Consider the following 131,227-nt stretch of genomic DNA (forward strand, 5'->3'; position numbering starts at 1 on the left):
AAGACCCACAGTGGTCGAAACGTCGCGCGTAGGCACACTTTATTATTAAAAAATACAAATATTATTTAGTTTGTTAAAAAAAATATATTATTTAGTTTGTTAAAAAATTAAAAATATAAAAAATAAATATAATTTTAGTTCACAATTTAAAATTTGAGTTCAATTTTGATTTTTGTTTTAGATATTTTTATTTACTTTCGTATAGGGATTCTAAAAACAGCAACTTCATCATGAGTTTTGCTCATGATGATGGATGGACCGTGGTGCGCCACGGCAAAAGACGTCGTCGATCCCCTGAACGGGATCGACAAAGACCATTTCAGGGTGGATATTACCACCAATCCGCCTTTGATAGAGGGGGTGGGGGTAGGGACTACCGGGGGAAGGACCGTGCACGTCCTGTCTCCCACTTTGCTGGGGTCAGGTTCAGTTCCCCTACCCTAACCTAACCCTAACCTAACCCTAACCCCCTAACCCTAACCCTAACCCCTAACCCTAACCCAACCCTAACCCTAACCCTAACCCTAACCCTAACCCCTAACCCCTAACCTAACCCCTAACCTAACCCCTAACCCTAACCACCCTCCCTTCCTTAACCCTAACCACAACCCCTCCCTTCCTAACCTAACCACCATCCCTTTACCCAATCCCACCCCACCCTAATCCTACAATTGATCCCTAAAGATAGTTAATAAAAGTCTTATACATAGACTTAAAATACATAAATATATTTTAAATAAAAAATATTAATATTTCATCTTTGATTATATACAATATTAAAATCTGTTTAATTTTGAATTAAAATATATATATATATTGGCATATAAGGGTTAAAAACAAGTGGCTAAAACTCAAATTGTAAAACACAAGTACAAACTTATAACACAAACCAAAGTTAAAGCAACTTACAAAGGAGGGTATAAATAGAGCGCAGAGGCTTTTCTCTTTCATTCTTGCTCAAACCATTGAAGAGTCAACATCTCTGCCAGTCTGCAAGCCATTTCATTTCATTTTTTTTCAGTTGTGCCTTAGCCTGAAGAAGACCCAAAGAGGTCGAAACGTCGCGCGTAGGCACACTTTATTATTAAAAAATACATATATTATTTAGTTTGTTAAAAAATATATATTATTTAGTTTGTTAAAAAATTAAAAATATAAAAAATTCATAAAAAATTAAATATAATTTTAGTTTACAATTTAAAATTTGAGTTAAATTTGATTTTTGTTTTAGATAATTTTATTTACTTTCGTATAGGGATTCTAAAAAAAACAACTCCATCATGAGTTTTGCTCATGATGATCGATGGACCGTGGTGCGCCACGGTAAAAGACGTCGTCGATCCCCTGAACGGGATCGACAAAGACCATTTCAGGGTGGATATTACCACCAATCCGCCTTTGATAGAGGGGGTGGGGGTAGGGACTACCAGGGGAAGGACCGTGCACGTCCTGTCTCCCACTTTGCTGGGGGTCAGGTTCAGTTCCCCTACCCTAACCCCTAACCCTAACCCTAACCCCTAACCCCTAACCCCTAACCCCTAACCCTAACCCTAACCCCTAACCCTAACCCCCTAACCCTAACCCTAACCCTAACCCTAACCCCTAACCCTAACCCCCTAACCCTAACCCTAACCCTTACCTCTTCCCCTAACCCTAACCACACCCCCTCCCTTCCCTAACCTCTATCCCTTTACCAAATCCCACCCCCACCCTATTCCTAAAATTGATCCCTAACGATATCCAAAACATTTTTATACATAGACTTAAAATCCATAAATATATTTCAATAAAAACTATTAATAATTCATGTTTTGGGATATACAATATTAAAATCGGTTTAATTCTGATTAAAAACTTATATTTATCGACATACGAGGGGTTAAAAAACAAGTGGACAAAATACAAATTGTAAAACACAGATACAAGTTAAGAACACAAACCAAAGTTAAAACAAGTTACAAGGGAGGGTATAAATAGAGTGCAGTGGCTTTTTCTTTCATTCTTGCTCTGACCATCGAACAGTCAACATCTCTGCCGATCTGCAAGCCTTTTCAGTTTTCTTTCAGTTGTGCCTTTGCCTGAAGAAGACCCACAGTGGTCAAAACGTCGCGCATAGGCACACTTTATTATTAAAAAATATATATTATTTAGTTTGTTAAAAAATTAAAAATATAAAAAATTCCTAAAAAATAATTATAATTTTAGTTCACAATTTAAAATTTGAGTTAAATTTTGATTTTTGTTTTAAATAATTTTATTTACTTTCGTATAGGGATTCTAAAAACAACAACTCCATCATTAGTTTTGCTCATGATGATGGATGACCGTGGTGCACCACGGCAAAAGATGTCGTCTATCCCCTGAACGGGATCAACAAAGACCATTTCAGGGTGGATATTACCACCAATCCGCCTTTGATAGAGGGGGTGGGGGTAGGGACTACCGGGGGAAGGACCGTGCACGTCCTGTCTCCCACTTTGCTGGGGGTCAGGTTCAGTTCCCCTACCCTAACCACCTCCTCTTTAACCCTAACCCTTTCCCGTTTCCTTTTCCCTAACCCTAACCTTCCTCCCCCCTTCCCTAACCCTAACCTTCCTCCCCTTTCCCCTTCCCTAACCCTAACCACCTCCACCCTTACCCCTAACCCTAACCTTTCCCCCTTTCCTTTTCCCTGACCTAAACCCCAGGTTTTTGTCCTTTACTTACCTGTTTTCCTTTACCCTCTTACCGTCCCTGCTTACCTACCTTAGTGGCATTTGATCCTCCTTACCTTTGGTTGAACGTCTCTCTCCTCCCCTTCTTTCCTGTCAGGTCCCTGTGAGATCTCAGTTACCTGGAAGACGAAGAAAAAATCAATTACAAACATATCTTTCAACACGACATTGGCTCGTAATTTTAAACTTTCAAACTGAATATTGGTCAGGACCTTTATTTTAGTAATCTCTTGGGGTGGGTTTCAGAGCTTTTATAAACCATATAGTAGAAAAATGTTGATTTTATGAACTTACAATATAAAGAAAAACTAGTGCCAGTGCATTATAACTCCCTGTGGGGAGTTAACCCTTTTTTCACCTAACCCTAACCCCTAACCCTAACCCTAGAAGACCTTGTCGCCTACTTGGTACTCGCTATGGGACGCTTTCTGGTCGTAGTAGGCTTTGGATCCTTTAGCGCTGGCTTCTAGGTTCTCCTGAGCCCAGGCGAACGTGGCTCGGAGGTGGTCACACATGTCTGCCACGTACTAATGACCTGGGTGATACGGGATGTGGAATTTTATGTCCACCCTCAAGATGTCACATAAATTGGTCAAGACGCTGGAGGTGAAATGGATGACTCGGTCTGAATCAACAGAGAGGGATAGCCACCTGCGACTGAATACGTGGTTCAGCAGCAAGACTGCGATTGTCATAGCTATGTAGTTAGGTGCCGGGAGGCACTCAACCATTTTGAAAATGCTCATCTGATGGTGAGGAGGTACTTGTTACCTCGCAAGGATTATGGGACTGGTCCGACCCAGTCGATTTGAAGATGCGACCAGGGAAACATCCTTTTATGGAGTGGGGCACGGTCCAGTGGTTGGGATGGCTGGAACTGGCAACAGACCAGGCATCCTTGGACATAGGACTTGGTGTCGCAGGCCATTGTTGGCCAGTAAGCCACCTCTCCAGGGTGTAGAGAATAGCTTTGTAGCCCTGGTGGCCCCATCATGTTCATGCGCCAACATGACCCCCCCACCACCACCCCACACCACCACCCCCCCCCCCATGGCTCGTCTTGGGGCCTAGTTGGTGGTGGTTCAGTTCCTCCATGTCAGGGTTGACCCAAACAACTCCCCAGCCCTCATGGTGAAAGAAGCAGCCATCTACATAGATCCTTGGAAGGTCTTGACACATGTTTTCGTCATAATAACAGTGATTTGAAGGATTCACTAATGCAGTGACCAGTATGAATTGGGGGCTTGCAGTGTTGGCACTCAGCCAGGCCCTGCCCCAAAGCCATTTTGTGGTTTTGGGCATATTTGACCTCAATGTCATAGCCTTGTAGAGCCATCATCCAAGTGGCAATCTTAATCTCAATGCTGCTATGAGGTTGGCTTGCATAGGTGACGACCTGCTTGTCTGTGTCGCAATTTTGTGCCAAGGCAGCACTGAGGCAGTGGGGAGAGAAGCTTGCCTCAAAGTGGAACTCCTAGTCCTTGTCGGGGTAAGCCAGGCAGGGGCAGTTTTCCTTCATTCGTGAAGGAGTGCTCTAACGGTTCTCCCCACACAAAGGGCTTATCCTTATGGAGGAATTTGGTGAGTGGTCTGGCTATCTCCGCGTAGTCTTCAATGAACTGTTGGGAGTAGTTACACACACCCAGTTACACACACCCTTTATCAGCACAGACGACACGCTAACTCAGGATTACAGAGCACCGTGCGTTTGCATCTAAAAGCTACAAACCACACATTTGAAGACAGCGAGGTGAAGATTCTAAGTAGAGAGAAGAGTTGGTTTGAACGGGGTGTCAAGGAAGCCATTTTTGTGAAAAAAGAGAACCCCTCTTTGAACAGAAATGGTGGTATGAGATTCATTCTGCCCAAAGTCTATCAGAGTGTATTATCACCTTGGTCACACCAATCACATGCTATCTTGGAAACTATTAGGTCAGTTTCAGGGGAAACTAGCTATTAACAGATACTCAGGCAGATTCCTTCCTGAGGGCAGGGCTTATGTAACACAGAGTAGCTTAAATTTCTAGTTCCCGTCCCATTTTTTCACAATTGAGAATGACTTCCGGATGGGAGCCGAAATGTCTTGATTCTGAAAACAGTGTCCAGATGACTACGACTGAAACCTTTTCTACGATAGAACACTCCTGGACGAATGAGGGACTACACCGTCCCACACCCAGGAAGCTTTGGAGTCCTGACACATCTATTGGTTCAAGACAACTATCTTGATGTCTTGAATGGCTTGAATCCTCCCAGTCTGGGGTTTGATGCCTTCAGCTCCTACTGTTAGACCCATGTACTCCACCTTTGTCAACACCACTGGCCTTTGGTGATGACCAATTTGACTCCTGTGGCGGCAAGCTGGTTGAGTACGTGACGGACTTTGTTCAGTTGTTCTTTGAAAGTCTGACTTCTCATCAGAATGTTGTCCCATGTAAATGAGGTTTCCGCTGGTGGGGAGTGGGTTGCATCTCCACCTGAGGTTGGGTCTGCCGGTTGGGTCAAGAGGGAGTACACAACCATGTCACCTTCGCCAGGCAACGGTGATCATTTTGGTCAGGAAAATGAAAAGAATGTTATCCAGGTTATCGTTCCTGGTCAAGGATGGAGGCAGTTCTCCAGTGAATGGGATCGTTAGTTTGAAGTTGTGGAATGAATTGTCGATTAGTACCCCCAATGGTTATCGAGCTGAAACCTGGACTGGGGCATACACCAGATTCTGCACCAGTAAAGTATGTGGAACAATGGTCCAACTCAAGCAGTGGCGTGCTGCTGACAGCGAGTTCCAGGTCAGGTTGAGTTCCCAGAAGCGGAGCAGGGGTTGGAAGAATGCTTGTGAGCCAGGCATCTTCTGTCCCTTAAGGATTACGAGACGGATGGAAACACCTGCTGTCTGAACAGGTATAGTCATATTGGGATTTACAATGTTTAAAGGGGGGCACCCACTTGTGTAGGTGCAATCAATTAATTATGGCTATCAGAATTATCAAAGATAACCATCAATAACTTTAATAAAGTCCTCAGGGGCACCACTCTTCTTAATTGATCACACCTACACAAGTGGGTGCCCCCCTTTAAACATTGTAAATCCCAACAGTCATCTGCCTCGCTTGCAACCTGAGGAATGTTTTGCCCAGAATTTATGTGTTCTGGTTCAGTATTCAGAACAGTGACTTTGGCGCTTGCTTGGGCCCACAGAACTTGGTTGCCCATGTCCAGCTGGGCACCAAGCCTAACAAGAAGGTCTGCCCCTAAGAAGAATGGGGGTCGGAGATGAGGGACTGTACTGACAAAGTGCGTGACCCATTTCCTCTCGACCTGTACCGATTGAGCACACACTCCGACACTCCGGGTCTGTGGTGACTCTGCAGAAAGACGGCGGTGGTGGCTCTGCTGTAAGCAGGAGGAAGTGTGTGTTGGCAGATCTTGTCATACCATTCTTGGCTAACGGCCGACTTTTCTGACCAGATAGCCAAGAGCGCATCTGGAGTGGCGACACCATTGAGGTGCACAAGTCTAGGTTTGTGCACAGGAAGGACTCGTGGTGGTAAAAGGGGTTCAGACTTTCAGTCATAGGCAGCCAAGAACGATCAGTACCATGATCGGGTGCTGGAAATGGCATGGTATTGGCATTGGCAGTGGTTCTCTGGATTCCGGGGATGATGGCGACTTGTCCGTCTAAGGTGGCCTGACTGCCTGAGGAACTAAGGGGCTTGGGAGATCCAGCCTGAACCCAAATGTGTCCCTTGTGGCAGTCAATGAGTGGGTCCAGTCGGTCCAAGAGTTCCTGACTGATGAGTAGCGGTTCTGTGTCTACCAGTGTCATCTCCTGGAAGGTGATGTCAACCCACGTGTGCTTCGTGATTTGTGACTTGTCCTGTGTGTAACTGGTGATGTTTATGTTACAAGTCTCAACTTGTAATGGCTTCCCAAGGGCGTGCATGGCTCTTGCCAACTCTGCAAAAGTGCTGGCACACATCAGACTAATCTCAGAACTGGAATCAAGTAGGGCGAGGGTGCTGATACACCCCCCTACCACTACCGAGATGTAAATTCACCTGGCGTTGCCCTTGTGTATAAGAACACCCAGAAAGTTCAAGGAAGGAGGCCGTGGGATGTCCGGAGTGGTGATCTCAGGAAGTGCCATGGGTTCTCTGGATTCTCTACCCCAACAGAGGAAGTAGACTTTAGCTGTTGAGGCTGCGTTCCCCTGGTCTAGTCATGCTGATGGGGGTCAGTGTCGGTGCCTTTGTCGGATCCGACTTCACAGATGAATGGTGGGATCTTTCAAACTGCTTCACCGCCTCTGTCAGGTATTTCCGGAGCAAGTTCGCCATATCTTGCTTTGACTTTTCACTTCTGGGGTTGTCTTACCATCATGCCCGTTGTCTTGCCTTGGGTTCCGGTCAAATTGTGCCTTTCCCGTGGCGGTGGTCTGGATCAACCGTGGGGATGGGTCCTGTTCCCACCCCCTTGGCTCAATCGCCCCCCGTCCTGGCGGACGTTGTAGCACCCTTGGTATCCAGGCTTCCTATCGACCCTGGCACAAGGCATTTTGGTGCCTTCAAGCGCAAGGTTTGGGTCCGCTGAGGCCTGGATTCCCAAGACTCGCCATCCTCAGGTCATCTGGCAGGGCATGCGCCCATACAAGTTGGGCGTATATCCTGATCTCCTGCATTGTGAGGTCTTTTCCATGACACTTCATGGTGTCGTCATATCTCACGTCCTCCTGGAGGTTATGTAGGAATAGGGACTTGAAGTGCTGTTCTTCCCCAAGCCTGGGGTGTTGCGTCCCTGGAAGTATGCGGCTCACAGCCGTCTGAAGTACTCCCTTGGAGGCTCGTGCCTTTTTGTACAATGGCAAATGTGCCGAGGGTGGCGGAGGCTTGGTCTGTGTACAGTGAATATTCATCCCGCAGGGATTGGCACGGTCCCAAGTACCGATCTCAGTTACCTGGCGGGAGTGTTCCCATGAAGACATGGATGCTCCTGGAAGTGGTTTTCCAGATAAGCTTCAGTTTTGCACGCAACAATGCGTGAGATAGATCCAAAAGACAGCGCACTATCTCTTGGAGATAGTCATGTTTGACTTGGTTGTTTGGGTCAAACTGCTCCACGTGTAGCTGGGTGTAGCACTCCTCTTGGTCTTCAGCTTGCACCTGAAGTTTGAATTGGCAGAGGAGGGCAATTTGTTCAAGCACATCTGGGATGGTGCGCTCGGGCTTACCGGATGGTTGGTTGATGTAAGATACAAGCTCTTATAGCTTATCATCATAGGCATTTGCATCATACCCATTAGGATTATCTCTGTCCTCTAAGGAGAGATGGAGGAGGCCAGTGACTGCATCTTGCAAAGATTAGTCGTCTGACTCCTGGGGAGCCTCAGCTCCTGGCTCAAGGAGGTTTTGGCGACTAATTTTTACCACTCTGTGGCCTTAATACTATTTGTTGTGGCAGCAGAAAGTTGAGCTGCTTCAACCTGGCTTGCAAGTTAGTATGCTAATTATTCTACCTCAACCTACTTTGCAGGGTGCTTAAATGAGGTGACTTTTGTTCTTTCAAGAATAATAGCTAAGATGAGATCTCAAACCAAACAATGTACTAAATTATTAAATGAGACGGTGTAGTCCCTCATTCATCCAGTGTTCTATCGTAGAAAAGGTTTCAGTCGTAGTTATCTGGACACTGTTTTCAGAATCAAGACGTTTCGGCTCCCATCCGGAAGTCATTCTCAATTGTGAAAAAATGGGACGGGAACTAGAAATTTAAGCTACTCTGTGTTACATAAGCCCTGCCCTCAGGAAGGAATCTGCCTGAGTATCTGTTAATAGCTAGTTTCCCCTGAAACTGACCTAATAGTTTCCAAGATAGCATGTGATTGGTGTGACCAAGGTGATAATACACTCTGATAGACTTTGGGCAGATTAAATCTTAGACCACCATTTCTGTTCAAAGAGGGGTTCTCTTTTTTCACAAAAATGGCTTCCTTGACGCCCCGTTCAAACCAACTCTTCTCTCTACTTAGAATCTTCACCTCGCTGTCTTCAAATGTGTGGTTTGTAGCTTTTAGATGCAAACGCACGGTGCTCTGTAATCCTGAGTTAGCGTGTCGTCTGTGCTGATAAAGGGTGTGTGTAACTGGGTGTGTGTAACTACTCCCAACAGTTCATTGAAGACTACGCGGAGATAGCCAGACCACTCACCAAATTCCTCCATAAGGATAAGCCCTTTGTGTGGGGAGAACCGTTAGAGCACTCCTTCACGAATGAAGGAAAAACTGCCCCCTGCCTGGCTTACCCCGACAAGGACTAGGAGTTCCACTTTGAGGCAAGCTTCTCTCCCCACTGCCTCAGTGCTGCCTTGGCACAAAATTGCGACACAGACAAGCAGGTCGTCACCTATGCAAGCCAACCTCATAGCAGCATTGAGATTAAGATTGCCACTTGGATGATGGCTCTACAAGGCTATGACATTGAGGTCAAATATGCCCAAAACCATAAAATGGCTTTGGGGCAGGGCCTGGCTGAGTGCCAACACTGCAAGCCCCCAATTCATACTGGTCACTGCATTAGTGAATCCTTCAAATCACTGTTATTATGACGAAAACATGTGTCAAGACCTTCCAAGGATCTATGTAGATGGCTGCTTCTTTCACCATGAGGGCTGGGGAGTTGTTTGGGTCAACCCTGACATGGAGGAACTGAACCACCACCAACTAGGCCCCAAGACGAGCCATGGGGGGTGGGGGGTGGTGGTGTGGGGTGGTGGTGGTGGTGGTGGTGGGGGGGTCATGTTGGCGCATGAACATGATGGGGCCACAAGGGCTATAAAGCTATTCTCTACACCCTGGAGAGGAGTCCTATGTCCAAGGATGCCTGGTCTGTTGCCAGTTCCAGCCATCCCAACCACTGGACCGTGCCCCACTCCATAAAAGGATGTTATGTTTCCCTGGTCGCATCTTCAAATCGACTGGGTTGGACCAGTCCCATAATCCTGGAACTGGAAATTTAAGCTACTCTGAGTTGCATAAGCCTTGCCCTCAGGAATCTGCCTGAGTATCTGTTAATAGCTAGTTTCACCTGAAACTAACCTAATAGTTTCCAAGATGGCCCAGTAATCACACCTACACCGTCTTATTTTGAAGAATTTTGGGCAGAAACCCGTGGATCTGGTTCGGGAACTCGAAAACACAGCCAGGAAATTAGCAGACCACAGGAACCATCTCCATTTTAATCTAAGATGCAGGCAGAGCAAGATTATTCCCAAGAGCCTACAGATTAAACCACCAGTAAAAGGATACAGAGCAGAGAAGATTTGGAGAAGAAACCTGACCCAGATGCTTAGTGAAAGGATTTTTGCAGAAGAAGTTAACAAGCATTGTCCCAGAAGAAATCCTCAAGAGAGTGATGGACTTTACACAGGTAGCACAGGGTGCACAACATAGGAAGAGCAAGGAGCGGCAAATTAATAAATTCAACATCCTTTTGAATAAGAGGAATCTAGGAAAGGACCAGCACAACAGGAGATCAGGGACTGAACAAAGGGAGACATGTATTAACAGAAACAATTGGATCAAAAACTTATCAGACCGCATCCTGACACAGGCAGAAAAAGATGTGCTCTCCAAAGGGCTCAACTTTTCAGTTACATCCAACCACATCCCTACAGTGGACTACATCACAGCCACAGAAAGAGATGACTGAAGCAGAGGCTGCAGACCTGAGGCTACGTGTCACTGAAACATTAAAGAGTGCCAAACCACCTCCGTCCAACATTACATCTGAAGAGAGGAGGGCACTCTCAGCACTGCAGAAGGATCACAGCATAAACATTCTACCAGCAGACAAGGGTCGCTGCACTGTGATTCTGAACACAGCCGATTATGAAACCAAGGTCAACAACCTTCTTGAAGACACAACCACATATCAAAAACTTAAAAGAGATCCAACCAATGGCTACAAGAAGAAGGTTATAGACTGTCTACAGAAGCTTGAGAAGGAGGATGTGATAGACAGGCCTCTGTACTACAGACTATACCCTGGGGAAGCCATTCCCTGCATCTATGGCCTTCCCAAAATTCACAAAGAGAATGTTCCACTCAGACCCATCGTATACACATTTGACTACAATCTTGGCTCCGTTGGTGGGGAACACAGTACATCATGTGGAAAACACACAGAAATTTGTGGACAAAGTGAAACATCTCCAGTTGGACCCAGATGACGTTATGGTTTCTTATGATGTTGTGTCCTTGTTCACTTGCATCCCAACCTCAGAAGCAGTGACAGCGGTGATGAGGAGACTGCAGGAGGACTCCACCTTGCAGCATAGGACCAAGCTTACACCTGAACACATATGCAAACTATTAGACATCTGTCTCAACACAACCTACTTCCAATTCCGGGGACACTTCAGACAGACAGATTCACGGCTGTGCTATGGGCTCTCCGGTCTCTCCCATTGTGGCCAACCTGTACATGGAACAGTTTGAGAAGAAGGCATTATCCTCGTTCCCAGGCACACCACCAAGTCATTGGTACCGCTACGTGGATGACACCTTTGTGAAAATCAAGAAACAAGACTTGGAAGCGTTCTCAGAGCATATTAATACTGTGGACCCCAACATCAAGTTCACGCGTGAGGACGCTAAAGAGAACCGCTTGGCCTTTCTTGATTGTTCTACTCTCAGAGGAGAGGACGGAAAGCTCCAGATAGAAGTGTACAGGAAACCAACACATACGGATCAATACCTGCTCTTTGACTCACACCATCCACTACAGCACAAGCTGGGTGTAATCCGGATATTACAACACAGAGCCCAAGAAGTGCCCACTGGCTCAGAGGGTAAGAAGAAAGAGGAAAGGCATGTCCAGAATGCACTCTCAGCCTGTGGTTATCCTACTTGGGCTATCAACAAAGTTTAAAGAGCCAAAAAACAGGACAAAAGGGGAACAGAACCAAGAAGGAACGGTGTCTCCATTCCTTATGTATCTGGACTGTCTGAAAAACTACAAAGGATCTTTAGACAGCACGATGTTCCTGTCTTCTTTAAACCAGGCAACACTTTAAGACAGAAACTTGTTCACCCTAAGGACAAGTTACCTACACAGAAACAGAGCAATGTTGTCTACTCCATTCAGTGCAGTGAGGAAAACTGCAAAGAACGGTACATAGGCGAGACCAAACAGCCACTTCACAAAAAACTTTATCAGCACAGACGACACGCTAACTCAGGATTACAGAGCGCCGTGCATTTGCATTTAAAAGCTACAAACCACACATTTGAAGACAGCGAGGTGAAGATTCTAAGTAGAGAGAAGAGTTGGTTTGAACGGGGCGTCAAGGAAGCCATTTTTGTGAAAAAAGAGAACCCCTCTTTGAACAGAAATGGTGGTCTAAGATTTAATCTGCCCAAAGTCTATCAGAGTGTATTATCACCTTGGTCACACCTATCACATGCTAATCAGGCAGTTAACAGTGATGAAGTAGATGCAGCCAGAAAACAATAGGCCTGATTACTGATTACTGGGCCATCTTGGAAACTATTAGGTTAGTTTCAGGTGAAACTAGCTATTAACAGATACTCAGGCAGATTCCTTCCTGAGGGCAGGGCTTATGTAACTCAGAGTAGCTTAAATTTCCAGTTCCCGTCCAATTTTTTCACAATTGAGAATGACTTCCGGATGGGAGCCGAAATGTCTTGATTCTGAAAACAGTGTCCAGACCTTTTCTACGATAAATTATTAAATAAACAATCCAAAATCCTCCACCAGTACCCACTGGTAAAATCCACAACACAACTGAGTATGCTCAGCAACTTGTGCAGAATGTTAATTTCCCAAAGAAGTAAGAATAAAACTCAAAATTAATCATTCAAGATTATTCTGCATAAATGTTGCAATAAAGCTGGTATTTGATGGCCTCACATGGGGTACCAAAATGTTGGGATTCAGGTAGGGCATGTTATTAGCAGAAATATATGATATTTGTGAATATTAAGACAAGTATTAATATTATTAAAATAATTAATATAGATTAATAATTACGGGGCACCACCCTGCTGATCAGGGACCAATAACCAAACGTGAAAAACAGTCTCAAAGGTGGCTGTCCACATAAAATGTTGATATTCAAGGTACTTTCTTACATTAAAAGGAGGGACAGTGAAGGGTGAGATCCAAACACTGACCTTCGCAACCAGCTATTATCACAATATGTACACGCAATAATCACAGGTAACTGCTCTTTAAAAGATATAATAGCATTTATTTAATTTTAGCACTGATTAACAGTCAATAACTTTGACCAACAACCACTATCGTCTAGTCTAAACACAATAAGCATACATCAATCAGCAAGCATATAAGATGTGTGTGTGTGTGTGTGTGTGTGTGTGTGTGTGTGTGTGTGTGTGAGACAATAGAGCGTGGGGGCAAAGGGGGGGCGGCCACGGGGGTGGTCATCACGCACAAAGCCAAAGCCCACAGAGTAGGGCACAAGGAATCTCAAATGTCGTGGCAAAGCGTAATAGCTGTCCCTTTATCACACAGCTGTGTTACTGGACCTTGGACTGGTAAAGCAAAGTTATTAGCTCCCACAGTGGCTAAAACCAACACAGTTAAAATGTCCCAACAGCGTGTTACAGATACAAAATGGAATGTGCTTAACACAAAGAAAAACACACAGCAATTCAAACACAGCGGCCCGTCACTTTTGCAAAATTAAAGCACAATTCACAACAATGAAATAACACACAGTAAGTATAAGTTATATAAATCTATCTCTGCCCAGAAAGGCACTCAGCGGGAGGGAGAGGCACTCAGCTGTGATCTTGCTCTGTGAAGGGAACGATCAGTCCATTTCTCTTCATTCTGCAGGTACCGGATTTGTTATGGAGAGTAAACAATCAGGATCCAAAAAGTGTCCAGCAAACACAAAACAGTCTGTTTCTCGTCCAGCATGTTAAGCGTTAACTCTTCCTAGGGAAATTAAAGCTCACATGAAAAGCGTCTTCTTGTGGTAATGTGTGGTAAGTTACTGTGGAGAGAGACGTGATGCGCCTCCTTTCGTAAAGAGGTATTGTGGAATGCCGATGGGCAGTGTGGAGCACCAGGCTTTATGGAGTTGGTGTCGACATAGCTGTGCACCGAGGTTTTATGGCATCTTGTCCAATAGGAGTCCATTGTTTAGATTCAACTGAGATCTCGCATTGAGTACAAACCAGATTTCATCTCAATTTCACATTCAGATGTGAATTAATGGCTATGTCGGCTTGGCGCCTTCCTATTCTGTTCTTTGTTTCTCAGTCAAGCATCTTAGTGAAGGCTTTGGCCATTCCAGGTAGGCCTATCTTTTGTCCCTCATATGTGGTGAGGTTAAGCGAGGCCCAACATCAGTATAGTTTCAATTCAATTTATTTATATAGCGCCAATTCATAACAGAAGTTATCTCATTGCACTTTTTCTATAGAGCAGGTCTAGACTGTACTCTTTATGATATTATTTACAGAGACCCAACAAATCCGTGAGCAAGCATTTGGTGGAGGAAAAGGAAAAACTTCCTTATGACAGGCAGAAACCTTGGACAGAACCAGACTCAATGGCACAATACAAATACCACCTAGAATTTTTTTAAATAGTAGAATAGTAATTGTACTGTTAATATTAATAAATTAATAATAATAGGAATGACAGCTTTAGAAAAATAATTCTGCTCTGAATGAGTACAGAGGAAAAAGAGCATCTGTTATTTATCCAGTCTTCAGGGTCAGAGTCTTCAACCCGGGGAGAAGAGTGTCCCTGAAGTCTGGACATAACAGTCAATAGGATAATTTGTAGTTCCATGTCATCATTATCAGTGTACTGTTCTCATCTCGCAGTCCAAACAATCATACACAAATGAAGTATTGACGCCAAACAATTGTAATAATATCTGTATGTTATTATATCAGAGAGTCTGTTTGTTCTTGCCATTACACACCATAACTAAGGGATGGTTCAGGGCTCACCCAAGCCAGCCCTAACTATAAGCTTTATCAAAGAGAAAAGTCTTCAGCCTACTCTTAAATGTGGAGATGGTGTCTGCCTCCCGAACCCAAATTGGGATCTGATTCCACAGGAGAGGAGCTTGATATTTGAAGGCTCTGGCTCCCGTTCTACTTTACTCTAGGAACCACAAGTAACCCTGCATTCTGGGAGCACAGTGTTCTAGTCGGGTAATATGGTATTATGAGCTTTTTAGGATATGATGGTGCCTGACCGTTAAAAGCTTTGTAGGTGAGGAGAAGAATTTTAAATTCTATTCTGAATTTAACAGGGATCCAGTGCAGAGAAGCGGGAACTTATTCGGGCAGCCTGATAATAAGGAATTACAATAGTCCAACCTAGAAGTAACAAATGCATGCACTAGTTTTTCGGCATCATTTTGAGACTAGATGTGCCTAATTTTTTGTTGCGTAGGTGATAAAAGGCAGTCCTTGAAGTTTGTTTCATGTGGGAGTTAAAGGATAAATCCTGATCAAAGATAACTCAGAAGTTCCTTACGGTGGTGCTGGAGGCCAGGGCAATGCCATCTAGAGCAACTATGTCTGTAGATAATGTGTCTCAGAGCTGTTTGGGGCCAAGTACAATAACTTCAGTTTTGTCAGTTTAACATCAGAAAATTGCAGGTCCGTCATCCAGGTTTTTATGTCCTTAAGGCATGCTAACTGGGGTGTTGGAGTGTATACTATGGAGTGTTCCCTAATAATATTGCCTAGAGGAAGAATATATAAGGTCAATAGAATTGGTCCAAGCACAGAACCTTGTGCAACTCTGTGACTAACTTTGGCGTGCACAGAGGACTCACTGTTAACGTGTACAAACTGAGATCGATCTGATATAGGATATAAACCAGCTTAGTGCAGTTCCTGTAATGCCAATTACATGTTTCAGTCTCTGTAATAGGATGTGATGGTCAATGGTGTCAAATGCAGCACTAAGATCTAACAAGATAAGTACAGAGACAAGTCCATTGTCTGATGCAATTAAAAGGTCATTTGTAATTTTCACCAGTGCTGTCTCTGTGCTATGATGCACTCTAAATCCTGACTGAAAATCCTCAAATAAACTATTGTTATTTAGAATGTCACACAATTGATTGGCGACTGCTTTCTCAAGGATCTTAGAGAGAAAAGGAAGGTTAGATATAGATCTATAGTTGGCTAAAACCCCTGGATCAAGAGTGGGCTATTTTTTCTCTAATGGTTAAAATTTTATTATTAAAGAAAATCATGAAGTCGTTACTACTGAGGGCTATAGGAATACATGGTTCAATAGAGCTATGACTCGCTGTCAGCCTGGCTACAGTGCTGAAAAGAAACCTGGGGTTGTTGTTTATTTTCCTCTATTAATGATGAGTAGTAAGCTGCTCTGGCATTATGGAGGGCCTTCCTATATGTTTTAAGACTATCTTGCTAGACTAAACGAGATTCTTCCAGGTTGTTGGAATGCCATTTACTTTCACTTTTTTGTGATATTTGCTTTAATTTGGGGTTTGGGGGTTATACCATGGAGCTAACCTTCTTTGTTTTATTATCTTCTTTTTTAGAGGGGTGATAGAATCGAGTGTTGTTCACAGTGAGCCTGCAGCACTATCAGCAAGATGGTCAATTTGGGAGGGGCTGCGATTTGCATAGGAGTCCTCTGTTATATTGAGACATGGCATTGAATTAAATGCAGATGGGATCGCTTCCTTGAATTTAGCTACAGCACTATCAGATAGACATCTAGAGTAGGAGTTTTTGCCTAATGGCGTGTAGGCCAGTAATAGGAGTTCAAAAGTTTTTAAATAATGGTCCAATAATGGAGGATTCTGTGGAAAGACTATTAAATGTTAAATTTCAATGCCGTATACCAGAACAAGGTCAAGGGTGTGGTTAAAACAGAGTGGCTTCATGTACACTCTGACAAAAGCCAATCGAATCAAATAATGAGATAAACTCAGTACTAAGGCTATCATTTATCAATGTCCACATGAATATTGAAATCACCTACAATAATTACTGTTTTAAGGATTAAACTGATAAAAACTCTGAGAATTCAGATAAAATTCAGAATACAGACCAGGAGCGTGGTACACCATACGAAATAGAATTGGCTGTTGTGCTTTTCAGGTTTGGTGTTATTGACTAAGAACAAGGCTTTCGAATGAGTTATAATTTAGTTTAGGTTTAGGGTTGATTAATAGGCTTGACTCGAAGATGGCTGCAACGCCACCTCCTCAGCCGGTGCCACGAGGAATGTGAATATTAAAATGACTGGGCGGAGTGGATTCATTTAGGCATACATATTCTTCATGACCCAGCCAGGTTTCAGTAAGACAAAATAAATCAATATGATACTTTGATATTAAATTGTTCACTAGTACAGCTTTAGATGACACTTTAGATTTGATGTCCACATTTAACTCTCATATTTTGTTGTGCTATTTCAGCGCTATTTTTGTTTAGGTTTTTATTTATAACTCCTCTTCTGTTAACTTTTGGTTTTATTAATTTAAGTGGTCAGGGGGCAGGCACCGTCACTAAGGAGTTTTGGGTGGGAAACTGCTCTGGAAGCACAGAAAAGCGTGTAGGACTGCAACTCTGCCTCCCGGTCTCAACTCTGGGTTGTCATGGTTTAGGTCCACTAATAAAATCAGTCAGATTTCTAGATATGAGAGCTGCTCCATTCAATGTGGGATGAACGCTGTCTCTCTTAATCATTCCCCAAAAAGTCAGCCAATAATCTACAAAGCCCACATCGTTTGCTGGACACCACCTCAACAGCCAGCGGCGGAAGGAAGACATGTGGCTAAACATGTCATCACTGGTCAGGTTTGGCAGGGGCCCAGAGAAAACTACGGACTCTGACATTGTCTTTGCATATGTACACACGACTCAACATTAATTTTAGTGACTTCCGATTGGCGTAATCGGGAGTTGTTACTGCCAACGTGAATAACAATCTTACTGTATTTACGTTTATCCTTATCCAGCAGTTTTAAATAGGATTCAACGTTGTCCGCTCTGGCCCCAGGAATACATTTGACTATGGTCACTGGTGTCGCTAACTTCACGTTTCTCAAAATGGAGCTGCCAATTATCAGAGTTGGTTTCTCAGCAGGTGTGTCGCTGAGTGGGGGGAACTTGTTAGAAATGTGAACAGGTTGGTGGTGAACCGTGGGCTTCTGCTCAGGGCTATGCTTCCTTCGGACAGTCATCCAGCCTCCCAGGTTTCCTGGTTATATTATTATGCATATTATATCATTAGATTATTAGTACCGATGTATTATGTCTAAGCAGAATTTAGAGTTGCAACTGATGGAGGTGGAGCTAATTTAACTAACTATATATTATATAATAATATATAATAATCATATTATATACTATACAATAGTTTATAAACTGCACTTTAATCTGTAATCTGTTAATGTTAGTATGCAAAATCTGAATCTTCAAAATAACTACGGTTGTCAAATACATGTAATAGGGTAAAAAATACAATATTTTCCTCCGAGATGTAGTACAAGAATAAATGCACTAAAGTATAACATAAATTTCCCAGACTTAGCGTAGCTCCCTCTTAAGCCATGTAGGCTAAATAGACTTTGATGCATAAAACTGTAAACATTTCAGGAGGGGTATTTACCAGAAAATAGATGTTGCAACTGTAGCACATGGATGTAGCACTATACAATAGAAGGTCCCACTGTTTATGTCTTTTTCTCTTATCCTTCCCACATGACATTTAAATGTAGCATTACAACTCAAGTTCAACTGATTAATGTTGGTAATCAACGTGAAAATCAAGGAGACGAGTTAGTGAAGTTAAAGAAATGTTCCTTTTATTCAGTACAAGAAAACAAAATTCAATGGATAGACAGAAAGAGCGTGATCTACTACTAATTTCAACATAAATACACAATTTTAAGTAAGACCCATGCCAAAGTACACTGTTACTTTCTGAATGAACTCTTGCACTTCCAATAGAGCTCAACAGTGACCGCCCACTTTTTTAACGGCTCCGGTTTCAGAAGTGAATTTCCCATTCATTCACTTTATTGACGTTTCAGAAAATCCTTATATAAAGAGTTTTAAGCCTGGAACCAAGCCAACCAACTATGAGATGAATGATAACCATAACATTTAGATCAGAGCAAAAAAGAACTGGAAAATGGAAAAAAAAGGCAAAGGTACAAGACTGTGTACATAATTATTTTAAGAGTGAAGGAACTATGCATCCCATAAACCACTGCAAATGATACCTTTCCAACAACTTCCAACTTAAGTAGTGCACTTCTTCTTGAATTTAACCATTGTCATTACTATAGTGTTGTAGTCATTCTCTAAAAAAACGCGGAATGCGGGAACTCATGGTCAGCTCACTCACTAGCTAAACCTGTTGTAAGTTCTAAGTGTGTAGGTAAAGTTTTTAAAAAAGCTCACTAGCTGTTCGTGGGTTCGCATTCACGGTAAACATTTCCATGGAACCACTTCCCCCAAATCCCCCAAGAAGTGCGCCAGACTTTGAAACCAATTTGACATAGCGGCCAAACCGGCCCAAAAATACTTTTCTCCATAGACTTACATTGTGAAAGAAGTGGCTGTAAAGCAGTGAATACATTTTTTTGAGTGTCACAACCCCCCGAAATGACTCGTTTCACTATCTGAATTTGAGCCGTTCCGTCCGATAACGTTTGGAAAGTCTAGAAGAGCCACACGGTTAATTAATTTTATCCCCATTCAAGTTAGTGGACAGCTAAACCAGACGTTAGCCGGCTCAGCTGGCGGAGTCTCCGATGCGTGAGCTCTATGGGCCCCGCAATGCGGAAAATCTGGGTATTTTTATATCAGGAAGTATAACTTTTTTGGCTTCATGCGCCACTGAGCAGCTTTCATAGGAATGAATGGAGCCCTGCCTCCGACACTGTATCCAGTTCTCTTTATGCATCCATGGTGGTGTCTACTTTGGATGGTTACGACATTGTGGCTAGTAATAAAAATTCTCTATTCAGAATATGAATGGGATTTTAACTTCCGGAATCTCACTGTTGAGCTCAGAGAATCAATAAAGTACTTCCTGTCAGTAATAACCCAGGGTTGTGAGAACAGTAGCACAGAGATGGAAGTTGTTCAAATGAAGTGTGCATGATAAAAGATGAATCACACTGTTTACCAGAGCTTCTGCTCATTTTGACCTCTGAAAACTGAGATTTAAAGAGGCTTGACACAAGGTGTACATTTTATTCTTACACACATTCTTACACATTATGTATAATACAACATGTTCACATATGAAAAATTGAATACTAATAACAAGCTACAAAACAAGTAGTCACAAAACCATATCAGTAGTGGTTTAGTAACCCTAGGTAGTAACCCTAACCCTAACCCTGGTAGAATAAAAACAAAGCTTAATGGTATGTGGGAAGACAGGCATGAAAATTAAGCAGGTTTAATTTTACTTTCTGTTACCTATCAGCAGAGAGCATGTTTGTGAAACTGAGAGTGTAAGTAGACACACTGTGTGATACAATGTGGTTCCGTACCACATTGTACTCACCATTAAAACAAAGAATTTTGAGAAGCTTTCTCGTAATCATGACTTTTGCATCTTTAATTTGACATAACATCTCATAATTACAAGAAAATATCTTATAATTAAGAGAACATACTGTATATCATAATTACAAGATCTGTATCCCTCAGTTACGAGATAAAATTATCTCTTATATTTATGAGATAATTAAAATCTGTATTTCGTAATTATGAGATAAAGACTAGATAATTGTGTGGCTGACTTGTGTGGTTGAGATCAACACGCAATTATTTTGTTGTCTTGAGATAACATATTTTTGTCTTGATTAATCAACCCTTTATTTTTAAGATAATAACATAAAATGTTTTTAGTGCTAATATTTTCACATGGTCATCCCAATATTGGGATTTAATCATCATTATTTAGAGAAATCAAACCATTTTCTCTTGATCATGACATAATTATCTCCCTATCTTGAAATATCAGCAGTCAATCATGATGAATGTGTAGGCCTATTCTTTATCTCTTGATACATGAATACTGTTAGGAGGGAGAGGGCTGGGTGACATGGTTGAAATCAATAACATATCATGTATACAAAATTACATGAAATAATCAAATTAGCATTCAGTTATTGTTCTACTGTCATGTATTACAAGAAACTAAAGTCTTCACACAATATTCAGTAACTCATTTTGTTAGTTTTTAATTACAATATGCTGTAATTCTAAATGTAGATGATTACATTTTGTAAAACAATAGCATGATATTACCATATAAACATGCTGCAATCGCAGTGAAATCACTAAATGATAATAATAAATTATGGCCCAGCCATAATTGCTGAGTGGCATTTGTCATCAGTGTTTCAACACTGACTGAACATATGGATGAGTGTGTGCAGATTCAAGGTTTTCTCATCAACATCAATAGTGAATTCCATCCTACTGTGACAGACACAATCTTCTACTGATCACCACTAACCTCCAAAGAGAACAAACCCTGATAAATACAGTATGTACAAATGGCAATTAGAATAATAAATACAGAAGGACATTGTTTAAAGCCCTGGTCCATAATATGACTATATACTAAGGCATGAAACAAATGCTTTGTGTTTCTATGACTGCAACCGTTCCGTGCAATTAGTGTTTCTCCTACAGTTAAACAGTGGTGGACCAGAACAGCAAACATCTACTAGATTTAGTCCAGTTCTTCACTGTAATACAAGCATGTGGGGCCTGTTTATATCATCACAATGAAAATGATGGCGTTGGCGCAAATAAAATCCCTACCTCAGATAAAAATACTGATGACTTAGCTGTTCTTATAGCCTTAGCAGTGGAGCTAAACACATAAAGTTTGTCCTGATGGTGGCACTAGAAGAAAGTTCATGGAGTCATGTAAATCAAAAGGTGCATGTCTTGGGAGCATAAATATGCTAAGAAAATTTTATAGCAATCTGCATGAGGTGATATCTTGTATCCAAAGTTGACATTTTGGACTGTGGGTAGCGCTAAAGAAAGCTTATGAACTGCCCAACATGAAGATTTTTAATGAATGTGCAGTAAATTTTAGGGTAATGTGCCGATTAGAATTTTGTGAACAAATGGAAATTCTGACCTGATGGTGTCTCTGGAGGGAAGGTCAGAGCTATACACACATATTTCATGGAAATTGGACATTTGTTTTCCATATCTTGCATTAGAGCCTGACCAATACATTGACAATTTATCACAGATATGTATATTGTTGTATATTTTAAAACTCTTAAATATTAAAGTGTAACTGCACCACCAAATTCTGCTAGCTCTCTCCTTCCCAGCATTTTTAAAAAATGCAGCAGAGGACTGCAGGACAAATACTGTAGGGGGCGTGGCCACGTGTGTGCGGCAGGAGGTAAGGAGACACTGACCAGAGTGAGCGACAGACAGCTAACCAGCCATGAGCAGCTGCTGTCAGACTCTCCTTGTCTACACTGGAAATAGACTGGAGCTTTGACAGTCAGATGCAGATTCATGGCTCTTTGTAAAAGTTTCTGTGTGGTACCTGTGTTGTAACTGAGCTAACGTTAGCGGCTCAGAGAGGCTGAGAAGCTCTCCGGGGAGTGTGTCTGTGGGGAGTGTCAGTATGTACCGTAGCCCTGCTGTTTATTATGGGATCACCATCAAGGGAAAGAATGTAGTCCGGTGTTCAGAAACAATGTCCTTCTGTACCATTGCGCCAAAACTGAAAAATACTAAGTAGAGGGTTAGCAAAAACTAGTGTAAACTCTAGTGAATGATGCATCTCAATCTGCATATATTTGAATATGAGCGCTGTTTCACAGACTCCCACTCAAAGGCTGGGGGAGGTGGGTTGCAAACATCTGTTTAGAGGGCGTTAACACTTTTTTAAATATAAATGTCATTAGTCCCAAACAGTCGACTCTATGTCAGCATTGGCCTTGCAAGGTTCAGGTTGATTTAAAACAGTAGATAGTGTGTTGAGCCATTTTCAACCCATGAAATGCAGATGTTCATAAATTTGGTAAAAATATTAACACCAGCACTGATGTGGTTCATCACAGTACAATCATATAATTTAGTTTACAGCTCACATTTAAGTGTGCAGTACCTCTTTAATATTGGTATCGGCCTCAAAAAATCAGTTAGCTGCAGCCACATTTCAGTCAATGAGCAGCTCATAAAAAAATCGTTGAGGGAAGAATGTTTCAACTACAAATTCACCAGATAATGGACAATCTTCTTAGCAACTTGGAGTTGGAAAAGTAATACAAATGAGGTCCCTTCCATTAAAGTGAATACAAGATACTGTATATAAAGGAGACCATTTCACTCAATAGTATTGCTGTAACACACTGCTGCTGAACAGCACTTTAGTCTATGAGAAAGGAAGAAATCCTGCGGCATTTCTGATTTGACATGGACATTTAATAAAAGAGAACTTACTGGGTCAGAGTAATTTGTCCCGTATCACATTTTATTATAAGTGACTGAAATGTGATTGAAATGGTGTTGCAGGAGATAGTCATGCAGGACAGTGTAACGGTCTTGGATCAAGGCTAAGTATTGGTCAGGCTCCATTTTGCATACAAAGGTCACTGTAATGATGGCTTATGTAACTGAGGCAAATTTCAAGTGTAAGTGTCAAGTGTTTCAGATTATAGTGAAATAAATATAAAACAATGTTTGCCTGGAAGGAGGGAAAATGAATAAACACAGGCATGTCCCTTTAATTTGAAATCTTACTTAATTCTTTATCATCATTTTGACTCAGTGTCTAAACTAGGTGACTGTAAAGGCTGATTAACAATCTCCTTTTCACCTGAGGAAACAGAGGAGGTAGCCATTCAAACAGAATGCATTATACCCAGTCCCCCCACGCTGACCAGCCTGTGCATATATTCAATTGGCAGTATGACTACCAGCTAAACTAGAACATTCTGCGGCTGAGTTAGATCAAGCTCCTCCAAACTGTAACATCTGTTTCAAGATTGGCAAAGACAAGTGTCAACACAAATAGTCACTATAAAGAGTGAACAGTGCCAAAATATGAATAAACAATACTGAATATTGTGATCTGGCAGCCATAGTGTAAGCAGGATAATTCACTCTGAGCTGTGTAGTTGTGAAAAATTACACTCAGTGGAGGCCTTTTTTTTTTAAAACCACATGGCTCATTGTGGCTCTTTTCTGACACTGGACACAAGACTGTCATCTGTCCTACATAGACCCCCTACAATATTTATCTCTAAATATCATTCTCAAATGACTTGACTGCATAGCTGTAAAAAAAATTAGACCATGGTGCTTCACGTTGCTGTTTTTCACACAGGAAAGACTGTGTTGTGTTGTATTGACTGACAGCAGTAAGTGAAAACCACAGCACACAGATGTCTCACTTTGAAGTGCTCTGATAGTTCCTATACAGACCAGTTTGTCTGCTATTCAGTCCCACAGCAGCTAGTGAGGTGCTCGCATGGGTTTCTGTGTGTGCTCTGCTTTCCTCCCACACCACATGACAACCAGATTAGCAAATACAGGTACTGGGGAAGGGATGCCCACTGCTCCTACACACTCTGGATGGGTCGCATGCAGATATTTAACTTCAATTAACAATAAACTAAACTTCAAAATCTTCTATTTATGTTTTGTATTGTTTTTACTGGGAGAAACTTCAGAGACCACTCACACAGAAATACTAAGGAGAATAGTATAGTATAATTCACTTTGCTTTGGGAACCATGGAATCTCTTCAGAGCCTCAAACCCCTTAGAGGTTACATACTGATGGGCCAGTGTTCTAAGGCTACATCCACACTACTATGTTTTCATTTTAAAATGCATAAGTTTTGCTACGTTTACACCTAGCGTCCACAGTACTTCGGCATTTTCGACCCCCTAAAACAGATACGTTTGGAAACGCTGCTGGCCCCGTTTTCGTTTGAGAACTCCAGAGTTGTGTTTAGTCTTGACGGCCAAAAATGGAGGCTTTTGGAAACAATGACACGGAGACCCACTTCTTGATTCGGCCTCATCAGTAACGATATGTCCTTCCCTGTTTCGTCATGCCCCTATCACGTAACCCTTTTCTGGAAGAAAACAAACATAAAGCATGGCTAGTTCAACATTGATAACGACCCAGCATTGCTGACCTTGTTGGCAATGCTAGCAGCTGTTGTGCAGTTAAATTCAGCATTTGTAAATACTACTACTGCCTACATGCCCAGGAGGCAAGCTATTATTCAAGCAATTTGTGACAATTCCCAAGCCCTAGCGCTGGTTTTAGGTTAAGAACTAGTTCCTAGGCTAATTTTATTAATGAAGTTGTGGTTCCTGGGGAATGGCGAGAAAACCTTCGATTGTCCAGATGTGGAAGGAGCAACAACAAAAACTAGCATGCGTGCATGTATTTACAAAGGTATCCTCCACATTGTATTACCTGAGTGACAAGGGAAGACTCTGGAAAAATTATAACGTTATTGCGTTTGGACTATCCCATGGACGATGGGAAACACAGAGTACAGAGCCCAAAGTGAAGGATCTTGTCGTCAACTTCTAGCAAACACATGGTAAAGTTATGCCACAATGCTAATCCACAGACTTCATCAAAAGAAATGGGAAACATTCTTTGAATGTACAAGGTTGTGACTACAAGTACTGTTTCATGGATGTTGTTGTCTGGATTAGTTTTAATGGATTAATTTTGATACATCAATGTTTGCTAGTAGCTTAGCTTAGCCTTCTGTTAGTGTGTTCAGCCATTTTGCACGTGTTATTTAGCATCAGCCTTCTGCTGTAAAGCAAATACAATTAAAATGCAGTTTAAATAATAGCCCAACTAAAAGAGTACTTGTCTAACATTATGTAGGATATAAGCATTGGCTAATGTGAACTATGTGAGTATGTGTTGTGATATTGTGGAGTATTTGAGTTTGTATATTAACGGAATGGATGTTATATTTTCTATATTTAGAAAGACGCAAAAAGACAATATAATGATGGAAAAGAGACTAACAAAATGCTATTTACAATGTTTTTAATAAAAACAGCATTATCCGGGAGGATTTTGTGAAGAGCAGTCACATTTCCCTGCTTTATTATTTTTGTCCTGTTCCTGTTTACACCAGCACGCGCATGGTCATGTGATCTGCGTTTTCAGGCGTGTTAGTATGGACGGTGATTACTTCTGAAAGGGAGCTGAAACCCTCGTTTGGACAGAGATCATTTTCGTTTTAAAATGCCGTTTTTAAACAAAAACGTAGTAGTGTGGATGTAGCTGAAGATTCATACTATGGAAACACTATGTCCTGAGTTTGAATGCATTAGGGCACTACTGTCTGCCACAGTCACTACTGTCAGTTTTAAACACTACAAGTAGGGGCTTTAAGTAAATGTAACACACTACAATGTAAATATACCCCATTAAAAACATCTATCAAAAGTAACATTTAAATGTAAAATCACTGTAGATTCTCTAGTTGCCCAGAACCAGACCTTCATTTGAAACAGGCTTATATCAGAGATAGTAATTTCCTCTGTTTTTATATTTTTTCGTATTTCAATAAGATCTGCTCCTATTTTAATTTGTTGATGCTATTTGTTCTTAAGGCAAACAACACTTCTTCATTGTTTATCTGTTAAAAAATGATAAAATCAGCTAAGTCCCCTCAGCAGTGTAAACATGTGACGGTGAGGTTCATTGATGTGTTTTTAATGTTGTTTTTGGACAACAATGGAACTCTCAACAAAAGCTGTCTAGAAAAACAGTCAGACAATGTCAGCAAGCACACACATGCACATTTCCATGTGTGTTCAAATTTAGGAATTCTGTGTTTTTGGACTGTGTATGCACAAAACTATCAAGTGAGAACTTGTCACATGTCCCTAAAAAAGAGGTAGAGATGTGTTTTTTGTTATGTATGTAGTAATCAGTGATTATTAGATTCCATTTGAATCTTCATACAGCAGCATGTTAATGACAAAATATACTAACCATGCTGACGAGGAAGCAGCAGGCTTTCAACAAGTACCACGCAGGACCAGGCTTTAATAGAACATGTAAAATGCTCCGTGTTTAACACACAACAGTCTTACGCAAAGCTGAATAAAGCCGTTTTTGTAAAACTGGTGTTAATTTGGGGGAACATTAGGACTAACTGCATCACCAGCCTGAGATAGTGATACCCATCATTTCAACCATGGTCTCATTTGTTACAGCAAGCTATCACAGGTCATTTGACAATAATATATATAATTCATATTCAGGGTTTCTGCCCTCCACACAAGCAATTCATGTTTAACCACAGTCTGGCTGGGTTTATACACAATTCTAACAATTTCACAGCAATTCACTCATTTCACTTCACATGAGCATGTTAGAAGGTGTGTTGAGTGACAAGTTATAGGTGCCCAGTTGTTTTGAAGTCCTTTTGTGCCCAAAGCAGTAAAACTTAAGAATGACGGGTGATATTTGCTAATTTTCTGAGAAATGAGTTGTATTGTTGACATATTTTTTAAGGTTTTTATATGTATTGCCTATTTTTTTGGTCTTGTTTTTAGGTGGATCACTTATGATTGACTTTTATTTTTTAGTTAATACATTTAATTTCTATTGTTTTTTACGTTAGTGGCTAGGCGAGCTCCTGAGCAACATTACTTTGGCCCACACTGATATGAATCATTAATTTTTAATACCTAACATCATGACAAAGAAATGGATCTCCAAGGAAATGTCTCTGCGTGTGGAAGGATTGTGCCCAAATGTTGATATTTACCAGCCTCCTATAGGCTGGTGAGGATCAAGCAGCCCAGAACAGAAGCACAGGCCTCGGATAATTTTCCTCTCTTGTATTATTAAGAGCTCTTTAAGAAGCTGTTCAGGTTAGTGGTTCTAGACGGGGCTCAATACTGACTCTGAAGCTGAATGAAGTGTTTCGAAGAGAGAAATAGTAAGTTCATCCTAATTATTTTTGTCCACTAACAAGTACCAACCTCTACTGACTTCACAAACCATATCAGTAATGGGAAATTTGTGCTGTATACATACAGAGCCACAGAGCTAAGCATATGCTTTTCTGAAAAATAACCAGCGATCTTTGAAAAACCCAGAAGGTGGGTTCATCTGAATGAAAAAAATATCTGTCCACTGCACAATAAAAATTATTATTTTTACAAATTTTCCTAGTTGCAACTCCATTTCCTAATTCAGGTGGAAAGAAATAACATATTTCCTTGCTCATTTTGTACATTATACACTATATAAATGCATTCTTTTGTATGAAAATATAAAATAATTGAAAGGCACATCAATATAGACAAGTATGACTGACAATAAATGTTTAAAATTTTTGCACATTGATCTAGAAAATATGAAATTTCCAGCTACCATCTTTGTTGTTATTAAGAAATAGAATCACAACTTTGGAAACTGATTAAAAATCTACTTTATTATATTTATAGACAGAATATTTCTTCATCCAGATTGCAAGAAGAGTCTTTGAGGATTCTGGAAATACATTCAAAACAGGGGGATGTTTTCAAATGGCCTGTGTTTTTCAAAGATCACCAGGTATTTAACTTTTAGAAAAACAGATGCTTATCTCAGTGATTCAGTGTAATGTAATGCCTGAAAGGTAAAAACTGGGGCTATATGTACCTTACGTTAAGAAATTTCATGCATGTACACCAAGGTCAACGTGAAAATCTAAACTCTTAAAAGTATTAATATGAACAGGGAATAAAACAGGCTTCTGTGTGTCTGCTGTGAACAGCAGCAGAAGAAGGACCTGCCAGCACTTTTAGAGTGCTTCTTCTTATAAAAAACAAGTATAAGTTGTCCTTTCACTTTCTACTGCGACAAAACATACAACCCTCCTTCAACTTGTTACTGCAGCCATTAAAGCATCCCAGGGGCTCAGAGGTCAAGGATCAAGTCCACGCGAATTACACTAACTAAAAGCAAAGTTTTTAAGAAAACAAGCAAACGACCAAAACGTGGAAGTGCAAAGGAGGAGCTTTTTGTTTTCCACACCACACTCGGCTCAGTTTTCACTTTCTCTGTCTGTTTGTTCAAAGACCAAAGGTACCGTATTTAGTAATGGAACTCACCGCAAACTATCTCAACCTTCCTTTTTCTTGCCCTCGTATCAAAGTCTGGTTGCTCCTCATTAAACGGCTTCCGTCCCAGTCTCTCTCCCCCTCCTCCACCATCCTCTCCCCAGCCTCTCCCCCCACCAGCCTCTCTCCTGTCCTGGATCGGTCTTGTCTTAAAAAAGAGCCTCCGGCTGCTACCATCAGGCCCTGGCTCTGTTGCCCTGGCTGGGCTTGGACTGCCGGAGCCCGAGGGAACTGTTTAGCATCCAGCAAATCTTTGTACTGGATCTCGGGCCTGATCATCCTCAGACAGGACGTCCTAGTGCTGTTGTCCAGCCCTGGCTGGAGCTCGTAGCCGAGAATCTTCACTAATCCACTCTGGAATGGCCGGATGTTTTTGTCTCGGATCCGGTGTGCCTCCACAGGCTTCCCGCCATCCCTGAGACAAACCCGGGCCAGATCGTCCCGTCGCATCCTTAGAAGAGCTACTTCTTGCTCCATCTGAGCATGACCGAACCTGTCGATTTCCTCCCAGAAGGTACGGTTGAAGGCTTTGTATAAGTACCAGTCTAAGGCGTTCCACTGCCGCAGCTTCTCCTGCTGTTCCTCCGTTAGTGACAGATTGGGCAGCATCTTGGCTTGTGAACGTCCCCCTCTACCACCGACACCGGCCGCTGCCACAGCTTTGCCCACCCAGCTCCCACTTATTCCCCCTACGCCGCTGGGTTTCTGCTGCCGAGCATTGAGACTGAATGAGACGACAGAGTCCAGCGGCCAGCAAAGGGCATGTCTCAGCAGGATCATGGACTGGTCAAAGTACTCAGACACTAGAATTAGCTTGAAGGCCCGGCGGATCAGGGCCTCGTAGCGCTGAGCCAGTGCCAGAGAGAAATTAGCATTGTGGTCCATGCCAAAGTCAAACCACAGCAGGTTGCGGGCGTAGTGGTTGTTGCGGAGACGAGGGTCGTAGTATTTCTTAGGGTAGTCAGCAAAGTCGCCCAAACCTTTGGCTTTCCGAAAGGCAGGCGCTACCTCTTTGTAATAAGCAAAAGAGGACTCAGCCAGAGCGACCGGGTCCCTGATGATTGAGAAGTAGAACGTGTCTGCAGGCATCACCTTCTCCACCTAAGACATAGAAGAGAACTTATAGTTACAAAAATGTGATGCAATTCAACTACAGCAGTAGTATATTGTATTTTAATTGGTTCTTCTGAGCAACAGAAGCCTTGTGCAGAATGTTTTCATAGTGGTCCTTTTCTGGCAAATGATCACCAATAACCGGTCAACCCCTTTCAGAAGAAAACTTTTTTCTTTCTCCCACATACATTGCGTATTTTATCTCTGTTTCTATCATTGTTGTATCTGTAAAGTCACTATCTATTGTTTTGTTTTTGCACTAATAATAATTACAAATTTAAAATAAAAATAAGACAGATCTTAGGGTGCTTTCAGACAGTGAGCGGTTGCAGCTGATGCCCCCCTTTAAATGTAAACACAATGGCAGCCGTGCCACCAAGGTAGGTGGCAGTGGCACAGAGAGAGAACGCCAGCTGCCACTCTCACAAACCGCTTTCGTCTGAGTTGATGATGGTTCAGCTTTTTTAACTTGCCACTTGCTAGCTGTGTGGCCATGGCAACCACTGAAACTACAGCGAGGGAGCTGATTTTACAGGTATGTTGAGTTCACTGAATCATAGCCTACACCTCTTCACCAGCAGAAATGAAGCACATTAATGAATAGAACAACATCAACTTCAAAGTCTGGGCCAATAAACAACATTTATGATGTTAGTTAAACTTGCTATACACTAATACTGCATCCAAGATGGTGCCACCGATGGCTGCCTCTGTGTGTTGGTTCGCACAGTTTTGTCAGTTTTGTCAAAATGAAAGGTGGAGGGATCTGTTTTCAGTGGCTGGTGTGATGATGTGAAAGTGATTCTACAGCACTGTTCTTCTGATCTGGAATCAACTGTAAACCCTTCCTCTCCCACCGTGAGTTTGTGTCATTTCTTACTGGTTGGTGTTTACATTCCACTGCAGGCCAATGTACAGGAGGCACAGTGCAAGCTCACCAATCAGATACTGTGTTTGGAGCTGACAAACCCGGACTCCTTAGTTTGCCCGAACACAGAGGGGAGAATACTTCGGATCATTGTTACACTACAATCAGCAGTGCCTATCACGCCATCCCCCGTGCTGCACTGGGACACTCTTGACCATGGCATTGTCCACTTGATTCCTGCATACAGGCAGAAACTAAAGCTCTGTAAACCTGTTGTGAGGATATCAAAAAAGTGGAACAGTGAAGCTATGGAGGATCTTCGCTCTAGTACACACTGCTGTGATGTCATGATGTCACATGTCTGTGACAGATTCTGTGAGGACTGCTGTGTACCAAGGGTGCACCAAGGTGAGTTATAACAATCACTAACCCTGGTTCACAGCTAAGCTCAGACAGCTAAGGCTGGAAAAGGAAGAAGCATGAAGGAGTGGGGAAAGGGCCAGGTTTAAATAGGCGAAATACAATGGTTTATCAAGGTGGTGAGAGGCTAAAAGACTGTACTCTGAGCAATTCTCAGCTGTCTGAAGGGGTCTCAGACAGATCACCAACTACAAACTTAAAGCCCCCCACTCCATTCACAACTTGGCCAACAACATGAATGAGTTCTACTGTTGATTTGAAAGACAAAGGGACATTTCTAACACCAGCTCCAGCCCAACAGCTCTACCTCCCTACCACAGCAGGGGCCTGGGCCACTTCTCAACTGCCCACCTTAGAGGCCCACTCCTCCACTACCACGATGACAACTCTCTCTCATCCTGGAGAGAGAGACATTAACAGGCTGTTCAAGAGACAGAACCCCCGTAAAGCAGCTGCACCAGACAATGTCTCTCCTTCCACCTTGAGGAACTGTGCTGACCAGCTGTCTCCACGGTCATCTTCAACACCTCACTGGTGACATGCCATATGCCAGCTGCTTCAAAAACTCCACCATCATCCCCGTCCCCAAAAAAAGATGACAGGACTACAGATCCGCTGCCCTGACCTCTGAGGTAATGAAGTCATTACCCACCTCAAAGCCATCACCAACCCACTCCTGGACCCCCTACAGTTTTCCTACAGAGCCAACAGGTTTGTAGTCGACAATGCCAACATGACCCTCCACTTCATCCTCCAGTACCTGGACTCTTTAGGAACCTATGCCAGGATCCTGTTTGTCGATATTAGCTCTGCCTTCAACACCATCATCCAGGCTCTGCTGGAGGAAAAGCTCTCCAAGCTGAGTTTGCCTGACTCCACCTGCAGGTTGATCCCAGACTTCCTGTCTGACAGGAGGCAGCATGTTAAGCTGGGGAAACATGTATCAGACTCCCGGACCATCAGCACTGGTTCCCATCAAGGCTGCGTCCTTTCCCCTCTGCTCTTCTCCCTATAGGCTACACAAACAGCTGCACCTCCAGTCATCAGTCCATCAAGCTTCTGAAGTTTGCTGATGACACCACCCTCACTGGACTCATCTCTGGTGGGGATGAGTCCGCTTACAGGTGAGAGATTAAACATCTGGTGACCAGGTGAGGACACAACAACTTGGAGCTCAACACTCTAAAGAGAGTGGAGATGGTTGTGGATTTCAGAAAGAATGAATAAAAGAGTGGAAAGCAATATACAGGCAAGCAGATAGTCGCATGATAGAAACATCATCAACAGACCCACTCGCTCGTTATGAATTCTCTAGACAATTGCCTAATCTTTTCACACATGGGCTCAATCAGACATTACATGGACTGTGTACTATGTTGCTGGCTGGGTATAGTCCATTCGGACATTTGTGTTTGCACATACAGCTTCTCCGGGTGATGTCTAGATAAGTTCAGGGTTGCAGTGCATGTGTGAAACACACATTACTGTTCTTTGTGGGGTTCTTCCTGAAGCAGCAGGTCAACCAACATACAAATAAGATTGTATTGCTTTCCTGACCTTCATCACAAGATGTTTGATATTGCTAAATTAGAAGAATTCTGATACCCCTCTCACACTTGTGCGATTCAAGAAGTATTGTGTTTTATGAGGTTAGAAAAGATCAAGTGTTATTTGCAAGGAACTCTTGCTAAATTTGATCACACTTGGCTCATATTTTTGGAACGTGAGGAGTCTTCAGTTTGACCATATATGAAGACATAACCCTATAATTTTTACTTTCTTGTTCATATACATACATACATACATACATACATACACACACACATATATATATATAAATTATAGAACATATATATAATATACAAAATATTTAATTCTGAGTGATTTCATGCAAAAAAAAACTAGTGAATATTCAGTTTTTCCAACAATCTTATTTTTAAACTTAGAAACTCAACCAAATGTCAGCAATTAAAAATTAATTTAACAAACAATGAAAATCTTGTTTTTGCTGAACTCCAGTGATTTAACTTCTCACCTTGCTGCAGTGATCTACAGGTGTACTCCAGAACCCTGTGACATCACTGTTGGGTATGGTTACAGATTACAGAGAATAGGGATGTCAGGTGCTCATTGTTTGATTCTTGTGTCTCAGCATTTCACAATCTTGTTCTTTATTATTTCTGTATTAAAACAGCCTTCCTGTTATGTTATGCTGCTGAAGTCGAAATGGAGGACTGTCATCCAACTGTCAGGTTGCAAATTATAATCCCTGCTATGCAAACACTAACCAAGGAAATACAAAGCTGCTCAGTGCATGATCTGAGCTGTCTTCAGTTGTATCCATATCACTACAGAATATCTCATCATCATCATCATCATCATCACCTATGTCATTCCACTTCCCCCTCTCCTCCTCTGATCAACTCACCTCCTGCTTATTAAATCTCATGTGATTGCCCATGATGTGGAACTCCACAGCTCTGGGACCTCGGTAACCTTTGACCCTGTGAGCATTGAAGGGCAGTGGGTACCCCAGCTGGTAGCCCAACGGCAGGGCGAAGCGGAGGTCATGCTCCTCTCCGAAGCGGTACAGCATGTTGAGCACAGTGCTGCTAGCCGTCTTGTGGGTCTTGAGGAACATGATGTGGGTATGGGGTTGACAGTGGCCCAGAGAGGGCCCCTGAGCATTAGGGGACGAGAAGATGGAGCGGGCTGCTGGCTGGACACTGCTGGAGGACAGATAAAAGGAAAGGAGCACTTTAACTTTAGATCACATTTCAAAATGTGTGTGTTTATGTATGTATTTGTTGTGGTACAACATTTTTATGTGAAATTGCCAGTTTTGTTTGCACCGCCCTAGTCGTTTTCACTTGTGTCTTGTTGTCTCCCCTCACCAGATTGTATTTCAGTCTGTGTGTTTCCTTTGTTCTGGGTGAGTTGGTCTTTGTCTCTGTGTCAAGCATCCCAGCATTTCATATTTATGAGTTGTGTTGGATTGATTCTTCGTTCCCTTGGACCTTGCCTGGATTCTAGAGTTTTCAACTTTGCCTGTTCCCTGTCAGATTTGTTTGCCTTGTTCGTCTTAATCCCCGGTTTTGACCACTGCCTGCCTGAGACCCATGTATGCCTTTTCTGTATCATTTAATTCTACCAGGCTGCCTCCGTTGTCTGCATGTGGGTCCAATCCCTTGTTTCCCTCTGCTACCCTGCTTGACACCTCACAACCGTATGATTTTATAAATAGTAATATTTAGAACTATTTATTAATAATAATAAATAGTTCCAGGTGTTGACTCCTATGAAGTCACAAAGGTCAGTGACATGGTTTGACTGGAGGAAAAGATGAGTAAAGTGACACTGAGTAAAGGTTTGTTGTTGCTCTTTATCAATCTTGGCCTGTGTTATGTCATGGTTCTGGTGCTGTTGTAAGCCCATAGTTTCAGTTACACCAAAACCTCACAGATTTGAGGGGTTAGTTGGATTGCTGTTATGTAATGAGCTGTTATATATGGCACCTTCAGAACAACAACATAACTGTCATAAATGTTGACTGGAAAAATTCACATCTACGGAAGCCCTGAGAGGCAAGTAAAACAAATTCTGGTGTATAAGGAAGGTGCACATTGGTGCCAATTCAATCCATTTTTTAAATTCTGATCATTCACACTCATCAAAACAGCTATTGATCAGCTGATCCATTTGGTCTCACAGCATAATGTTCTGTTTGACAAACAACATAAAGATTACATAGACAACGGACTCAAAGACAACATCTGGGAAAGTATAGTGGTTGACCTGGCTTATGACGGTGAGTAGCCTACAAAAGAGGGTTAAACATACTTCGTTGTCAAGGTATCGCATAGAAAACCATTCATTTTCAGCTGTTGCTTGAAGACTCCATGACAAGGATGAATCCATGATTGTGTGCTGTTGCGTTGTTACACACACCTTCCGAAAAGTTACATTTTTGTCCACAGAGTATTTTCCCAAAAGTATTGATGATCCCCAAGGCTTTCGGGAAAATACTCTGTGGACTGACGAGACAAATGTTGAACTTTTTGGAAGGTGTGTGTCCCATTACATCTGGCGTAAAAGTAACACTGCATTTCAGAAAAAGAACATCATACCAACAGTAAAATATGGTGGTGTTAGTGTGATGGTCTGGGGTTGCTTTGCTGCTTCAGGACCTGGAAGACTTGCTGTGATAAATGGAACCATGAATTCTGCTGTCTACCAAAAACTCCTGAAGGAGAATGTCCAGCCATCTGTTCGTGACCTCAAGCTGAAGCGAACTTGGGTTCTGCAGCAGGACAATGATCCAAAACACACCGGCCACCTTTGAATGGCTGAAAAAGAACGACTTTGGAGTGGCCTAGTCAAAGTCCTGACCTGAAACCTATTGAGATGCTGTGGCATGACCTTAAAAAGGCAGTTCATGCTCAAAACCCCTCCAATGTGGCTGAATTACAACAATTCTGCAAAGATGAGTAGGCCAAAATTCCTCCACAGCGCTGTAAAAGACTCATTGCAAGTTATCGCAAACGCTTGATTGCAGTTGTTGCTGCTAAGGGTGGCCCAACCAGTTATTAGGTTTAGGGAGCAATCACTTTATCACACAGGGCCATGTAGGATTGGATTTTGTTTTGCTTTAATAATAACAACCTTCATTTAAAAACTGCATTTTGTGTTCACTTGTGTTATCTTTGACTAATATTTAAATTAGTTTGATGATCTGAAACATTTAAGTGTGACAAACATGCAAAAAAATAAGAAATCAGGAAGGGGGCAAACACTTTTTCACACCACTGTAAATATGTATATATGTGTGTGTATATATGTGTGTGTGTATATATATGTGTGTATATGTACATCTCTCTACCTCTCTCTCTACCTTTACTTCTCTCTCTACCTCTACCTCTCTCTCTACCTTTACCTCTCTCTCTACCTCTACCTCTCTCTACCTGTACCTCTCCCCCTCTCTCTACCTCTACCTCACTTTCTCTTTTTACTTCTCTCTCCATACCTCTACCTCCCCCTCCCTCTTCCTCTACCTCCCTCTCTACTTCTACCTCTCCTCTCCCCCCTTCCTCTACCGTTCTCTCTCTCTACCTCTACCTCTCCCTTCCTCCTTCCTTTACCTCTATTCTTTACCTCTCTCTCCCCTCCCCTCTCTCTTTAGATCTACCTCTCTCTACCTCTACCTCTCCCTTCCCCCTTCCTCTACCTCTCTCTTTCTCTCCCTATCTCTCTCGCTCTACCTCTACCCCCCCCCCCTTTGGAGAGAGCCATCACACTGGCAAAAGATGAGGCATTTTGTAGCAAAGTGTAGAAAAATATGAGGGATCACCAGCTTCAAGGACAACGACTCCCTTTTTTTTTTTTTTACATAATTTGAAGCTGATGTTGCTCCAAGCCTGTTTTTCAACACAATGATTTCTTTGTATCTTTGGTGTCCTACGATTACATTACATTACAGCACATTTAGATGTATCATTTGCCTCAGTTCCTCAGTGTGGTTCTCATGGTTGCCACAGTCACATGGTGAGTAGATAGCTGCAAGCTGAAAAATAGCTTTGGTAAATAGCTGTGCCCATACACTTGGAGAATTGGAGAATGGATAAACATGGATAAAAAAGAACAGTTCGTGCCTCAATTGCACAACCACCACTCACTGAAAGCACCTCAACGTTGAAAGTTAAGTTGAAAGTTAAGTTTTAACAAGCTGAAAACGCATTTATAAAGTTGTTATGGCAAACATTTTAGCAAACAGTTGCCTACTTCCACATCCAGCTGACACCGAGCAATCTATACAACCCTATTACAGACCCATCCCACTATACATATTTATATGGCAAAGTTGACCAACAGGACAAAAACTGCATTACTTTTACCAACCTAAATCACTACACTGTTGCACTGTACAGGCTGAAACTTTCAAACATGCTGCCTCTTTGTCACTGCAGGTATTTTGGCTTTGACAGCTGATAGAAAACACTTTCTGTCATTACTGATTGGTCTGTGGCCAGACGTGCTACATCCCTTAAAGTTTTATACATAGAGAACACTGAGCAGCAGTTTTCTCCGTGTGATTCAATGATAATTTATCCTTTGAGGGTGCAGTCTTTTACAGCAAAGTTTTGCACTGAAATCACTTCATTTCAATAGAATCGCCACAATAACTGAATTAAATCACACAGTGGGTTCAACTTTGGTGAACTTTGACATGCAAATTGCAAACCGTCTTGACAGTGCTAACATTTGTGGGAACAGAGAGCTGGAGAGTTCAAAATAGTTATTAGGTGTAAATATTATTATTAATAGTAAATTAGGTGAGCCATACATGCTGCGGAGGGTTTGGTAAATGGTACAGACATATCCCTTGAATGAACCATTTTAATGTATTGTCTGATAGAGCCCAAACGATAAATCACCTAGCCTGATATTTTGGCCGATATTAGCTAATTGAAAATATATCAGTATCTGCATTAATGAGAGCCAATAAATAACAGTAAATGCCAGTAGAGAAATGTCAAAAATATGTTCGAGTTCATTTAAAAACAGTGTCTCCATTACATAGTTTGTCCACAGAGCGCACTGACAAGTTTATTTTTACACTGTGAAATGTCCCAAACACTACACATCTTGGTCAAATTTTTTTTAATTAAAAACAAATGTAGGGAATCCTTACCAAAAAGATTTTTTTATGTTCTGTGTTTCTGTAAAAAAAAAAGAAAAAAGAAAAAGAATATCGGCCAATTTTTCGTTATACAGCATTGTTTAACTCTTAAATATCAATACTGGTATAAAAATCCAAAAGTGGTCAGGCACCATTGTATGGTTAACAACCAAGCTACTTAGCTTATGAACTGGTAGTTAGCTAACTGGCAGGAAACCAGCTAGCTTGGTGAGCTCTTTTGGCTGGCTATAGCACCACCACATTACTGGTTAACCGCTAAATTGGAAGCTAGCTGTGGTTTTAGCTGGCTGGTGTCACAACGCCTATCTCTCTTAAGTAATTTTCCTGTTTTTCCAGTTATTAACCTCTCCTGTCATTTCAGATACCCCATTTCCCACATGCCCTGTACTTGCCCTCAGTGTGTCCCCGCCATTCTGAGTCACCTGTTCCCCTCACTCACCAGTACCCCTGTTGTTCTCCATTCCCTCATTAGGTCCCCTGCATATACACCAGCCCTCTTTCCCCAGTCACTTGCCAGATCATCTAATGTAGTACCCAGTCTTAGCACTCCAGCCTTTGTTCCTGTTTATTGCCTGCCGCTTCCTGACCACAGCCTGTTCTTGCCTGCACCTTGTCTGCTTTGTTTGCCCTTCCTGACTGATTAACTTTCTGCCTTGAACTACTTAACAAGTAAACGACTGACTACTTTTAACTGCTCTGCCTACACTTGAAACCACATCTCTGTAGAAGCGCTACAGTACGATCTGACCAGAATAGACTCAGCAGACTCAAAGCCCAAAAGAGGTCTATTCACAGACACGAGCAGCAACTCACCTCTATCACAGGCAGCCTACAGGAGACCCCCGCCTGTCATGATCGTTTCCTAGAATCCATCCGTGAGCAGTTTCATCAGCTCACATCCCAGATCCAAGAGGTGGTGTCTCCCGTTGGAGCTCCGTCCTCTGCCCAAGCCTCCAGCTCATTGGCATCTTCTCCCACCCAATCAGCTTCAGGGACAGAATCTCATCTCCCCAGATCAGGACTCTGTCAGCCTTTCCTGACATAGTGTTCCATGGTGTTCCAGCTCCAGCCTTCCTTCTTTCTCTCTGAAGACTCCCGGGTTGCCTACATCATCAGCCACTTAACCAGGAGGGCTCAAGACTGTGCTACTGCAGATTGGGAGAGTCAATTGACAATCTGCACATCTGATAAACTGTTTGTAGCTGAGCTAAAGGTCTTCCTACTGACCCAGATGCCCTCATCACCGTGGCTGGCCACTTCGTTTCAGCCTGTCCAATAAAAGTAGGGGCTCACTAGTATTCAAGAGGGCACTGGTGAGCCAAACTCGCAACCCAGAAATTCCTTCTTGGCCTCTTCTCCAAGCCCAGTTAATTCTGTCTGATCAACCCCTCTCTGCAGTCATCAACTCTGGTGCGGATGAGAATTTCATGGACAGTGTGCATGGAGGTTAGTCATTTCCATTTCCAAACTAGACCCTACGACTGTGCCATCGATCGTCTTCCTGGGACATCGTCGCCTAAAGGGCATCTGTATTCACTCTTCGCACCCAGGACTGAGGCCATGGAAAAATACATTCAGGCCTCACTGGCATCATCCCTCACCTTCTCCCTCTGGAGCAGGCTTCTTCTTTGTTGAAGAGAAAGAAAAGATGCTGCGGCCTTGCATCGACTTCAGAGAACTGAATGACATCACCGCTCTTGTCAACGATGTCGATTGGGACAAGTTGAACCATTTTGTCTCGTCTGTTTGGAAGGCATTCTGATCTTCTCCCAGAATGAGCAGGAACATGTGCAACATGTGAGTCAGGTGCTGCGTTGGCTCCTGGAGAACCAACTGTTCCCGGTCTTCATTGTTTTTGCTGGTGGCATCCAAATAGACCCCGCCAAGCTCAGCGTGCTGTCACCGAGTGGCCTACACTTACTAACCGCAAGCAGCTGCAGAGGTTCCTGGAGTTTGCTCATTTCTACAGACGATATCTATAACTACAGATCTGTTGCTGCCCCTCTGCATTCCCTTACCGCTTGTGGCCCCTTTTTTCAGTGGTCTTCCCAAGGTGAACAGGCTTTCCAGGCTCTCAAGCACTGCTTTACCTCAGCTCCCATCCAGATCCCAAACGGCAGTTTGTCATCAAGGTTGATGCTTCTGATGTGGGGGTATGAGCCATGCTGTCCCAGCACTCTGCCCCTGACCAAAAACTCCACCCATGTTTAGTCTTCTCCTACAATTTATCTCAAGAGGAGCAGAATTAGGACATTGGTAATTGGGAGCTGCTGGCAGTTCAGTTGGAAGAGAGTGGAGACATTGGTTGGAGGGTGCTGAGCAACCCTTTCTGGTGTGGACTGACCACAAGAACCTGGAGTACATCTGGACAGCCAAACAGTTAAACTCCCGGCAGGCAAGGTGGGCTGTTCTTTAATGCTTTAACTTCACACTGTCATTCAGCCATGGGTCTAAAAATCAAGTCAATCCCAACTCTCTTTTCTTTCAGTTTGACACAAAGAGTACCACCAGTGACCACAGTGAAATCCTGCCTGCATTGTTGGTTGCATCCATTGGGTAAAAAAGCAAGCCTTAAATCATAACCCTGGACCCAACGGCTGCCGATTTAACAGTCTTTTTGTTCCAGTTGCCCTCCGTTCCCAGGTTCTCCAGTAAGGTCACTCCTCCATTATGCCCACAACTGCCTTCTCAGTTCCACCACAGGCCTGAATCCCTTTCAGTGTGCCTACAGGTATCAACCCCCCATGTTCCCGGATCTTGAGAAATAGGTCATTGTCCCATTTGTCCAGGCTTTCATTCACCACTGCCGTCACACCTAGCTGAAGGCCCACTCCATCCTGCTTCCTACCTCTGTCAGCTACCAGAGGACCGCTAACTGGTGATGCACCCCGGCCCCTGCTACCGCCCGTCGTAAGGCTTTCCAACCATGATCTTCCGTTGAGAGTGGTTCTGTCACAACAACTGCCTCTGTTAAGTCATTTTTGCAAATTTTTTTGTTTTCCTGTTTTTACAGTCATTAATCTCTCCTGTCATTTCACATGCCCTGTAGTTGCCCTCATCATGATCTCCTCACACATCTTGAGTCCACATCTCTGTGTGCAGAACTGCTAGAGGATTTACTATTGTTCAACGGCACATATTTGCGTGTCAAAGTTCACCAAAGCTGAACTTGACATGATAGATTTGCACAGATTTACTTCGTCCCCACAAGCGAATCCACCGTTTGTGGCAATTCCATAGAAATTACTTGATTGCGCCACAAAATTTTGCCATATAAAATGCTGATGTGACCAGGTTGTAAGACTAACAACTGTAATAGAACTGAAACTACAGCTAAAGCTAAAACCAAATAAAAATTCAATAAGTAAATAAAATCAGATACCTCTTGTTGAAGATGACCCCCAGCAGCTGGCCAGCAAACGCAATGGCCACGAAGAGCAGCAGTGCTTTCCACATCCAAACTGGACCCAACCGACCACACACCAGCCATCGCAACATCCTGTGATGGAGGGAGAGGTGAGGATGGATGGATGGATGGATGGAGGCAGGCAGGCAGATGCAGGAAGCAAAGGATATAGAGAACAGATAAAAAGATAGAAGTAAAGAAAATGGTGGGTCAGAGAAAAGGTTAGAGAAGGGAGTGGAGAGGGTGGATGGTATGCAGAGGGGGCAGTAGGATGGGTGAGGTGAGAGGAGGATAAAGAAAGAGGGAGGGAAATAAGAGAAACAGAGTGGAATGAAGGTTGGAGGGACAAAGGGATGGAAGGATTGGGAAGGAGAGATGATGTTAATGGGGGTAGGAGGGGGACCAACCGAGATGATGTCACATGAAAACAGAGGAGATAAAGACATGGGCAGAGCGTGGGAGAGAGAAGGGTGGGGGAGGTAGGGGAGGGGTAGAGAGGCAAAAAGAGGAATAGAGAGAGGGAGAGATTTGGATGAGTCATAAAACAAACATGACTAAGGCATCATCATCATCATAACAGGGTGGAAAGCAGCCTGAAAACATCCACAGACAACAGGACCTGCTGCATTCCTTAGATATTGTATTCCAATACTGAATTTAATATCTGTCTGATCAATATGTCTGCTGATAGATATGTTGGTCTTTTCCTTCTCATTTCTTCTAGACTTTTCTTTAGCTTTGTTCATCATGAACAGAGAATAAGCATTAAATCAAATAATAATGAGGATGATACTCGAAGTCTGGTGAACTCCCAAGATGATTTTCAAAACATCAACAGTGAGCTGGGAGCTAATTTGGGGATTTAGGGGCACCATTGGGTGTAAGGGTAGACAGTGATTTTACATCATCATTTATGATCGTTCCATATTAATGTATCATGACAAAGTTCTATAAAGATATGGTGGTTGACAGTTCTCATGACTAAACGAATGAGTTACATTTTACCTAAATCCTAAGGAATTGAAAACATATTTTTTGACTCAAGGGGATAAAGTTTAACTTTAACCATGTCATTTTGAATAATTGCTATTCCTTAAATATATCAGGGTCGCTCCAGATATGAAGTTATATAGTTGAATTTGTGGCAGTATAGTGGCAAAGGAGAAAATAACTACCCAATCGGAGCTGAGTATGTAAATGATGTGTGTGGTGGAAAGTCATAGTTAATAGTTAATACTTGTTTATAAGAATATCATTATAATATCACCTTTGTTCATGTGCAATGATATTCTTGGTTTTGTGTGATACAGCATATGATGACCATGCACCTTGAAACAGAGCACTTTGTCCTAGAGACATGTTTGTGAGGCTGATATTCCAATAGTTTAGACTCATCAAGCAAGCCTCGGGGATGACATCCCGAAGTCTAGATAAAAAGCCAGTGTTTGTGCTCTTAGTTTGAATGTGACACACAGAACAAGGCTGGCTATGCCGTGACATCAAAAAAGATAATCAGAAGATCAAGAGGTGTACATTCAGGATCTGCTGTAATTGGTGCGTGAGGTTACAACCCTCTATGACCAGATGTACAAATACTGAACTGTATCCTTCTGTGATTCAGTCGCTGTGCAAACCGATTCAGGTCTTTATTGATTGCAATAAAGATCTTTAAAAAACTCTGATGACTTTGCCTCCGAACTTTTGATTTCAACCACATGTGCTTAACGCAAACATGCCTGCTTGCTTCAGACTTGAGATAGACGAGAAAGAGAATGCCTGTGTGTGAACAGGTGGTTAGGTATGGGCAGAAATATGTGTCACTAGAAACTGACTCTGAATCATTTATATTTGAATTGCTCAACTTGAAGAATTGCATTAAAAACTGAATCTGACAAGAGACAAATTGCGCTGGAAGGGAGGAGGGAGGCGCAGTTGATCTTCCTGTGTGGGCAGCTCGGCATGTTTGGATATGCGCTGTTCGACCAGTGATTCCTCTTGTGGAGCTCCCAAGATCGGGCTTCTTTGTGCATTGTCGGTCCTGCGGTGCATCATGTTTTACACAAGCACAGCGATCTAGCTCGACTAATAGTGAATTGTTACAAACAAGCTAAAAGGAAACTGTCTGTATGTAGTCTAACTATTTATCTTAGTTTGCTGACGTGCTGACGCGCTGCAGTAAACGTCTCGTGTTACTGGTAGCATATTTTTGCTGCTCTAGCTCATCCCAGTTAATTTTGTTCGATTCTTCATTACAGAGGCTAATTATCTACTACACATTTTAATGTACTCTAGTTCGACTCAAGCACTCATAACACTCTCCTTCCTTTAGTGACTTTTCTCGCTAATCCCACAGTTTACATGCTATTCAGTTTTGCTAGCTACTGTTCTTTAGCTTAGCAGCTAGCAATGGCTTCTCTCTCTCCCTCTCCTGCTCTCTCTTGCTCTGTGTTTCAAATGTTTAGCTATACCTCTGCCTCCCTTAGTGATAATGGTACATGTAATAAATGTAGTTTATTTGTAGAATCAGTGAATTGGAAACGAGGTTCCACACCATGAGAACTCAATCGTTAACTGCTGTAGTTAGCCTGCCCCCAGTAGCCGGTGCGGACCAACCAGAGGTAGCTCCTGTTAGCCTGACCCAGCTGCCGAAACCAGTGAGGCTGGGTGACTGTCCAAAAGAAGCATAGCCCTAAGCAGAAGCCCATGGTTCACCACCAACCTGTTCTCCCCACTCAGTGACACACCTGCTGAGAAGCCAACTCTGATTATTGGCAGCTCCATTTTGAGAAACGTGAAATTAGCAACACCAGCGACCACAGTCAAATGTATTCCTGTGGCCAGAGCGGGCAATGCTGAATCCTATTTAAAACTGCTGGCTATGGATAAGTGTAAATACAGTAAGATTGTTATTCACATTGACTCCCAATTACGCCAATTGGAGGTCACTAAAATTAATGTTGACTCTGTGTGTACATATTGCATATGTACAATGTTGGACTCCGTAGTTTTCTCTGGGTCCCTGCCAAATCTGACCAGTGATGACATGTTTAGCTGCATGTTTTCATTCCACCACTGGCTGTCGAGGTGGTGTCCAGCTAATGATATGGGCTTTGTAGAAAATTGGCAGACTTTCTGGGAAAGATCTGGTCTGATTAGGAGAGACAGCATTCATCCCACATTGGATGGAGCAGCTCTCATATCTAGAAATCTAGCCGAGTTTATTAGTGAAGTATGACAACCTAGAGTTGAGACCAGGAGGTAGAGTTGCAGTCCTACACATTTCTATGTGCTTCCAGAGCTGTTACCCATCCAAAACTCCTTAGTAACAGTGTCTGCCCCCATAATGTACCCCATTAGGTACATAAAAACCTAAATTACCACCACTGAAATAGCACAACAAAATAGGAATTAAATGTGGACTCTTAAACATCAGCTCCCATCTAAAGCTGTACCAGTGAACGATTTAATATCAGAATGTCATATTGACTTATTTTGTCTTAATGAAACCTGGCTGGGTCATGAAGAATATGTTAGCCTAAATAAAGCCACTCCACCCAGTCATATTAATACTCACAACCCTTGAGGCACCGGCTGAGGAGGTGGAGTTGCCTATTAATCAACCCTAAACCTAAACTAAATTATAACTCATTCGAAAGCCTTGTTCTTAGTCAATAACACCAAACCTTAAAAGCACGACAGCCAATTCTATTTCGTATGGTGTACCACGCTCCTGGTCCGAATACTGAATTTTATCTGAATTCTCAGTTTTTATCAAGTTTAGTCCTTAAAACAGATAGTAAGTAATTACTGTAGGTGATTTCAATATTCATGTGGATGTTGAAAATGATAGCCTTAGTATTGTATTTATCTCATTATTAGATCTGATTGGCTTCTGTCAGAGTGTACATAAACCCACTCACTGTTTTAACCACACCCTTGACCTTGTTCTGGTATATGGTATTGACATTGAACATTTAATAGTCTTTCCACAGAATCCTTCATTATTGGACCATTATTTAATAACTTTTGAACTCCTATTACTGGACTACACGCCATTAGGCAAAAACTCATACACTAGATGTCTATCTGATAGTGCTTTAGCTAAATTTAAGGAAGTGATTCAATCTGCATTTAATTCAATGCCATGTCTCAATATAACAGAGGAATCTGTTATATTGAGAACTGCTAATTTCAGTCCCTCCCAAACTGACCATCTTGTTGATAGTGCTGCAGGCTCACTGCGAACGACACTCAACTCTATTGCCCCATTAAAAAATAAGATAATAACAAAGAAGGTTAGTGCCATCATATAACCCCCAAACCTGCAAATTAAAGCAAAAATCGGGAAAACTTGAAAGGAAATGGTGTTCCACCGACCTAGAAGAATCTTGCTTAGTCTGGCAAGATAGTCTTAAACTATATGGGAAAGCCCTCCGTAATGCCAGAGCAGCCTACTACACATCATTGATAGAGGAAAATAAAAACAACCCCAGGTTTCTTTTCAGCACTGTAGCCAGGCTGAGCCATGCATTGCAATAGCCCTCAGTAGTAACGACTTCATGAGCTTCTTTAATCATAACATTTTAATTATAAGAGACAAAATTCATCATGTCCTGCCCTCAACTGGTACAGATTTATCTTCAGATACAGGGACCTTGGAAACAGCTGTAAAACCTGATATACAGTGGTGTGCAAAAGTGTTTGCCCCCTTCCTGATTTCTTATTTTTTTGCACGTTTGTCACACTTAAATATTTCAGATCATCAAACTAATTTAAATATTAGTCAAAGATAACACAAGTGAACACAAAATGCAGTTTTTAAATGAAGGTTGTTATTATTAAAGCAAAACAAAATCCAATCCTACATGGCCCTGTGTGATAAAGTGATTGCTCCCTAAACCTAATAACTGGTTGGGCCACCCTTAGCAGCAACAACTGCAATCAAGCGTTTGCGATAACTTGCAATGAGTCTTTTACAGTGCTGTGGAGGAATTCTGGCCCACTCATCTTTGCAGAATTGTTGTAATTCAGCCACATTGGAGGGGTTTTCGAGCATAAACTGCCTTTTTAAGGTCATGCCTTAGAATCTCAATAGGATTCAGGTCAGGACTTTGACTAGGCCACTCCAAAGTCTTCATTTTGTTCTTCTTCAGCCATTCAGAGGTGGACTTGCTGATGTGTTTTGGATCATTGTCCTGCTGCAGAACCCAAGTTCGAATCAGCGTGAGGTCACGAACAGATGGCCGGACATTCTCCTTCAGGAGTTTTTGGTAGACAGCAGAATTCATGGTTCCATTTATCACAGCAAGTTTTCTAGGTCCTGAAGCAGCAAAACAGCCCCAGACCATCACACTACCACCACCATATTTTACTGTTGGTATGATGTTCTTTTTCTGAAATGTGGTGTTTTTGTTTAACGCCAGATGTTATGGGACACACACCTTCCAAAAACCTTTGTCTTGTCAGTCCACAGAGTATTTTCCCAAAAGTCTTGGGGATCATCAAGATGTTTTCTGGCAAAAATGAGACAAGCCTTAATGTTCTTTTTGCTCAGTAGTGTTTTTTGTCTTGGAACTCTGCCATGCAGGCCATTTTTGCCCAGTCTCTTTCTTATGGTGGAGTCATGAACACTGACCTTAACTGAGGCCAGTGAGGCCTGCAGTTCTTTGGATGTTGTGGGGTCTTTTGTGACCTCTTGGATGAGTCATCACTGCGCTCTTTGGTTGGCCGGCCACTCCTGGGAAGGTTCACCACTGTTCCATGTTTTCACTATTTGTGAATGATAATGGCTCTCACTGTGGTTCGCTGGAGTCCCAAAGCTTTGGAAATGGCTTTATAACCTTTTCCAGACAGATTGATAGATCTCAATTACTTTCTTTCTCATTTGTTCCTGAATTTCTTTAGATCTCGGCATGATGTCTAGTTTTTGAAGATCTTTTGGTCTACTTCACTTTGTCAGGCAGGTCCTATTTAAGTGATTTCTTGATTGAGAACAGGTGTGGCAGTAAACAGGCCTGGGTTTGGCTAGAGAAATTGAACTCAGGTGTGATAAACCACAGTTATGTTTTAACGGGGGGGCAATGACTATTTCAAACAGGGCCATGTAGGTTTGGATTTTGTTTTCCCTTAATAATAACCACCTTCATTTAAAAACTGCATTTTGTGTTTACTTGTGTTATCTTCGACTAATTTTTAAATTTGTTTGATCATCTGAAACATTTAAGTGTGACAAACATGCAAAAAAATAAGAAATCAGGAAGGGGGCAAACACTTTTGCACACCACTGTATATTTAGACTGCTTTTCTCCTATCGACCTTCTTCAACTAACTTCAACATTCATCTAAGCCATCAACCTCTCTCTTAGACTCCATCCCAACTAGGCTGCTTAAAGAAGTTTTACCCTTACCCTACCTAGTAAAGAAGTACCCTTTTACCCTACCTAGTAAAGAAGTTAGCACTTCTTAACTAGATATGATCAATCTGTCTTCATTAACAGGCTATGTACCACAGTCTTTCAAAGTAGCTCTAACTAAACCTCTTCTTAAAAAGCCCACTCTTGATCCAGGGGTTTTAGCCAACTATGGAAGTATATCTAACCTTCCCTTTCTCTCTAAGATGCTTGAGAAAGCAATTGCCAATTAGTTGTGTGACTTTCTAAATAACAATAATTTGTTTAAGGATTTTCAGTCAGGATTTAGAGTGCATCAAGGCACAGAGACAGCACTGGTGAAATTTACAAATTACCTTCTCATCGCATCAGATAATGGCCTTGTCTCTGTACTTGTCTTGTTAGATCTTAGTGCTGCATTCGACACCATTGACCACATCCTATTACAGAGACTGGAACATTTAATTGGCATTACAGGAACCGCACTAAGCTGGTTTAAATCCTATCTATCAGATAGATCTCAGAATGTACATGTTAACTATGAATCCTCCAAGTTAGTCACAGAGTTCTGCAAGGTTCTGTATTTGGACCAATTCTATTCACCGTAAATATGCTTCCTTTAGACAATATTATTAGGAAACACTCCATAAACTTTCATTGTTATGTGGATCATACCCAATTATATCTATCGATCAAGCCAGATGAAACTAATCAGTTAGCTAAACTTCAAGCATGGCTTAAGGACATAAAAACCTGGATGACCAGCAATTTTCTGATGTTAAACTCTGACAAAACTGCAGTTATTGTACTTGGCCTCAAACAGCTCTGAGAGAAATTATCTAAAGATATAGTTACTCTAGATGGCATTGCCCTGGCCTCCAGCACCACCGTAAGAAAGAGTTATCTTTGATCAGGATTTGTCCTTTAACTCCTACATGAAACAAAATTCAAGAACTGCCCTTTTTCACCTACGTTACATTGCAAAGATCAGGCACAAATTCTGTCTAAAAATGATGCAGAAAAACTAGTCCATACATTTGTTGCTTCTAGGCTGGACTATTGCAATTCCTTATTATCAGGCTGCGAATAAGTCCCTTAAGACTCTCCAGTTGATCCAGAATGCTGCAGCATGTGTACTGACAAGAACTAGGAAAAGAGATCATATTTCTCCAATAATCCACCTACAAAGCTCTTTGTGGTCATGCACTGTCATATTTAAGAGCTCATAGTACCTTAATACCCCACCAGAACACTACGCTCCCAGATTGCAGGGTTACTTGTGGTTCCTAGAGTTTCTAAAAGTAGAATGGGGGGCAGCGCCTTCAGCTATCAAGCTCCTCTCATGTGGAAATAGATCACAGTTTGGGTTCGGGAGGCAGATACCATCTCCACATTTAAGAGTAGGCTTAAGACTTTCCTCTTTCATAAAGCTTATAGTTAGGGCTGTCTCAGGTGATTCCTAAACCATCCCTTAGTTATGCTGGAACACGGCTAGACTGCTGGGAGACTTTCCATGATGCACTGAGCTGCTCTCTCCTCCTCTCCCTCTCCATCTGTATGCATTTTTATGCCATTGCATGTTACTAACTCAACATCTTCTCTCTCCCGTAAATTTGTGATTTCTTGTCCCTCTCCTCTCTCCTTCTGTTGCTTTCAGCAGGCATTTCTGCCTCCAAAGCTGTAGAGTCTGGATCTATGATTACAGGCCACCTACTACCCTTTCAGTGCCATGGACTGTTGGAACCTATTGTTTTTCTAGAGTTTAGTATTATTATTATTATCATCATTATTATTATTATTATGCCCCCTTCAACACATTTTTGAGGGGCTTAGGATGCGCGAAATTTTGCACACACGTCACAACTGGCAAAAATTGCACATTTCTGCAGTGATTGGGCTCGGGTGTGTCCAGGGGGCTCTATAGCGCCCCCAAATGCATTGTTGGGAAAAAGTTGCTTTGATCTTCATGAGATTTTCGGGGTTCATTTCTCTCATCATAAAGAACATATTTCAGTTTCTTTTGCGAGTGTTTACCCAACAGGAAGTCAGCCATTTTGGATTTCCTGCATCAATTTTCAAATCTTTAAACACATTTTTGAGGTCTTTAAGGATGCTAAAAAAAATCTTGAAACTTTGTTCCCAGACTTGAACTGGTAAATACTTTAATTTGAGTCCAATTTTGGGCTTGGGGGTGGCACGTCGGCTCTATAGCTCATTGTGTGGGCTACACTTGATATGCAGCAACATCTGTTGATGTGTCAAACGTGGTCACCATGGCAGACGCGTGACACCATGCCAAACATGAAGTGGGAATAACTCAGCAAATGTTTCAACTGATCAGCCTCAAACTGCATACAGTTATTGATGGACCACTCCCAGTTACACTTATGTGACATTCATGAGTCATAGTGCCACTTACTGGCAGCATGAAGCAAGCCACATGTGACAAACATCATCTGATGAAATTTACTTTGCAGCTTTAATTATAATTATTATTCTGCTCTTCATTTTTGAGGGAGTGTGATTCGCTTTCTAGTATAGTCTGGAGATTGGGTGTGGCAAAATGGCTCAATAGGGCCACCTACAAAATTTCAACGAAGCAGCACCTGCAGTACATTTCACTTAGATGGACGAAATGTGGGAGGCAGATGTATCATCTCTAGAGTTTAAAAAAAGCCATATCCTAAACTCAACAGGAAGTCAGCCATTTTTAATTTAATGTACCATTTTTTGCCATTTACAGGCTCCATACTTTAACGAATTAATTCTAGATAATTAATCGGATCGACTTCAAATTTGGGCAGGGCAATCTTAAGACCGGTATGATGCTAAATTCCGAAGCTTTTTAGGTTTCCTCAAACGCCGTTGCCGTGGCGATGTGGTGAATTTTAGCTCCTACAGATGAATATGATCAACTTCAAATTTGGGCAGTGTAATCTAATGACCAAGTTGTGAAGCGAATGAGGTTTCCTCAAATGGTGTTGCCGTGGTTATGTGGTAACATTTGGAGAATTTGAGCAATTTTTTAATGCCTCGACTTCAAATCGACTTCAAATTTGGGCTCCAGTCGGCGGATTGGCCAACTTCTGCTCTTGGTCTCCAGTCAACAGCCTGGCCGACACCAGTTCCTGCACTGCAGCAGCCTCCTGATCCTGCTGAGCTGCCGGCCTCCAGTCCGAACTCCAGAGAGCTTTTGCCTTCGTCACCGGCCTCCAGTCTGACCTCCAGAGGGGTTTCTGCCTTTGCCGCTGGCCTCCAGTCAGACCTCCAGAGGGGTTTGCCTTTGTCACCGACCTCCAGAGGGCTTCTGTCTTCGCCGCCGACCTCCAGCCCAACCTCCAGAAGGGTTTCGCCTTCGTCGCTGGCCTCCTAAGTTGCTCCGCACGTCTTGTCAGCCTCCGGACCTGCTCTGCCCTTTGGCCCTGCCTCCTGGTTGTCCTTCGGTCCACCTCTGCTTCTGTCCTTCCCCCAGGCTGTCCGCCTGATGTCTCCTGCTCGGCCCCCAGTCCATCCCCTCTTTCGCTCTGCCCCTGAATCCCTCCTCCAGACCCCCTATTCAACACATCATAGTAGGCTAATATGTAACATCTAGTTACAGGCATGTTCAAATGATTATTATTAAGTTTAAGACAACAAGAGATCAGCTGAAAATATTCTTGGCAATATGTTATTAGAGTGGCAAGCAAAGACTTACACTACTGAAACTGTATCCCAAATTATCACACATGCTGTCCCAAATTATTATGGATGTCCTGAAAGAATAGTTTTGTTAATACAGAAAATGGTGATCCACACTTGTACGACATCATATTAATTTCTTTACATAAATAACAGTTCTTGTTGACAGGGTCTATTGCGCTTTGTCGGCAATAGCATGACAACATCAAGTTCCACACTTTTTATATTGTTACTTAATGTAACACATTGATTAATACATTTGATTCTGCATGGCAAAGTTACTTTCTTTGTTCCTTTAGTCTTAAAGTTTTACAAGTCCTAGTTTTCACTTGATGGAAACAACATGTAGTGGAGCTTTCAGTTTACCAAGTTGGTGAGGGTCATAAATTTATAAACTGGCTTAGGATCACCCTCAACTGGCACTCAACATTCCTTTGTGACTCTTGCACCATAGTGTGAATTGTATCTCAACACGACATCAGATTAGTTTTACAAGCAGACCTGCTGTAAATAGAGAGATTGTCATTCAACCTTCCATTAGTGACCTGAGTCCGGCAAAGGTCATGGGACAGAGAAAGTTACTGGGGAAGGCTTATCAGTTCTCTGGACAGGCCTGGTTTATGGCTTAGAGGCCAGCTTTCAGAAAAGTCTAATTCTTTTCATTAATAAAGATCCAAAATATTCATCAAGATTGGGGTTGATCATGCTTACAGTGTGTCTGTTTCTGCCATATGTAAATTTACCTGATAGATCCGTGGTACACAAATGGTCAACTGCTTGGCAACGTTGTGTAATTTTGATTAGCACCAAGCCGCTAACTGCTCATACCTGAAAGCTGCAGTGGCCTGCTGGGCAGTGTGTGTAAAAAATACAACCACTCTGATTCACAGATATGCTTAGTGTTACTGCAATACTAGTATTAGTGACAATACTGCAGCTCTGTTGCAATTCAGTGTAAAATACATATAGGAATACTGTCAACAGCCCTAGGTGTCTCCTGTTGCGGTCATGTAGTCTTGCATTGCATTACAAACAACACTGAGGAAAAGTTTGCTTTTTTCACTGGGAACTTGTACTGAATTCACAAGCTTTTGGTATGTCAACACAAGTTACAGTCGAAGTCAAATGATCTGTATAATAAATTTTTTCCTCCATACTTGATAAAAATGATTTGTTATTATTTTTTTAACTACACATTTGAGATGATACTGGAGCAAACTATTACTGTTTCCTGCATACAGGCCAGCGCATCACTACAGTTACCTGCAACAAGGGATGTTGCCTGCCAGACTGACCCACCACAGAGACATACCATAAGGACATCTGAAGTACAGGTGTGTAGCCTGATATATTAGGTGTGAAGGAATTTTCCTAAGGGGACCTAGGTGGGTAAAAGGTAGTAGGTACAGATCATACACATGTCAAGCTTGTGGTCACTTGCAGACCTAGAAACAGAATGACCTCTGTCTAGCAATAGTTCATACTGCTGTTGGCTCCATATGTGCATGTCGACAGCTGTGTAGAAAGGAAGATCCATTGCCTAGACACTAAAGAACAGAAGATAGTATTCTCTGTCTCAGTCTTATGGTCTTTTCAGACAGGGAGCAATTGATATGCCTAGTAATACATTTTCAATGAGAGGCGAGCAGGCAGGTAGGGAAAATACAGTTGTACCAGCAGGGATACAGTATTGCACAGAAGCCGTTTCCATGGTTATCACGCCATGGAGCGTTAAATGGACCAGGTTTTTTGACCCTTCTACATGCATGAAATCAAATACGTTTTTCATAAAACCTTTGTGAAAGAACATGAAATATTTTTCTAATACCACAGGACCCTTAATGCTAAATTTAAAAATGACCAAAACTCTCCTTAAAAATAAAGCACTTTATTCATAGCCAATGAAATGGAAATATAAATTGGGTATATTTAATGCACAAAGTAGCAAATCCATAACTTTAATGTAAAAAGTCCAGATCATGTCCTCCATTGGGGTAAAAGGTTTCTTGTATACCGAAGTTGTTTCAGCTGGTAATGAAGCTTTCAGGTCACAGTGGTCATCTTGACATGTCCTCAAGTGGATACCGAGACTTCCTGATGCTGCTGACCACTGTGTTATCTTCAGGCCTTTGCTTGACTGAAGCATGACGCCAGAAATAACTTTCTCCTCTGATGATTTCTCATACTGTGAGAAGAGTCTGGTGGGTCCGGGAACACCTCATCAAACACAAGCTTCATCAGGTCACTCAAATAATCTGTAAAACATGGCAGAGTCACTGTTGAATGAAGGAGAAGCATGTAGGTGTGTGGTGATCACAGTCCTAATGTCAAGGTGATTACAGTATGACAAAATGAAACCAAAATGACAGAACCAAATTTTTAATCCCATAAAGTGACCAGTAAAGTGACCTGTCAACTTTAATTGTTGAATCTAGTTTGTTATATCATACTATGTATTTAATTTGTAGGCGATCTGACAGTAGTTACTGACATTAAAATATCTTTCATCTTTAATTTGCTTTCTATAAGGATGGATGCAGGAAGGAAAGTGTGGTGACATTTTGACTTTTTAGTATATTTATTTTAGTATTTATAGTAATTCAAGTAGGCATGATTTATTTCCATGTGAATTATTTTGAGCACTGAAAATAGTTTTCCTTTTTTTTTTTTTTTTTTTTACACATATTCTGTGTTTCTGTGGCTATTCTCTATTCTATACCATGCGCTTTGATTACACAGTGGAAGGCCTCAGTGGCGATGGCTCAGCTTCCCCACATCACTGAAGACTGTTCTAGATACAAGGACTGCCACTGGGCCTGAAATAACATTACAGAAAAAGTTCACACACTGAATTACACTGCATTAGTTTCAGCAAATAAACTGGCAACTAATACATACACACACTTGTAGGGATAGTTGAGTAACTCACAACATGTCAGTCGACCCTGTCAAAGTTGTAACTGAGTCTGCAGGGTCATAGGCAGCATCCAGCCCTCCTCCTCCTCCTCCTCCTCCTCCTCCTCAAGGTCCAGACGAGGTCTTTTTATTAGTGTGGATGTTAGAAAGGACTGAGGAGCTGCATAGGGAACAGTGCATGTGCCAACACCAAAGTCTTTGCAGGACACAGTAGCTTCGACAGCTGTAACAGAATTGTATTTTTTATAAACACCAAGGAATATGACATAAGACAAATATATGTACACCTACTAGGGGTGTAACGGTACACAAAATTCACGGTTCGGTATGTACCTCAGTTTTAGGTTCACGGTTCGGTACGTTTTCGGTAATGAACGTACCGTTACGACCCTAACAGCTGCTAATGTCTGCAACAGCTAATTGTTAAAACTAATATATCAGGCTACAAACCTGTACTTCTGATGAGGAGTCCTCTCCTGTCCTTATGGTATGTCTCTGTGGTGGGTCGGTCTGGCTGGAAACATCCCTTGTTGCAGGTAACTGAAGCGATGTACTGGCCTGTACAGTGTGCAGGGAACAATTATAGCTTACTCCAATATAATTTCAAATGTGTAGTTATGGAGACAGCTACAAACAGTGCAAAAAATTCTAACAAATCATTCTTATCAAGTATGGAGGAAAAAATGCATTACACAGAACATTTGACCTTGACTGTAACTTGTGTTGTGACATACCAAAAGTTCGTAAATTCAGTACAAATTCCTGGTGAAAAAAGCAAACTTTTCCAAGTCAGACTCAGTGTTGTTTGTAATGCAATGCAAGACTACTTGCCCGCAACAGGAGACACCTAGGGCTGTTGACAGTATTCCTATATGTATTTTACACTGAATTGCAACAGAGCTGCAGTATTGTCACTAGTAGTAGTATTGCAGTAACGCTAAGTGTATCTGTGAATCAGAATGGTTGTATTAGTCTCGGCTTGACTTTTCACACACTGCCCAGTAGGCCGCTACAGCTTTCAGGTATGTACAAGTTAGTGGCTTGGTAAAATAAAACCAATATTACAAACTCCAGCATTGCTCCAGTTTGTGGGCCTACAATAGATGCTAGCCACATTAGCCGCGGAACGTGCTAAAGCCAAGTTCAACAGGCTAACATGCAAAATAAACAGTAAAGCAGCATAAAAAACGGCAAAACTTACAGGTTCCAAGTTTGAAGTTGGTATCGTTCCATCCTGGAACTTCAGTTTTGAAGCAAATCCTTCTTTGTACTGGTCCTTGATGAGAAAGCAGTCCGAAGTAAAATGGTTTTATAAGAGTTTTTCAGTTGTTGTAGAGACATTTCCGTCAAAAATGAAGTTAATTCACTGGGTCTTCACTTCCTCAGATGATGGTAGCGATGAGCAGATAATACAGAAGCTTGTTTCACTCCTGTGAAGCGCACCGTTTCAATAGGCTACATTGTGCCGGGAGTTTGACAGCCCAGTCCCAGCCTCATCCACGATCGAAAGAAACGTTCTTCAATGTGCATCAGTTCCTACAAAGTCCATGGATCAAAGTTGTGTAAAAAACGGTGAAACATAGGTGCGGATTGGCCAAAAAGGAGTTCTGTGACTCTGCACTTGATTGCTTTTCCTCAACGACCGAATGTGTGTCTCATTGAACTGAAATTGAATTGCAAGAACTGAATTTGAATTGCGAGAACTGAATTTGAAGTGTAAGAACTTAATGTGAAAGTATATAGAGAGTTGAATTTTCAGTGAGGATCAAATATAGTTTCAGAGCGGAAACGGAATTCACTTCCAAACTAATACATTCAATTTCAAATTATGCTATTCAGATTCAGTTTTTCAATGCAATTCTTCAAGTTGAGCAATTCAAATTCAAATATAAATTATTCAAATTCAATTTCTAGTGACATATATTTCTGCCTATAGTTAGATCATTGTGGCCAATGCTGTAAATCAATGAGCAGGACTTTATGGTAATATTGAATTTACAGGATTTTTGTATCAATGTGATGAAAGTCATTGATTTATGAGGTATTTAATAAACTGGAATTAACCAAAAATAGATCCCCTGTGGTTATTTTATTTAAAACAATCTCTCAAATAAATTTCAAGAAAATGTTCTATATCATGATATATATCACTGCTGCAAAAAAATGAAGTATGCTGTGATAGAGTAGACAGTATATATCCATATCACCCACCTCTACATAGCAACACATTAAGATAATTCTGTAATAATTAGTGAAATGTTGATGCTGTCCATGCTGTGAACTGAGCACTATAACAATATCAGAAACTGTATCTTCTACCTATCTAAAAATTACAAGTTCAGTTTTTTGTTTTTAAACTAAACCTTATTTGGTGCCAATTTGAGGACCTTTTTTTCTACGGTTTGCAGCAGCAGATACAACTATTTCTATAATGTCAAACCCCAGAGACAGGGAGAGAGTTTGCACAAGGAAATTCAAATTCCTGATTCCTGCTAATGTAACAGTGAACAACTGTATTTCTGTTCTCTGTGGTCCAGAACTGGATTTGTGAGTGAGAGACAGACAGCCGTGGCCACGATTGTATATTTGCATAGCACAAAATTCAACTAAATTCAACCACCTTTTTATTGCTAGATATATTATTGCTAGATAGACAACCACAACCTATTTGACTTTTTATAGGAATCCATAGTATAGGCTTCAGTACTAAAGAGTACTAAAACTATTTGTCAATTATTACGTTAATTTATGAGGTTTTGAAGCTTTCTAACCTGTAAATGTGCTTCCCAGACCTTTTTGGCAAGAAATTATAGCTGAACTTGAATTAAAGGCCCCAGCTTATATCTGCCAAAGAAGTCTAAAACTGTCAAATGGTTTGAACAGCAAAAGTAACCCAAAATACATGTTATCTATTTTATTTGTTCATATCTGAAGCTTTCTAGGCTACATAATTAATTCAGAGACCTTTCCTAAAGAAATTATAGCTGAAACTCACAGTTTATCAAGTAAAATGACCTGCTTATTCTTCTTCCTTGCTGAGTCTATATGACCCTAAGTCACTAAACTGGACATTGGATCATTAACATCACTGCAATACTTGAAATAATTGTGCAATATTCTCTGTTTAATACTCCTGTGCAATATACTCTCTTTCAGTTTACAATTTCCTATTTATGGATATTTATTCATACTTCTATTACTGCTGTGCAATATCTACCATCTAATGATTTGGTTAATCTGCTGCACTTAACTTTACAGTACTCATTATTGCACTATTACTTAGTACTTACATTACTACATTGTATTATACCGTACCATACTTATCAAACTGTAAATCCACTTTTGTACTTTACACTTATTTTAGCTTTTATACTTTATATCCACTGTGTACTTAATTTATCTTACCTGTATTGTAGTGTATTATATTTTGATTTGCTTAGTACTTCTAGTCCTGTGTGCACTGACGCACACGCAGCTGTAATGAAAGAGTTTCCCCTTGGGGATCAATAAAGTATTTCTGATTCTGATTCTGATTAGAGCTTCTCAAACGTTAGAACTCCCTGATTTCAGTTTCATCCTGGGATGTGAATACTGTTTATTTTTATGCTGGTCAGGCAAAATAAGCAAACTAAGGACACCTTTCGAGTCTGTTAACTTGTGATGATAATTAGCTTTTTTTTTCATATTTTAAACTAAATAATTCAGAAAAAATAATAGTTACGTTGAAAAAAATAGGGAAATTAATGTCACTATATTCATACTATTTTTCGTCTTAATAATTAATCGATTAATTGAAAAAAATAATCAACAGATGAATCCATAACGAAAATTGTTGTTTATTGCTGCCCTAATTAGATTGACTATACAGTACTATATGATATTGTGTAACGGTGGGTGAAGTTAGTGAGCAAATTAGAAAAACTTTTCTGGGGAACCAAACCAGAGATTACCAGGTGTGATGTGATGGGGTGATGTCTCAAAACAGTTATAACAGAACCAAACAGTATGAAGGACACATGGGCTCCTTCTGAATGCATTTAGGCATATTTGTTTTCACTCTGGCCTGATGGTAATCAGTAACAGTGATTACAGTGCAGCTCCCTCTGATTATCACTAGACATATTAAACATATACCATATAAAATATATGGAAAGTATGGTAAAATCGTTATGTAACAATTTCAGAAGTAGATGGGCTGTATAAACATACAATAAGTGCTGTGATATGCACAGAGGAATCAGCAGTGGCCACCACCCCGCAGTCTCCACCTCAACACAAAGAAGCCCTTAGTTTATAACACAGCTTTCATTTCCACACACATACACACACACCGTAAAAGACATGAATGGATCTCGCAGATGGACTAAATAAATGTTAAAAGGCCTTTGCGTGTGAAGGACCCCCTCCAGCCCTCCACCCACACCTTCTCCTCTTTCTCTGCATGATCACTGCCCAGTGCCACCTTTTATTCTCCACGATCACTGCATTCCAGTGGCTATAAACCCCTCTGGTTTCCGTCTGGACTTCATTCGCTCCCTCTTTCTCCCACTCTGCCGGCTCCTGCTAGCTAGCTAACGTTACCTGGCTCTCCGTCTGAAAAGCATAGCTGTGTCCCCGGGCCGGTATCGGTGACGGTGTTATGGTGCAGCTGCAGAGAGCTCGGAGCATCTCGAAGGCTTCAGCTGCAGTTGATCCGCCGCCGATACAGATCAGGCCATGGACCCGGAGCTGCCCCGACACGAAGCCTGGATCAGTCTTTCGGAACACATTTAGTCCTGAACGAAATTCTCTTTCTGTGCAGCTCTAACGCTTATTCTGCTGACGGCCAAGACACATAGACTGACAAAGAGAGAGAAAGAGAGAGAAAAAGAGAGAGTAGTACTACCGGGCGCTTGCAAAATAAAACCGTTTTTACGGACATGCAGCAGAACAATCCACAAAGAAGGGCTGCCTCCAAGGCAGTAGCCAGGATTTTACAAATACTGAGGACACGAGTCCTGTCAGACAATTCTGACCTGAAACCAATAAAAGGTCTCTACTCTTTTTCAGTTAGGCCTACTTCGATTTTTATTTATTCACTTTCTGTCAATTTTATTCCAGCAACATGAAGGTCTTCTCTGTACTGCCAGAAATCAAATTCTAGGAGCAAAATGCTGAAGTAATCTATTTATTTATTATTTTGTTGGCTTAAAAGTAGTCAAAATAATGATAATAATTATAATGGAATCATCTTATGAAATGACCACTACGTGTAGGTTTTGAATTTTGGAATGTTTACTCCACCCAGAGTGCTAAAATACAAATTCCCCCGAACATGACAAGGCCATTACTTCAGTGTCCCCAATGGTTGCCTCTCATGGTTATTGTCCTTATCAATTAGTAATTCGTATTTGTTTTTATTGACTGTTTTAGCAAAGATACTCTATAACAAAGATTACACATTACAGGCAGCGCCATAGGTATGAAATGGTATACACTTCCTGTCTCCTAAGTGGGCGTGGTAGACTCTCCCCAGTATATAATAATAATAAATATAATATTATTATTAAGCAAAGAAACACACGTTTTGTTTCAGTTTTAACTTTAAATTCATGGTTTCACGTGTAATCTCTTTAGATTAGATTTAGATTCTTTGTCCGGTTGGAAAGCGACATCGGTAGCACTGCGGTGAAACCAGACTGACGGTCAGAGAACAGCTGTTGCCAGATCTCGCGAGAGTGTGTGGTTGCGACAGAGACAGGTCTCGATCAAAGTAAAATTTCTCCTGATTTTTCTGTCTGAAAAAATGCCATTTTAGTGTCAGAATGTTCTGAAGATATGTGGATTGTGAAAAATAGGTCCGATATTTACTTTGGTGACTATGGGGCGAATGAATCTGTCATAATCTGTGCTCACGTTCACTTCTCTCATTGGATTGACTAGAGTCTGCCGCTAGTCTCCTAAAGAGGTGGGGCAGTGGTGAAACCCACGTGACACAGATACAGGAAATGGCTCTCAAGTGAGCCTTCTTATTGCAGAATTCACAAACAAACATGGCAACATATAATACATTTCTCCACTATAAAGATTAATAGAAAATATAGTCAGAGGGAACAGCTCTCAAAAAAAAATATAGTGTTTGGTAACATAAAATATAATCAAATAAAATACAATAAATTGAAATAAACAAGTGATAAGAAATTATCATATAAGGGGAGAATTCAGTCTAAGTTCAGTTATTTACTTCAGTGGGAAAGTGTTTTTGGATGTCATAATTTTTGTTCTTTAGTCCTTTTAGAATTTTTAGACATTTCAAACACAATTTAAATTCATTTAAAAAATAAAACAAATTTGGGGGATGACTTCACATTTCTACACTTGTGGATAAAAAAATTTAGCTAGGCACTAATTTGTATTGTATTATAACAGAGTTCATTATCTTTGCTTTGCAATATCAAACCAAATGTTATGTTGTCTCTGGAGATAGAAGTCGGGAATGAAGAGAAAATATATGTACCAGGATGCATGAGAAAAATATATGGTCCGTAGTTTTGACATCATTTTCACAAAGTGCATGCATTATCATCAATACCAAAGCAAAGTCTAAGTAATTCTTTAGAGGGGTACATGTTGTTCATTATTTTGAAGTGTGTTTCTTGCATTTTGGGGGGTATGGGAAGTAAATAGTAAATGGATTATATAGTCTTTCCCGACTTCAACTACATATCACATTCACCCCATTCACGCACATTCATACACTGATGGCATACTAAGTGCTCATCAGTCCAAGGTAACTAATCACCGTCCTAAGAAGAAATTCCAATCCTCCAATTTTTTGAATAAGTGCTTTGGAATACAGTGCCAAAATGAGCAGCTGTGTTTGATCCAGGACTTTATCCAATTTATTTTAAAGGTTCAATTAAGGTCATCAAAGTCAATAACTTTAAGTCCTCCATCCTTTATGTCTGTTTTCATATAATGTGGTCTGTTTCTCCAAATTAAATTTAAATTGATTTGGTTAAAAGATTTTATCAGTTTGTTTGGAATGGCATTGGAGTAGGCTGGTTAAATACATCTTGATAAACATTCCATCTTAGTTAGATACATTTGGCAGAGTATTGATACCTCTCTTAGAAGCCATGAGTTTAGTTTTGACTTACATTCTTTAATTTTATTTTCCACATTTAGAAATTGGCTTTGTTCCTTTGAAAGGTAAATTCACAGGTATTTGATTTCTGATTTAATAGGAATATTACAGATTTCTTTCAATGAAGTGTCATGGACAGCAAACAATTCACATTTCTTTAAATTTAATGTCAAACCTGAAGCTTTGAGAATTTTAAAATTTTTGTGATAGTTATTGGGATTTGATATTTGTCTTTTAAAAATATCACAGTTTTTAAGATAGATTGCTTGCATTTCTGTAGCTAAAATCAACAGATATGGTGAAATGGGGCATCCTTGGGGGATAACCACATTACCCACATCTTGAAGCTTGGGGTGATACCACTACGTAATATGATACAGCTACTGATATTTCGATATGGTCCACCAACGTCCTAAATTTAACTCTAAAGTCAAAATGTTCAAGTACTGAGAGGAAAAATGGATGCTCCACAGAGTCAAACACATTATAGAAGTCTAGAAAGAGAAGAAATCCATCATCCTCAATTTGGTTTCTATATTCAATGATGTCCATTACCAATCTTATATTGTTGTGGATTGATCTTCCTTCTAGGAAACCAGATAGTGTTTCTGCAATAAGATCTGAAATTCCTGTTTGAAGACTGGCAGTGAAGATGTAGGTCAGAAGTTTGTAATCTGAATTTCTAAGAGTAATGGGTTTTCTGTTTTCAATGAATCTGGGATCTTTCCCAGGTTTTGGAATTGAGACGATAATCCCATGTCATTGTGGGTGGAAGTACACAAATTTCAAAAATTTCGGTAAAAACTTGGTGCAGTCGTTCTCTTATATTTATCCAAAAATGTTTGGAAAAGTCTCCTGTGGGACCGTCCGAGCCGGGGGTTTTGTTAAGAGAGAGGCGACCAATTACGGCATCAAGTTCTGTAATTGTTATTTGATTATCCCGTGTCTGTCTGAGGCCATCCTCTACTTTGGGAATATGTTTTGCTATATCCTTTAAGAATGCATGATAGTCCTCATTAGAAAATCTAGTTCAATCAAGTTGGCTATAAAATTTCAGGATTTCTGAAGAGATCAATTTTTCATCTGTGATTTCTGCATTATAAACTATCAAGGATTTGATGATAGTTTTTTCTTGTCTCCTTTTTTCAAGGCCACAGAAATACGCTCAACCCCCCCCCCCCCCCCCATCCACTTAGCTCTAGATCTAATAAAGGACCCTTGATCTTTTCAACTGTAAATTTCATCTAATTTAGGTTGAAGGTGTAATATTTTCTGTCTATCGTCTTCAATAGGGTTAGATTTATTGCAGCATACATTTAATTGTAATGTCTAATTCTTGCTTTTCAATATTTATTTATTTATTTTTTAATTTTACTGGTGGAAATGGTAAATTGGCGTATTTTATATTTTAGGAATTTCCACTTTTTGGCAGGAGCTGTTAGCTCCTCAGAGTTTGCAATTTCTTTAATTAGTCATTTAATCTTTTGGCATTAATCACTATTTTAAAGCAGACTGGAGTTAAACTTCCAGTATTTGTGTGAATAGGTACTGCTGTCATTAGGTTTGACCTGTAGCGAAATACCACTGTGGTCAGTTAGTGGAGCAGCCGAAATATCAGAGTTGATTTTATAATGTACCAAGTGATTTGCAATTAACCAGTGATCAATTCTATATTTTAAATTGTGGTTTGGGCTAAACGAGGATTATTTAAATATTCCTGGATTTAAGTGTCTCACTTTAATGTATCAACCAGATTGTGTTTATTGCAAAAGTAAGTGAATATGTTGTTTGGATGACTTACAGAGTGTCTGCAGGGATATTTATAAAAAAAAACATCATGGACTAGATTTAGATCATCTCCAATTATGATGTTATCAATTGAGTGTGTTAATTTGAGATTGTCTAAATGTAAGCCAATTTGTTCAAGTAGATTTTGGTTTTCTTTGCTGACATTATAGCCATAAATGTTGATTAAGATGAATTGCAATCCATCAATGTTTAGGATAAGAATCAGCCAGTGACCAAATTCATCTGCCATATGGGATATAATCTGACCTTTAAAGTTATTTAGGAGGATGGCGACTCCTGCTGATCTTGAAGTGCCATGGCAAAAGTAAACTTCATCTCCCCATTGGTTAGACCAAAATATAACATCTTCAACCTTAGAATGTGTTTTTTTGTAGAAAAATATTAGAATTCTTCCCTTTACAAAATACAAAAATACTTTCTCTTTGTCATGTCCCTTAACCCCCTTGCATTAACAGAAATGAAAGAGATGTTACTCTTTAAACTGAACATACAGCAAAAAAACGATGAATTACAGTACCTTAACTGTATTAGAACGACAGAAGAAGTTTTTCCTACTAGGTATTGAAATATATATATATATTCCCTTTTTAAAATAGCAAAACCCTGAGCATACTTTTTCATTCAAAACTCACTTGTTTTCAAGATTCAAGGACCCTTTAATGGACTCTTTGTCCATTAAAGAAGGTGTGGGGGCAGCCCTGGAACAGTCTTCAGTCCTGCCTCCCGTGCTTGCTTAACTTTCTGTCATGTGTTTTCTTCTTTTTCCTCTTTTAAGCCATTTAATCTTAGGTTCCATCTTCTTTGGTAAAGCTCCAACTCTGCAGCTCTTTTTTTCCACCTCTGCTGCATTATTCCCTAGATCTGCGTTCTTCTCTCTAAGTTGTTTCACTTCTTCATGCAGTTTCTTGTATTCTTCTTTACATTCTTTGATTTTGGCCGAGTTATACTTGATTGCTTTTGCAATGCTAGCCATGGTCATGGTGTTCTGCTTTAGCTCCGCTTTGAAGTCCTGCATCATGTTTTGTAGAGTACCGTTAGCTGCCAGGATCGCAGCGCTGAGCTCCAGCAGTTTTTTCTGCGATGCTGTTGGTTTGGAAGAAGATGTTAAGGTGTTTTCTGTACCTTTGGCATTAGTCTCTATGCTTTCTGGACCACAGTAGTTGTGTGGTTGGAGAGCCTTCACTTTAGCATTAGCTCTTGCGTTAGCCATATTATGGTCTGCAGCAAAATTTCCAGGAAGTGCCCAGGGATACATTTCTGAATAATTTTGATAAACATCCTACAGATTTTCCAGATTTACAACTGATAGAGTAGGGTTTTGGTGAGTTATAAGCTGTTCACGGTGCGTCTACTCCCTCCGCCATCTTGTAGCCCCCCCGGCTCTCAAGTGAGCCGGCTCCCTTCTAAACTGTCTCTGGTTTTAGTCTATAAATTGTCAAAGAATAATTGCAAATGTTCCAAGAGCCCAAAGTCATGTCTTCAAATTGCTGCAAAATGGGTCCTAAAAACCATTAGATTACAATAATATGAAACAAAGAAATCCTCACATTTGAGAAACTCTACACAACTTTTGGTATATTTTTAATTTATAAATGTACAGTTTAAAATTAAATGTTATTTATTTATTTATTTATACATTCATCATTTATTTATTTATTTTGCACTCATACAAACACAGCATAAATTATTAGACAACAGAAGTGAAACAGTGTGACTGGAGAGGTCAAAAGGCTGTAGGTGTATAAAGTGGACCAGGGCTTAAGCCATGATTTAGATAAAATGAGGTTGTGAGTCCGATTTCCTGCTCAAGATCCAGAATCAGAATCAGAAATACTTTATTGATCCCCGTAGGGAAACTCTTTCAAAAACACTTTCTACCCTCATTTTCGCAAAGAGCGTAGTTTAAATTACACTTACAAGTTACTCAAGTTTCGAAGAAAAAGGAAAGTTAAAAGTTGGAAAAAGTAAGACGTAGAGACGGAGCTACGGCAACAGGCAGCATGCGGGCTGGCGCATGCGCACTACGCCTGAATCCCACCCACCTGAGCAATTTTGACGACCCACTAACCAACAAAAAAAATCACTTTTTCTTCATTCATTTCAATGTTGTGAATTGAATCACCTTACAATTAGATGCTAATGGTAGATGTTTTTTTTTAAAAGCCTCTAAACACTGTGTGGAGAGTAATGAATCGCTACTGAAACTGAGCATAGGTTGGAAAGAGGAAAGGACACATGAAATTACAGTTCCATGAAAGAGTTCAAGTTCTCAAGTTACAAAGTTCATGCTTTTATTTTGAAGGCAAACTGGGTGTGTTTCCGCATGGTTTGTTTCACTTCTGTTAACTTGACAAAGCAGGTTTGCTGAATCTGACATCAGCCTGTGATGCTAACAGAAAGGCATCCAGTGACAAAGCAGTCGGACTCCTCGTCAGTCTGGAGATGGCTGTTAACCTGAGAGCCAGTTGAGGGGGGAGTAGGACTCTCCCAGGAAAATGGAGGAGGGGGGAGCAGTGGACTCAGGAGTCTGGGGGCAGACAGCAGCTGAGTTAGAGGGGGGATGAGCAGGAACCGGTGTGTTGAATCTGTTAAAGAACAGATTAAGTTTGTTGGAGCTGTCCAAGCTGCCTTCAACTCCCCTGCTGCCAGTCGGTCTGAAGCCAGTAATGCTCTTCATGCCGCTCCAGACCTCTCTCATGTTGTTCTGCTGGAGTTTCCACTCCTGCTTCCTCCTGTACTTCTTCTTGGCCTCCCTGATCTTCAGCTCAGGTCAGAACTACTGTTGATTAACTCAGTGAAGTGAAGCAACTGTCAGTGCAGCCTGGTCAAGTTCAAATTGTGAATTGGAGGATTTCTGGGTTGTGAAGTTGAGTTTTCAAACAGCCACCTATTCCTATTATTCTAGTTATTATCATTATTCCAGTGTGTAGTGTGGTGTAATCTTGAAATTTTGAATAGTATAGTGTTGGATCTTTCAACTAAGAGACTGTGTTTTTTTTCTCTCTTGCCTTGTTTATCCTTTCTATCAAGGCCTTCATGTATATACGGAAGTAGATGGGTTTTAAACACGTATATTGATGTGTTTGCACTGGTACAACTGGTATGTATACTTTACATGAATAAAAATGCTTATTTTTTAAAAATAAATGTATATTTTGCTGACTATTCTTTAATGTATGCTAAACATTTTTCCATTATGCATTTTTCCACCATTAATTTTTGTATAGTATGAAAATCTGTTAGTCTGAATATATAGTGTGATGTATACAGTTTCCTAACATGCATTCACATAATACATTAAAATTAAGTGTTGTGCAACTACTTGTGAATATATTTATGAAAAAAATTTATAAAGATACAATCACACAGAAAAAGTGAAAGGGGTGCAAATACACAAATTTTGTACTTTTCTAGGGAAATATCGTACCCCTTACTCCACTACATTTATTTGACAAATAAAGTTGTTGCTTTACAGATTAAGAAAAACATTAACAATTAACATTAATAAAAACATGTAATAAGCTCATAAAATACGACAGATTAAACCGTTGTTTCCGAACCATTTGGCTTGTGACCCCTTACAAAAAAGCAGTGTGTAGTTGGGGCCTCTTGTCCTGTTTCAGATGGCCACTGGTTTGTTAGCACTTCCACTAACGAAACATTTCTGCTCTAAACTTCTCACATGGTTTCATTTAAAAAACTGTTTGAGACCCAAGTAGGTAAAATGATCCAATATATCTCAAAAACAATTATCTGACTGTAACTAAAGTAGATCCACCTCAATCAGCTAACTTAGTATAACTTAGTATCTTTAAATCAATTATCACTGTTCATGTTACTTGGTTATATAACAAGAAGTAAGACAAATTCCCAAAAATCGCACTAGATGCTCTGTCAACTTTGTGGGTTGAATGTTCAGAAAGTTGAAAGGATTTCAGGTATAATACTAATTACCATCAAATATGTGTGCAGCATGGTTTGGCCCCTTGAGAGTTTTTTGCTCCCTGAAGAATTGAAAAGTGTAGTCCAGCTCTGCAGGTTGCTGCTGCTGTTCAGTAACCTCACACTGCTGCAGCTGTTAAAACATGTGAACTTTACCCACCAAGAACTCACTGCTGCTCACAGACCAGGAGCATGCTAGTGCTATTCATTTAACAAGGCTGTTGGACGTGCTGATGTGCTGCATCTAACTGCTATCTAACCTTCTCTTTCTCTCTAAGATCCTTGAGAAAGCAGTTGCCACTCAGTTGTATGACTTTCTAAATAACAATAGTTTATTTGAGGATTTTCAGTCAGGATTTAGAGTGCATCATAGCACAGAGACTGCACTGGTGAAAATGACCTTTTAATGGACTTGTCTCTGTACTTGTCTTGTTAAATCTTACTGCTGCATTCGACACCATTGACCATCACATCCTATTACAAAGACTGGAACATTCAATTGGCATTAAAGGAACCGCACTAAGCTGATTTAATCCTATCTATCAGATCGATCTCAGTTTGTGTCCTGAGACAAACATGTTAACGGTGAGTCCTCCGTGCACGCCAAAATTAGTCATGAGTTCCGCAAGGTTCTGTGCTTGGACAGATTCTATTCACCTTATATATGCTTCCTTTAGGCAATATTATTAGGAAACACTCCATAAACTTTCATTGTTATTCAGATCATACCCAATTATATCTATCGATCAAGCCAGAAGAAACTAATCAGTTAGCTAAACTTCAACCTGCAATTTTCTGATGTTAAACTCAGACAAAACTGAAGTTATTGTACTTGGCCCCAAACACTTCAAAGATTATCTAAAAATATAGTTGCTCTAAATGGCATTGCCCTAGCCTCCAGCACCACCCTAAGGAACCTCGGAGCTATCTTTGATCAGGATTTATCCTTTAACTCCCACATGAAACAAACTTCAAGGACATCTTTCCCTACGTAACATTGCGAAAATCAGGCACATCCTGTCTCAAAATGATGCATTTGTTACTTCTAAGCTGGACTATTGCAATTCCTTATTATCAGGCTGCCCGAATAAGTCCTTTAAGACTCTCCAGTTGATCCAGAATGCTGCGGCATGTGTACTGACAAGAACTAGGAAAAGAGATCATATTTCTCCAATATTTGCTTCTCTGCACTGGCTCCCTGATTTTAAATTCTATTCCAGAATAGAATTTAAAATCCTTCTCCTCACCTACAAAGCTCTTAATAGTCAGGCATCATCATATCTTAAAGAGCTCATAGTACCTTATTACCCCACAAGAACACTGCACTCCCAGAATGCAGGGGTACTTGTGGTTCCTAGAGTCTCTAAAAGTAGAATGGGAGGCAGAGCCTTCAGCTATCAAGCTCCTCTCCTGTGGAAATAGATCACAGTTTGGGTTTGGGAGGCAGACACCATCTCCACATTTAAGAGTAGGCTTAAGACTTTCCTCTTTGATAAAGCTTATAGTTAGGGCTGGCTCAGGTGATTCCTAAACCATCCCTTAGTTATGCTGGAACACGGCTAGACTGCCGGGAGACATTCAATGATGCACTGAGCTCCTCTCTCCTCCTCTCCCTCTCCATCTGTATGCATTTTCATCCCATTACTGCATACTTCTAACTTGGCATCTTCTCTCTCCCATAGTTTTGTGCTTTCTTGTCTCTTTCCTCTCTCCTTCTGTCACTTTCAGCAGGTATTTCTACCTCCGGAGCCGCAGAAACTGGATCTTTGGTTGTGGCCAATCTGCTGCCCCAATGTTCCTGCTCGAAAACTGCTACTACAGTTGTTGTTATTGGCTTTGTTACTATACTACTACTATCGTCATTATTATTCCTATGACTATCATTCCTATCATTATTACTTTATTATTATTACCACTACCATTAAATTATTACTATTTTAAATTTCAAGGTAGAATTTGCATTGTGCTTCCCTCTCCCCACCCCCTATCCCTACATCACCGGACCCTCACGGCTATGTGGACACAGTAAGTATAATTGCAGCCCTGTTAACACTGTATATCCACAAAGTGCTTTAAAGGATACTGCCTGGTGTTGTAGGGGGCAAAAAGAGGAGAACTTTGGTGAGAAGAGCTTTCAGCTCTCACCATCTCAACTAATCCCTAAGGTTACTCACTGAGTTTGGAGTTAAGTTTTTAGTACCTTTTTTTTCTTCTTATATTATTCTTATGTACAAGTTAGTTAATTCAAGTTTTACTTTGTTTTCCTACTGCTGGTTGTATTTTACGATTTTTACGATTATTTTTATATTTCCTTTATATATTATTAGAATCATTTATTAGTATACTTATATACCTGTATATTCAGGTACCGATTTACTCAGGTACCCATATGTTTTCATCCTATATATAGACATTGTACTCATTATTTTAATCATCTTTTACACATTTGGATTATGCTCATAGTATGCTTGTAAAATGTGAGTTGACAAGCAATTATCTCTAACAAGTTAGAGATAACTTGGCTGGTGGCTAGAGGTTAATACCAATTAGGTCTGGATTTGGAACACTAGACGCTACGGACCCATAAGCATTCCTTTGGGGTATGTTAGGAGTATTCCAGATTAGGGTGACCCTGGCGTGTCTTGAAAAGGATAGATACAAGAGGGAAGTCTCAACCTTTCGGTTATGTGCTCGACCCTGACAACATTAGTATAAAGCCTACAAAGAAAAAAACTTGTCCGGCAACAGCTGCCAGAATTAAGGCAATAACATCAATTGTAGTGGGGTACCATCACATGAGGCCATATTTCCTATTGAATCCAGCGAATACCCAGCTCAGCAACAGTGGGGGTTTAGCTCTAGCACTCAGACACTTGGCCGGTAAAGAATGGCAAGGAGAGTGTGACCAATACATGCTCAAAATACAGGCCCTCATATTACAACCAAGTAGTGTTAACCTCTGGTGGCAGGTTAGGAGGGTGTTGCCGAGGCATCTTGAATGTGGCCATTGCTCCAGGGGGAAGTATGCATCCTGATCAATCTAAATAGTGGCTGTTAGGCAGCTATAAAGCCCTCTTCCATGAGCATCAGTAACAAATACAAGAGAACAGACCTGGATATGTTTTTACATGGCTGTGGGACCTTTAAACACTCGTTTGGAACAAGTGTAGCGACCCTACTTGAGGTTTTGGAGGAAGCACCAGGGAACTTTCAGGTTTTAATTCTTAATCCCAATCAGAGACAGTCTGAATGAGTTTAGCTTCAGGAAAATAAAATATCAAAATAAGAACGGTGGCTCCTGACAAACTAGCTCCACAAAATGGCCCTCTGCTTACACTGCATCAGCCAGACCTCTGTGAGACCCCCGGCAATGAGGCAGAGGTGTGTCAAGCTGTGGGACCGAAAAAGATCAGGAAAGCCAGAGCTACGGCTATGAGGGATCGAGTCTCTCCTAGCCGGAGAATGCCAGAATGCCGGCGGTGCAGGCAGAAGGTCACTGGAGGCCGGCAGCAAAGACGAAACCCTTCTGGAGGCCGGTGGCCAAGACGGAACCCCTCTGGAGGCCGGCGGTGAAGGCGGAACCCTTCTGAAGGCCGATGGCGAAGGCGGATCCCTTCTGGAGGCTGGACAACCAGACTGGTAGAGGAGCTGAAGAACCAGTGATGCCCGGGAACCCGGAGCCTGCCAGTCTGGCAGAGAAGGAGGGTGCTGCTGCTGCTGCAACAGAGAATTCAGTGGAGTGCTGCGACGCAGCAGACGGTTCAGCGGCGACAAGAGATGGCTGCTGCTGCGATCCAACCGGCCGCTGGAGGCGACTGCGATCCAGCGGCGACAAGGGGTTGGTGCTGCTGTGATCCAGCCAGGAAAGGAGGTGACTGCGATCCAGCTGGGAGTCCAGGGGGCTGCTGCGATCCAGCAGGGAGTCCTGGAACTCGGGGCCACTGCGATTCAGCAGGGAGTCCTGGAACAGCGGGCCCGGAACTGGAGACCGCGACGGCTCTGGGGCACTGGGCAGCAGTGCAGATGAGGTGGGAGCCACGCTTCCTCCTGGGGGGTTTCCCAGAAGGCGCCAAGACAGCAACGAACTGAGGTACCACCTGGTTTGCAGGCTGAGATGCTGACTGGAGACTAGCATGCAGGAAGTAAGCATGCAGGAATATGAGCTGGGGACTAGAAGGCTGGGGTGCAGGCTGATAACTGGCGGGCTGGGATGCAGGCTGATGACTGGTGGGCCGGGGTGCAGGCTGATGACTGCGAGGACCACCAAGAGCCAGGAGGGTGCCCAGGTATGGATTTGGAGCTGGGACCGGTTCGGGACAGGCAGATTGCAAGCTCACGTAACCAAGCCTGACTGATAAAGGGCTAGTAGTCGGGGAGTCAGGCTGGTTTCTAGCGGGCCGGGAGTCTGGCTGGTTGCTAGAGGGCTGGGAATCTGGCTGGTTGCTAGCGGGCTGGGAATCAAGCTGAGGCCCGGGAGCACTCAAAAAGTCCTTGGCCCACTTAGGAATGGAGTCTCTCAGCCAGGGCTTGAAGGACACAGCAAAAAGCGCGCCAGCTATGGCTGTCTGCCTGGACTGTTCGCTGCTGGCTGTCCTCCAACAGGGTCCATATTTATGGTCGGGTTGTTCTGTTATGTGGTGCAGTATGAGGACCCAAATGCAGAAGACCAGGAAGCGGTATGTAGATGAGGTAGCTGGATGACTTCAGTGTTATTTATTTGGTGATGTAGCTCACAGGCGGGTACAGGCAGACAGGCAACAAACAGGAAACAGGCATTTAGGCAGATAGAGGTCCAGGTAATGGAAAATGGGTTACCAGCTGGCAGTTGTCGAAACCAGGAAATAAGTCCAACAAGGTTAACCAAATCCAACAGAGAGCAGGCAAAGTTCAAAGTCCAGAATCCAGACATGGTCCAAGGGAGACAAAGAATAATTCCAACAGAACTCACCAGAAACTACTGCCTGGCACAATGAAACATGCACATGGCAGGGACACAACGACCCGACAATGAACAAAGGAAAAACCTAAGCAGCAGGAATTAGCAAAAAAGAGGCACCGCCAATTAGCGCTATGGCCTGTATGGCCCCTATGGCTGAGGACGAGAAAGATACACTGGTCAAAAGGGCCAGGACTCAGGGCAAAACATACCAGCATACCACCCTGCATCTCCTAGACCATTCTCACCTAGCCAGAACCAAGGAAATGGATCTGGCCAGGGGAGGGTAGTTCCTCCCCGAGGTCAATATCCTCAGGTGTCCAAATACAATCAAGATCCCGGCAACAGCTGACTGGTTCCCCCCGAGAAAATTTAGACATCCCACAAGACCAAGAGGTGACAGCGTGACTTGGACGGGCTTGACAAAGGAGCAGAAGGACCAGCTATGAGTTGGCCATCAGTGAGGTTGGCCAATGGTTCAAAGACGAAGATGAAGCAGGTTAAAGCAGCCCAACTGTAGGAGTTCTGGCCCCCACAGGACTGCTCACCCCCAAATACATGAAACATTGCACAAAGACTAACTACATGAAACAAATAGATAATGAGGAAGTTATGGAAAAGGTTGTCTAAAATTCTGATTCTACCCAGTAAGGGAAATACTAAGCAAAGGGGTATATTCCAAATTTAAAGATGATTGTGGAAGGGTAAATCATACATCCACATGATTTGAGATAAAATTGCACCCCCAGCACCCAGTAGATCCTAGATGTGTAGAAGAAATTATGGAAACAATAAAATAATTAGTATCCATAGAGTACTAAGAGAAATAGAAAATGCACCAACAAACTCCCCAGTTATGGATGTACCAAAACTAGATCATTCATGGAGAATGGTGCATAACTTAATAGAGCTCTACGGCAGAGTAGTTACAGACTCTAGATCCCTCAGACCCTTCTCGCACCACAACCTCAATCGATCTGGCTAATGTATTGGCTGGATGTGGGAGTGAGAAGATTGGGACAGGAGAGAACGTCAGAGGGCATCTGGTGGACAGAATGAGAATGGCAATGAATGTGTTTGAGGAAGTGGGAATGTGGCTGGAGGGGATCAAACGGTGACACCCCATACCCTAGTCTTAAGGAGGCAAATAAACAAACAGCAGAGGGAGCAAAGGCATTGTTGTCTAGATGGGGGAAAATGGGAAATTATGCTAATAGATCCCCAGGTAAGGTTCCAAGTGACTGGGCAAGCTATTCCGAGACCCAAGCCAAAGCAAGACAATGAAATTATCTCAGACTGGTACTTCATGAATGGCAGCAAGCAAGGCACCGATCAAAAAGCTCACTGGGCATTTATCCTTAAGAAGGGACAGTACTAGCTGGTTCCAAAATTAGTAGCAGTGCCACCTTATTCCAAAATACAGCGCTACCTCATTCCAAAATTAGTAACTGTGCTACCTCAGCTCCACATTGTCAGATATTTAAAAAAATTTTACATGTTTGATGAATGTCACAGCCTAAAGATATCTACAAGCCAATATTGAGACATAGTCATAGCACTACCTACTGGCAACAGGAAGTTACAGGCCCTATATTCTTAGAAATTACTCATGCAGGTTAACCAGATCCACCTCAAACTTGATGATGCTTAATAGTGAAGCTTGTGAGTTTTCATCAAAAGCTGTTGCCACGATGGCTCATTATTCGCCGTGAATCAGGAAATTGTTGTAACTTGAATGTACATTGTCCGATCTGCTCAAAATTTCATGTTTGATAAGAGTCCTGGCCTGAGGACTTCTACATGTCAGTATTGAGTTATAGTCATAGTGCCACCTACTACAACTGGAAGCAAGCCATGCCCAAAACAGGAGCAAAAAAAGGTTTGCTAGGAAGTGTTCAGTTTCTGCTGTTAGTGGCACCCACCACATATGGCGTTGTGTTGTTAAGTGTTATAGATCCTGAAAAACTGCTGTATGGCCACTGCATATATACTGTTAAAACCACAAGATCCTTGAGAACTTTTGGAGGTTCTTAAATTTGAAACTGTGGAGGAACCTCTTAAGGTGCTTTGAGGAACCTTCAAGAAAAGGTTATTAGAAGAACCTGCACTTAGGGTTACCTGAGGAACCTTTTACAGCTCTGTGAGGAACCTTTAGAAGTTCTACTGTAGTAATGAAAATAACAACAATAATATTATATAATAATAAATGATGATGATGAAACAGCAGCTGTCTTTAAGCAAGGCTTTATTTGCATAAATCGGACTATTGAAAAGTTCAACCATAATGATTTTGAGGGTTGAGCATTTATAATTTGCAAAAATAAATAGAAAACTCAATGAATAGAAAATATTACACAGTAATAAATACAATAAACATTATATAATGTCTGTAAGAGCCAAATACGTTGTTGAAATAACCAGAATGTAATTATTTCCTTTGTGTACATTGGGTGTCGCTGTGTTACTATCAAGGGCTCAGGTTTAAAGGTAGGAAGTCACTGTTGCACTGTTATCATAGGGTGTTTGACCCCAGAAGGGCAAAGGGTTTTTGAATGCTGTGGCGCTAATAAGTTTGTTTGTCATGCTGTGAGCAGAGTGTTTGGTTTTCGATGGAAACTGGACAATGGACTTTGTTCACATTTAAGCACAGCGGGGGAAATAAAGAGATTGTTATTCTGCAACCGAACAATGCCCTGTGCATTCTGTACTGAACAGTAACATCAAGCTAAAGCTAAGCTTGTCAACCAGGTCGCTCCTGGGTTAGACATCTCAGTAGCTAAGTAATAGGCTGAGCTCCCTTAATAATATCAATAAATCCATTAATCCAACAATTCAATAGAACAGACTTGACTCAGAACTAGAGAGTGTGTGAAGATGCCCTATCTATCCCAGATGTGCACTGAATATCAAAAGCTCAAATCTCAGCTCATAAATTAGTCAGCACATCTGATTTGGAAGTTACCTGATCATGTTTACCACACAAGCCGCTTTTCTGGCAGTAAGTTATATTCACACAATTATATGCAATAAAAGGAAATGAAAAAATAAGTTCTTTGCAAGAGTGTCATAAGCAAAAGAAAATCCCACAATTTCCAGCAGGCATGACTGGGGAGTGGGACTGTATTTCTGTACTCACTTATCCAAATGAACGACACCAAAGGAGTAATACGCTCCAGAGTTCCATTAAAACAAAATATGGCAAGGCATACAAGAGCCCTACCTATGAATGACTGGTGGTGCTCTAACCTTGTCAATTACATACAGCCTGTCTGGATTTTCATTGAAGAGGTAGGGGAGCAGGAGTATTGCAGCAACGACTGTGAGTACTAAAGGGAAAGAAATAAAAACTTGGATCAGTTTTTATAACAATGATGGCAACATTTATTTTAAGAACCTCAAATAAAGTTATAAATACCTTTGTGTGTCTCCTCACATTCCTGGCTGAGTTCCCTGTGGTACTGGACTAGAATGTCCTCGCCCAGGCTTTTCCTTCTGGCCTCTGCAACAATTTTGTCTGCTGCTTTTCCAAAGCCTTCCAGCAACCTCTTGTCCACATCAACTTTATAGATGTGATCAATTTCAGAGAAAATCTAAAAGAAGGTTATTTCCATACATTACAAATTTGTTGGAAGAGTAACCTATTAAAAGTGAAACTTTTGTACATTAACTCCATGCAGGGTTTGAACTGACAATGCTGATATGCTGGAAAGCTGGAAACTCCTGAAGAATGTCACTTGTGGAGTGGCTTTGAATGAAGCAGACTCTCTCAGCAAATGTCCTCTTCATTTTCTCCTTCAGGATGTCCATGTTTGAACATCATGAATGATTAGTGCATGTTCTCCACCACACAGTGGATGCAGGGAGTGATATTTAACTCCTTTGCGCAGTACCCGATGGTAGTGAAGATTCAGAGCGGTGTCAGCCGGCCTCCGGTCACAAGACTGCAGCTGTCGCTCCCCCCGAGGCACGCGTGGAGGCAAGGGCCTGTGCAACGCTGCTTGCAGCTTTAATTGTATTGTATTTTTGTTTAGAGTCAGTTTTTCTCCTTGCTGCTATGCATTACAATGAGAATGCACACAGACCTCTTCCACTTTGGAAACTTCACCTTCACACTGAAGGTGAAGTTTCCAAAGTGGAAGAGGAGAAACTACTCAGCTGAAATCTAGAAGGCACAACCCACTTTCAGTATGTTTCTTTTTTGTTGCTATTACACTAACATCTCATAAGACAGCAGTTCTATTTTTGAATGTGACATGCAGAGTGAAAATATTTAAATGACTCCAAGCCATACAAGGACCTGTTAGCTACTATCCCAGTGCCCCCTCCCCTCAGCTCCAAGTATGAACACCCTGACAAGGCTGTGGCTCTTAAGATGCACGTATCTCATTTTAAAAGGCCACAACATCTGCATTAAAGGATAGTGTTGGGTCACTTTCACACCTGCCTTCAGAACAAACATTTGCTGCTTAGGATTTGCTTAATTTCTTCATCTTATATGATAGTATACTGAATATCTTTGGGTTGTGGACTGTTGGTCTGACAAAACAAGACATTTATGTCACCTTGGGAATTGGTTAATTGCGATATGCATGTTTGAATATTTTTTGACATTTTATAGACAAAACAGTAAATTGATAAATTGAGAAACAACAAATGTTGCTTTTATTCAATCTCCAAAGCCTAAATCAATTGATCGGTAGAGGTTTCCATATTGTTGAAAAAGGGAAGCCACTGGGCTTACTTCAGGCACACTCGCACCAAGCCAAGGATGTACTTAAAATGAATATTGATTAGGGCATATCAGAGTAAAATTAAAAGATTAAAATCACAATAGGAAAACGCTGACTGGTTTCAACCACCAAGACATGTTTTCCTAGGTATCCCCAGCACCAACGAACAAAGTTTGGTATGATGTGTCTGTACAGCCTATGGATTTTTTTTTTAGAAAATTCATTTCACATTTCTAGCATAAAATTGAAACTTCCAATTCACCATATTCTTGCCAGTAGCTGTTGTACGCAGCCTGCAGGACTCATGGATTGAGGCACACCCCATCTAGTCCAGGGTGGGCTTTCATGCATTGTATCTCTTCCTCCACCTCTGCACACTTGGCCATGACCTAATTTACACAATGGTACACAATGCGACACACTGACCAATGACCGCCTATATTCTCTCTCCCTGTATTTCACTCTATGGGTTGCTGTTGGTTTCCAAGCCGCCTCAATCATATGCTAAACTTTGAGAGAAAAATCTTTTCATTCAAACTCTGTGCTCCTGAACTATTTGTTTGTTTCACTGAAACAAACCTTGACAGAACCGACAAAACATTTTGATATTTTACGATCAGAGAAACTTATCAAACTTATCTCTACAATTTTTGACATGTAAAGCATACTTTGATACAGTGACTTCTACCTTTTCAAGAAAGTCTTCAAAGTTATTGTTGTGTTTCTTGTATTTTTCTTCTTATTGAGATCTTCTTGAGCTTTTGTGGTTCCCAAACATGCATAATCTGTTTGTTTGTTGATGAACTGATTCATAATTTTATCTATAAAATGTAAAAATGTCTTCAGATTACTTCCTGATGAGCAATTAAAAAAACTCCAAAGGTTTCATTTTATAGCTATATAAATCCAAGAAAAGCATGTAATTCTTAGCATTTCTGAATCTGTAATCAAATGTATTTTTACTTGATAAAGAAGTGGTCATATTCCCTTTCCTTTAATTGTATTATATATCTTTTTTGTGCATGTAATAGGTTTGCAAAGTCAAAGAGCCCAAAGTCCACCCCAAAAGGAGATACCCTCTCCCACAGAAAACACTGCTCCTGAACTGCCTGAAAACAGCTCAATTGTAGTCCAACCGTTACTTCCGTAACTTATCTACCTGTATGTCACTATGTAACATGCGTTATAATGCACACCTAGCGGCTAGTGTGGCATGCCCTCAAACCAAGCTACTTAGAGAGGAGGCTGCAGATAGTGAGTCTTTTCATGTGATTTAAAAGTTGTTTTAATTACTTGATATGTCTAGTTACTGGTTGAACCGGTTGGATCACACTACCTTGCTCATCAGGATCCACCCTACTCTGCTTCTGATTGGCTAGTAGTCCTAACCTAGGTACTGTGTATGTGCAACTCCCAACAAAGATTGAATAGAAGTAAGATGCCTCACTCGGTAGTTAAAACAGAGCGTTCAAGACACAGGGTGAAAATTTCTGGTATTCTGGTACAACCCCAAAATAAAATTATGAACCTGAAAATGGGCATAATATAACTTGAATGAAATGAATGCTCCTCTCTTTTATTAAGTGTGGATCTCTGTGTTGGCTGTGAAATTACTCATCTGGTTGTGATGAGTGTGCCAGTAAAAGTCACCAAATGCTTTTGATGTTTGAAAGTAATTTCAGTACTGCTTTTGCAAATTTTTGTCTTGTTTATTTATTCATTTGTTTTATTGCTTATTAATTTTGTGTAATTTTTAAATTAGAAAATAAAATACACCTCATTCTATTCTTAATATATTACAAAAAAAACATTGAATCAATTATCCACAAATTAAATTTGATTTGGTGTTGTAATCCTTTGGTTTAGTAGTAATAGTTGCAGCAGTAGCAATATAGGCCTCAAACCCACAAATAAGCTGAAGTTCCTTGAAAGTTACTTTTTACAGTGTAGGGAAGACAAGATTCCACCATGTTACATAATATTTTGAATGATAAAGATTGATATTTTTAATATACCACTGCTGCCCTGTTTACCCTAGATTTCAGTCGTTCTAAACTCCCTTTCTAGCTGTGTTTTGAAACTTACTCCCACATTCCCACACTCCACATTACCAGACATCACTGTAATATGCAACATTTTGTTAGAGCACACTGTAAAAGTACTACTTGATTATTTACAAAATTAGTACTAGGGGAGAGTATCAGGCGGAGAAGCAGACCCAGCTGCTAGCAAGTCTGGTGTCCCGGCTGGGAGCCGCATTACCATCATCCCCACCACTCTCCCTCTCCGGTGTCACCCTCCACAAGATGACCCCGGCGGTGGCATGTGGATGGCCAGCGGCAGAGTGGTCGGTGCGGCTGCTGCCACTGCTCTCCGGGGAAGTGCAGACAGCTTCCGTCGTGCGTCGGAGTCCGCATGACTGAGGAGGTCCGTGCTGGATCGGCTGGGATTCTCCAGCAAAGATCACCAACACCAGTTCCGGGGCATAAGGCTTGGGCACGCTGATCGCCCTTTTGTCTACGCCCAGCAACTGAGGGATGCGGCGACGAGGTGGCTACAGAAGGGGGAATCCTCTTACGAGGGGTGGCTGATAGACAAAATCATTCGGTCACTGCCCACTCATGGAGGTCGGACAAGTGATTCGGGTTGCCGGCTCTCCGACACCTTCCCCCAGCCCAGGGGCGACATACCATGTACCGGTAAGAATCCAAGGGGGTATACACCGGGCAATGGTGGATTCGGGCTGTATGCAGTCCATTATTCACCAGAACCTTGTTTGACCCTGGGCTTTGGTGGAGGCTTGCTGGGTAGATATTAAGTGTGTACATGGAGATGTTCACAGATACCTTGAAGTGCTGGTGGAAATTAGACATCAAGGGAAAAAAAATTGTGTTAAGGCAGCAGTTAGTTATCACCCCCTGATTTTGGGTACAGATTGGCCTGGGTTTGATAGGTTAGTGAGGCACTGTGTGGGGGTGCATGCACGACCATCAGGGACATGGAATGTGTCTGCTGTGTTTAGTGGCGACGCAAGGTTTTCCGATGCTGCAGATGGGGAGCGGGAACCGGCAGTGCCTCCACAGGAGAAATGACTCCTGTGTTACCCTCCACAGAAGATTTTCCACTGGAGCAGTCTCGTGACGACACTCTACGCTTTGCCTTCAACCAAATGATAAAAATTGCTGGTCATGTGGTGTGCCCTGACGCAGCCCAGTCATATCCACACTTTTCAGTGATCAGGGACAGGCTGTACAGAGTGAGTCATAACACTCAGACAGGGGAAGAAGTAACGCAATTTTTAGTACCAAAAAGCCGTCGGGGAACAGTTTTCCAGGCTCATTACAACATGATGGCGAGGCATATGTGGTGTAATAAAACACTAGACCGGATAATGGCCCGATTCTATTGGCATGGGATTTGGGGAGACATTTGCCGTTGGTGGCACTGTTTCACGTCATCTCCCGAGTCGGGATCCCGAAAGAGATCCTGACTGACCAGGGCACCGCATTCATGTCACGCACACTGAGAGAACTTTACGGATTATTGGGCATCAAGTCGATTCGAACCAGCGTATATAACCACCCACAGACCGATGGGCTCATCGAGCATCTGAACAAAACTTTGAAGTCCATGAGTGCAATTGGGACAGGTGGCTAGATCCTCTGTTGTTTGCAGTGCGGGAGGTACCCCAGGCCTCCACGGGATTTTCTCTGTTTCTCAGTTTTCGGGGGGACGGGGGGTCCCGGACCTAGTTAGAGAAAACTGGGAAGAGGGTCCAAGCCCCAGTAAAAATGAAGTTCAGTATGTCCTGGACATGAGAGCAAAACTCCACACGTTTGGGCAGTTGTGACGGGAGAATTTACTCCAGGTTCAGGAGCGTCAACAATACCTGTACAACAGAGGGGCTAGCTTAAGACAATTCACGCCCGGCGATAAAGTGCTTGTATTACTCCCTTCGTTCAGCTCCAAATTACTCGCCCGGTGGCAAGGACCCTTTGTGGGCACCCGGCGTGTGGGCGACATGGACTATGAGGTTGTGCTGTCTGATAGGGGAGGGCCAATACAGATCTACCACCTCAACCTCCTAAAAGCATGGAGAGAGGCGGAGCCGGTAGCCTAGGTGTAGCCCCATCGTTCTTGTAGGTAAGAAGGACCATACGGTTCTGTGTGGACTACTGCAAAGTGAATGATGTGTCACGATTTGATGCCTATCCGATGCCTCGGGTCGACAAGCTCCTGGATCGGTTAGGCACCGCTCGTTTTTTCATGACACTGGATTTGACCACAGGCTACTGACAGATTCCCTTGTCGCCAGAGTCTAAGGGAAAGATGGCCTCCTCCACTCCGTACGGGTAGTACCAATTTACCACACTTCCGTTCAGGTTGTTTGTGACGCCGGCCACCTTCCAACACCTCATGGATCGAGTGCTGTGTCCGCAAGCACAAACACACACACACACAAACATATATGTGTGTGTGTGTGTGTGTATACATATACACACACACACACACACACACATATATATTACCTCGAAGAGGTAACAAGGAAAACAGCAACTGTCAAATACCTCCAACGAGTAAGGCAAGTCCTAAGAAGTCAGCTCAATGGCAAGAACAAGGCCCAGGCAATAAACAGCTGCGCCCTGCCAGTGATCAGATACCCTGCAGGAATAATAAGGTGGCCAAAGGAAGAGATACAGACCACAGACGTTAAGACACGAAAGCTCCTTACCATGCATGGAGGGTTCCATCTCAAAGCACCCTGAGACTGTACGCTAGCCGTAAGGAAGGCGGCCATGGACTAGTGAGTGTGAGAGCCACTATCCAGGATGAAACATCCAAGATCCATAAGTACATCAAAGATAAGGCCCCAACAGATGACGTCCTGTGAGTGGCTACAGCAGATCCCTGGAAGAACATAAGACCTCTCAGTCCAGGAAAGTGCAGTACTAGGAACAGCAAAGATACTGCGCAGAACCCTCAAGCTCCCAGGCCTCTGGTAGAGGACCTGAGCTCGAAGGATGAGACCACCCACGGAGGGTGAAGGACGAAGATTTATATATACATATCATTAAAAAAAAAATAAAAAAAAATAAAAAAAACTTTGGCTTTCCTCTGCTGTTTGTCCACCACCACGATGTCTGGTTGGTTCGCCATTACCATTCTGTCAGTCTGAATCTGGAAGTCCCACAGGATCTTGGCTCGTCCTGTTGATGTTGTACATCTCCAAGCATTCAGTGATCCATGTGTGGCATTGAGTCATATGCTTTCTTGTAATCAATCCAGGCAGTGCACAGGTTGGTGTGTCGGGTTCTGCAGTCTTGGGTGACTGTTCTGTCAACCAGGAGTTGGTGCCCTTCTGTGCTTTGCTCATGTATTGATCCATGTGTCCACTTCTGTTAGCCGCAATGATGCCTGACACGAGCTTCCATGTTGTGGAGAGACAGGTTATTGGCCAATAGTTGGATGGGACTGTACCCTTTGCGGGATCAGGATTGTACGCCCTTCGGTAAGCCATTCAGGGTGCGTCCCTTAGCAGCTGGTTCATTTGTGCTGCTAGGCGCTCGTGGAGTGCAGTGAGCTTCTTTAGCCAGTAGGTCTGGATCCTGTCAGGGCCCTGTGCTGTCCAGTTTTTCATACCTGAGACTCTTTCTTGGATGTCTGCTGCTGTCTGCTGGGTTTGCTCTGCTGTTATTACCCTGCCTGTGTTTCGAGTGCTTCAGGTATGGGCATCTGGTCGTACTTCTTGGGTACTTGGTTTCTCATTGTACCTCTCTCGGCCTCTGTCAGTTGGCTCACTTCTCTCTGTGCCTCCTTGATTTTTGCCTCCTCTCTTATAGGCAAGCATCTTGAGGCGTATATCAGCTCATTGGTTTCAGTGATCGTTGTGGTAGGTGCAATGCTGCACTCAATGCATTGCACTTAATGCTGCATTCACATCTTCTAGGAGACTTTCTGATGGTACTTTACTTAGCCGTTGTAATTGGTGTCGGAGTTGCCTTGCATTCATCCTGATCTTATCTTTCAGGTCAGTCGCTGCCTCGTTCAGCGTGATTGCACTTGTTGGGGCTTCATACCCAATCTCAGGTTGGCGCTTGGAACACTGAGCTACTAGTTGCTTCGCTGTACGCCTTGATTGTGGGTTTCGAAGTAACCATTCATCCCCCATCCTTTGCATGTAACCCCTCTGACTAGGGTTACTGGAATAGTTAAGAGTATTGTTATCGCATCACACCCATTCTCTGTCATGCCTGCACCACGGTTTTTTTTCTAGTCAAGTTAGCAATAATAAATACGCAGACGTTACACTTTCAAACTGATAAGGACAAACACAGTATAAAGTCCACAAAGGGAGGAGGTTGGAGTGGATAGATGTGTCAAACACAGAACTTTTCCATGGGGGACCGGGGTTCGATTCCTGTGTGAAACCAGTAGTCAATGTTGAATGTTTTTAGGAACTATTTATTCTAACCCAAACCATGATCTTTTCATAAACCTAACCAAGTAGTTTTGATGCCTAAACCTAACCAAACTGCAACTGTCACCAACCTGACATCGTGGTGGTGGACAAACAGCAGAGGAAAGACGTTGTGGTTGACGTGGCAATACCAAGTGATGGCAACATCAGGAAAAAGGAACATGAGAAACTAGAGAAATACCAAGGGCTCAGAGAAGAGCTGGAGAAGGCCTGGAAGGTGGAGGCAACAGTGGTGCCTGTGGTCATCGGAGGCAGTGACCCCCAAACTGGAGGAGTGGCTACAGCAGATCCCTGGAAGAACACCAGACATCTCGGTTCAGAAGAGTGCAGTACTAGGAACAGCAAAGATACTGCGCAGAACCCTCAAGCTCCCAGGCCTCTGGTAGAGGACCCGACCTCGAAGGATGAGACCACCCGCGGAGGGTGAAGGACAAAGTTTATATATATATATAAACATATCATAACACATAACTTGTTTATCAAGGGAGTTATCTCTGGAGACTGCCGTAGTGCGCAACGCATGACAGCACCACCTAGTGGCACAATCCATTACTTCAACACCACACTCATGGCAGATGCTAACTGCTCATCAGTCCGAAGAAACTAACTAGTCATTCACACACCGAAGGCACAGCCCTTGGGAGCAATTTGGGGTTCAGTGTCTTGCCCAAGGATACTTCGACACAGCTGCCCACCTACATATATATAATGTACTGTATATTTTCATGCACCTTAAATGCATTGGAGTCTACAGATAGTAATCATTATTTTGTCAAAAGCAAATATCAGTTGAAAAATTACATTAACTTTTCTACAAACATTACTTTTTGTAAATATTATTAATAATTAATAATAATATTAATACTTTTACTCTGTTTAAATAATGAAAAGTATTTTGAAAATGTTTTCAATATTGTTAGTACATGAAGTTAGAGGATAAAAGTTATAATCTATTACTGCAAAGGACTAAAACAAGATTATGTCATGCTGATGGATATTTTTTCAACAATGTTGAATATAATGACTTTTCTTTTTGTTTCCATTTTTGACAGTTACACCACCTTGATGTTTCTGACTTAAAACACAAAAACATCTCTCAAAATAATTTGATTTATAAATGTAAAACAAATGCTTAATCGTGGAGATGTATTCAAGTAGTTTTCTATACAAAATATAGGGTATTTAATGCTTTTTGAAAGAGTAAATTGACTGTATGTACACCACAATGACAGAAATGTGAAAAAACTCAAATAAGTTTCTTCCCAGTGACAAATCCTAACATACTGATTCATTCCTATGATTGTACTCTGGTTATCTCATCCAGTAACCTGGTGTACTAGGTTTAACCTGGCCCAGTCAGGCTGGGTTAATGCTGCAGGATCAGTCAAACAAGATTACTCTGAAGTGTTGGACCAAATGCCAGGACAATAAGCCGACAAGTGCTCTGTGTAGGTCTACTTGAGAACATATCATTGGGTTTACAGCAAGACACAAGCCAGGCAATGACAATAGTATTGAACTGATTATATATATATATATATATATATAAAAACTTAATTTTATTTTATTTTTTAAGACCATCGTTTTGCTTTTATATTGAAGGGAAACTTAGAGAACATCCGGTGTTTTTCATGCTATCTCCAGCTTGACGCACCCGACCTTGTTCCCGTACATAACCGTTACTGTTTAAGTTTTAATGTAGACTCACCTTCAGTTTCAATCGTCGACGTGGACTATGTCGTAAAAACCAGTGTAGTTTTAAACAAAGTCCCTCCGATGTAGTTGTTGAGCTCCTTCTGTTGGACCTACAGTTGCTCTCCAGTAGAATTCAAGAAGCAGACGCGGACAACCTCCGTGAAACTACCCGGCTTGTGATTCAAGTCCCGGACACAAATAAAAATATCATACCGTGTCCAGTTGGCAGCAAAACCCGACTACTCCCTGTTCCGTCGCTCAGCCTAGAGCAGAAGCTGCGCGTGCAACGCTGAGCGATCATCAGAAACCTCCACGGTGGTTTCATCAATCCCTTCTGTCCTCATCCTCTACCCCCCTTCCTCTCCTCCAGGCTGGCAGTGCCGCCAGCTTAGCAGTTTACGCGACCTCCCCCTGTAGTGCTTCTGCTGTATCATACTGTGAGACATTTCTACCTCTGTTACGTTCAAAGAAACGTCAACATTTAGGATATTTTTTCTTTAATACACGTTTATGAGAGCCTGTGTTCTTAGTAGTGTATTCTTCAACAGGTTTGCAAAAAGTTAAGCCATAACAGGATGGGGTGGTATATAATAGTTTGTGCCGGTTTATTATTATTAAAACTCCTTAGTGATGGTGTATGCCCCCCCTCATTTACCCACTTAAATTAATAAAATCAAAAGTTAACAGAAGATAAGTTATACATAAAAACCTAAACAAAATTACCACAGCTGAAATTGCACAACAAAATAGGAGAATTAAATGTGGACTTTAATATCAGAGTATCATATTGACTTATTTTGTCTTACTGAAACCTGGCTGGGTCATGAGGATTATGTTAGCTTCAATTAATCCACTCAGTCATATTAATACTAACATTCATCAAGGCACCAGCCGAGGAGGTGGAATTACAGCCATCTTCAACTCAAGCCTATTAATCAACCCTAAACCTAAACTAAATAACTCATAATATAACTAATTTGAAAGCCTTGTTCTGAGTCTTTCACACCCAACCTGGAAAACACGACAGCCAATTCTATTTATTATGGTGTACCTCCTGGTCCTTATTTGGAATTTTTATCTGAATTCTCAGAGTTTTTATCAAGTTTAGTCCTTAAAACAGATAAAGTAATTATTGTAGGTGATTTCAATATCCACGTGGACATTAAAAATGATAGCCTTAGTACTGCGTTTATCTCATTATTAGATTTGATTGGGTGATTGAGTGTACATAAACGACTCACTGTTTTAACCACACCCTCAACCTTGTTCTGGTATGCATCATTGAAATTGAACATTTAATAGTCTTTTCACAGAATCCTTCTTTATCGGACCATTATTTAATGACTTTTGAACTGCTATTACTGGACTGCACACCATTAGGCAAAAATTCTCACTCTAGATGTCTATCTGATATTGCTGTAGCTAAATTTAAGGAAGTGATTCCATCTGCATTTAATTCAATGCTATGTCTCAATATAACAGAGGACTCCTATGCTAATTTCAGCCACTGCCAAATTGACCAACATGTTGATAGTGCTGAGCCAACCCTTAGTTATGCTGCTATTCAATTCAATTAAATTTTATTTATATAGCGCCAATTCATAACATAAGTTATCTCATTGCGCTTTTCCTATTGAGCAGGTCTAGACCGTACTCTATACTAATTACAGAAACCCAACAAACCCCTTATTTGTTGTGGTGCTATAGACCTAGACTGCCAGGAGACTTCCCATGATGCACTGAGCTCCTCTCTCCTCCTCTCCCTCTCCATCTGTATGCATTTTTATCCCATAAATGCATGTTACTAACTTGACATCTTCTTTCTCCCGTTGTCTCTCTCCTCTCTCCTTCTGTCGCTTTCAGTAGGCATGTTGGGATTCAGGTAGGCCAGGTTTGGTTATTAGCAAAAACATCAAAGATATTTATGAATATTAATACAACTATTAATATTATCAATTATTAATATGGATTAATTATTACGGGGACCAATAACCAAATGTGAAAAACAAAGCTGGCTGTCCACCTAAAAATGTTGATATTTAAGGTACTATCTTATATTAAAATGGGGACAGTGAAGGGTGAGATCCGAGCACTGACCGTCGCAACCAGCTGTTATCACAACACATACACACAACAGGCAACTGCTCTTTAAAAGATACAATAGAGTTTATTTAACCTTAGCACTGATTAACAATCAATAACTTCAGTCAACAACCACTACCGTCTAGTCTGAACACAATAAGCATACAACAATCAGCAAGAATAGTTGAAGACGAAGAAGGAGAGGAGGAAGGTGTGTTCCTAGGCAGAGAGAGAAGAGGAAAGCTAAGAATGTAGGACTGACAGTAGGGACTTTGAATGTTGGGATTATGACAGGGAAGGCTAGAGAGTTGATTGATATGATGCAGAGAAGGAAGGTGGACATACTGTGTGTCCAGGAGACTAGGTGGAAAGGTAGCAAGGCTAGAAGCATAGGAGCAGGGTTCAAGTTGTTCTACCATGGGTCAGATAGGAAGAGAAACGGAGTAGGAGTTATCCTGAAAGAGGAGTTTGTGAGAAATGTTCTAGAGGTGAAAAGAGTATCAGACAGGTTGATGAGTCTGAAGCTGGAAATTGAAGGGGTGATGTTCAATGTTGTGAGTGGTTATGCCCCACAGGTAGGATGTGAGTTAGAAGAGAAGGTGAAATTCTGGAGTGAGTTAGATGAAGTGATGCAGAGCATCCCCAGAGGTGAGAGAGTGGTGATTGGTGCAGATTTCAATGGGCATGTAGGTGAAGGGAACAGGGGTGATGAAGGACAGATGGTGATAGACTTTGCAAAGAGGATGGAAATGGCTGTGGTGAACACTTTCTTCCAGAAGAGGCAGGAACATAGGGTGACATATAAGAGCGGAGGTAGAAGCACTCAGGTGGACTACATCTTGTGTAGACGTTGTAATCTGAAAGAGACCAGTGACTGTAAAGTAGTGGTAGGGGAGAGTGTAGCCAGACAACACAGGATGGTAGTGTGTAAAATGTCTCTGGTGGTGAGGAAGATGAAGAGGACAAAGGCAGAGCAGAGGACGAAGTGGTGGAAGCTGAAAAGGAAGAATGTCGTGTAGTTTTCAGGGAGGAGCTGAGACAGACTCTGGGTGGTCAGGAAGTGCGCCCAGATGACTGGACCACTACAGCTAATGTGATCAGGAGACAGGTAGGAGGGTACTCAGTGTGTCATCTGGAAAGAGGAAAGTGGACAAGGAGACTTGGTGGTGGAAGGAGGAAGTTAAGGAGTGTATACAGAGAAAGAGGTTAGCTAAGAAGAAGTGGGACACTGAGAGGCCTGAAGAGAGTAGACAGGAGTACAGGGAGATGCAGTGTAAGGTGAAGGTAGAGGTGGCAAAGGCCAAACAAAGAGCATATGAGGACTTTTATGCTAGGTTATATTAAAGAGGGAGAGGTGGATTTGTACAGGTTGGCCAGACAAAGAGATAGAGATGGGAAGGATGTGCAGCAGGTTAGGGTGATTTAAAGATAAGGATGGAAATGTATTGACAGGTGTCAGGAGTGTGATGGGAAGATGGAAGGAGTACTTTGAAGAGTTGATGAATGAGGAAAATGAAAGGGAACGAAGAGTAGAAGAGGTGACTGGTGTGGAGCTGGAAGTAGCAAAGATTAGTAAGAGTGAAGTGAGGAGGACGTTGTAGAGGATGAAGAGTTGAAAGGCAGTTGGTCCGGATGACATACCTGTGGAGGTATGGAAGTGTCTGGGAGAGGTGGCAGTAGAGTTTCTGACTAGTTTGTTTAACAAGATCTTGGAGAGTGAGAGGATGCCCGAGGAATGGAGGAGAAGTGTATTGGTGCCAATTTTTAAGAACAAGGGAGATGTGCAGAGCTGTGGCAACTACAGAGGAATAAAGCTGATGAGCCATACAATGAAGTTGTGGGAAAGAGTAGTGGAAGCTAGGCTAAGGGCAGAGGTGAGCATTTGTGAGCAGCAATATGGTTTCATGCCTAGAAAGAGTACAACAGATGCAGTATTTGCTCTGAGGATGCTGATAGAGAAGTACAGAGAAGGTCATCGGGAGTTGCATTGTGTCTTCGTAGATTTAGAGAAACTGTATGACAGGGTGCCGAGAGAGGAGCTGTGGTATTGTATGAGGAAGTCTGGAGTGGCAGAGAAGTATGTTAGAGTGGTGCAGGACATGTATGAGAGTTGTAAGACCGTGGTGAGGTGTGCTGTAGGTGTGACAGAGGAGTTCAAGGTGGAGGTGGGTCTGCATCAAGGATCGGCTCTGAGCCCCTTCTTGTTTGCTCTGGCTGACAGATGAGGTTAGACAGGAATCTCCATGGACTATGATGTTTGCGGATGACATTGTGATTTGTAGTGAGAGCTGGGAGCAGGTGGAGGAAAATCTAGAGAGATGGAGGTCTGCTCTGGAAAACAGAGGAATGAAGCTTAGCCGCAGTAAGACACAATACGTGTGTGTCAATGAGAGGGACCCAGGTGGAACGGTGAGGTTACAGGGAGCCGAGGTGAAGAAGGTGCAGGACTTTAAGTACTTAGGGTCAATGGTTCAGAGCAATGGAGACTGTGGAAAAGAGGTGAAGAGGCGAGTGCAAGCAGGTTGGAACGGGTGGAGAAAAGTGTCAGGTGTGTTGTGTGATAAAAAAGTATCAGCAAGAATGAAAGAAAAGGTGTTCAAGCCTGTGGTGAGACCAGCGATGTTGTACAGCTTAGAGACAGTGGCACTGAAGAAAAGACAAGAGGCAGAGCTGGAGGTAGCAGAGCTTAAGATGTTGAGGTTCTCTTTGGGAGTGACGAGGATGGACAGGATCAGGAATGAGTACATCAGAGGGACAGCTGTGTGTCCAGGAGACTAGGTGGAAAGGTAGCAAGGCTAGAAGCATAGGAGCAGGGTTCAAGTTGTTCTACCATGGGTCAGATAGGAAGAGAAACGGAGTAGGAGTTATCCTGAAAGAGGAGTTTGTGAGAAATGTTCTAGAGGTGAAAAGAGTATCAGACAGGTTGATGAGTCTGAAGCTGGAAATTGAAGGGGTGATGTTCAATGTTGTGAGTGGTTATGCCCCACAGGTAGGATGTGAGTTAGAAGAGAAGGTGAAATTCTGGAGTGAGTTAGATGAAGTGATGCAGAGCATCCCCAGAGGTGAGAGAGTGGTGATTGGTGCAGATTTCAATGGGCATGTAGGTGAAGGGAACAGGGGTGATGAAGGACAGATGGTGATAGACTTTGCAAAGAGGATGGAAATGGCTGTGGTGAACACTTTCTTCCAGAAGAGGCAGGAACATAGGGTGACATATAAGAGCGGAGGTAGAAGCACTCAGGTGGACTACATCTTGTGTAGACGTTGTAATCTGAAAGAGACCAGTGACTGTAAAGTAGTGGTAGGGGAGAGTGTAGCCAGACAACACAGGATGGTAGTGTGTAAAATGTCTCTGGTGGTGAGGAAGATGAAGAGGACAAAGGCAGAGCAGAGGACGAAGTGGTGGAAGCTGAAAAAGGAAGAATGTCGTGTAGTTTTCAGGGAGGAGCTGAGACAGACTCTGGGTGGTCAGGAAGTGCGCCCAGATGACTGGACCACTACAGCTAATGTGATCAGGGAGACAGGTAGGAGGGTACTCAGTGTGTCATCTGGAAAGAGGAAAGTGGACAAGGAGACTTGGTGGTGGAAGGAGGAAGTTAAGGAGTGTATACAGAGAAAGAGGTTAGCTAAGAAGAAGTGGGACACTGAGAGGCCTGAAGAGAGTAGACAGGAGTACAGGGAGATGCAGTGTAAGGTGAAGGTAGAGGTGGCAAAGGCCAAACAAAGAGCATATGAGGACTTTTATGCTAGGTTATATTAAAGAGGGAGAGGTGGATTTGTACAGGTTGGCCAGACAAAGAGATAGAGATGGGAAGGATGTGCAGCAGGTTAGGGTGATTTAAAGATAAGGATGGAAATGTATTGACAGGTGTCAGGAGTGTGATGGGAAGATGGAAGGAGTACTTTGAAGAGTTGATGAATGAGGAAAATGAAAGGGAACGAAGAGTAGAAGAGGTGACTGGTGTGGAGCTGGAAGTAGCAAAGATTAGTAAGAGTGAAGTGAGGAGGACGTTGTAGAGGATGAAGAGTTGAAAGGCAGTTGGTCCGGATGACATACCTGTGGAGGTATGGAAGTGTCTGGGAGAGGTGGCAGTAGAGTTTCTGACTAGTTTGTTTAACAAGATCTTGGAGAGTGAGAGGATGCCCGAGGAATGGAGGAGAAGTGTATTGGTGCCAATTTTTAAGAACAAGGGAGATGTGCAGAGCTGTGGCAACTACAGAGGAATAAAGCTGATGAGCCATACAATGAAGTTGTGGGAAAGAGTAGTGGAAGCTAGGCTAAGGGCAGAGGTGAGCATTTGTGAGCAGCAATATGGTTTCATGCCTAGAAAGAGTACAACAGATGCAGTATTTGCTCTGAGGATGCTGATAGAGAAGTACAGAGAAGGTCATCGGGAGTTGCATTGTGTCTTCGTAGATTTAGAGAAACTGTATGACAGGGTGCCGAGAGAGGAGCTGTGGTATTGTATGAGGAAGTCTGGAGTGGCAGAGAAGTATGTTAGAGTGGTGCAGGACATGTATGAGAGTTGTAAGACCGTGGTGAGGTGTGCTGTAGGTGTGACAGAGGAGTTCAAGGTGGAGGTGGGTCTGCATCAAGGATCGGCTCTGAGCCCCTTCTTGTTTGCTCTGGCTGACAGATGAGGTTAGACAGGAATCTCCATGGACTATGATGTTTGCGGATGACATTGTGATTTGTAGTGAGAGCTGGGAGCAGGTGGAGGAAAATCTAGAGAGATGGAGGTCTGCTCTGGAAAACAGAGGAATGAAGCTTAGCCGCAGTAAGACACAATACGTGTGTGTCAATGAGAGGGACCCAGGTGGAACGGTGAGGTTACAGGGAGCCGAGGTGAAGAAGGTGCAGGACTTTAAGTACTTAGGGTCAATGGTTCAGAGCAATGGAGACTGTGGAAAAGAGGTGAAGAGGCGAGTGCAAGCAGGTTGGAACGGGTGGAGAAAAGTGTCAGGTGTGTTGTGTGATAAAAAAGTATCAGCAAGAATGAAAGAAAAGGTGTTCAAGCCTGTGGTGAGACCAGCGATGTTGTACAGCTTAGAGACAGTGGCACTGAAGAAAAGACAAGAGGCAGAGCTGGAGGTAGCAGAGCTTAAGATGTTGAGGTTCTCTTTGGGAGTGACGAGGATGGACAGGATCAGGAATGAGTACATCAGAGGGACAGCTCATGTTAGATGTTTCGGAGATAAAGTCAGAGAGGCCAGATTGAGGTGGTTTGGACATGTTCAGAGGAGAGACTGTGAATATATTGGTAGAAGGATGCTGAGGTTGGAGCTACCAGGCAGGAGGTCTAGAGGAAGACCAAAGAGGAGATTTTTGGATGTAGTGAGAGAGGACATGAAGTTAATTGGTGTGAGTGAAGAGAATGCAGAGGACACGGTTAGATGGAGGCACATGATTCGCTGTGGCGACCCCTGAAAGGGAACAGCCGAAAGGAAAAGAAGAAGAAGAATCAGCAAGAATAGGGGTCGAAAAGGAGGACAAGCTCTAATTGTCCTCAACATAGCGGGCAACGTAGCTAGCTATGCTCTCACACTATCTGGGTCGTTTTAGATGTGTGTGTAAGCATATATGTACGTGTAAAGGCGTGTGGGTTAGTGGAGAGGAAAGAAAGTACACAGAGTAAGGCACAAGGAATCTCAAATGCTGTGGTAAAGCACAATAGCTGCCCCTTTATCACACAGTAACCTGGCAGCAAACTTTCATTCACCAGCCGTGTTACTGGACTTTGGTCTGATAAAGCACAGTTACGAGCTTTCACAGTGGCCAAAGCTAACACAGTTAAACAGCCCAACGGCGTGCACCGATACAAAATGGAACATGCTTACAGAACGAAAAACACAAAGCAATTAAAACACAGCGGTCTGTTCCTCTCCAAAATAAGCAAAGCACAATTCACAACAATCAAGCTTAGATGAAATAACACACAGTTATAAAATCTATCTCTGCCCAGACACAAGCCTCTTAGTTGTAAATCGCTCTTGGTTAGCAATTGTATGTGTTAGTCCATTTGGGTTATCTGGGGAAGTCCTCTGGAGCACGGATACTGACGGAGCCAGGCCCACACTATCGGCGGCTCGAATGGCAAAACTGTTCCTTCGAGAGGCAGCAAAGGGAAGCAGCAGTCAACGTCACTGGAGAGGGAGAGGCTCAGCGGCGGTCTCTGTGAAGAAAACAGTCAGTCTGTGTCTCTTCCTTCCTGCAGGTACGGGATCGTTATGGGAGATAAACGATCAGGATCCAAAAGTGTGTTCAGAAAACACAAAACAGTCTGTTACTCATCCGGCGAGTTAAGACTCTCCTAGGAAAATAAAAGTTCACGTGATGTGCCTTCCTTTCATAACGGGCTTTAAAGTGGAAAGGACAAAGAGCAGTGTGTGGCGCTAGGCTTTAGAGACGTGATGTCGTCACAGCTGTGCGCCGAGATTTCATGTGCTGTATTGCGCCTCTCTCCAATAGGAGTCCGGTGTTTAGATTCAACTGAGAGCTTGTGTTGGCTTCCACCAGGATCTCGCCTCAGTCTTACACCTCGGTATGAATTAACAGCTGTGGGGACTTTGTGCCGTTCTACTGTCTGTCCTTTTTTTCTCAGTTAGCCTCTTTGTGAAGGCTTCAGTTTTCCCTGGTAGACTTGCTTTTGTCTCTCAAACGTGGTGAGGTGAGGCCCAACAGGCATAACTTTGAGTGTGCAATAATTGAAATGCTGCAGGCTTTGTGATCATGGAAGTGTGCACTCACTCCTTTCAAAAAGAATTCAGCAAGCTGAAATGATTTTGCTCGTTGCTGCCTGTGGCTTTAATTTTGGCGATCAAGCTGCTTCCTTCCGTTGAGCAAAAAAAGGTTTGAACCCGCCCATTGCTGCCTGTGGCTATATTTATTATTATTATTTTTTGTCTTATGCCGTGGCTCAAATTGCTGTGAGCTGGAATGAGCTAGGAACACAAAAGTTTACTTAAATGCTTCCAAATTTGAAATCAGCAATATGGTGGCACTGGTGTACCTGATTAGCAGCTGCATGAGTTTATTAAAGTCAAGGTTAATCATTTTTGCTGTTTAATTACAGAAGCGTTTGAGATTATACCTATATTGAAATCTGATGGATGGATTGTTATGGGATAAAACTCAGACAGATTAAATTTAATTGCAAATTGGCCTAGTGCCATAGGCTGTACAGGAATAATACTGGGAACAAGGCAGATAATCACAGGTTCCCGTTAATTTTATAATGGACATTTGTGTTGTGATATTTAAACAAACCGTCCGTCAACAGGGAAATAAAAACCTCTTGGGTACAAGGCCGGTCTCTTGAGAGAGCTCTAGTCAGCTCACAGCAGAGCCTGTGAGCGTGCCTGGCCAGCTGGCTAGCTAGCGACCCCTGCAGGCGCTAGCTTGCTGTCGCGCTAGTTTATGGAGCTTCTCTCTGCTGCTTTGGTGCTATGGGAACAAAAACGCGAGCTGCCATGACTGAGTCACTCTCCTCCTGGGCCTGTCTAGTTTGTAGCGCCAGTTAGTATCATAGCTAGGCTAGCTTTAGCATTTAGCAGGCGCCTGGAATGGAATGGTAATCAGAGGCAGAGTAGGGACGGGTCTTCTCACAAGGAAGAAAATTCGCCTTGTACATTCACAATCTGCTTGGTCAAGCTAGGGAAGATAGGCAGGGACAGAGGCGAAAAAATAAAATAATAATAAATTATACAAATTGTTGGGGAAAGGGATGTACCAAATAGTTAAAAGCTTCATTCATAAAGTCCAAATTCAAATTCCAAATCAACATTCGAATGCAGCTTTTTTTTGCATATCTATTAATTTTGTTTATACCCAATGTTTCTGCACAGTTAATATTAATTAATATTATTATTAATATTATACTATTTGTAGAATTATATTCCACAGGGTCCCCGCGGATCGTTAAGAAGTCTTAAAACTATGGAAGTTTATATTGGACTTAATTGTTTGTAACCCACAAAAGACAATCCACAAATATGTACCATAATACACAAATATTTCACTATCCACAAGCATGTATTTTTAAATTTGTGTTGTGTAAAGTCATGTCCACAGCAGCTTAACAGGTGCTACTGGACACTACTAGCCAACACTCTCCAAAACCTATTACTAGGTTTCATGTCTCTAATCTCTACACTCATATCCTTTACCCATGGGTCTTTTGGAATTGGAATAGTACCCACCAACACTGCACTCCACTTTTTTGCGGTTGCATTCCTCACCACCCCACTCAGCTCTCACCTTGCCCTGGGTGCTCTTAATGGGAGACAGCCAAGGCAGAGAAGTCAATGGTAGGGAACTCATTAGTCAAGCAAACCTGCTTTCTCCTTTTCCTGTTAATAAATAACTTAATATATATTAGACATTTGTTTCACAAAGGCTTTTATATCGGCTTGGGACGTCCTGTAAGCATTTCATGGGGAGTTAGTTGCGTCTTGCAATTAGTTTGGCTTCTATAGGCCATCATAGCAAGCGATAAGGCGTCCACCCAATTCAGCTTGGTGGTGACACAGATCTTATTTAACTTAGCGTTCAGCGTTCCATTCACTCTCTCAACCATTCCTTGTAATTGTGGGTGATATACACACCCTAGTCTTTGTCTTATTCCTAGTTTTTGATACATTCCTTTAACTACTTTCTCTACAAAAGCTTTCTTATTACCTCCCGCAGTGCACAATTGGTAAAATAAAGGAAAACAATCTGTTCCACCAGGCTTCTCTCTATCTCTCCCAAACGTTCCTTCTTATAAGCTACATTTCCTTCATGCCCTTCCTCTTTTTCCCACTCACACTTGCCTTGCTCTGCTGTCCTCAATTCCTTATTAAACTCTGCAATGGCTCCTTCCCCACTTCTGCCCTCTGTTTCTTTCTATCACTTTCTTTATCCTTTGGCCTTACTACCTGTCCTAGCTGGGACAGGGCAGCACCATACTCTACCTCCTCTGCCCCTTCCTCTACCATCTGTTCTTCCTACCTCTTTCCTACTACGAAGTTTTGGCACCTTTGGTGATATCGTGGAGGAGCTGCACAGTTTTTTCCTGCCAAGTTTTCCTTGTTCACTTGCTTTTTCCTTTAATATTTCTCTACACTTTTTTTGAAGCACACGATTCAATTCAGTTATTCAATAGGACTTTACTGGCATGGGAAACAGATGTTAACATTGCTAAAGCAAGTGTGAAATAAAAACATATATATATATATATATATATATATATATAAACAGAATAAATGTGCTATTAAAATATATACATATAAGTAAGATAAGATAATAATAACAATAATAATAAAAAATTGTAGACTTGCAGTTAAAAATACAACTGCAAATAAGTGAAAACTATATGAACACTACATTTGTTTATTTTTTTGTCTTTTCTTTATCTTGATACAGCTTTAACACTTGTAATTCTTCTTCTCTCTTTTTCATTCTCTTTGTTGATTTTCCTTTGGGTTTGTGATTTTCATGAGGATTTCCATTTCCTCACCCATGTCAAAAGTGTCTCCCTCTGGCCACTGTCTACTGATGTCTTTGGTTCTTTTCTGCTGTCTCTTATTTATTTCCTTTATTTTTGCTTCACGGAGCCGATATCTGGCACACAACACATCCTCTGCCCATCTTATTTATGTTATTATTATTACTTGTATATATACATAATTTTTAGTATATAGGTATAATCAGAAAATGTACTTAAATATTATATGCAAAAAAGAAAATTATATCCCCAGTAACTGCTATACTTGTCACGGACACGCCAGGTTCCACAACCTCACAACCACAGTGGACTCCCTCACCAGCTCACCACCAGTAACAATACTGTTACATATTATACTAATACTAATACTAATTTTGGAACCTGGAATTTGTCGCATCGTCACAGCAACACCGCTTGAGAAAATGTAAAAAGCTTTGCAATTTAGCATCATAATGGTCTTTAGATTACACTGCTTAAATTTGAAGTCGATCGGATTAATTCTCTAGGAGCAGTTCAACATCAAAAAATTGCTCAAATTCTCCAATCTTTGCCATATTGCTATGGCAATGCCATTTGAGGAAACCTAAAAAGCTTTGCAATTTAGCATCGCCAACTTCTTTAGATTGCACTGCCCGAATTTGAAGTTGATCCGATTAATTCTCTTGGAGGAGTTTGTTAAAATACGGAGCCTGTAAATTGCAAAAATGGCACGTTAAATTCAAAATGGCTGATTTCCTGTTGGGTTTAGGGTATGGCTCCAAGAGGCTTTTTTAAAGTCTAGAGATAATACAGCTGCCTCCCAAATTTCGTACATCTAGGTAAAACGTACCGCAGAGGCTGCTTCGTTGAAATTTTGTAGGGGGTGCACACTCAAGCTCCAGACTATACCAGAAAACAAAACACACCCCTTTTGATGTGTCTGCCAAGTTTCGAGAGTTTTCCACTATCCTTAGCCGATGTGCCACCCCAAGCCCAAAATTGGACTCAAATTAAAGTATTTACCAGTTCAAGTCTGGGCGCAAAGTTTTGAGACTTTTTTAGCATCCGAAAGGCCTCAAACATGTGTTTGTTTATTTAAATTAACACAGGAAATACAAAAAGGCTGACTTCCTGTTGGGAAAACTCTCTCAAAAGAAACTGAAATATGTTCTTTATGATGAGAGCAATGAACCCCCAAAATGTCATGAAGATCAAAGCAACTTTATCTCAATACGTTTAGGGGCTCTATAGAGACTCCTGGCCCAATCACTGCAGAACGTTTTGCCAGTTGTGACATGTGTGAAAAATTTCAAGACTTTTTGAGCATCTTAAGACCCTCAAAAATGCATTTGAAGGGGCGGAATAACAAGCAGAGTTGAACGTGCTCTCGCCTCCACGCTCACCTTGGGGGGAGCCACAGCTGTGGTCTTGTGACGCCTGACACCACTCTGAATGTACACGACCATCAGGGACTGTGCGAAGGAGTAAAATATCACTTCCTGTGTCCACTATGTGGCGGTGGAGAACACACACTAATCATACATGATGTTGCTGTATAGCAAGTGTAGACCACAACTTAAATTTTATGTAAATCAGATGATGTTTGTTACATGTGGCTTGCTTCCTGTTGCCAATAATTGCCGCTATGATTATGACTCATGAATGTCACATAAGTGTTACTGAGAGTGGTCCATTAGTAACCATATGAAGTTTGAGGCTGATCTGTTGAAACATTGCTGAATTATTCCCACTTCCTGTTTGGCATGGCGTCACGTATCTGCCATGGCGACCACATTCGACACATCAACACATGTTGCTGTATGTCAACATGTATGTATATGTATGAATGAGTATAAGGCCTGTAACTTCCTGTTGCCAGTTGGTGGCGCTATGACTATGTCTGAATATAGGCATGTAGATAACTTCAGGCTGGGACTGTTATCAAACATGTAAAATTTAAAAAAGATCTGATGATGTGGAGCTGAGGTAGCACAGTTACTAATTTTGGAACGAGGTAGCACTGTAAGGGAAATGTTCCCGTTTGTCAGTGAAAATGAATGGCAAAGTATTGCCACTGTCAAAAATGTGACATGGTGTCAATGTGCCTGACGTTTACTATTGAATGGTGTCGATTGGTACCATTCCTGACATTCGGGAACACAAACGTGCCATTGCGTCAGATCCCAAAGGAGGAAATACTGTATGTATTGACAGATTGGGACATTTGGCACACCTTTGAATGGAGCAGTCAGGTGACCCATTTGGCAACCGCCAAGTCAGAAATGTTCCCATCTGTCACAGGAAATATGGCCATATGGAATATTGCCATTTGGGAACATTCCTGACAATAGAAGTGACATTTGGGTATAACCTGCCATTCATTTGTCCTTTCGAAATTTCCCATTCAAATGTATGAGAGGTGTCATGGGTTGCACGCCACTATGCTACGTGTTAGAGGGGCCGGACAAAGAAGGGTGTGGCTCACTCGGGCCTGGTAACAACATACTAAAAAATCTGAGCTCTGGCACATTTAGAAAAAAAAAATCTCTCCAACCTTCCCAACTGTCACAGAGGGTCTAATTTTGGCATGTGTGGGCCATGCCCGTCCTCCCTTGATTGTTGAAATGTACCAGATTTTTTTCTAGATGCCACATAAGGGATTTGGTTGTGTGGGCTTGTTCTAGGCCCCGCCTAGACTTTGTGCAAAATCTGGGGTCTATGGGACGTTTCTATGAGAAAATATGAATATTTGAAATAAGAAAATGAATAATAAAAAAACATTAGGGAACCTGGCAACCTCTTGACCTTTGTGCAGGTCTTTATGCACCTTAACTTGCACCCAGGACCACCAAACTTTTGTCAGCTCATCACTGCAACCCCAGCTTTCAGTGGGAAAAGATTACAACTGTAGTGGCAATTTCTGCAGAATAAAGAAACACTTAAGGTAATCACATGTCTTTCTGTAGGTTTACTTCAAGCGTCTGCAGACGGACTCACAGGAGCAAAACATACATCAGTATAATCTGCTCTGAATGAGTCCAGAGGGAAAGGAGCATCAGTTATTTATCCAGTCTTCAGGGTCAGGCTCCTAAACCCGGGGAGAAGAGTGTCCCTGAAGTCTGGACATAACAGTCACTAGGATGTTTTGTAGTTCCATGTCATCATTATTAGTGTACTGTTCTAATCACGCAGTCCAAACAATCATACACAGATCAAGTATTGACATCAAACAATTATGTACAGCATCTATATGTTATTATATCAGAGAGTCCGTTTGTTCTTGCCATTACACAACTTTCTAGCTAAATGATAAAATATTAAATTTAAGTGGATTGTCCCAAATGTCAAAACTGACAGAAGGGACACCAGGCGACCTTTTGACCTTTGTGCAGGTTTTTAGGCACCTTAGCATGCACCCAGGACCACCAAATTCATGGCAGCTCTTCACGGCAACACCAACAAAGTTTCTAGCTTGAGTATAGACAGTCAAAATCCAGTGAAATGCACTCAACGAGGCCTTTTGAGGTCTCAGGAACCCTTATGTCTGGGTCCACTTGGGAACATTTTTGATGTTTCGGATGGACAGCAGTGGTGTTCCCAAATGTCAAAAATGTTCCCATTTGTCCAAGTGACATTTGGAAACCCTGAACACTCCATTCTGAGGTATGCCATATGTCAAAATATAAGGCTACATTCCTCAAAATTTGACATTTGGCACACCTCAGAATGGAATAGTCTGTGTTCCCATGTGGACAGCACGCTGTGTCAAAAATGGCCCCATTTGTCAGAGTGACATTTGGAAACCCTGAACACCCCATTCAAAAGTATGCCTAATGTCAAAATGTAAGAAACACCCTTATAATTTGACATTTGGCAAATTTGATGTCGATCCGATTAATTCTCTAGGAGGAGTTTGTTAAAGTACGGAGCCTGTTGTTGGGATTCAGCTAGGGCAGGTTTGGTTATTAGCAGAAATATCAAAGATAATATTTGTCAATATTAATACAATTATTAAAATTATTAATATAGATTAATAATTACGGGACACCACTCTGGGGTCAGGGACCAATACCCAAACGTGAAAAACTCAAAGGTCAAGGGCTTACATTAAAAGGGGGAACAGGAAAGGGTGAGATCTGAGCACTGACCGTCGTAACCTGCTATTATTTACAGAGATGCATTTACTGGTCAAGTTCACCAAGGCCGATAGAAAACAATGACCCAATTGCTGATGTTGTGCCAAGCAAACCACCCAGTCTGCCCTTGGTCAATCGTGGGGGTAAGCAGATGTGTTTGCGGTACACGTTCCAGGGGTCTAGGCATACATAGACTCTTTGGGTGTAGAGTCTGCAAAGGGTGATTAAGAGCCCAGGTATTCCTTGTAGGACAATACTGGTCAGTGGGCCAGATTTGACCACATCAATGGTCAGGGTGACTCTTAGGTTCAGGAGCATGACGAAGATCCAAGGGAGCTTCATCCTGAAACAAATCAGAGTTGGATTACTATATGGAGAGGGGGTGTTGTTCGGAGTTAGTGCATGCCTTCTCCTTGGGGGTGTTCCCCCCTTTCGAGAGTAGAGTCTGTGTCTCTCTCTGGGAGTAGGCACGGCTTGTGAGGTTTTATCTGGTTGGAATGGATCCATTTATAGGCTGGTGGCTGCCTTGCTTGCAAGACCCGGATCCGGTAAGCTACAGGTGACAGCTTCCCCACGATCTCGAAGGGGCTTGACCAGCTGGGTAGGAACTTCCTTGAGACTCCCAACAGCTTGGTGAATCTGAAGTAGAATACCTTGTCATCTACTTGGTACTTTTGATGGGACACTTTCCGGTCTTAATAGACTTTGGATCCTTTGGGGCTGGCTTCTAGGTTCTCTTGAGCCTCCAGCCCTGGCTTGGAGGTGGTCATGCAGGTGTGCCGTGTACGCCGTTGCGACACTGACAGCGAAAGAGTTATTTCCCTTCCTGTCCTCATCTCAAAGGGTGTGACTTTTGTGGAGTGATGGGGGTGGACCTGATGGCCATCAGGACCAGTGGGAGTTTTACATCCCAGTCTTTGCCATTACTGTACATACTTCTTGAGCATGTGTATGATGGTGCAGCTGGCATGCTCAACTTGACCAGATGACTGAGGGTGATACAGGATGTGGAATTTTACTTCCACCCCCAAGATAACACATAAGATGGTCAAGACGCTGGAAGTGAAATGGGTGCCTCGGTCTGAATCAACTGAGAGGGGTAGCCCCCATGGACTGAAAACGTGGTTCATCAGCAAGACTGCGGTTGTCATAGCCGTGTTGTTGGGTGCCGGGAGGCACTTAACCCATTTCGAAAACACGCACGTGATGGTGATCAGGTACCTCGTGAGGATTTTGGGATTGGTCCGACACAGTCAATTTGAAGATGTGACCAGGGGAATGTGACCCCTCTTCTCTGGAGTGAAGTGCGGTCCAGTGGTCAGGATGGCTGGAACTGGCAACAGACCAGGCATCCTTGGACATAGGACTTGCTCCATACAGACAGTGTCTTTGCATGCTAACTAACTCCTTTTAATTTGGCACCGTTATCCTAAACTGATCATACACATTCACCTCTAATTTGGCCCTTAAAGACAACCACACCCAGCAGAGAGTAACTTTAAAGCTTGTTTCACATGTCAATTTGTTTCTGACCACATGGGTTCATGCTTGTGCACGCGAAACATACGGAGGCCGAATAAAGAAACACACACATTCCTTTTGGCGTGCACCCAAACCTGCACGCGCGCGCACACACACACACACACACACACACATACCCTTTGTTCTGTAGTTTAGTGTATTTAGAGTTAGTCTTCATATTGCGTGTTTTTGCTTTGTTTATCTTTTAAATAAATGCTTGTGTATAATTATGCTGGCTTTTTTAATGTTTCACAAGAGTAGATGAGTAATTTACCAACCTCTTCTATGTTGAACTCCAAATCCTTCAACCTACTATCTAACCATGGTAATTTGGTTATAGTTATTGATTTTATTATTAAGTTCCAGAGAGAGTTCCAAATTGATAGTTTAGTGTATTTTATGAGACTCAATCAATTAATTGGCTATCATTTCTCTTCTTTAAGAAGGGTGGTGCCCCCGAGGACTTTATTAATTAAAGTTATTTATGATTATCTTTGACAATGCTGATAGCCATAATTAATTGATCGCACCTGCACAAGTGGGTGCCCCCCTTTAAACATTGTAAATCCCAAGAGTCATTGGCCTCGCTAGCTACCTGTCATGCCTGGGGAATGGTTTGCCCAGATTTCATTTGTTCTGGTTCAGTATTCAGAACAAAGACTTCGATGCTTGCTTGGGCCCACAGAACTTGGTTGAGTGTGTCCACAGCTGGGTGCCAAGCCTAACAAGAATGTCCGTCCCTAAGAAGAATGGGGGTTGGAGATGACGGACTATGCTGACAAAGTGCGTGACCCGTTTCTTTCCGACCTGTACCGAGACGGCACACACTCCAACTGCCTTAAGGAGGGTCTGTGGTGATTGCAGAAAGAAGGCGGTGGTTTCAAAGTGTGTGTTGGCAGATCTTGTCATACCATTCCTGGCTGATGGCGACACCATTGAGGCGCACAAGTCTGGGTTTTTGTTTCTCAGGGAACACAGGAAGGACTTGTGGTGGTAAAAGGGGTTCAGACTTTCAGTCTCCGGTTGCAACGCACTCATGTGCAGCCAAGAAGGATCAGCACCAGGATCAGGTGCTGGAAAAGGCATGATCATTGGCAGTGGTTCTCTGGATTCCTGGATGACAGTGACTTGTCTGTCTGAGATGGCCCGACTGCCTGAGGAACTAAGGGGCTTGGGAGATTCAACCTGAGCCCAAATGTGTCCCTTGTGACATTCAATGAGTGGGGTCAGTCAGTCCAAGAGGTCCTGACCAATGAGCAGTGGTTCTGTGTTCAAGATTCAGATATAAATGGGGGCACACCAGTGTCTGGAGGGTGATGTCAACCCACGCACACTTTGTGATGGGTGACTTGTCCTGTGTGTAACTGGTGATGTTTATGTTACAAGTCTCAACTTGTAATGGCTTCCCAAGGACGAGCATGGCTCTTGCCAACTCTGCAAAAGTGCTGGCACACATCAGGCTTTGGCTGACCCAACTTTGCGGATGAATGGCGGGACATTTCAAACTGCTTCACCGCCTCTGTCAGATATTCCCGGAGCAAGTTCTCCATGTCTTGCTTTGACTGCCTTTGAGCAATCCTGATTAAACTCACTGGAGACATCCCCTGCCATCTCCTGAACATACACACAGAGTTTCGTTCAAATCGCTGCAGGCTTTCTGATGACGGAACAAGACAGTGATTGATCTCATTCCTTTCAAACAGAATTAAGCAAGCTGAAGTGACTTTGCTCGTTACTGTCTGAGGCTTTTTTTGGCCCATCGAGCTGCTTCCTTCCTTTCAGCAAAAAAAGTTTTGAGCCTGCCCATTGCCGCCTTTCTTTCCTTTATGTGTTACTTTTATCCATTATTTACTTTCAGCAGTTGTATTATTTGTTGACTGTGATTTTGTATTTGATTGTTTGATTGTATATTAATTATTATTATTTGTCTTCCGCTTCGGCTCAAATTCTCGTGGGCTGGAATGAGCTTCACACAAGTCCACCTCAATATGCTCTACAAAAAAGCCTCTTGGACCATTAAAGTCCGCCATGATGGATTTTTTGCTAATTTGCATAATGTGAAAAACAGTAAAATGAAAAGACGTTTTTGAATTTTGACTCTATCAACACCAAATTTTTTGATACAGCATTGCGGGACTGAGATACACATTTCTTTTATAAATGAGCAAGATCAGTCAAAAACATGGCCGCCATCAACCAAAATATCTTCGCAAAGGGCAGGGCTTTGAAGGAAACTGGCCATGAGTCAATAATGATTTGTCCAATCATCACACATGTTTTTTATTAAATGAATTAAAAAATTGTGTCTCAAATTTCGTATATGAAACAAAGTAAAATACTGACTTGTTATTTGACCGAACACATCTTCATCCTTTGATGGGGTCATTCTACATCTAGCACCTTCTACCTTTTACCATCTTCTACAGGTAATGTGTCGATGGTCATGAAAATCAGCTTTATTTATTATTTATTTGAGCTAATTTGATTAACTCACTCACCATTAACATATGTTTATTTAATTACCTCTGTTGTGTTAGAAATGGACACAGCACGCCTCTCAATTTGGAGTATCACATATTGTTCCTGCTGCTGTGTGATGGCTGCAGGTATTTATTAAGCTCAGAGTAAAGAAACCTATTAGCAATGCAAACAGCTGTAAGCAACAAATAGAGCTTCAGTGTGCCTGCTGACTTTTGGTTAAACCCTGAATTACATTCAGTGGCATGAGGTGAAATTATTGGTGAGCCTCATTAATCTAATCCTAAAAAAGACTGCCTTGATCATATTAAAAGTTGTATTTTCATGGACATTTCAATCTGTAATAGATGTGAAATTCTAGAGCAAAGTGAAAGAGGCTAAACTAGGCTATGGTGGTTTAAGATTTTGGACAGGTCTCTGTGTGTGTGCCTCCTTCAGCTAAAGCAACAGAAATTGTGTCTCTGTTATGTTTATGGACAAGTATCTGTGACGCTTTAGATTACATCCCACCAAATAGGCTATAGCGTAATTCTTCACAATTTACAGTGTAATTATTTGTACATTTGTATAGTACGTACTGATACATACATGTAGGGAACACGATGTGAAGTTAGGGAATAAGGGGATAACAATCTGGGAACATATCGGAATCAGAAACAGAAATACTTTATTGATCCCCGAGGGGAAACTCTTTTGCTACAGCAGCTCACTATCACGTCAGTGCACACAGGAATGGAAGTACTAAGCAAAAAAAAAAAATATATAATACACTATAATACAGGTCAGAAAATAAATTAAATACTAAGTGGGTATAAGTATAAAATAAAATAAGTGTGAAGTACAAAGTGGGTTTACTGGTTGTTGATAATAATATGGTATAAAGAAATAGTGCATGAAGTGCCAAGTTAAGTGTAGCTTATTTATAATGAGACGGAGGATATTGCACAGCAGTAAATAATATTCTGTTTTTAAGGGTACAGTATGATCTACTAAGCAACAATCTGGCATTTGGCAGGAATTTAAAGAGAACTTACATTGTAAGTATTTTTAACTACCTACCGGATACCCATTATGAGCATGGCCATCATTGAGAGACACCCACAGGTCATAAACGATTGCTGGTTAAGTGAATGGCAGCTGGAACTGTCTTCCATGGAGCTGTCGTTAAGGGATACTACATGTTTTTTAATAAATATTTCCTGTAGTTTATGGCATTAGTTTTGCAAGTTGAAATTGTCTGAAGTCAGTTCACCTCTAGAACAGACTGAAAATTATGAAATTATTCATAGCTTGTCATATCAAATTTTAATTTTGATATTGTGCAATCACTCTCAATAAAGATTTTCCATGACTGTATTATGTTTCTGTAGTTTACTGTTCATGACATTTACATTGTGACAAGACATAAAATCTATTATCTTCTTCGACTGCCTTGGCTGGTTTTCAGTTCAGCCAACCCGTTCTCATTCCCAGGTCGTCAAATACCGATGTTTTGTCACGCCCCTTGGTGTCTCATACAGATGATAAAGAGCTTTCAATTAACTCCAATGTAAAACCATCCGCGGCAATATTAGGCGCTCAGAGGAATTGCTCCAGCCGTCCAGTCACTCCAATATTAACCTGACCGCAGCGCTATAAGACACTGTGAGCATCAGTCCCATTGGAGTACAGAGAACCCGCCGCCCGGAAGGATTTTTCTCACTGTTAATTCCCATGTTAAGGTTTTTTTTCAATGATATCCTCAACATTTCTCAACACTAAAACACAAAAGTGTCCTGGATAATTCAACAATACGATAGGTCAATGTAAGTATTTTTGCCCTATTCTTTTCTATTGGACTGTGTCATCACATGATTGCCAAGTTTCTTTTGTGAAAACCAAAATGGCGGACATTCCTTTTATTCTCAGTGGAAAATGCAATATTTTAAGATTAAAATGTGTTTTGATAAAACTTCTAGCAAGAAATGTACATTTTATTTTCATAATCTTCGTTTAGTGAATGTATATGATCCTTAGTTTTGTTAGTTATGAAGATTCTCTCAGATCTCAGATGGACACTGCTATGCGCATGTATGGTGGGTGGATTTGGTGCATTCGACTCCTGTTTTGGGCTGTCTGCCATCAGTGTGCTTCATCCCATTTCAAATTGCTGCTGGTCGGTCGTAACCTGAATCAAAACGGCACTACCTCTGTTGAGAAAAGGCGTTTGATAGCCTGTGATTGTAAAATGTGAAGTTGCTCATTTAATTTTATATTTCCAAGAATATGTGGCTGAGAATATTTAATTATGAAATCACCTTTCTTAAGAAGGGGTTATCAAACCGGACATTACCTTTCACATCCCTCATTTAATCCCTGCACTTGTCATATTCATATACTGTATATCATAACACTGGACTTTATATTGTGCATTGCATTCAACCTCCACTGTTACATAATTGAATTAGTTATGTACATGTCACATTTAATTTTTGCTCTTGTCACCTTCATACAATTCATACACTTAATTTCTTTGTCCATAGCACAGTCTATATGTTCTTTGTACAGTCAGTATTTCATGTCAAGTTTTATATCCCATTTTAGAAACTATTACTATTCCATTCTGTAAACAGATTTTAAAATATTTGATTTTAATATCACTTTGTTTATTTTATTATTATTATTATTATTATTATTATTATTATTATTATTACCTTTATTATTATTTGTCTGTGTTGCATTTTTTGGGAGCAAATGACAAGACACATTCTTTGTATTTGTATTTCTCGCATTGACTAATAAAACAGATTCTGATTGAATGTGCTCTGTCATGCTGACATAAAATCCCAAAACCAAGAATCATAAAGGTACAAAAAATCTCCAGGGTTGGGTAAATAGTAGCCTATGCATGCCTCTGTATTTGATGACATGTGAATGAGAACGAGTTTGTCTTTTCAGCTATAACCCAAGCATGTCAGGCCTTCCTCCAAGCCTTTAGTAATTGTCAGCAATATTATACAATAATCTCTGAAGGCGACTCATTTTGGTCACGAGTTCCACTAAAAAAGAAAAAACAAACAAACAAAAAGCTTTATTTTATATATTGAAGCTAAACCTGATACATCATTGGAAAGGTCACAACCTGGAGAGTAAGATATGTCAGTATGAAGATTCTTCATGGCTCCTGCTTTGAGATACTGACCTTTGAACCTTGACCTTGGTGCATGTGTGAAGGCTTATAATCCGGCAACAAACAATCTCCCGTCCAGACTACCAGTCCAGCCGGACCAAACGTGTGATTGAAGCAGTGTGATTGAAGCAGGAAGAGAGGGAAGAGGGCTGGGATAAGAGCTAAGCTAACCCAGGTCGGACCTAAGGCTATTCCACTACCCAGCCTACTCCTGGCTAATGTCAGGTCACAGGAAAATATAATGGATGAAATAAGACTCAGGCTAACTCAGCAATGGGAAATGAGAGACTGCCCTCATCTTTACTGAGACCTGCACCACAATATGCCGGATCAAGCTATCGCACTCGATGGACAGGGTGTGTTCCATGCTGACAGAACACAAGACATTGGTAAGACAAGAGGAGGCGGTCTCTATGTTTACATCAATGATGCTTGGTGCTCAAACAGTCAAAGTGGATGGACAATTTTTACCAGATGTGTAATTTCATTGTTAAGATGTCAACCATACTATATGCCCAGAGAATTCACCAGTGTTTTTGTTGCTGCTATTTACATTCCTCCAGATGCAAATTTAAAAAATGCACTTTAGGAACTGTATGAGGTCATCAGCAGTCACATGACAAAACATCTGGATGGTGTTTTTATTGTAGCTGGTGCTATTAATCAAACAGACTTGTCAGAACTGTCTTACCTAAATTTCACCAGCATGTCTACATCCCCAACAGCGGAACAAATACACTGAACTATGTTTACACAAACATTCCTGGCAGCTACAAAGCCCTCAACCATCCTCATTTTGGTCAATCAGACCATATTTCCCTGCTTCTCCTGCCTACTTACACCCAGCTGATATAAAGGGTCATACCATCAATAAAAACAGTTAGGGCATGGACGGATAGGGCTATAGCAGCTCTACAGGAATGTTTTGAGCGCACAGACTGGCACATGTTCAGAGAGGCCGCCACCCAGGAGACCACATCAATCTTGAGGAATATACAGCATCAGTGGCATCATACACCAGCAAATGTGAACCAGCAAACCTGGAAAACATGACAGTCAATTCTATTTGTTATAGTGTATAGTGTATAGTGTCCTGGTCCTTATTCTGAATTTTTATCTGAATTCTCAGAACTTTTATCAAGTTTAGTCCTTAAAACAGATAAAGTAATTATTGTAGGTGATTTCAATATGCATGTGGACGTTGAAAATGATAGCCTTAGTACTGCGTTTATCTCATTATTAGATTCGATTGGCTTTTGAGTGTACATAGTGCACTCACTGTTTTTACCACATCATACCCTGGTATACAGCATTGAAATTGAACATTTAATAGTCTTTTCACAGGATCCTTCAAAATCTGACTATTATTTAATAACTTTTGAACTGCTATTACTGGAATATACGGCATTAGGCAAAACTCCTACTCTAGACGTCTATCTGATAGTGCTTTAGCTAAATGCAAGGAAGCGATCCCATCTGCATTTATTTCAATGCTATGTCTCAATATAACAGGGGACTCCTATGCAAATCGCAGCCTCTCCCAAATTGACCATCTTGTTGATAGTGCTGCAGGCTCACTGCAAACGACACTCAATTCTATCGCCTCTCTAAAAAAGAAGATAATAAAACAAAGAAGTTTAGCACCATGGTATGAACCCCAAACCTGCAAATTATAGCAAACATCATGAAAACTTTAAAGTAAATGGCGTTCCAACAACCTGGAAGAATCTTGTTTAGTCTGGCAAGATAGTCTTAAAACATATAGGAAGGCCCTCCAAAATGCCAGAACAGCTTACTACTCATCATTAATAGAGGATAATAAAAACAACCCAAGGTTTCTTTTCAGCACTGTAGCCAGGCTGACAGAGTCATAGCTCTATTTAACCATGTATTCTTATAGCCCTATGTAGTAATGACTTCATGAGTTTCTTTAATAATAAAATTTTAACTATTAGAGAAAAAAATCATCACGTCCTGGTATCGATTTATCTTCAAACACAGGAACCTTAGAAACAAATGTAAATCCTGGTATATATTTAGACTGCTTTGCTCACATTCTTCAACTAACTTCGACAATTAATTAATCTAAGCCATCAACCTGTCTCTTAGACCCCATTCCAACTAGGCTGCTTAAAGACGTTTTACCTTTAGTTAGCACTTTGTTACTGGATATGATCAATCTGTCTTTTTTACAGGCTATGTACTGCAATCCTTTAAAGTAGCTGTAATTAAACTGCTTCTTAAAAAGCCCACTCTTGATCCAGGGGTTTTAGCCAACTATAGACCTATATCTAACCTTCCCGTTCTCTCTAAGATTCTTGAGAAAGCAGTCGCCAATCAGTTGTGTTACTTTCTAAATAACAGTAGTTTATTTGAGAATTTTCAGTCAGGATTTAGAGTGCATCATAGCACAGAGACAGCACTGGTGAAAATGACAAATTACCTTTTAATTGCATCAGACAATGGACGTGTCTCTGTACTTGTCTTGTTAGATCTTAGCGCTGCATTCAACACCATTGACCATCACATCCTATTACAGAGACTGGAACATTTAATTGGCATTAAAGGAACCACACTAAGTTTAAATCCTATCTATCAGATCGATCTCAGTTTGTACATGTTAACGGCGAGTCCTCCGTGCTCGCCAAAGTTAGTCACAGAGTTCCACAAGATTCTGTGCTTGGACTGATTCTATTCACCTTATATATCCTTACCTCACCTCTTAATGGTCATAATAACTCATAATACTTTATTACCTGACTAGAACACTGCGCTCCCAGAATGCAGGGTTACTTGTGGTTCCTTGAGTCTGCAAAAGTAAATTGGGAGCCAGCGCTCTCAGTTATTAAGCTCCTCTCCTGTGGAATCACATCCCAGTTTGGGTTCGGGAGGCAGACACCGTCTCCACATTTAAGAGAAGGTTTAAGACTTTCCTCTTTGATAAAGCTTATGGTTAGGGCTGGCTTGGGTGAGTCCTGAACCATTCCTTTGTTATGCTGCTATAGGCCTAGACTGCTGGGAGACTTCCCATGATGCACCCATGCAAGTGTTTGAAAACCTATACGATACATTTCCCATCCACAATAAAGACGTGATAAAGATGAATTTCAAGGAGGGAGATCTGGTGAGAATATCCAAACTGAGAGGAATGTTTGATAAAAAATATGAACAGAGTTATACCAACAAGTTATTTACAGTGGCTGAATGCATACCTCGTCAACCCCCTGTGTACAAACTGAAAGATTATGACACAAATCTATTCAAGGTACATTTTACGAAGCAGAGTTGCAAAAAGTTAAGGTTGTTAAAGACAAAGCATTTCAAGTGGAAGAAATTGTGGATGAGCACATCGTCAGGGGTAAAAAACCAATGTTGGTAAGTTGGAGAAACTGGCCCTGAGAAATTCAGCAGTTGGGTCAAGGCTAGCAATCTGAAAAATGTATAAAAACAGTATGTATATCAGATTTGGATTCATTACGTCATGGATCAAATCTCTGGTGAGGGGTTTCACTTTACCCTGCCCTCCAACGCCAGCCACAATGTTGTTAAGAATACCAGTTCCAGTTACCATATGGATTTATCGCAAAATATTGAGGTATATCCAGGTAGCCTTGATGGAGATTTCATACCCGCACACATGGTTTAACATTCCTGCAGAGTCGGCCTACTTTGAATAGAGGAAAAAAACCCAAGACCCAGACTCGGAGGGTGAGGTCCACGTCAAAGGTTTAAAGGAGGTTATTATGCCACCGTGAATCACCTCAGGGTAGAGCTTCTTTTTAGAAAAGTTGGCACTGATATACTATTAAACTTTAGCGCCATTCAAAAGAGATTTGAATTTCAGGTGGGAGGTCAATATCATCTACGTTTTTTCCCACCCATGACTTACATGTTGGGCTTAGAACTGGGAGAATGGTTCAAGTGTGAGGAAAGGATGGCTCCCTATCCGGTAGATATAAAGGTGGGCATTTATCACCTCTATTACTATGGTGATGTAGTGCAACATCAGCTCGTTGCCGATGCTTATGCTCGTTGGCGATGCTTATGCTGCCAATATACAAGGCATGTATGGTGACGTCATCACACAGTATTTTAACCCACTTATTATGTACCTGTGATCAAGAAACACATTGAAAACATTCAGAATTAATTAAAAACTGTTGAAACTTTACCTTTCGGAAGACTATTGTGAAGCTCCATTTTAGACCTTCAAAAAGCTTTGCCTCCTTAGTGAAAACATGCTGCAGTAACAGCAGAGGCTCGATCCTCACAATGAGGATTAAGAAAATCAAGCAGGGAGTACTCTCCCCGGTTTTTACAGGGCACCCGTCATGTACGGGAGAGGGTCTATATTCTCAATAGGGTCTATATTCTCAAGATCATTTACTTTTGAAACACCTTTGATGAAAAAAGGTTTTTCCATCGCTAAGCCTCATCTTAAATCGGCTGCCAAAAACATTGCCTCGGAGCTGATAAGCCACACCGTCGGTAAACTAAGCTATCAACCAGACCAAGGGTCTCAAGAAGGATCCGGTGATATGATGGTTCTGGCTAGAAGAGCGAGAAAGAGACTGCCAGGGCAGCGTGTGTCACGAGGATCTAAAAAACGTTGGCACACTGAAAAGAGAAAATCAGTTGGTAGAAGCAAGCCCAGAGGAAAGAAAGCTCTCGGGAGGTCTGGAGACATTTTTTAGAAAAAAAAGATGGCTCTTTTACATCACAAATCAGCTGAACACAGCATGGCGACTTATTTTCGGCTCCCATGACGCAGTTGTCTATCGATGAAAAGCTCTACACAGAAGTCTTGCCTCTTTCAGCCATTATAGACAGAGGCTCAATCAAATTCTTTATTCCTGGAGACTGAAAAATATAGAATCTCTTTTGGTAACGATGCTGTAATATATTTATTTTTTAGCCATGGTCAACCACAAAGTCTTCACATGCACCACCTATCACCCTTCAATTTTATCCACAATGACGTGGAATACTTGGCCCTGTGTCAGGATGGCAGACAGGTGCCTACCAAAGCTTTCCAACTTCAATTTAACCAGAGGCTGTCCATCAGAGAGTTTTACAATATGTTTACAGCTACGGGGAGACACCTGAAAGATTTACCTCTGAGCATCATCAGGGATACTCTTTGTTTTTAATCTCAACGACGGTGAAGACAGTGACACATTATTTCCCATTTCCAATGGAATTTTAAGACTGGAAATGAGTTTCAGAGTGCCCTTACTGCATACGACCACGCTCATTGTATATGCTTGTTACGAATCTATTATGGAGATCAATTCCAAACAACAGGCCTGCAGCCTTGTTTGAGTGGAGTTTCATCGGCTGTCCTCTCCCCTGGTCAGCAGTCATACACACAGCAGAGGTTATAGGTGGGGGGGGGGGTTGTCAGTCTGGAGAGGGCTGTTAACCTGAGAGCCAGTTGAGGGGGGAGTAGGACTCTCCCAGGAAGATGGAGGAGGGGGAAGCAGTGGACTCAGAGAAGTCTGAGGGCCGACAGCAGCTGAGTTAGAGGGGGGATGGGCAGCAGCCGGTGTCTCGAATCTGTTAAAGAACAGATTAAGTTTGTTGTCCCTGTCCAAGCTGCCTTCAATTCCTCTGCTGCCAGTCGGTCTGAAGCCAGTGATGCTCTTCATGGCACTCCAGACCTCTCTCATGTTGTTCTGCTGGAGTTTCCACTCTATCTTCCTCCTGTACTTCTCCTTGGTCTCCCTGATCTTCACCTTCAGGTCAGCCTGGGCTGCCCTCACCTCCTCCCTATTACCATCACTAAAGGCTCTCCTCTTGGCATTCAGGATGTCTTTGATGTCCTTTGTTACCCACGGTTTGTTATTTGGATAACAATGGACAATCTTAGTTGGTACAAAAGTTAACGTAGCCAGTGATGCACTCAGTGAGCCCATCAATGTCCTCTCCATGAGGCTCACAGAGTGCATCCCAGTTTGTCACCTCGAAACATCCCTGCAGTGTCTCATAGGCCTCCTCTGACCATCTCTTCACTGTCTTAGTGGTCACAGGCTGCCTTTTAACCAGAGGCACATAGCAGAGTTTGGGGTGAACCAGGTTGTGGTCAGACCTACCTGTTCATTACCTTATATACCTGCTGTATCAAATTTGATACACACATATTCAATAGGATTTTACTATAAAATAAGGTATGATATAGTAAGTAAATATAAGTTGCTTCAGTACAGTAAATATTGATATTGAAATATCAATAACAACATAAATGTTATTCTTACCATAACTTTTTCAAAACTAGCAAAGATCTTGCGAAATCACTACACGACGGCAGCCATTTTGGATATGGCATTCAAAGCCCCGTTACTGCCTGCAGCGCACAATTAAGCCACCACAGAGCAGAAGACGTGTCAGATTGCAGTTTTTCAGTAAAGTATTGATTCTCTTGATGACGTAGAGGTCTCAGAAACTCATGTAGCAAATATGATACAACTGGCATTACAGATCAATGTCAGTTGGGTTGTATGAAAACAAACATTCACTATCCAAAAAGCAAGGTGTGACCTTGGGTCAGCAACCGTCTCTTATCATACACCACTCTAAACGTTTTCTGGAATGATGAGTTTTACATGCACAATGTTGGGCTTAGAGTTTTGCACGTAACCCTTCACCAGCTCCTTGACGTTATCAAAGTTGACCCGTTCGCAACACGTTCGCGTTTGAGTGATGCCCTTTACACGCAGCACTTCTCTTTTGTTTTTAGTTTGATAAGCATAACTTTTGGGGCCCGTCGCTGCAAATTCCTGTATACTGTCACCCGCCAACTCATCCATCAGATCTCCCAAGTAATTTCCCAATGGGAGTTGAGCTGTTGAGACACAATTTAGACACTTTTCTTTTAGCCTGGTTTGGTTTAATTTTGTCTACGTTCAGCAAAATGCCCTGATTGACTCAGTAGTCACCAATGTACTTTTGTCTGCTTTCCTGATCTAGCGCTTCAGGCGGGTAACCTGACGCTTCTTGTTTACCCTTTAGAAAGATGTGCATGTAGTCAATGAATATGGATTCGCTGAGTCTATCAAAGTGCTACACCTCTGTGATCTGTGCTACATAGTAACCCTTCTCCAAGGCCTTGGTAAATTCAGGAGTGACCAAAACTCCTCTCAACGCTCTGACCTCATTGCTCTGCCTGCAAGTCCTTTTGGAAATTAACTTCGGAACATAGTTGCATGTACATTCCACCGTTTGTGAGCATTCAAGTTCAGCGAGAACAGTGTTTATGACAGTCATGGGGTCTGAAAATTGATCTGAGATTGGTTCAGAGCTGGAGAGTTTCATTCAGTTTGTTTATTGCATGCTGTAATGGCACAGGTTCATTCAAATAATTCTGAGGGCATTGGTTTACTTTGTCTGATAAAGCCTGAAGATTTTGGATTACCTCATCTGATAAAGCCTGTAACTCCCTAAGGCCTATGGGTATTTTTTCATCCATGATCCCATAAAAAGTCAACGCATCACAATGATATGAATGATTCACCCATACAATCAACGTCGTACAAATAACCTTGTCTTTACACTCATTCAATCAGTTAGATTACATTCTATATTCAAATCAATAGTAACAAAAGTATAAAAATAATTTGCAAATTTACGATCTGTAAAATCTAATCTTTCAGGAGAAAAAGACACGTCATTCTCTGCAGAGTGAGGTGTGAATGAATTGGAAAGATGTGGGAGGGTAGGCAGAGTTTGCGTGAACCAATGGGAGGGTTAGCCAATGGGAAAATAGGTTAGGAGGAGCTTGCATGAAACAAAAAAAATAAATAAAAGCAGAATATTTCTGGTCTGAAACATCAAACAAGATGAATCAGTTGAACATGATCAGCCTTGGGCGCCCCCAAGAAACAGCTGTTGTATTTGACTCGGATCCAGACACCTCTCCCCAGCGCGCTTCAGGAGGAAGACTTCAATTATGAAGTCAACAAACTTTGTTTTTACCAGCTGGAGAACGGAGAATCGTTTAGACCCCTCAATCCAAAAGCAACGCTTACATCACTGGACTGGTCTGTGTTGAATCTGCTGGTTTCAAACAACCTCAGAGCAACCCTTGGAGCAAATGAAGGAAAGGAACCTGCGACAAAAGACAAACAGACGCAAACGCTTGTGCGGGTTAAACAGGAATTTCTACCAGCGCGTGCCCCGGAAAAAATTGTAACCTACAGCATTTGGGAGACGAAAAGCTCGGGTTCCGGCAGATGGTACGACGCTCTGATCGGTCAAGACGAGAAAAAGATTGAGCTGATGAACTATGTTGTGGACTTTTGGAAGGGAATTGAGTGATTCAAAAATTGGGTAATTACTGCAGAAAACCATTGACTTATGTAGAGGAACGTGTAATCATTAATCAGTTAATCAATGTTTTAGATCAGGTGATTAAAAACAGAGTCATCCATGTTGTGGATAACAATGTTTTTTACTTTAGCGACGAAGTCGCACGACTAGAAAAGATTTTGGATGTTGTTTGAAATGTTGAAAATATGGATCAGCTAGTAAGTGACACATTGCTAACAGTAAACAAAGCTCTGTGTCTGATACCTTTTGTAAAATCATAAAAGAGATGAGTAAAGATTCTTGCATGAAAATGTCTCATCTGTTTACTCTTTACACTGGTAGATGTTATGAGTTATTGTGTACAAAACAACATGTATCTGAATACCTGGAATTAAGTGAGAACATTGCACGATGATATTTACCATATGTATGGAATCAACATGTTGAAGTTAACCTCCTGTACTTTGAGAAATGCTGTGTTTATAGTCAATAAAACGATTTAAAGAAGCTTGTGTCACATTGTTGTTTTTCAAAAAACCCTAGAGAGGGAAGCCTGAAACATGGCTGAAAAACGTGTCATGAAAAAAGTGTATTATAAGCCCTCACATCCCGGTAGTTCTGGGGAAGTGGAACGACTACGCCGAGCCGTGCAGGATGAAATGGGGAAAAAAGTCAACGTAGAACGGGTCAAAGATTTTTTATCAGAACAGGACTTGTATACTCTGCATAAACGGGCCAGGATACATTTTGTCAGAAATAGTGTTTGTACCACAACCTCTAAATCAGTTCCAGGCAGACCTTTGTGATATGCAGCCCTTGACTGAACACAATGATGGGTACAATTATTTACTCACGGTCATCGATGTGTTTTCAAAACGGGCTTATGCCAGAGCTTTGAAGACAAAAACAGGGGTCAAGGTCTCTAAGGCCTTTGACTCTATTTTAAAAGAAAGCTGGACCCATGAAAAGTTACAAACGGACGCGGGCAAAGAGTTCTTTAACAAAAGCTTTGAGGCGTTGATGAAGAAACGAGGAATTAATCATTTTGCAACTGCCAGTGAACTGAAAGCATCTGTTATTGAAAGATTTAACCGTACGTTGAAAACACGAATGTGGGGGTATTTTACGGCTACAAACAGCCGTAGGTACGTGGACGTCTTATAGGAATTGCTTGACAGCTACAATAACAGTTATCATAAAAGTATAAAAATGACACCTATGCAGCTGACGTCAGAAAAAGTCTCTCCAGTGTTTGAAAACCTGTACGGAACATTTCCCATACGCGACAAAAACTAATTAAAAATTTTTAAGGAGGGAGATTTGGTGAGAATATCCAAACTGAGAGGAGTGTTTGATAAAAAATATCAACAGAGTTATACCGATGAATTGTTCACAGTAACCGAACGTATACCTCGCCAACCCCCTGTGTACAAACTGAAAGATTATGATGGAGAACCTATCCAAGGCTCGTTTTACGAAGCAGAGTTGCAAAAAGTCAAGGTTGGTAAAGACAAAGCGTTTCAAGTTGAAGAAATTCTGGACGAACGTGTTGTCAGGGGTAAAAAACAAATGCCAGAGACATAGACAGAGATTTCATACCCCCACACCTGGTATAACATTTCTAGTGAGGATGCTTATTTTGAATGGAGGAATAAACCCAAAGATGATGCATCAAAGAGCGAGGTGTTCACCCGCAAAAATTGACTCCGATATTTATTTGGCGTTTAGCTCCATTCAAAAGAGATTTGATTTTCAGGCAGGAGGTCAATATCATCTACGAGTTTACCCCCCTCTGGTTTACATGTTAGGGCTTAAGCCGGGAGAATGGCTTATTTTCAATCAAAAGTTGGCTACCTATCCGGCTGATATAAAGGGAGGATTTTATCACATGTATTGTTATAGTGATGTGGTAGGACATCAACTGGTTGGTGATGCTCATGCTCCGCTCTTGAGAACGATCGCTATAGAAGGGACATACAGGGATATCATCACGCAGTATTTTAACCCACCCTGCTACCGAACCGGTGGTCAAGCGACACATAGAAAACATTCACTCCATTTTAGACCTTCCAAAAAATTCCTCTGTGACAAAAAAATTATGCATCAGAGACTCGATCCTCATCGTTTTGTGAGTTATCATGAAAATCAAGTAGGGGGCGCTCTCCCTGGTTTTTACGGGGCGCCTGTTATGTACGGGAGAGGAATTGGTTCGTTTTTTTCTAAAATATTTCGTTTTGTATCGCCTTTGGTGAAAAAAGGATTTGCCATTGCTAAGCCTCATCTTAAATCAGCCGCAAAATACATTGCCTCGGAGGTGATAAGCCACGCGGTTATTAGAATAGGGGGTCGATTGTAAGACGGGGCTCAAGAAGGATCCAACGGTATGATGGTTTTAGCAAGTAGACTGAGGAAGAGACCTCCCGGGCAGCAAGTAAAAGAGCGTAGGTCAAAAAAGATAAAATCAGTAGGGAGAAGTAAGTCCAAAGGAAAGCATGTTGTTGTGAGCTTCGGAGGTACATTTTAGAAAACAAATATGGCGCTTTTACATCACAAATCGGCCAAATGCACTATGGGTGAGTTGGATTTATTTTCAGCAACCATGACGCAACTGTCTATCAATGAAAAGCTCTACACAGAAGTTCCGCCTTTGTCAGCCGACGGAGGTCCTATTGAATTTTTTATCCCTGGAGATGGGGGAAAATACATGGATCTGAATGATACCCTCCTCAACTATTCAGACGATACGCTAAAAAGTCAGTTCACTTCCGGGTTATTTTACAAAGACACGGCCGGTGCTATGGACTCTATAGTACCAAATAACGGTCAAAACAGGGGGTTAAATCAGAGAGCTCGGTTCACCTCGGAATCTCACCTGCTAGGTCCTCTTCACGCAGACATATTTTTCTGCCAGAGGCTTCTCTTGAACTCTGTGGATTTGAGAATTAAGCTGACCAGCACTAATGACGCCTTCTGTTTCATGGGCACCGCCGCCAGCACTTTCTGTTTAAAAATACTGGGGGCCTCGTTGTTTGGATCAGTTACCTTTACGGCGTCAGTCCTTTAGACTTCCAGCCTTTTTTATCATCAACACACACCCTGCACATGAACCAGGAGAGCACTGGTTGGCCCTCACTCTTGAGGAAGGCAAAAAAGGCAGCTTTTTTGATTCTTTCGGATTCTCAGCAGATTTTTCACATTACCCTAAAAGCATCTTGCAATTTTTAGAAAACCGTTGTGAATCTATTTTATACCACAACCGTCAGCTTCAACATGTTCTGTCTACGGTGTGCGGTCAGCATTGTGTTTATTATTTATGCCACAGAGCCTGCGGTCTATCTTTTGAAAATGTGCTGTCTTTGTATCAAGATGATGTGATGAAAAATTATGCTATGGTATCAAAATTTGTGAAGAAATATCATGTGTTGTATGAGGTTGCAAAGAGCCGGATCTTTTCACCACACCGTCTGTTCTTTACAAATGTTTAAAGATTGTTACAACTTATAAATAAAGATGGGTCTGGAGATGGCAAAATTCATTTGATTTATTATTTTTTCAAATAAAGCCAGCTAGGGGATAAAGGTATATGTTTCTTTCGTTTTCCTGATCTTAATGGCGGAGGTGATGTTTCCATCTCATCGTCCCAACACGGTGCTAAGGGCGTTTGTTTTTTCCCCTTCCTCAACGCTAGGAGTGACCCCTCATCATCGTCATCCCAATGCGGTCCTCCCTTTTGAAGTTTATGATATTGCTCGCAAGCACGGGGGTTACTCATCAAGGATGAAGGGATGTTGAGCTCCCGTAAAGTATTTAGAAACCCCAACCATCCCTTGGGTTCTCTGGCTTTTTTATGCATGGATTTTTAAACAGGTCTAGTAGGTGTGAGTCTTTCACAGTCTCTCCTTTATGGACAAACTCTCCAGAGGGAGCCCATCCGCTCTTGGTTAATTTCTTCATAACGTACTCTGCATGTTATGGTAGCGAACAGGTAGGTTTTGCAGCACCTCGCTAGCAGTTTCATCCAACGTTACTTGTTTCTCTTCTCGCTGATTTTCTTGTTCCCCAAATTCTTGTTCCCCAGATTCTTGGGTTAGAGTCAAAGTGATACGTTGGTCATCTTTCTCATCTTGTTTGAGTAATGCTAGGTATCTTTGCAGCAGAGCGTTGTATTTTTTAATTTTATCGTGGGCGTTCAAACCCTTTTCATTTAACACATTCCTCATTTTTACATCCAAATTATTTTCTGCCGTACGTCTCATCGTTTCCCCAGCACTGGGAGCAGAAGCTACCGACTGACTCAGACGGTTTAGCTGTTGTGGCGAAATCAAAAACATCTTTTGACTCATGATTTATCTTCTAATAAGCCCTCCTAGCAGCTCTCCATACATCGGCACCACCGCTGACAGCAAAGGTAAAAGAAAACCTCCAGACTGTTTTCTCAGGGCCTGGTGTTTGGTTTTTAGACTGTTTTTTTTTTATTGGCCAGCAACCTGATAATTTTCTTTTGTTTTCTGAGTTTTTTTTATTGAGCCAAGGTCAGGGGAATGTTTCCTTTTAAGAGGTTTAAGGAGAGCTCGCACAGAGACTGCAGAATGTCAGATGAACAATGGTTGAGAATATCTTTACGTTTCCGAGGTGTGGCGTGACATATAGCGCGTAGTAAAGGCGCGTTTCTTTTTAAACGCGCCGACATGCTGAATCAGGACTTGGATTTAGGTAGATAGACGACGGGCCACTGATGGGGGAGTATTCCCGTCCTTAGTCTGTATTGTTCTGGGCAGCTGGGTGTGAGATTGATGATTAAATACCCGTGAGGATCTTTGGTAGCATCTTCAAAACTTTCGAATAAAAAGGCTTTTTGTCCGGGAAACATTTGTTGAGCCAATATATTCATCTGTAATCTGTCTCGAGGGTTTTTAAACAGTACCAGATAATTACTGTTTAAACTGATGGTGCGGCTGTGTTTACCATGATGGAAAAGATTTTGAGTCAGCATCATGACGGTTCTTGTGATGTCTGTATTGTGTAAAGATTTGAACTACATCGGGATGGTCAGAGGCCTGAAAAATGACATTGTCCAAAATAATCAAATGATTTTGATCAGAGGGAAACAGCTTTTCATCATCAAAAGAAGGAGGCAGGCCCTCAACAAATTTTATCTTTTTATTCTTCTTTTGCAGTTCAGCATACAATGGTTGAAACGATGTAAAAATCCATACAATGTTATCAGGCAGTATATCATCACATGATTATAGTTTTCCAAAACAGACTTTACAAAATAAGTCCTGCCACAGCCACTTGGTCCTGTGACCAGACAAGAAAAAGGCACTTTCAGTCTGGGGTCAAAATCAATTTCTTCGGATGAAACATTTTCTCCTCAATAACCAAAAGGCAATGTATGTCCTAGACTCGGCAGCCGTCTCTTATCATATACAACACTTTTTTTGGAATGATGTGTTTTTTAGAATGAAGCCTTTCCTATCTCGCACAATACTGTGTTGAGGGATTTCAATGACCCCCCTCTCGTCAGAGTTTTGCACATAATCCTGAACCAGATCTTTGACGCTATCAAAGTTGACAATTTCACAGCATTGGTGCATCTGCGTAATGCCTTTTAAGCGTAAAACAACCTTGTTGTTTCGAGTTTGGTAAGCATAACTTTTTGGACCTGCAGCCACAAATTCTTTGATGCTATCTCCCCCTAACTCGTCCGTCAAATCTCCCAGGTAATTACCCAGCTTGAGCAGCGTCTCGCCCTCTTTTGTGACATAGATGAGGCTGTCTGTATCGCAGTAAAGGACTCTGTCTTGCAGCTGTTCCAAATACCTGTACAAAGTCAGACACCGGTAGGCTGTGGTGAAAGCGGCTATAAAAACGTTATCTACCTTGTTTGGTAGCGGGATACAACGGTCTCCGTAAGACCACTGAACCAAAGCCACTTTGTCATTGATAAAGGAGAAGTACTTGACTATATTTTTCAGAAAACATGAGGTTAATGAGGGTCTTCTGGGTCTGTGACTAGTTTGGTTTGTGGTTTGGCTTGTTTGGTTGCTTCTCTGCGCGAACTTACCCCAAAAGGAGTTCAGACATAATTTAGACACTTGCCTTTTAGTAGGGTTTGGTCTGATTTTATCAGCCTCCAGCAAAATCCCTTGGTTTGCATGATAGTCGCTGATGTACTTTTCTCTGCTTTCCTGATCTGCAGCATCGGATGGGTAACCCGAAGCTTCCTGTTTACCTTTCAGAAAAGTGTGCATATAGTCGACAAATATAGAATCTATCAAAGTGCCATACCTCGGTTATTTCAGCTATCCAATAGCCCATCTCCAAAGCCTTGTTAAATTCAGGAGTGAACCAGACACCGGTCAACACCCTGTCATCATCGCTATGCTGACACGGAGCCTCCTGCAAATTGAGCTCGGCGCATGCTCGACAAAGGGTAAACACAAGCTTAACTCCTGTCGTTCTATAGGGCAGGACTGGAAAGTACAACTCTCTCGGCGGGTAGACCCTTGCCCTGATTAGCCCAAAGTAGCTTTGAGGTTCTTGAAAATCTTTATAGATTATTTCAGGGTGTCTGAGAGGATAGGGGAAGTAAGGATAGAGAGATGTCATATCTACATAAGAGATTGTCTCGTTCGACGCAGCGGTTTTGAGAAACTCCTTCAACCCCTGATGAGATTTCTTCAACATCCTCCACGTATGCTCACGCATGATGATGAGTTTTACCTTGTGCGCGGCTTCTAACTCACGTAATTCAACTCTCCGAAGGGACGGCCTGTCAGAGGACAGGTGTTGTGCGCTTGATAGCAAATTGAACAACCGTGATAGAAACATCCTAGAAACTTATAGACATATTTCACCCCAGAGATTTCAGCATACCCGTCTACAAAGAATCGCCCCAGCTGTTTTTCCCCCTTATTTAAAGCATGTTGGATAGGGATGTCATGTGTGTGTGACAACCACTCTAACCACTAGATACCAGCGTTTGAAAATGTTTTGAACTGACGCCTGTAGTCGTCCGGAGAGGGGATTGCTAAAGTTTTCGGTGGTAGAAAGTTTGTCAGAAACACCTTCATGCATGCCGACGCGATGGTCGCACGGCTGAAGGGATCGACGGCAGTTTCATCGATATACTGTTTTCTGAACAGCGTGCAACCCTCAGCGAGAATGTCTACATCATTTTGACAATAGAGGCGTGCCCCTTTCATGAAGTTGAATGTGCCGTGCCGCACCGTCGCGTACCAACAGTAAAAGTCTGTTAGTTGCTCCGTTGTCATGGTCTCAATACCGTAAGACTGAGGGGGAGGGTACTCACCTGTATAACTCAAATGGCCCTCTGAGCTGAAACCGTGAGGAAAGTACCCCTTTATTTTATCACTGAAACCAAGCGCTTTCGGAAAATTAGCTAAACACATTGTTGAAAAGGATAAAGAGTCAATGTATCTTTGTTTGTAATTGACACAAATTACTTTTGACCCTTGCATAATCAAAGAGGGCATTGTGTGCTATAAACACTGCATTTTTGTACAAAGGTTGTCTGAAATGCAGTAGAAACTCTTTGAGAGCTCCATGTTTTACCATCTAAGGTTCGTGTACACACTAAAAATGGAACGTGACGTTGATGTAGGCTTCAAAATCATAAAACACCACTTTTTCATTCAGCACTGATGAACCTCTGTTTCAGAGTCAGAGATCAAATTTTACATTTCGCAGTCTGACACTTTTTACCATTACCGTTCATAGCACAGTAGTACAGCCTTGCACATTTGGTACATTTTTTGTACAAGGCACAAGCGCTGGCATATGTTTGACCTCTCGATCTCTCTGTAGGTTCTTTGTGTTTGGTTAAACAGAAAGGTGAGCGACACGTTCTGTTGCATTGGTCACACACAACAGGTTGACATGGTCTCTGTTTACAACCAGGGTCAAAGCATACGATGCAACGAGCGTCACAAGTATGGCCTAACACTGTTAAAACCTGTAAAGCAGTGCTCACAAACATAAGGCGAACCTAGAAAGACTTTGAGATTTTTAATCGCATAGTAGTGATTTTGGAAGAGAAACAAAATCAGGGTTTTACTCTGTTTTGGGCTATCTGTCAAGAATTTGCGGAGAGCCCTGTCATCCTCGGTTCTGTTAAACACTACAATTTTACAGTCCAACGCAGTGTAAAATTTTGGGATGTCGCTAAAGGATACAGCGGTCTGATCGTCTGGTCTCACGCATCCGCCTGAGTCTGCTAAACTCTCCAACAATTCAATAGCTACTAGTGTACTGATCCATGACCTAATAAAAATAAAACGCTATTAAAAAACCTTAAGTCAACATCATTGCAATTTATCCACATGATAAAAATCACCGTCTGAAACAGTTTACAAATTGTCACTGTGTACACCTAACTTCTGACAGATGAGCCAAAAGGCTCTAGACATCAGATCCAATTGCTGGCATGTAGTTCTGCAACACTGAGGGCACCTGGATGGTCTGGACCTGGGTCTGTTTGCTGGAGACAAAAAAGAAAGAGAGAAACAAAAAAGAAAACATTAACTTCATGTGGGCAGATCTCATAAACACAACAGCCCCCTTAAGGTTGTTATGTAAACAGACAGCCAGATTGCATGTGTGTGTTTGTGTGTGTTCCCTGCGTGTGTGTGTGTGTGTGAGTTTGTGTGTGTGTGTGTGTGTGTGTCACAACTTGTTGTGAAGACAAGGGTAAGGACCAAAAACAGCTGTTTTTTAGAGAGACTGATGAGAATAGCAAATACAAAAACCCTAGAATTTCATATTTATAGCAGCTTATTCCTATATTAAAAAACACCAAGATAATACTTATGAGAAACACTATAACTCAAACCAACACCAATAATAGCTTATAACAACAGATGGTCAAATATACCTTATGAGACTCAGCTTTGTAGAAAATTACATTTTAAAGCACAACCTATTTAATTTCACACATACAAAACCTTCCGTGTTTGCTTATGATGTAAAATGAGAGAAAAGGAAGGTACATTGTGTTCCCTGCTAGGTAATTATTACATTTATACGCCGTGATTGAATCATTTCACAATGCACTGTAAAACAGTTTAAAAAGCAAATGGACTTACAGCGTGCTGATGGAAATCCTTCGCTGGAAGCCCTATGGGATCTCAGGTGTGGATTCTCAGAACTGGAACTGGTTTTCCTGTGGTTGTGACCTAATGAGAATCCTGGATCTCTGTCTGCTGGTTGAGGCCTAGACCTCTCCACAACCATCAGCGGTTGATTAGTAGTTGAGGCAGGCTCCTGGTGAAATGGTGGTTGTTCATCAAAATATTGATGTGGTATCACATCCCCCGGATCTCTTCCTCTAGAGAATGTTTAATGTTTTGACCGCCTGAGGCATGCCCGGTTGTGTCATCCTGTGGCTGTGATGATGGCGATAGCTCTTCTTGGAAATATTGGTCCAAACCACCCCACAGATCTAGCATGAGAAAAAAAGTTTTTAATAAATAGTGTGTATAAGTTTTAAGTAATTAAAAAAAAGAAAAGAAAGAACAAACCGGTAAAAAAAAATGTAGTAACTCACCGGGTAATACCACATCCTCTGAAAGCACAGATGAGGAGTCAGTATCAGATGAGGTCTCAGATGTTGAGGTTTCAGTTGATGACTCTGAAAGATGTAATTTATAATCACGGTAGGAAATAAAAGTCTTTTAATATTTCTGTTTCAAAAATACATAATGTAGACCTATACTTACCAGACTCCTCTGCTTGAAGGTTCAGCCCTTCGTTTAGAGTTACTGCAAAGAATGAAAAAACTCCCTATGTTTCTGCCTAAAGGTTTAAACGCATAAAATATAATTTTAAAGATATTGGTAATTTACCAGTTGCTTGAGCCATTTTCCATTGTCAGATGTCAGAAGTCTCTGCGTCTCACTTTGATATCTGTCTACGTCATTAGGTACTCCTGTCTTTATAAGGTCCTGTGTGAAAACAATGGTTGACCTCTTGACCTTCTCTGGTTCCTGTGTGTGTGTGTGTGTGTGCTTGGTGCAGAGATTAGCCTCTGAGATTTAACATTTCTTTTACTTCTTTTTCTCATCATTTGTGATGTTTATTATATAGATCTCACACACGGAGCTTCACACAGTAACTTCAAGTACATTTGACATCTGGCTCTGTGTTAAAGACACTAATTGTAATTTCCCCTTATGATATTGTGAAACTTTAAAGTATAATCTTTTTCAACATAAAAGTGAGTAAAGGTCCCCAGATTCCAGATTTTATGGGTAATTTATTTTGTACAAAGTGTGTATGAAAGTGTTGTCTGGCTGACACGCATTCAGTATGCCTTAAGGCCATAAAAGAGACATTCCTCAGTCTTCACACAATGTACCTTCAGAAAGAGCAGCAAACTTTGATCCTTTTAGGGACACAGGATGTATAGATCATTGAGAAATGCCATGGGCATGCATGTGTTTTTTATTTACCCTGTGTGAGGAGTTTCACCCACCAATTTCAAACTGCCTTCACACAGTCTGCACAGGAGCTGCAAGAGATGCTGCTCATGCAGGCTATTGCTAACCACAGATCAGTCTGCTCAGGAGCTGTAAGAGATGCCGCATTGTTGACATTCATCAACCGATATACGGACATTTATTCAGCTTCAAAACTTTAATAATTTTATTTTTTAGTTCACATTTTCACAAAATCATTGCCTCATGCAAGCTCCTCCTAACCTATTTTCCCATTGGCTAACCCTCCCATTGGTTCACGCAAACGCCGCCTACCCTCCTACATCTTTCAAATTCATTCACACCTCACTCTGCATCAGACAGACAACAGAGAAGGACGTGTCTTTTTCTCCTGAAAGATTAGATTTTACAGATGGTAAATTTGCTAATTATTTTTATACTTTTGATACTATTGATTTCACTTAAATGATTGAATTATTTAATCATATTATTTTATTTACAGGGTTTTTTCATTCCCACGCCTACTTTACTCCCATTGACTCCTGCTAACCATGCCTGCTTCATGCTCATTGGTCCACGCATAATGCCACGCACTTCCGGAGGGATGGAGGGAGGATCCGGGGGGCTTAATATTTAATCAAAGGTCACATCATTGAATGAGTGTAAAGACAAGGTTTTTACTTAAGAAAGAGTTATTTTTGTGTACATTGAACAACGGGTAAAAATACGTTGATATACTACATTCTTCTTAGTGCATGGTCGGGTAAAACATTTTTAAAGACTTACTACTGAAGGATTTCAGCCGGAATGGCGTAGGCCTAAACTCTCTGAAGAAGACTCTGAACCACTGCTGCTGCTGGACTGTCTCTGTCGCTGCTGGGGTTTACCTTGGCTTCTCTGGAGCCATTTTCGTACCGCAACCGGGGGATTTAAAAAGTTTCCCCTTGGGGATCAATAAAGTATTTCTGATTCTGATTTCTTGTCCTCTCTGAATTAAGGAGCCACAGAGTTGACCGGAGCCGGTGGTGCTGGAGCTCTTTGTTCCTGAAGTGTTATTTCAGAATGGATGTACTGTTCCAAAGCATCCATAAAGTCTTTGAAATGAAGGGGGTTTACAACCTGAATAAAAACTGATTAAAGATAAGATTTGACAGGGATTTACAACCTGAATACAAACTGATTAAAAAATGTATTCACCATAGTCAGACTTGGGTAATTTGTTGTGGAACTGTGGAAATTTGTCTGTGCGATAAATCTGCTTCTGTAAGAGCAACGCATTTTTGAACCAAGATGAAAACATAAAACATTGGATTCAAACATAAAAACAATGGATAAAGAACAGTGTAGCCCACTGTGTGCCATGGCAGCAGTTCTGCGTCCAAACTACCCTGCTCTTGGCCATGGAGACTTTATAAGAAACTTCTTACAAAAGATTAAAAGAATCTATGCATTTTACATTTTCCCACAGAGGACAATACTTCTCGGTCAGAACTGATAATAAACTTATTAACAAAATCATGCAATTATTGAAGATGTCGATTTGGCATTTTCCCACAGAAGTCAAGCTACTACTTATTGGTCAGTATGTGACTTCAACCTGCTTGGGCCTACCCCTGACCCTTTTGTCAATTGAATTTAGATTTCCCATCATATATACTTTTACAATGATTGATCCAATGTGAAAGCTTGTCACATGGTATCTGTCACAATGAGACCCCTGCAACTGACCCTGAACAACTGTGACACAGGGACACAGATTATTTAATTCAACTTCATGACTGATTCATTTATCGAATCTATTAATTGGCCCTCCAAGTCTTAATTGAGTTTGTTTCTCTCACAATCATCATTGTAACATTTAAAAGTTTTTGCACTGATAACATAGTGTTAGGGTACTAAATAGAGGTGAAAGAATACAGAAACACAGCAAGTTGATTAGTTTTTTCCTTTGCTGCAGACAGCTTTACTAATTTTTCAACAGTTGTGTTATGTGCTTCTTCACTGATTACCTTTATCGTAGAAAAGGTTTCAGTCGTAGTCATCTGGACACTGTTTTCAGAATCAAGACGTTTCGGCTCCCATCCGGAAGTCATTCTCAATTGTGAAAAAATTGGACGGGAACTGGAAATTTAAGCTACTCTGAGTTACATAAGCCCTGCCCTCAGGAGGGAATCTGCCTGAGTATCTGTTAATAGCTAGTTACACCTGAAACTGACCTAATAGTTTCAAGATGGCCCAGTAATCAGTAATCAGGCCTATTGTTCTCTGGCTGCATCTACTTCATCACTGTTAAGTGCCTGATTAGCATGTGATAGGCGTGACCAAGGTGATAATACACTCTGATAGACTTTGGGCAGATTAAATCTCAGACCACCATTTCTGTTCAAAGAGGGGTTCTCTTTTTTCACAAAAATGGCTTCCTTGACGCCCCGTTCAAACCAACTCTTCTCTCTACTAAGAATCTTCACCTCGCTGTCTTCAAATGTGCGGTTTGTAGCTTTTAAATGCAAATGCACGGCGCTCTGTAATCCTGAGTTAGCGTGTCGTCTGTGCTGATAAAGTCTTTTGTGAAGTGGCTGTTTGGTTTTGCCTATGTACCGTTCTGCTTGGTTTAAAGAAGACAGGAACATCGTGCTGTAAGGATAAGTAGGATAACCACAGGCTGCGAGTGCATTCTGGACATGCCTTGCCTCTTTCTTCTTACCCTCTGAGCCTGTGGGCACTTCTTTGGCTCTGTGTTGTAATTAAACCACCAGTAAAAGGACACAGAGCAGAGGAGATTTGGAGAAGAAACCTGACCCAGATGCTTAGTGAATCAGTGATCAGGGAAAACAACTTAAGAATAGACAATTTGAAGAACAGAATAGAATTTTTGCAGAAGAAGTTAACAAGCATTGTCCCAGAAGAAATCCTCAAGAGAGTGATGGACTTTACACAGGTAGCACAGGGTGCACAACATAGGAAGAGCAAGGAGCGGCAAATTAATAAATTCAACATCCTTTTGAATAAGAGGAATCTAGGAAAGGACCAGCACAACAGGAGATCAGGGACTGAACAAAGGGAGACATGTATTAACAGAAACAATTGGATCAAAAACTTATCAGACCGCATCCTGACACAGGCAGAAAAAGATGTGCTCTCCAAAGAGCTCAACTTTTCAGTTACATCCAACCACATCCCTACAGTGGACTACATCACAGCCACAGAAACAGCCATTAGGAAGAACAACATGACTGAAGCAGAGGCTGCAGACCTGAGGCTACGTGTCACTGCAACATTAAAGAGTGCCAGACCACCTCCTTCCAACATTACATCCGAAGAGAGGAGGGCACTCTCAGCACTGCAGAAGGATCACAGCATAAACATTCTACCAGCAGACAAGGGTCACTGCACTGTGATTCTGAACACAGCCGATTATGAAACCAAGGTCAACAACCTTCTTGAAGACACAACCACATATCAAAAACTTAAAAGAGATCCAACCAATGGCTACAAGAAGAAGGTTATAGACTGTCTACAGAAGTTTGAGAAGGAGGAGGTGATAGACAGGCCTCTGTACTACAGACTATACCCTGGGGAAGCCATTCCCTGCATCTATGGCCTTCCCAAAATTCACAAAGAGAATGTTCCACTCAGACCCATCGTTTGCAGCACAGATTCCATCACATACAACATAGCCAAACATTTGACTACAATCTTGGCTCCGTTGGTGGGGAACACAGTACATCATGTGGAAAACACACAGAAATTTGTGGACAAAGTGAAACATCTCCAGTTGGACCCAGATGACGTTATAGTTTCTTATGATGTAGTGTCCTTGTTCACTTGCATCCCAACCTCAGAAGCAGTGACAGCGGTGATGAGAAGACTGCAGGAGGACTCCACCTTGCAGCAAAGGACCAAGCTTACACCTGAACACATATGTAAACTATTAGACATCTGTCTCAACACAACCTACTTCCAATTCCGGGGACACTTCTACAGACAGATTCACGGCTGTGCTATGGGTGTGGCCAACCTGTACATGGAACAGTTTGAGAAGAAGGCATTATCCTCGTTCCTGGGCACACCACCAAGTCATTGGTACCGTTACGTGGATGACACCTTTGTGAAAATCAAGAAACAAGACTTGGAAGCGTTCTCAGAGCATATTAATACGATGGACCCCAACATCAAGTTTACGCGTGAGGATGCAAAAGAGAACCGCTTGGCCTTTCTTGATTGTTCTACTCTCAGAGGAGAGGACGGAAAGCTCCAGATAGAAGTGTACAGGAAACCAACACATACGGATCAATACCTGCTCTTTGACTCACACCATCCACTACAGCACAAGCTGGGTGTAATTCGGACATTACAACACAGTTCACGGAACACAGTTCCCGTCCAATTTTTTCACAATTGAGAATGACTTCCGGATGGGAACAGTGTCCAGATGACTACGACTGAAACCTTTTCTACGATAGAACACTCCTGGACGAATGAGGGACTACACCGTCTCACTGATTACCTTCTTACAGTACA

At 41.7% G+C, this 131,227-nt stretch overlaps 1 protein-coding gene and 1 long non-coding RNA gene across 5 annotated transcripts; both read right to left on the minus strand.

Moving 5' to 3' along the window:
• Window positions 1-2,767: 2,767 nt before the first annotated feature.
• Window positions 2,768-85,444, minus strand: gal3st4 (galactose-3-O-sulfotransferase 4). Of its 4 annotated transcripts, none has more exons than XM_044183781.1 (5): window positions 58,961-59,420; window positions 41,373-41,489; window positions 33,722-34,022; window positions 28,884-29,993; window positions 2,768-2,833 (listed from the first exon to the last, which is right to left on the minus strand). In XM_044183781.1, exons 1-4 carry the CDS (start codon window positions 58,981-58,983, stop codon window positions 28,890-28,892), a joined length of 1,545 nt encoding a protein of 514 aa, XP_044039716.1. In that variant the 5' UTR covers window positions 58,984-59,420; the 3' UTR covers window positions 2,768-2,833; window positions 28,884-28,889. The 4 variants fall into 4 exon arrangements, with proteins under 4 accessions (XP_044039716.1, XP_044039715.1, XP_044039718.1 ...); XM_044183780.1 differs by lacking the exon at window positions 2,768-2,833 and adding an exon at window positions 18,557-24,865; XM_044183783.1 differs by lacking the exons at window positions 2,768-2,833; window positions 58,961-59,420 and adding an exon at window positions 85,109-85,444 and having other exon boundaries at window positions 18,557-29,993.
• Window positions 85,445-121,402: 35,958 nt separating this feature from the next.
• LOC122870613 lies at window positions 121,403-127,124 on the minus strand. Its single transcript, XR_006376632.1, has 3 exons — window positions 125,818-127,124; window positions 125,357-125,712; window positions 121,403-124,752 (listed from the first exon to the last, which is right to left on the minus strand). It is a non-coding gene; the product is annotated as an uncharacterized LOC122870613 (long non-coding RNA).
• Between the last annotated feature and the right edge of the window lie 4,103 nt (window positions 127,125-131,227).

The sequence above is a fragment of the Siniperca chuatsi genome, linkage group LG22 (genome assembly GCF_020085105.1).
Source record: "Siniperca chuatsi isolate FFG_IHB_CAS linkage group LG22, ASM2008510v1, whole genome shotgun sequence".
Classification (NCBI taxonomy): Eukaryota; Metazoa; Chordata; class Actinopteri; order Centrarchiformes; family Sinipercidae; genus Siniperca; species Siniperca chuatsi.

Excerpts from the sequence above, each read along its gene's own strand:
- gal3st4 (XM_044183781.1), bottom strand. The coding sequence starts at position 58,983 with ATGCTTTTCAGACGGAGAGCCAG. Across the intron at positions 41,490-58,960 it reads CTTTTCAGACGGAGAGCCAG|GATGTTGCGATGGCTGGTGT; the intron begins GTAACGTTAGCT and ends CCTCCATCACAG. Across the intron at positions 34,023-41,372 it reads GGGGTCATCTTCAACAAGAG|CAGTGTCCAGCCAGCAGCCC; the intron begins GTATCTGATTTT and ends TCTGTCCTCCAG.